The sequence below is a fragment of the Chiroxiphia lanceolata genome, chromosome 12 (assembly GCF_009829145.1).
Source record: "Chiroxiphia lanceolata isolate bChiLan1 chromosome 12, bChiLan1.pri, whole genome shotgun sequence".
In the NCBI taxonomy this organism is placed as follows: domain Eukaryota; kingdom Metazoa; phylum Chordata; class Aves; order Passeriformes; family Pipridae; genus Chiroxiphia; species Chiroxiphia lanceolata.
In genome coordinates, this window is record NC_045648.1 from 13,555,517 (window position 1) to 13,699,695 (window position 144,179).

Below are 144,179 nucleotides of genomic sequence, written 5' to 3' on the forward strand. Positions count from 1 at the left end.
TAAAAAACAAAACGATACCCTGTCAGTTTGCTCCACGTTTCTGTGAGGCAGCTTAAAAGTAACAAACTGTTCCCTGAGTACAGGAAAAAACAACATCAACAAAACCCAAAAAACACTAGAATAATTTTTAAAGGAGGTAGTATAAAACAGGAATTGCATGGGTTTGAGGCAGTACTCACCTCTTTAAACAGACTCTTCAACTAAAGCTCTGGCTTTATCATTTCTCATGGTAGCCTACTAAGAGTTTTAGATTGGCATGTGGTAAACTCCCTGAGCTAAAATTCCTGGCTAATAGCACACTAGGTGAAGGCAAGGAGCAGGGTTGCATTCTAACAACAGCTCTGAGACATATTACAATGCTAGCAGTGCTTATCAGCACTCAAATCTGGGTAAAAATAAACTCATGATACAGTTTACTTTAAAAAATCTAAGAAGTATTTAAGGCATCTTTCTGTACTCCAAAGCAACTTTATGAATACTAAAAAGGCATAAGGCAAATCAGTAATTTCATAATATATAATGCAAGGCACCATTGCTAAGTACTGTGATACTGGAATACTCAGCGTTATTATCTCTTCCATGACTCTCAGGCAGAGCCACACTGTTTGAAAATGCTGAGTACTTCTTCATTTTGCCATGCTTTTTAGCCTTAACTGTGAATAAAGGGGCAACATTTGTCACACTGTGGGGAATCCACCATGTCCCAGAGCCCTAAGGATATAGCAAACATCCTGTCAGCAGTTGCTGGCACAGGTTTCTGGGGGAAAGGCACTGTCCTAGGCTTACTGGGGTTATAAGAAACCAAGAGGTACAAAAGATTTCATGTGGCTCTACATGTGGAAGCTCCAGTTTTCCCAGTTTTTAACATACTCTGTGTCAACCACATGAAATCCTAACTTTTTATACTCTGAGGTTTCCTTCTTTTCAAAGACAGAGCTTCAGCTAAACAATCTTGTTCACCAACCTATACAACTCCCTGATCGCTGAGCACATACATATGCACACACACACACACACACACACACACACACATTCTACACACAACTGGGGGGGGGAAAAACCAAACCAAACCCAAAAAAATTCAAAATAAAACAACACTACTAGGAAGTATCATCAGTTCCATAGCTGAGACCAACTAGAACACAAATGAGGTAAAGCAGTCGTCATTCAGAGTTCACCTCTCGGCAAACTGAGGTAGATAGTCAGCAAAAGGGCCAACAGCCTTCCCTTTGCTCCAGTGACATATTTTTAACTTTAGTCAGAAATCTTCACTCCTTTCACATTTTTTGACCACTGAACATTCAAAATGAGTGAGTTTAAAAAAAAAAAACCAAATCAAAATAAAGCAAGAAAAAAACCCCAAACATTCAACAGAAATATGGATCACCTGCTAGGTTAGTCAGGCTTTCCACAATAAAACTTTGGCTCCCTGTTCATTGTCCTTCGAACAGACATACACTGTCAGAATGTCTGGCGTGGCCCCAGGATGTCAGTTCTGCACTGCAGGGTGGATCTGAGGAGGTGAGGTAGGAGTCTGGTCAGCAGCAAACAGCAGGGGAGACTCTGTGCAGTCACTGATGGCTGGGCTCATCGCGTTCGTACCCAAGTCACTGCTCACAAAAGGACTGGTGGTGGGAGGGGTGGCACTGGTCACAGAGGAGAGATGTATCTCATCGTTGGATTCATGAGAAAACCTTCCAGAGTCACCGGTCTCGTGGCTTCCCTCGCTGTTGGCCGAATGCTCCGTGTCAGCAGCAATACTGAAGGGCACCTGGAAGTTGGACTGCTGGCCCGGAGAGCTGGGGGAGTCCTCACTGACCAGCACGGGGGGGCCTGGCTGGTACAGACACACCGCCTGCACAAACCTTCTCGGGGGCTACACAAAAAGAGAGAGAAAAGGGTTGTTGAACCTCTGAAAAGCTGAGCCATAATTTGGATTTTTACTGCATTTCCTGCCTTCTATTCCACCAGAGTGCTCCTAACAGCATTGCTTCACAACAACCAGGGCTTTCCTACAGGAGTTTAAGAAGAATCAATCTCAAGTCTTGCTCATACTTTTTTCTTCCATAATAGATGAAATAATCCTTCCAGATATGCATGGGTAATCAAAAATTATTTCACTGCAAAGACCTGAACAGTATTTTAAAAACACATTTGGTAGAGTTCTCTCCTGTCCCCTCATGCATATTCTTTAAGCATTACTCCTGGGGTGATAGCAAATATTTTTCATATAGAGGCATCAGAAATTCACAACTGCTTCTGGAAATACTTTTGAATATGAATTTACAACATGGATATCAAGACTTTCTATTTCTTAAACACACAAGAGCACAAAACAAGTTACAATGAAATAAAGAGTAGTTACATGCTCCACAGGTGTGAATTTGCATTACAGTGTTCCAGGCTTGGTTGAACACTTCAGTTCTAAACTGTTATTTTTCTCAACCAAATAGCAAATGTTTGATAATTGGCAACAATTTCAGCAGCCAGACAGTTCTACTCAGATTCTCAATTTTCTCAGTACTTTGGGTATATCTATAGTTTCCCTCTTTTGTTTCTCTTCACCAAACAGAAGTTTTAGCTGTCAGGGTAGGAGAGGATTCTCTATACTTTAATATTATTTTTATTTGTATATACGTATTTAATTTGTATTTATATTTATACAAAGTCTCTGCAGATGTAGTACATGTGATGTACAGACCCAGTACACAGAAATCCTTTTGCTCACAGATAAAAGGGCAAAGGCAAGAAAGTGATCAGTTAGTTGTGGAGAGTTGCAGTGTCTGACAACTGTAAAGAGTTACAGTGTCCCGACAATATCTGTCAGAAAACGAAATATTCATAAGACTTTGCTATGAGATAGAACACCATCAGCCTTAACATAACTGAAACTATCCAATTAAAACTTAGACCATTAATTATGCTTTCCCATAAATAGAAAACTACATATCTTCCTTTGCAAACACACGGTCTAGGAGTAAAGATTGTGCATCTTTGCCCACTGGAGCAATTACCTCCTCAGTCTTCACCTTCTTAGTATCTTGGAAGAACAGCCACCTCTTCTTGCTGTTAGTCTTTGTCACAGGCCCATAGCTGTTAATAATCAGATCAGATCCTCCCTACAACAGAGGAATATGCAGACATTTATTTTAATAAAGTAAATTTCTAAGATATTTGAAAATATTTTTCTATTCCTATCTATTGGCTCCATACTGAAAATGAAGACAAATGAAGTCTCAGTGCTGAGTCACATTTTTTGTGGTCTGGTACTCATCTGCTCGAGACAAGTCGAGAACAGATCCACTAAATCTGAGAAGCCCACCTTCCAGACCCAACAGCTGTAATACTGCAGACACACAGCAAAATATTCCAGCTGCTGCTCTTGTTCTACTGCTTTGGATGTTAACCATTCACATGTAGAGCATCTGTGCCTGTGCTGGGGTCCATTTCCGTTCCCCAGCTCTTGCATATATCCTCAGGGAGCAGCTTCATTCAAGTTTGCAGTGTGAACAGAACAAGCCTTAATTCACTATGTCTACATGTGAAAGGAAGACCACTGTGATTTTGTCACAGTGGACTCCTGGGCTTAAGATTGTATACATCCACTGGTAAATTCTGCCATCTAAACTAATTTATAGTTTGATCAAGTATGAGTTTGTAAACTGTAACATTGTCTTTCCAGCAAATATACAGAAAAATAATACTTTCTTTAATAGCTGCTTAGTGCCACACTTGACTAGATTGTGCACAGGCACTTGCTGAGCTGGCTGCTGACAAGGACCCTCACTTATCTCCTTGGACTAACAGAGGCCACTGAGCAGCCTCGAGTCTGTGGAGCTTTTATCCTGTGATGCTGTGCCAGAGCCAAACACTGCAATCTGCAGAGTACAGTGTAAGACAAGTCTGAACCAGATCTCTAGCTGAACTGTCAGATAAGTCTTGAAAATTTGAGCCTGGATTGCCAAACTTGTGCTTGTTCCGTTAAAAAAAAAAACCTCCTGGGGGTTTGTAGTACACATATTTTACATTTGATAAGGACTCTGATGTTATAGGAATGAATTCTAAAGAAAGATTTCTGATTTGGGAGCAAGTAAAGCTCACAGTACCTTAGCATCGATGAAGTTGTTTCCCACTATCATTGGCAGTAAGGATTCTTCATTCTCTGCAATTCCTTCAGTATTCTTCTCCACCTCATTAGCACTGGCTAATGAGATGCTGGTATGTGACAGCTGGTCAGTGTTTTGCTGCACTGGCTTAGGAGCAGATGTTTTCCTACACAATGTTAAGCAGGAAAAAAATTGACCCACGGGAATAAAATACAAAAAAATCAAGGATAAACTTCAAAGCTACTATTAATCCAGTAATGCTGGTATACTCTCGGCATTTACATTTTGTTATATGATACTTCTAATTCACATGGAATTTAAATGTTATTGCTTGTGATAAAAATAACATCTGCTTCCAGTTAATCATACACAGTAGGCTACAAGCTTATGAGCAGACAGGAATTGTCATGATTAGTAATATTACTTGGAGGAAGTAACCACTAATGATATTAAGACCTTTCTACCATGCTACACAGAGACTGTCTCCCAGTACATATTTTTCCTGTATGAATGCTAAAAAGCCCTTGTTACTGAAATACGCTGTTAAAGAGTTTTTAATTTATTATTTAAAGTAACATATTTTTTCTGATCCCAGAGTTTTGGGCAGTCACTAGGCCAGTTTATACCCTAGAGCAGCTCATGACAGACAGACAGACAGACAGATGGTGGCTTGCACCACTGCAAAGAAACTGCATCATGGATCTGCTGTGGAAACTGCATCATGAAACTGCTTTATGTCGGAGTTTCTTTTGTCCAGCAACACCCAGGGGAGTTAAAGCCTTGCAAAACCATGTCTGGGCAGGCTGGAGGGTTAAGTAGGAAGAGCAGATGATGGACAGCAGCATGCTCATCTGACTCAAAGGGGGGTTTGCATTTGGAAACATGCCTCATACTTAGTTGTCAAAGCACCACCACTGACTCACTCTGTGGGTTCTTCCTCCTTTTCATTGGAGAAGGGGCTCAGGTAGAGTAGGGAGAGCCAACAAAGTGCTTTGTTTCCAATGCTAGTAGAAACAGGTGAAGAGACAGAGTACTTCAGAGAACTTAGCACTCTTGGAGGAGGAAGCACATCCCAAAAATGAGTGCGCCCTGAAAAAGAGCTCATTCTTCAAGAACAAAAACATACCTGGCTTTACTTCGATAAATTAAGATCAGGATGCAGATAAGGATGCAGGTCAAGGCTATGCAAACCCCAACAACAATGCCAGTCATTGATTTCTGGTCCAGATGGTAATAGTCAGAATAAGCTGTATCAAAAAAGAACATAGAAAGGCTCAGTAAATAAGAAGAGCTAACCCCTGCTCCCTTGTCAAGAAATTAATAGGGTTACAATCACAACCACAGAGACAAACCCTTCTAATGAGATTTCCAGGCCTTCTCTGTCATGCATTTTGACATTTTTGAAAATAAAACTCACAGACCAAACAGAGAAGAGTCTGGTCAGTGCAGTCCTGGTGTGGGAGGGGAGGAAGGGAATGCCTCTTGGGAGAGGCCCAGTGCTACTGGATATCTCAAGACATAAAGGACTTGGAGGAAATGCCATAGAGGAGTGGCTGCAAAGCTGAATTCAAACCAGTTATGTATTGTCATTTGATAGACAGACTTCCAACTTCCGAGCAAGAGCATCAAACCAGCTCTGTGTTGAACTGAGATAAAAACTCCAAAATCATTTCATTTAGAACAAGAAAATGTTTCACTGTTAGGAGTACCTCACATAAACCAGAATGGTTTACCCAAAACACAGTTACAAGCTAAAAGAAACAGGGATCTTTTTGCTCCAGTACTTGTGACAGCAGTAATTAAAACATTGCTACTGACTTGTGGAATCTCCGGAATCCAAGCGTTTGGGTCTCTGATTAGATTCTGATGTCTCCTTCGGCAGGACAGCAAATTCCACTGCATTTGAGAAGGGTCCTTCTCCCACTTCATTGGAGGCTGCTATTTTAACCAAGTAGATGTTTCCTGCTACAAGGTTTTCCAGCAAAGCCATGGTCATTGCTCCTATAAAAAGATTTGATAGACAGTTCCAGTTAAGACAAAATCTGTGGGAACAGACCAAGATTTAGACACTGGGACCTACACTTTCCTTCCAATACCACCTGCAAATCTTGTTTGAGGACTTTGATACCTTCTAACCTGCTCATATAAGGAACAGAATGAACATTGAGCCTTATCTTCTTGTCCCTTCTGTCCTTTCTCTCCATCCTGCTTGAACACAGCACACCGTGAACTTCCAGTATAGTTCAAAACCAAGAGTCAAGTATTGGGTACAACACACAGCACACTAATCCTAAATCTGGCATGAGCTGCATTTCGGTGTGGTAGCATTTATGCTGTGATCAGATCTATAAGCAGATGAGCCAAGCTCATAACCAGACTCTGAGGCAGCAAAAGCAGAAAGATAGACCTTTCTTGTATATGCCTCTCCTCAATCCACTGTACCATGAATGTGAATGCAAATTGTCATAACAAAAGAATTCAGGTTCACTTTATCGAATTTCAGGTGTAGTTGGTTTAATGAACAGGATAGCTTTGCAAGAGTACATTATACCACAATTTTAAAACAAAATTAAGCTCTATTTAGACCTGTGTAGGCTTCCTTGACTACTGTGCATCTGAGCTGTGCTACTAAGAATATTACAGAAAATGCCTTTTTCACATGCTAGGGATTCATTTCCTAAAGTCCCTGAAGGCAGGAAAAGAGATTAAGAACATAAATAGGATTCACTTGCATTGTCCTTAGACAGGCAAAACTCCTATCAAACTCAATGAGAGCTTTGCCTGCCCAGGGACTGCAGACTACTGCTTACAATTCCAGTTCATTTCTAAAATGCCTGTGTTTCTTGCTACCATGGAAATATACTGCTTTTCTTTCCCTAAATAGTGGCAGTTACAGGACCAAATCTCTCTCTTGTTCTCTTTCACATATTCCATTCACTTTCTCAGACTTAAGTCAAAATTTCAACCTTTTACGTCAGTTTGAAAAGCTAGAATTTATAGTATCATGGGAGCCTATATAAAATATAAGCCTGTTTTGTTGACAGAAAAGATTATAAATTTGGCAAAAAAGGAAGCTACTTCAAAAGCTATTTCAGCTCTTCCATAGAAAAAAACCCATTAGCTGAAAGCATTTGAAGTAAAATGTGAGGTATCTGTAGCCAAAGGAGCTGTAATATTTAGCACCAGCAAGGGTGAAAGGTCACATTTCAATATTACAGGCTCTTTCCCACCAACTCCTTTCAAATCTGCTGCGTGGCTGTAGCAAGTGAGCACTTTGTACTGATTTACTGCACACCAAGTGTGTAAAGGCTGTAACTTCTAATCCACTTGAAGAAAACTAGGGAAGGGGGGGAGGTGGCTGGAAGATAATTTCCATTATGAATCAGCACCAAACTGCAGTTACGTTTTTTTGGTTTTACCATGCCTAACCCAAGCTCAGTAAATTAGAGGGTTCTGGCTTTTAAATTGATGGCAGGGTTGATTTATTTTTTTATTTAAGGGGGATGTTTCTGGAGGTATGAGACTGAAATGGGGTCAAGATTTCACAAATCTTCTGCAGAACAGGTTTAGCATCAAGACAAAACAATGCTCTATATATTGCATGGGGTTAGCTGAGCTTACCAGAATAAATGCATTAAAAAACCCAAATCCTGCTTCTATCTCAAATTACCTATGAAAGTACTGTCACAGGACTATCACAGTATTTGTCCCATTTTACCTCTACATACTAGTTTTCTTTCACAGACTTTTTTGCCTATAATTAAGAGCATAACAGATTGTCCTAATGTCAAGATATCTGAATTCCATGCCGTGCCTCAAACCCTAATATATCTGTCAAAATACAAAATTTGTGACTCTAACATTGACGGACATAGTAATACACTGAGATTTACAGCTCTCCATTTGCTCATTCTCTCCAGCTCTTTCAGTATGGGAACACATGAAAATGTTTACTGTTATTGCCATCCCCTCATCCCAAATCTCTGGTGAAATACTATCAGAGATGATGTTCAGGCATGGCTGAGCTGAAGGATATATCTGAAAGCAATTCAGCCACTTTGCTGCATGCAGCAAATACAGTGTATCATCACCAGAATGACAAGATTTATTCTTCAAATGTAAGCTCTCTGTGAATTTAAATCCGCTGGGTTTTTTACCGAGTAAAAATTAATGGTAAATTCATCCTCTAATTTGACAAGCTTACCTCACTGTTTCTTCCAACAGTTAAGTGGGACACCTTTATTTATATTATTGTTTCTTTGAACAATTTTAATAGTGAAAAAACATGGGCTCAATCCTCCCCCTATAATTACACCTGATTGGTATTTCAGAGACTAGCTATTTTTTACAAATTTTGTTAAAGATTAATACTCATTACCCTGTCATTCTTCACAGGTGACCATTCTATTTGGGGCCAGCCTGACAAATACATTCTGCTCCAGCAAAGACAAAGCCACCTTTCAAAATGGCTGTTGGTCTTCTCTGCTCTCCTCGGGAGCAGGACACTCACCAGCTCTGAACCAAAACAGTTCACTCTCGATGATGATGAAGCAAATTGTCCTCTGTGACAGCATACTCATTAAGGTTTTGGAATTTTCTCCACAGAAGATTTAAAGCCTCACTCTCTGCTGACAACTAAGCTTTCAGCCAGGTAACAACACAGAACAACAAAATAGTAACTCTTACAGAGCCATCCTCTTAAATGGGCTGCTCAAGCACATGACTTTACTCTGTAACACTGAGCTTCCCTCTCTGATTTAAGACATCATTAGAACATTATCTATTCTGAACTGCCTCTGTTTATTCTGAAGATCAACCGAACGATAAATGCTTTTTTTTTTCTTTTCTGGTTAAAGTAGAAATCTCTTTTTAATGCAGCTCTTCAAATCATAGTATTATTGTCAAAAGTGCCTACAAAAATTTATCCTATCTCTCCATCTAATCACAGAGATGTGACTGCAGTTCATGTCACCATACCCGAGGTACTGCTAAATTAGCTAGCTGGAGCTCAGCAGTAGAATAGAGCCAGAGAGTTAAATTGAATTTGCAGAGCAATTTACTGGGAGTAGGGGAAAGTTCATTAAGCAAACTGAGCTAACTGGATTGGCAGTGATCGACAGATATATATAAACCCACACAGCTACATTTATACATTTATTTCTGGAGAGCCAGGCATCAGATTTGAAAGAGTGCATTTACAAAATGAAACCATCACAATCATGGTTACAACAGAACTAAGATGGATGTAATTGGATTTACGAGACCTTCTGGTTCCCACACTGAGCTCCAAAGCAGCACAGACAGCCCTTCTCCCCTCACCTTCTCAGTATGAACTGAGTTTTAATGCATTTTCCCATGGTAATTATTCTAAACTAATTAGAACTTTTATGTGAACACCTATATATGAATTTATTTCTTACTATAGTCCAAGGGAGCTGAAAGTAACAAAGCATATTATAAGTAGCATCATTGTTTGTTCAGTTCATAGGTTTGTGATTTCAGTTTACCTTCTCTGTGCAACACTTGCCATTCCCCAGCAATCCAAGACTTCCTGGATGCATAGAGGATAGTGTATCGTGTAACAACTGTTTCAGGACCATCAGGTGGCTTCCAGGAAACCAAAGCAGTATTATCTTCTATCAAAGTCACCTTCACTCCTACTGGAGGGCCAGATGGTGCTGTGAGAACAGTAACACAATGCTATTAGGCTAACCCAATTTACATGCAATTAAATTGCTCAGAAAGAAACTGATGTGCAGACCTAATGGCCACTGCTACATCCCAGAAACCACATACAAACAAACACATGCTGCTCCTCGGGAGACATCCTGTTGACTCTGACTCTGACTCTGGTCAATAGATGAGATTCTGGAAAAGCAAATTTCATATTTTTTCCTTCAACTCCAGAAGGAAACAGTTACTGATAAACCCCCACTTCCTTACCCTGTGAACAGGTGTATCTCAAACATTGCATTGCTGAGAATATGAAACCAAAGTTTTGGATTTTCCCCTTCCAAGCTGACAGCAAAGCAAACCAGCTGCTAGAGTAGTAGATGTGTAGTATTCCTACAGTTTCCAAAACTTCTAGGGCTTAAAATACGTTTCCATAATACCTATGAATCAGCCCTACCTCTTCAATATATATTTTAAAGTTTTTATTCAAGTTAGTTCTATTCAGCAGTTGCTAATGGTGAAAGCATATCCCACTTTATATGAAAATCATCGCTGATTTAAGGTGGATTTTGAAAAAGAATTTCACAGTTCCAAACCAAGGATTTTCCTGACAGCATTCTTCTAGCTCTTACCAAGAAGAGCACTATCTGTATCTCAAAGGAAAGGATTTCTCTCTCCTACAGACAGCTGAAGATTAATAAGCAATTTGTCAGGCCATTTGGTTTACAGATCTTTCTTTTTAGAACCACATGGTCCTCTCCTGGTTCCTTACCTTCTGGGAGGGTAGTGTGGTAGACTACAGGACTCCAGGGACTGGAGAGCTGGTCCACATGCAATCGAACTGCAAATTCATACATAGTTTTTGGCTCAAGACCTTGAACTAACATATGAGTCTCTGACCTGTATAGATGAAGGAAAAAAATAAATTTAACAGTAGCAGTTGACTTGAAGATCCCAAACTCAGATGGTATCTCTTGGTCACATGAGTAGATTCTCACTGTCAGCTCAATAAAGGACAAACCAGTTCAAGTCCAGACACGTGGTCCGTCTGTGCTGCCCACCTGAAGCGTACTTGTACTAACCCTGGAGCTCTCAGGAGGGTGTTATGCCTGCTAACAGTTGACTTGAGCTCAACTTTTTATAAAGGTTCTTCGAACAGCTGATGCACAAGCAAGTCCAAGAATACTACTGGCTGGATCACCAGCAGTTATCCCAAACTCAGCTCTTTCCACATTTGTCCATAGAACACTGTGTTTTCAGCTGGAGTAACACAAACTGCAACCAGCATCACAGCTGACAAGGCACATGATGTTGGCTCCTGGATTTGCTTCTCAGTTCACAGACAGCCACAGGCTGCATGTGCAATATCCCCTTCCACTTATGGCCTCTATCATCTCCCACATTTAGGGGATCTCTGTGGAATATGAATGTTCCCTACTCACCTTGTAGCCGCATTTAGTAATTTATTTTTTGCTTAATTGATTATATTAATTATAATATTGCAGTTTACTATTTATTCACAAAGTTAATTGTAGATATTTCACTTTATTTTAATTCTAGGGGCGGAGAGAAATCTTTCATATATGCCAGTGTTAATTTCGGGTGATAATACCTCAGTCAAGATTAAATCTCAATTTGAAATGGTGTTACTCTACAGATCCTGCTTTATTAAATCTCATTTAGTAGTTTCATCTTCCATGGTGCAAAGTCAGTCACCACTATTTGCAATAGTCTCATCCTATCACAAAAAGCAGCAGTCCTTGCTATGCTCCATATTGCACACTAAGAACTTTACATGGTGATTATACTGTGTCTAATCGTTAAGTCAGGAGTTCTACAGCAGGAGAAGTGTTCTCGGAAGAGAATATCTTGAATATTAGGATCGGAACTATCCTTTAAGACAGCATATTTCTTATTTAGAGGCTCGAGTAAAACGAAGTTTTAAGGCAGCTACACACATACGGATTCCCTCAACAGGCCCCCAGCATGGGCAGTCACATGGAACAAAGTCTTCTGCTCCCAAACCACCAGAACACCAAGACTAGGAAGACTTTTTTCCCTGTTCTGCCATTCTGTGGCTCAGGCACTGCTTCTCTGAAAAGCAAGCAATCCTACTCAGCTTTCCCCTGGCAGGGTCCCACACCCTCAGGAACATGGCATTCCCACAATAAAATGCTCAATCCCTCAAAAATTCTCATTTCCAGTCTTAAAATCAGACACTGGACTAAGTCCCACCTTTACCCAGACAAACTACCCATAAAATAGGTATTCTCTCTTGTTTGGCTGAAGAACTTAAAATGAAATTCAACCTAGACAGCTAAAAAGCCATTAAAAAAACAAGAGCTAGCCCAGTGACCCAAGGTAAGGATCTCCGGTAGAGAATTAAGCTGTTCCATGAACACATCTTGCAAAATCCAAGAAACTGAACAAGCAGCCACGGGGCAAAACACACAGTCAGTCCTCTATGGGAGATAAAAGTTGTTACAGGTAAAAGACAGTTAAAAGAGGGCAGGAAGAGTAGAATCTGAGTGGGAAGGATGTGGAATTGGCACATCAAGGCTCACCAGGAGCACTTACGTTTGGAGGTAGAGCACCAGGGACGCGTTCTGCAGCCCCACGGGGTTGCAGCGCACTGTGTAGTTGATGAGCTGTGCAGATGTAAAGGCAGGTTTCCCCCAGTGGAGGTAGATGGAAGATGAAGTGTTTGCTTTGGCATAGAGGTGGTGAGGAGGCGGTGGAGGTGGCACCATGCGATCACGGACAGCTGTTTGAAACAAAAAAGCAGCAGGAATTATTTACTGGATAACGTTAAGAGGCCTGAGCCCACAGTTTAGGTTCAAATCTCCCCTTACCCAGCACTACCTGGTATTCAGACCCAGGAGTCTGGTTCAAGCTATTAAAGATCCCTGCTAACCCAACACATGTCACATATTATTTGGGCAGTCCCACTTGTTTAGTCAAAAACAAAGTCAAAACAACAGAGATGAGAGAGAGACATAAATATCTCATAGGATACATGACAGTCACTGTCAGATGATGCAGAGTGTCCAACAGGGGAGGGAAATGCGCTTGGCCTATCTTGTTTCTTCAACTGCACTTCACAAACACAGGAAACTATCTCAGTTGCAGGATGATTAGGATAGTATTTGTCACAGATATGATCTTTCTGGTTCTCTGTTTTACACTGAATTAATTGATTATTTATAGGTTAAAAACACAGAGCTGATGGGACCTTGAAACAGCTCAGCTCTTAACACATTCTTCATGCATCTACAACACTTACAGACACATCCAGGAGTACTGACTGTTTGGTCTGCCTGATAACCTTCTTCCATACTGTTGTATGCCAGCAGCCTTACATGATACTTTCTTCTAGGATCTGCACAAAAAGAAAAGGAATAATTAGCCTCCAGAAGAAGGAGGGGAAAAAAAAGTTTTTCAGATTTCTACAGATAGTGAAACAACTTGATTCTCCTACAAGTTCGTTTCAAAACTTATCTGCTACAATCAGCAGACTGATGGACGGGCTGGATGCCTGGAAGCCCGTCTTTTCTCCAGCCCTGTGAATTCCCCTGCATTTTTGCCCAGACTTCCAATAGCCCAAACAGCAATCAGTAGGAGTAGGATGTGTCACATTTCTATCTGTAACAAAGTTACACCTTCACAGCTACAGAGCTAGATTTAATGATTCAACATATTGAAGTTCTTTCAGTCTTTTATTAAAGATTTGTTGAAACAAACAGCAGGAGGTCCATAGAAACCAACATTTGTTTCTGGATAAGCAGGATGTAATGAAGCAGGGCAATCAAAGCAAAGGCAAGAAGACAGGACTCAGCAAAGAAATGGGAAATGTTTTGGTTCCAGGCTTTGAGAGGAGATAAACTGTGAAAAAACAGGGATTGCTAATAATGCTTTGACTAGCAAATTCTGCCTCCATATGTTTCTTGAAAGCTGGTTCTGGCATTCTTGGAAGGTCACTGTTCCCAGCTTAAAGGACCTCCCCATTTCCCTTTCTCTGGCCATGTCTTTGGGCAGCCACATTGCAGTTTGCTGCTTCTCTTGGTTGTGTTAATGATACGCTGGCCTTGATCCAAGTGGAAAATTGCTACAGAGCAATGAGTTAGAAAGGGGCCTGGAGCTTTCTGTAAGTGGAGATGTGGTGTGGGGTACAACAGGTGGCTGGGAGTGCAGAGCAGCAGGATGGCTGCTCGGCTGCTCTGCAAACTGCTCCCTCACAAGCGTGTTTGCAACCAATCCCTTCCATACAACCACGATCTGCGAGAGGGCAGCGTTTGCTACGAGCTCATACGAGTTCTTTGGGGTTGAGCTAAACTTCACCCCAGCACTGACACAGCTATCAGGACATTCTCCTCTTCTATTGACAAGGACCTATTTCTTTCTATTAAGACTTTCAGAAGGTTCAGACATTATATGTGTGCTGATCTTTTTTATTTCTTTTTTCCTTGCTCTAAATTACCACAGTATTAACCCTTCTCAAAATAAGCTCTTCTTGTTCTCATTTTAGCTGAGATTTGACATGGCCTCTCATTAAATAAACAGGAACACAAATCCTTGACATTTCTTCGCCAAGAATAGGACTGTTGTTTCCATCAGATCGGTGGCTCCCTCTGCAGTCACTGCACCAGCAATACCATCTGATGTTTCTGTAAAGGTGGCAGTTTCCTAATAATGCCTTTTCTAAAATCTTTTTAATCCGAATTAGAAAATCTTTTTCTGCTGTAGTTACCCACATCAGCTATAAATGTGATATCACTAGGTAGAGTTTACATTTCTATCTGTGTTTATTTTTTTAAATATTATTTTACCAAAATCTATATATAGCTGTAAAAAAGGGAGGTCTTAAATTTGGATTGAAGTATTTCTCTGAGGTATTTGACACTAATGGTAGAATAGGCAAGAGGAGTCCATTCCCATTTTTTGAATAGATTTTAACATCACAAGCAGAAAATGTAAATAACAAAATGTAAAAAAAAAAAGTGCTTTTTTTAAACAAGAGTAAAATTCCCATTTGCTTTGAAGGTTTTTTCACTTTACAATAGCACTTTAACATCAGTTGTTCTTTGACCACAGATTACAATCAGAGAAAATAAGGAGATGGACACAAACACACAGAATAATCAAATGTCACAAAAGAAAATATGGATTTTCAATATTCAAAATTCAGAAAGATTTTAAGATGTTATATGTAAATAATTGCAATCTCTTAAAAATTTTCAAAAAATAAAGGTGCATTTAAAAACACTGAGCCCAACTAAAAGGATAAATATTAAAAATATTTCAAAAGTCCCAAGTGATTTGAATACACAAAAATTAAGTTACAGTGACTTGTTTAGGAATATTACAAGTCCCTCTCAGAAAAGCAGAGACATATATATTCCCAGGCCTCTTAATCTGTGGGAGGAATAAATATATTAGTGTGCAAAAACAAAGCCAGAATTTAAAAGAAGAAGTCATCGAGACACCTTTAACATCTCCCTGGGATTATGCTTTGGAGTCTGTTATTAAAAAATGATTTTTCCCAGTTATTCTTAGAAAACACTTGAGCTCGAGCACTATTCAGCAGGCCCTTGAACAGATCCCACAGAACCAGGAGGCTTCCAGCTGGCTGAGTGTCGCTGCCTCTCCCTCCCTTCACAAGTTGCCCGGCGCAGCCCCCCGCTGCATTTCCGCAGGACACGGGATGACAGACACCACAATCCATCATCCTGCCCAGCACCTTCAAAAACCCTGCGCCCTTTGAAAGTGCTCACCCAGAACTGATCATCTTCGCTGGGAAATGAAGGATAGCTAAGGTCTAGTGCCCTGCTGAGCTGAATGAGGAGCCTCTGAGGTCTGTTTATCCTCGCTGCATTTTCTTTTTTTTAACTGAATTCCTCATTAACACTTGATTGAGGAGAAAAGGAAGAATAATGGGATGTGGAAGAAAGGCAAAAAAAAAAAAAAAATCTAAGTCCCACAAAAAAATTCAAATGTCTTTGAGAAAAATATGTTTTTAAAATCTTACTTTTAGGTATCCTTAACACTTGACATGTAGAAGCAGCACAATATTGAATACCATTCCTCTCTCCTGCTCTTATATAACACAAGAGGTTTCAAAGAGAATTATCTTTATATAGAAAAACCTGTTTAAAAATAAAGTCCCTCAGTTAGCCCCTACCATCTGAAAAACAATGTTATTTCCACCTCAGGACATCATGGTTCAATTGGTACCAAAACTAGTTCAAGACAAAAGCGATGTCCGAATTTTTCAGCTGTCACACATTACTGTTCTATGGCTGAAAACCCATCTGCTGGTTTCTGCAACTGAAGTAGCAGAAGGAGGGAGGGCTGTGTTATGGACTGGTCCAGGGAAGCCTAAATGTTAAAGTCATTTAAAAAGAAGAATAGAACATAATTTACAGAAATTTATGTGAAACTTGCCTCACAGATTATGTGCATAACATGAGCAAAGACCAATTCAAAGTACCCACTGAGATGCCATTCCATGTTGATCAGAGCTTTCCTATATGTCAAACACAGTAATCCAACATCTGCCACAGATCTGTCTCAGTTCCAACAGATATTACTATTTGTTTTATGAAGTGCTGGAAAATATTTTTTGTCTCAAATAGCCTCTGTTTAGAATATTTTTTTAAAATATTTTTTTTTAAAATTTTTGAGTTTCATTTTCAGGCTTCTGATATGATTCACTCCTCAGTGGCAATCCCAGTACACACCTGGCATAAACACTTTCATCTCACAGTTCATCAGCTGGATCAAACATTCAAAGCCAGGCACATCCGTAGAGAGAAAACAAACTTCAGGAGCTTTCTTATCTTTAACCAGCAAAGGTATCTTGAATAGTTTACACATAAATCACTGATAAAAGACTGGGGATAGCATGGCCACCTGGGGATTGACTGTCTCAAATTTACTGTATACCATCCATGCACAGGAGGCTTGGAGGCTCAGGAAACAGGGAAGTGAGCATTGAGGCCATCAGTCCTGCTCCTAACAGACCCAGAAGTAACATATCTTTCCACAGATCACTGCTATTCAGAAACACATTGGGTGCAGTGATTGACTCAACCCATTCAACACAGAAATTCAGTGTAATTAAAAAAACTCATATCAAGATTTCCTCTCTGCATTTACAACATTTCTCTGAATAACTGGTAACACTGAATAGTTCTTGCAGTTGCCAGCATTTGTGTAGTGGTTGAAGGCTTGTTCACAGACCTAAGATGAAGAGGAGCAATTCTGTAGCCTATTTATTAATCAGCTGGATGATTTTTTTTTCAGTTAATTTGTTTCTGTTGAATATCATTTGGGTTTTTTTAGTGTTAGTGTTCAATTGTTTTAAAACTGTCACAACACCTGCAGGTTTTTAATAGGCATTTTTATTGTTATTACTTAAATCAGCTGGTGGAAAGGAGGCAAAACCTGCACCATTCATATAAATCAAAGGGCTGGCACTGATGTTGATAGAAACACACTAGGGCTAATTCATAAACATTATTACATGAGTGCCTCAAGCACACAGAGACTGTCTTAGAAGACATTATAGGCTGGATGTGATAATTTGGAATAGTTTCACACAGTTCAATGGATCTGCTTCACACCCCTTTTTTATGTAACCAAAACCTGTCAGCATTAAGAACACAAGAATAACAGTTTCACCAGAGACACAAATTTCACCTGTAGTAATAATATTTCTATAAAATAAGAGTGGGAAAAAGCTAAGAATGCCTTACATTTATTAATTTCAAACTACCAAAATAGATACTGTCCCAAAAATCACTGTTTGGCAATTTATATTGGATTAGTCTCATTTTCCTATGGCACTGCTCCACAGTGATACTCCTCCGGATCCCCATGTCCTGTCATTCACTCTCCATAAAAATTTGCAGTGAGTCCTGCAGATCCAACCCTGATAGGTCTTTCAGCAGAGAGACACATGGGGGAGCCTTCTCTTTGTTTTGTGAGTTGGAGTTGGTTCTGTACCTCATAGTAAAACTGGCAAAGGTAAATACTGCAAATATGAGCAAAACAATTAAGTTGAACTATGATTTAAAACATGGATTGTAACTTGGAAAAACATTAAACATTATAGTAGCTGAAGCTCCAAAAGAGGTTGGGTGACAATGATTTACTTGTATTACTATATCTCTGAGATATAATCTTAGAGATTAGGTTTAGCTTCTCAGGAAGCAGACAGGAAGCTCATAGCAGTCACAAACAGATCCTTCAAGAAAAATACCACAGTGCACTCAGATGTTCTAACCCTGGTGTTGTGACAAGTCATTTCGTTCCCCAGCATGGAGGGAGAACCACAGCTGCTCATCTGTTTGGATGTGGGATACTGAGAGAAACTGCAGAAATATCACCAAGAATTGAGATTTGACCTATTGGCAGTTCTGCTGCTCTACATTTCATTGGAACATCCACATTTTATTGCACCAGCTCAAAATCATTCAGTATCCTTTACTGCCATCAGCCTTGCTTCTATGTAAATCTTTCATTTCTCTTTCAGTGAGGGGAGAACTTGCTACTACAGAGCAGCTGTCAGTCAGAAATACTCATATTCAGATAATCACATTTCCTTTCCCAAAACTTAAGATTTTAATATGTTCAAGTGATGTATATTTATTAGTTAAACATGGATTAAACATTCAGAGCCTAGTTTTCAAAGTCTAGGAAAATATAAATGGTCCAGTAAATACATACACAGTAGTAGGCAAAAGCAACCATAGAGTTGATAGTTTTCTAACGTCAGAACTAGTTTTAGTGTGTGTTCGTGTTTTCTGTGGAATTCCACTGAGTTACTGTCTCAAACTTAGCTCTTCAGTTCTTCTAAAATATTGAAACAAATACACAGAAATATATAAAACAATCTGGCATTGTTCCTGACCCTTACAGCCCTCTGAAATATATCCACTGAATGCTGGGATGACTGCTGTAGCAGCTACCATTATTTGGGGGAATGGCAGGGAAATTAGAAAATAAGGTTCTCTGTTTTGAAGCCATTTCCCTGGTGATAAAGGTGACACGGGGAGAGGAAGGAACATCTCTCCAACCACTGCAGGTTAGTTCCATCTGGTAGAGTTATACCTCATGACTGCCAGGTGGTGTCCTCATGCACTTCCAATGGACACAGCTGGGAAAATGAGAGGCATCAAAGATTAAATGCCTGTGTTCACAGTTAAACAACTAAAAACAGAAACATGCTTATAATCACTTCGCAGCTGGTGAAGTACTTTATCATGCAACAACCTCATTCTTAAATTACCAAGATTGCACAGACCAAGCTTTTAGAAAAAGTTACTAAGAATAAAGTCACTTGCATATTCACAGTGGAACAAAAATTCCACTCTCAATATTCTGTTACAAAATTAAAATCCTCTAAGACTAAAGCAGCATGACACTAACCACAGAGCCAATGAAAAATCCTAATTCATCCTCCCTTCTCAAAAGAACACAGAGAAATGCAAATGTCCTGATTAGATTTTAACAGTACATTCAAATCAGTTTTCTGCGAAAGACCAATGTGCCTTTATCCCATTGAGATGTTGATAATTTGTCTTTATACAATTCTTCTGTTCCAGATAAATTTATAGCAGTAAAGATAAGTACAAAACCTGTAAGAGCAAGTTCTACGACCACACTGTACACATGAGACACACCCTGGGTCACTGTTCATTCAGCTGAAGCTTACACTGAATACAAAATGAAGAGTCCTGAATCAAAAGCGTTACAAAGTGCTTGCTGGTATGAACACAGCCAAGATTTTGGCTTTCTGGCAAATGCTTCAGAGAAAGCATCTGTTTACAGGCTACTTAGCCAAGGTTACAAGAGAGTGTAATATTGCAACCCCTAAAAGCCCTGTCATTGTTTCTTTCAGCTGCTGCATGTTTGTGAAGCTCTGAAGGCCTTGAAAGGAGCCAGAGCAGAGCCAACAGGTCAGGGCTAGATAAAATTAAGAAAGAATCCGAGGTCAGACCATGAAAGAACTTTTTTTTTTCCACCCCTCCAGAACAGTGAGTCCACCTCCAGCAGCCTTTCATTCAGTCCTGATAAGAAGAGACAGCACTACACAGTTTGGATTTCAGACATTTTAAGTCCTCTTTGGGGAGAGGAAAAGATAAGGAAGCTGAAAGGAAATGGACATTTTACTATCATTTACTGTTGGAACATACTTTCATACCTGTTTCAAACATCCCTGTTCTCAGCAACTTGGAAGGAAAATATTGATAGAAATTAAAGTACTGGTGGCTTTGTTCTTGTTTCTATAAGAATTGGGATTGCATTGAATTTCTAGAGAAAAGACCAACCAAACAAACAGAAAAATTCAGTGTCTTGATGTTTTGAGCCAAGTTCAGTGACTAGAAACCTAGAAATAACTTCTGAAGATACAGCCAGTATGGTAATTCTGACGGCTGGGGAAGGCAATAAGAAAATTTTTTCAGTTTTGTTCTAGCTTACATACAAAATTTAAAATAACACTTTTTTCCTTTCAACTGCAGGTATCAAAACCACAGTACATTCAGAAGGTCGAAAAAAATGGTTGTTCTAAGGACAAAACTTCTGTGCCCAAATGTCCATTTTTAATTTAATCTTTTGTGCTGCTGGATTTTTTGTGTAACCCACAGATCCATTGTTGGGTAGTGGTCCGGCTGGATAGCTCATTGGTCTGGTTTGCCAGGGTGACTGTGCTGCCCCCAAGCCCATCCCTTCAACACAATAAACTCCAGATAATTATTCAAAGAAGAGGCCAGCAGCATGGGCTGCTCTGACATCGGGTCATGGCCTTTGACATCGAATCTGGGGCTAGCCAAAGTCTGCTCCAAGCAACAGAGGTCCAGGGGAATTATTAAGGGGGAAGGGTGGGAAAGGAAGAGCACTGAGAAATACTATCCTTAAAAATGTACTTTTGAAGCAAAGTAATGTAAATACAGCAGAAACTTATTAGGAAAATAAGCAAATACATTTCAAATATACCAGACAAAAGGGACAGAGAGAAGCACATCAAGCCAAACAGTAACATAAATCTGGGAAGCAGAAGGATGATACAGATTCAGATCTGTTCCTCTCAAAATCAGGTATTCCCTCTCAGATTTTCAGTACTGGATTTTATTTCTCTTTTCTGAAGAATGGCCTTTTACTTTGCTTGAGTACACATGGTTAATTAAATAAACACAGTTTAACAACCTTGTTCTATTACTGCTTTTAAAATCTTGTTGAGCCTCTGGATATGCAATTTCTAAGCATTATTACTAGCTTCAAATAATAGTATTTAATTTTTTTTATTTTTAAAGGACTTAGAATTTCAATTGACCACACATTTTAAATAACATCCTTTTAATATCAGATTAAAGTAGTTTGAGCAGTTACAAATTGCCAGCATTTTACATCTCATGGTTTCTTTTTCAGTTTAAATAACTTTAAACATTTAGATGGAACAAAGACTGTCTGTGATACTCATGTTTTCCTTTGCAAACCAAATAACTGAAGTAGAAACTAAGCAATTTGTTCTTTGTACAACATTGTAGAAGTTTATTTTGGTAGAAACTAGAACATACGACACATGTGAATTGATCCAGCTAAACAGTCTGGCTTTCCACGGCTTTGGATGGCTCTGGCTTATTTGTCTAAATCTGAAAAGGGTCTGTATCCCTTTTGTAGCTTTGCTCTATCCCCTTAGAGGGCCCCAGGACAAACAACACCTCACACCCCCTTGCAGTAAAAACATCACCTCTCCTACTGCCCACCAACAGCAATAGCAGCTTCATACAGAAAAAAGTGCTGGGGGAGGGCTGGAGGGGCAGGATGAATTCCCAGCACATGGCATTTTGGCCTTTTGGAAGATGCCTTTTGGAGCCTTAGGAAACGAAAAATACCTAAATGTCTCTAATCTCTTTAAAATAAGTGAAGCAGATGTCAAGGATTTTAAGTGTGCTTGATTTCCTCACTGGCACAGAACATTCCCCCTCTGCCTGTAAGGTCTGCCATCAGTCCCCATGTTTCTCATGTGTTTCAGAGAACTGTTAAACTGCACAAGCAAAAAGCTCCCTTCCAATATTATTGTACCAGTGCTCTCTAAACCAGCAGACACCCTTATGTTAACTAGCCTGGCTCACCGTTTTCAAAGTGAGCCCTCAAAAGCTAACTTGAAAGCAATACCAGAGGCCTGGACAAACACCTAATTTTGATCTTTTGTGCTCGTCTTTTCTTCTGAGAGACCTTTTCTTTTGTTGCTGCCCAGTGGAAAGCACACAGCTCATTGGTCCTGCTTTGAAAGATGAGAGCACTGCCCCTCAGTCCACCCCTCCAAGCACAATCACTTTAATGGAATTATGTAGAGAGGCCATCTCTGGAAGAAGAAAGGGAGGGCGAGGGGGGAGGGAAAGAGTGTCCAAAGGAACCAGCAGAGCAGTAATTACCCCAGTTACTAACACAGATATGTCCACTGAGAATTCATGCAGTGGTCCAAATAGGATGTGCTATCCCACAGAACAGGTTCCCTTATATACAACAACCGAGCCACACATGAGTGACAGAAAACAGTGAATCAAATGTTACAGCAGTGGATCGGGAGAAAAGACTATCACACACACAGTGCTGCTACAAACATGCCTCAAAACAGAAGTGTGCTATAAAAGGTTCTTTTCCACAACATGCAAGCGACTGAAAGGATGATCTTCCCAGTGGAGACAAATATTTCTGGGTTGCAGACTGGAGGAAAGTTTAGACAATTTGCCTGGCCTTCATGTTAAGAAGAATGCTTCCAGAAGATGCATCAAAACACAATGCTGTAAGCACTCTACCAAATTTGGTTTAACATCTGTTTAGGTACCAAGCTCTATCATACAGTCAGTATGCACTGACTGCCTGACATCCAGCATCACCTTACAAACAACACATTTGTACACAATGACAAAGGCAATCTGTTCACAGTGCCCAAACTTTCCCCTGGAGCTATGATATAAATTTTCTTTCAGAACCAACATTTTCTGCTGGTCTGTCATGGACTCCTCATGCCATTTTGACCCTTTTGTGCAGCAAAATGAAAACACTATCTATCATTACTTGCACCACAGTGACTTTGTAGGAGGTGCACAGTTTCATTGCAAAAACATCTGTGGTCTGGTGACTCAGATCTCAAGCTTTAGGAGTTGTGCTGTTCCAAGAACGACTGCAAGATGCAAAAGTTTCAGGCAGGGCAATTAACAACCAGTCTGGCTCTTTCCTCCTTGAGAGGGCAACAAAGAACTGCACTAAAACACACTCAACTTGCTAGATATAAAACAAGTCAGTCATGACAGGAAAACAAACAAAATACATGCAAGTGGAAACCACCACTGTATTTTTCTTAAGGCAAATATTGGCTGCATGGACCATATCCAGCTGCAGCTGTAATTAGGGCCCAAACTTCAGTGGGATGTTCTGTTATTGCAGGTGTCAAGGGCCATGTCTGCTCCTGCTCCCGCAGCGTTCCCTGGTATTTGTTGGACACAGGTAGTGGAGGTGCATGACCAGACGGACAGACAGACACCTATCTACACCCTGTGTCCACACACGGCTGTGTGAGTGCAGAAATATTATTCTACAGGCTCCTTGCAAATGTAAATAAAGCAACCACTTAATGAAGCTCAAAATTTGGCACTCATTTGTCCAGCGCTGGGTAGAGGGGCAAGTTAACCCAGACAGCTGACAAACTTTATAGTGACATTGCTAACCTGACCCATTTGTCACAGGCTGCCAGCTAATCTGATACACGTACTGCTTCTAATATGACAACTCTCATACTTCATTTGCTGAAGTTAAATTCAGGTGCATTAAAACAAAAAAAACTTAGAAAAAAAAAAAGACTGCCATCAAGCTTCCTCTGTACATTACTTTTAATGTAAAGTATTAATTGAAAATCTATCATATAATGCTAAATATTTGCCAATTACACACATTAATAAACCAGGAAGCAGGGAAGGCAGCTAACAGTACTTGTAAAGAGTTCCCCTCAAATGCCTTAGCTGAGCAGGTAATTTCACCTGAAGCGTGTTGGCATAAGGACACAGGTCTCTGTTCCCTCAGCCACAAAAGCCATTGCACTATCTCTCTCCATGCATGAACATATCTGTTACTTTTCCCTAACTGTCTTCTTAGCAGCCTCATTCCCTACAGTCTCTCTCTGACTAGTTGCATATCTTTGACATTTAGCATTTTAATTACATTTAGATTACGCTGAACCACCTTCCTAATGATTTGGTGCAGCAGTGTTATTTTTAGTCTTTACATTTTCATACAGCATATCCCAAACTTCTAAAACATGCCCTGAAGAAAACTTCCACCTGTAATGACAATAAAAGTACCCAGGACCCTATAACATCCTTGACTCTAATATTCACCAGTGTTATATTCATTGGCACACTGTCATGACCGATTCATAGTGATTTTTGTGGTATGAATTAGCACAGAAAAGTTTATTGAAAGGACACAATAAGTGACCAGGCAATGAAGCCCGATAAACTACGTACTTATACTCCTTCTTGAATGCTTTCAGTATGCTTAAGTTTAGTGAAAATGCCCAACTAGGAGGCCAGGAGAATCTGCTTCTCTGTAAAAAAATCATGACTTTTCATCTCCACACTGATTTCTCCCAGAACCATCTTGTGTTCATCTCTTTCCATGACCAGACTCTGCTCTTCTGACATAATTTATCAGGAGAATTACTCAGTCCATATTAGTGGTAGCAGCTGTGCAAGTTAATGTTGTTGTTTTTAGTTAAATAGATGTTAATGGTTTATTTGAAGACTATTTAATTAAGACCAAATTTCTGAAACAGTATTCTTGAAAGCACCATAGACAAATCTTGCAGGTGGTATAAAACAGGTCAACATGTGCAATCTGAATTTGGACCTAATATTGTCAGGAACTCAAGTTCTTTATACAGAGTAATTCTCTGAACTGTGGCCTGAGTACCCTTCCACAAAGATGTAGTTTAATGTCCACACAAAGAAGCATCTAAACAAGAGTAGCCCGAAGGATTTCAGGCTTCCTGAAATTTTTGAAAATCTTTTGCTCTTCTGGCTGACAACACAGCATCTACTATTTATTTTATACTTTGTGGTGTTTTATAAGGATAAAAATGTATCTTTCCCCCACTCGGAAATGGATTACAACATGACATGTTTTTAATGTAGATATTACTTACTACAGGTAAAAACTATGGTACTTTAAAGGATGCCAAGAATAACAATAACAACATGGAAAAGAAAACACAATTTTGCAGAAACTGAAAGAGAATTTTACTGATTTATCCCTTTCTTCACAAATTTCTTTTATATGTGTAAAATACTTTCAACAATTATATACTTGGGAACTTGGTGTAAATTTTTCCTTTAAAATGTTTTTCTTTAACTTTTTTTTAATAAACAAAATCACTTCTCATAGTAAACAATGCTACTGTTGTCCAAATGTTTGACTACAGACAAGTTGTAATGTCAATCTTTTGCCTTACCTACCGTATTTTTTGAATAGTTTTGTGAAGAACAAGAATTGAATACATGTCAAACATTGTGTTAACAAACTGAAAGGTACAGAGTAAAAGACTAGGAGACTACCCATAATCAAGGTTATTTTTGTTAACTTTCCTAATGCATTCAAGATTTAAATCCAAGCTATGTCACTATTTTGATTGAAAAAAGGAGAACAAAATAATCTTGATGTAATTCCTCTGCATATGAAGTTTATACAACACTTAGAAAATGGAAAGCAGTCTGACTGATTGCTTAAGTAAAATAAACACACAGCTACTTAACTCTTAGCTGGCTATCTTCCTTTGTACAATTAAAAGGGTTCCGCATCATTAATTCAGCTTTACAAATGCTGAGTTGAGCCTGCAGTTTGATGAGCATTTTAAAGCAGCATTAGCCAACGCTGCTGCTGACAGAAGCCAGCCTGCTTGCCCTCAGCCCCAGCCACTCACTCCTGCCACAGCCTTGTTTGACTTCCCACCACGTCCCTGTGCACCCTCAAAACTGTCAGGAGCGTGCAAGCACAGAGGAGCAGCACGAATTAGCAGGGACAGGTACACAAGGAGTGTGGGGTGTTTTGTTCCAAAAGTGCCACTTTTGCTACTTCATTGTGCTCAGAGCTGAACTTTGATGAATTCTGAGCGCTGAGCAACATCCCAAGGCAACGGAGTGAGCCCCTGGCCAGCTGGCTGGGACACAACACAGCCACCAGGAACCTGTTTCTTTTTACACAGCCTGGTGAAACTGTGAACCTCAAACCTACCCACACAAAACCTCCAATGATTGAAAAGCCGTGTTATGAATTTATTAATAAAAGACGTTTCCCTCAAGGGGGAGCTGTTATCTAATAGACTGAACACAAAGCTGGAAATCTGGACATTTACAGCTCAGTTCTGACACTGATTTCAGAGATATCATATCACACTCGGGTTAAACCATCAATACCTGAGCAGCTCCATAAAAATGGCCCTTCTCTTCCCTGTGTTTCAGGTACCCAGTTTGTAAGACAGGACAGTGAACACTCTTCACCTGTGAAACTCCCAGGAATGCTTACGAAGTGCTGGAAGAACACAGCACGTGTTCTTAGCACAGACAGATGAACACACGTGTTATTAGCAGAAAAGCAGAAATACAAGTAACTGCCTGAAGTGGATTTTTGCCACACGCTCCAGGCAGCGTTTCGGCTGCCCTGCACAGGGGCACAAGAGATAACACAGGCTTTGGGGGTCCCACTGGGAGACTCCTCCTGGCTCCAACATGAGGGAAGATGACCCTTCAGAGGCAGATCTTCCAACAGGGAGGCTCAAAGAAAAGAGGGAGGTGTAGGCACTGCTGGGTCAACTGGAGTACCATGGGCTTGTGCCTGCACTCTGAATCATACCAAGCAATTCACTTTTCTGTCCTACAACCTGACTGTGCTTTGATGCTTTTCTTTAGGTATTTTATTGGGTTGACTGGAAGCATGATCTGTCATTTCTGAAGGAGAGGGATGACTATCACTGCCTATGTGACAGTGACACTCAATCACAGCCCATGCGTGCATCTACTCTGCTTGGATAACATACAGTGACTTAATACATTCAAACCACCTCTGGGAAAAGTTTTCCAGCACAAATAACTGGCAGGGAGTGCTACAGATACACGTCTTCTAAGGCAAGTGATTGTCACCAAGGCAACAAGGGCTGATGAGAAACTAAGAGAAAGTAAAGGCAGGTGTGAGAAGCAGCGAGAAGGCAGCCAAGACATGAAGAAAGAAAAAAGGCTAAATTAGTCTAACACTAGCAATTATCATGAAAATAAAAATTAATACAAAAGACTAATGTAGTAAGAGGTATGACTGTGATGGAGAGGTGCTGGACTACATCAAGACAAGCAGGATCAAGAAGATATCCTATTTTTCTCCCAGCAGTGTCTACATACACGTGCAAATATAGACACACATACAGAGCTAAGCAACAGGCTGTGAGCACATCCCTCTCTGCTTCTAAAATATACAAAGGAGAAAGTGGGTAAATGATGGGTAAATGGACACAAGGCACAGCAGTACAACACCCACCCATCTGCCTCTCTTCCTCCACATACACCATCCTACCTACTACTACTTCAAAATATCTCCTGTTCCATTGCCTTAAAAAAAATCCCGGGGGGCTGATATAAAGACCACATTTTCAAGACGTATTTGCACACAATATTTTATGTTTCCTCCTCTGTCTGAGTATACAAACGTGTCAGCTGGACAAAGAGCACAACTGGATGCCATGAGAGGCAGAAAACTCAAGTCTTTAACTGAGGTACCAAACAGGATCAAGAATGTATTTCCCTGTCCCAGCTTCTACAAGCACGTGCAGTAACAAATAGTTTTGTTTTGTAATGATAACCATCTTGAGAAGGGGTACAGTATTCAGCTATGATAATGGTAAAAACACTGTGAAAGTGAGTATAAATGTTGAAATACTAGAAAAAAATATTTGCATAAAAAATGTAAGCCTTTTTCCCAGATGGGGAAAAAAAAAGTCATTTAGAAGAGAAGTTTTACAGCAAGAGCAGCTTTTTCCAACACAAGATTGTTTCTTTCCCCACTTCCTGCATCCCCCCCCTTCATTTGCCACAGAAGTGTGACTCCAGGCAGCCTGAAAAAAAACAAACATGGGTTTTATCAAAATTGCATCTTTCCCCAAATTGAAAAATGTTTCTGTTAGCAACAATGTCTTCATGGCAAATATATAACCAAGGTGTTGCCGAAGGCAGCAAATCTACCACAAAATGTGTTGGCTTAGCTTTAGAAGTGCATTTACTTATCACTAACACAGAAACTGCAAAGATCCCCTACTTTTACCTTTCCCATGCAACTACAACTGGTAACATGACCCAAAAAATTTAATGAAAAAAAAAATCAGGATAAATTAACATTCTGATCACAACATCTGGATTGTTGTTTAACAGCGGAAGAAAATAATAAATAAAAAGGAAGAGTGAAAAAAAATTAAGAAATATAACTAGCCCTGTACAGCAAATGTTTTCTTCTGTCCACTCTGAAGTCTCTTTCATGTGCTAATGGTGGCATTTTTTTAAACTCTTCCCCTTTGACTTACTCAGACCTTTAAGGACCTCACACATCTAATGGTTCCTCACATTCACCAAGAACAATCAAGAGAGGTCTGGGGGTTGACATGCAGTATGATTAATGGACAATGTTGATTTAATTTCCTATAACAGGAGTTTTCTCTAAGCTTTCTCCAAGGAGCAGTTTCTTTGCAATCCAGGACTTAAGTATTTTACTAATGAAGTCCAATAAATAGCAAATTAAATAATGCTGTCTCCCAGAGACAAATCCTCTCATTTCAGGAAGAAAAAAAAGAAAACCAACCACTGTATTTAAAGTTCTGATTAAATCCTGTATAGCAGGAATGTACTTAGTTGTTCAGTTTTCTGGGAGTTTTTTGTCTGGTTTGCTTTATTTTGTTGGTTTACTTAAGAAATTTTAGCAGCTGTCTGGTCATTCCTGCTGTTGTTATCTGCTTGCTCGCTTTTACCTTTCAACAGGGGTACACATTTAACAATTTCCAGTTCCAAGAAATTTGTCTTTATTTATTGGTCACTTTATAGCTATCAAAATGTATACTATTACATATTCATTATAATACTTAGAAACATTTCAAAAGCAACTCAGAGGTTTTGTATTAAAGTCATTTACTACTTTCTTCTTGTAAGGAGTGATCAATATGTCCTTTTCACGAAGCAAATTTTAACCTTCAGCTCCAGCAAAGGAACAATGGAACACTATTTGCATACATCCTAACTGTTACTCAATCAACATGACACAATTTCCCGACTGAATTCCCACACAGGTTTAGCTCTAAATGGTGGAATTTCTACCCTGAGAACACAGAGCAACAGAGAGATTTCCTGCAAGATTCTAATCGCTTTCCCACCGCTGAGAAGTTTACCTTCAAGCAGTCTGAAGACACAACACATTTTGCTTTGCTATAGGCTGGTACGTTATCTTGCCAGAGTGCAAAAAATCTCCCCCTCCTACTTGGAAGGTTTTGCAGCACCCTTGATTCCAGTTCTACAAGTTGTGGCACAATTAGTCTGATGTCCTGAGACAAATGCATCCAACCCAGTTATGGGGAGAGCTGATAAAGAGACCGAAAGTCTCTCAAAAATAGGCAACAAACCTCCACACTACTGGAGTGGTCCAATGGAATATAATCTCTCCTGCTGCCTTAGTAAAGCCCATAACTTTACATTAGTGCTTTTAACATCACTACAAGGCATTGTCCCATGAAACAATGAAACTTCCCTCATCCTGACAGCTCATGCTATCTCTTTAGAGAGTCGGGCTTAACTGGTCTTAGCACTCTGTTTTGGTTTTTTGAAGTACAGTACACTCAATCTTTATTCTGCACTTGAGTTCATTGTGTCCTTCCCCTTTAAAGAGCCACTAGCTTGGGAAGTTAAAATGAATTACTGCAAAAGTCAAGGCATGTTTAAATGAGGGTGTCAGGACTATTTTCCCAAATAAATGGCTCCAAACTGGAACAGTTCAGTGGGCATGTGCAAGAAGGTTACACAAAAATATATTAAGCAATCCTTCCGACACACAATCTGCCTGTTTCTGAAAGATCTGAACTGTCTAAGAGAACAAGAATGCACCTTTCTGATCCAAGAATAAGCGCTTATCATGTTGACAAATTAATAATTTTCCATGAGTTTTAGAGCCATTCCATGACTGTAGTTAATTCAAAAAAAGCCTAGAGTTTCCTCTTAGTGTCTGTCTCATATAACATTTTAATCAGCAGCAAAACCAGTTATGCTGCTAATGCAGAGGTTACGGATGTCAGTATTCCAGTACCTACTGAAGTTGATTACTGGCTAAATTGGTAACCTATTCAGAGGCTTGATGGCATCATTTAAAAATGACAAATACATTAAACATTAATTAAAGCTTTCAATTACAAATGCACTGTATGAAAATAACATTTACTTTCAAAAAGAAAAATACGGGCAGAAGTAACTGTGATGTGAAACTTAAATGCACTCAGAAAACATACATGATAAGGCAATCTTTTCTTTTAAGAACAAAAATTCAGGTGAAAATATGTAATTATGACACACATCTGCAATATTGCACAATGCAAAACAAATAATGGCAGAACTACACAGGAAGGAAGGCACTGCAGTTTTTTACAGATGAGGCACTTGAACTGCATAAAAACTATGCAGCATTAGCTGCTGACAGTTAACTGGCTGCTCCCCAGCAAATCTGCTCAGAACAAGCTGATATTTATCTAGGATTCCCACTCAGTCGTGTGCAAGAGTGCTTAGCTAAAGCTGAGCCCAAGGTCCAGTTGTTGTAATGGATGCCACGCCAATAAGCTCCAACAAAGGGCCACAAAGTTCAACCCCAGCTTCAGTTTTGCTCAGTAAGAATTCAATTTACAACCCGAGTGAATCAATTTTTCACCTAAACAGAGCAGTGCAGTATTTTTCTTCCATAAGGGAGGCACGAACCAAGTGGGTGAGTCTGTGAGTCTGTGTCTGGTCACCTCATGTCAGCAGATTTGTGCTGTGTAACCTCCCAACATTCCCTGCTCACTTGCCCCTGTGCACCCCAGCTGCACATGGACCAACAAGTGCATGACCAGCAACGCTGCACAAAACAGAGGCTTGATGCCTTCCCTGCCTCTGCCACCCAGAGAACACAAGCACAAGCAAGAACAGCAAATCCCAACCTAGAAGGAGCTCTCTGCTACAAGCAGATCTAGAGAAATGACTAGCACTGACATACACTGGAAACAAAACACAATGCGACAGTTTGTAATTCGCAACAAAACAGAAAATGCAGTTTGATCTCTATTTACACTTACAGCCTGTAAAATGCAATACAGTTCCTTTTATAAAAGAGGTTAAATCCTATCAAAGCAGCATTTGCTTTGATATTTTGCCAGTTTAAAAACTTAGAGTAATAAAGCCCCTTCCACTCTCTCTTTTAATCTATGATCTACCTTTCAAAACCTGAAAGAAAAAAAATTATATGCAGATATGCCATATCTGCCTTTGGAAGACAGACTCATTTAGAGTGGTGACAGGTCTGCCTTTCATGATTATGAAGCAAGGAATGTGTGTCTCTTGTTTATCAACGTGCAGCAGAACCACACTATCACAGCAGGACTAGGCAAGGGCTTGGGTTTGTTAACTACAAATATACATAATCTGTCTTGTCTGCAAAAGAGAAAGAGGTCACAGTTAGCTGAGGAAGACGTTGATTTTAAACATGCCCAGTTTACTTCTAGGGCTTTTGGTTTTATTACTGTGCAGTATGAGTGATTCCTCCTCCCCTCTCTCAGCAAATCCCTTATGTTTTAGCTGATAAGTAGTAGTAGCAAGCCTGTTACACACAATCAGGAGAATTGACAGATAAGAGGTTTAGTTTAAGGATGTAATCAGCGTGAGTAAACACTAGACTGACCCAGCTGTAAACAGTGGAAATAAATGATAATATTTGTCCTGGTCACCTACTGAGCTATTAGACACTTTCCACTATGTAGCAATGTAAATATAATGACTACAGTATATACAGCAGACAGTGCTATCATCTGGTTTCCTAAGCAAGAAAGCTGAGCTTTTAGTTGATCTTTATTAAGAACTAAAGTAATTTCTAATTATTTTTTAACAGAGCTGTCTTCAGCACCCTGCATGTCTGATCCGATATAAAATACCTCAAACAAAAAAAAGTGTATCTGTAATACTACATTATGTTGTATTGAATGCCATTTGAGAACAGTTAACAATGAAACTAAAAAAAAAAAGTGTTTCTCAAGAAAGACCTGTGTTTTTTTCACATAATTTCATGAAACTGTAAGAATGCCTTGCTCCTTGAATTTGTATGGGAATCACAAGATAAATTTCAATAGTGACTTATAACCAAAAAGCAGTACCAACTTCCCCCCCCCAGTTTTGAGTATCCCAGAATTCTCAGTTTCAAGTATGTGAGACTACATTTTGACACCAAGAAAACATGAGATAAAACTGAAATTATAGCCCTAGCTAGCAGAAATAACTACATTAACACATTAAATCCTCTTACAATGTTCCTTCTCAGTCATCAGAGCTGTCCAAGATGACATTAACTTTTTAAAACTTACATTTTTCCAGTACATTCACTTGCAATATGATACAAATGAAACCACTATGTCCTATCTGACCATCATATCAACTGCTTTATGAAAACTGATAAGCACTTTTACAGAATCATTACCAGAGGCACTTGGGTGACGTACATCAGGCAGTTTAAGTGAACGAATTCTTTGCATTGACTCTTCTTACACACCCTTATTTAATTTCTATAGACTACAGAATGACCTTGTCATCTTTGCTGCCCTGGAGTAAAGCTTAGCTACAGTCATGGTTGTAACGTGATATAAATAGATCCAAAGGAAATTAAACAACTGAAGGCCAAGTCTCTGGGGGAATCCTAAGTGTTGGAGGTTTGTTGGCTAATTCTTCAGCAGAAGCCCCCTTTCCAAAGGGGAACACCACACAGGGTCACAAAACGTGCCTTTGTGTCATTTAGACCTTGACAAATTCTTCACTTGGAAATTTTGCCTGAGTCAAAGAGGGCAGGGAAATGCACTTTGCTTTATTTCTCCTCTCTGCAACTGGAAAGAGGTAGGACACAGAAGAGCTTTCAGGCAGAGAAGTTTCTCCTGATTAAGGTCAAACTTTTTGGAGTAATGACACAGATGAGTCTGACAGAATCTAATTGTTTTTCCAAAAGTACGAGACTGGGGCAGGGGAAATGCCACTGGGTAATGTAAAATTGAGTATCAGGAGAAGCAGTAGAGGGTTATGATGCACCTCATGTTAAACAGCACAGAAGAAGCTTTCTCAGAGAGAAAGTTTGCAGTGCCTCCAAGCCTCTCAGGAGTCCCCAAGGAATTTATTAATTTAATTATTTATTTTAAGCAGATACTCATCATTTCACGGCCATCCAATCACTTGGCAGCTTCTCCCATTCCCCCCGTAGCCCCAAGCCCTGGGAAGCCAGCAGTGCTCCTGGGGGCTGCAGCTCCCAGCACAGCACACAAAGCCAACAGACCAGTTTTTCCATCCCCTGAGGTGTCCCTGTGAAAATGGTTATTTGCTGCGATATCATCACGACAGAGACAAAAGAGCACCTCCAGCGAGTGTGCACATCTCTGCTACTGCCTGCTGCCCTCAGGGCTTCCTGTGCATTTAGAGACCCTACCTTTGCCTTGCCACCAAAGTGCCACTTTCTGAAATCGTCACTGTCACTCCATCCCTGAAGGTGGGACAGCTCCCAGACAGAACGAGTTTAGCAGAGTGAATTCTTGCTTTCCTCCCTCCTTCCAAGCACAGAAGGCTTGGAGGCTAATGGTAGGAACATGTTGCAATTCCCCATCACCAGTGACATTCATTTAATTAATTGCCAGCATGATAAGAACTGAAAAGTGAAGTTCAGAAAGGGGAACTTCCAGGCAGCTTGAAGAACAGCGTTCTTGTGTTACAGCATCAGAATTGATCACACTTTCTTGAGTTTCATAACCAAGAATTAGAATTTGATGTTATCCTCCCAGATAAGCTTCAAATGGGCTCTTGTGAGTCCTTCTTGTACAGGCTCCACCTTCCTAGCAGCCATAAGCTGCAAATACAGTGAGCCCTGACAGGCCAACAGTCCACTTAGCACAGTAGTGAGCACCATGGAGGCATGGATGCATATGCACATGCTTAAACTACTCTTGGAAAAAAATTATCTGAACACGTCTAAAGGGGGTGATGAGCTTCTCTGGACACTCATTTGAACTTTCAAGTTTTGCCTATTCCCCTCCTGCTGCACAGTGAGAAGGTTCCCCAACAAGCTCTTCCACCAGCAAAATTCACTTCAACTTCTGAACACATGTATTCTGAACCATTACAGAAACAGAACCTGTAGACTCATCAAGTCTAACAGTGAAAGACTTTCTGTAAGGAAAAAATTTCTAGACTAGGAGGAAGCAAAGGAAGAATTAAAAATAGAGGCAAAAATGCGAGGTATGCACCCAAGGGTCTACTCCTGTGGCAAATTCAAGTAATAATGGAATTTTACACTGGACTAGGAAATGGCCTGCTATTGAAAAATAAATGCCAAGACCTTTAACACAAACAAATGTCTGTGTGAAACTGTGGGTATTTATTTTGAGAATGGCAGAACTGACTCTGATCAGATCATTTAATTCTATTTACGTGGTGACTATCATACTAAATAATCCCCTTTAAAAATACACAGGGGTAACTGGGGTAGACCCACACTGGAGTAAGAGAGGCCAGTTCTCAGAAAACAAGGTAGGAACCAACAAGAGACTAAAACATGCAGCATAACATTCATATTGCTACATTTCCTGTTCAATCATTGTAATCTATTTCACACTACCATTGCTGAGTCTGCTTTACCTGTCATAATTATCCTCCCATCAAGAGTCCCGTAGACATTTGCAACCATTTACAGTAGTTTTATCAATGCTATCAACAATCAAGGCAATCAACAGTGCTTATAATAACAATGCTAATATTCTCTTTGATTAGAGAATATTATGAATTCTCACTTTGTGATGCACTTCAATTGCCACAAAGTGAACTGTCTTATTTAAACACACAGATTTTGCACAATTGGTATTTGTACCAATGTCTGCAGAAAGTTCCTTGGACTGATGTATTGACATGCTCCAAATGTCACTAGAAGTCTATTTGCAGTTTATTAACTATGCAAAAGAACAGGGAATGGTAGAGCAGCCTTAGGTCATGACAAACTAAGACATAAGGAGGGAGTGTTTGGAAGCCATTTAAATTCACTGGCAACAGATAATGCATGAGAAACTGCTCCATCTTAGCCAAGGGGAAGCACCTGGGACTATCAGTATATTCTTCCAAATTAGGAATAACCTTTCCTTTTGACCATATCATCCAACATATATGAAACCCAAAATCTTAAAACACACTTTTCCCCTTCAAGTTTCACCCTTGCAATATTCTACTAATTCCTGTAGCTCATAATGAAGACATTTATTTTAAAGAGGCTGTCAATAAATCAGTAGTTTAGTGTCCTCAGGAGAGGCAAATGGATGACAGAACATTAGTACTCGAAGCCTCTGTCCAGTTCATGAAGAATCAGTTTACCACAGTCACAAAACCCAGTGTGTGGCTTGTCTTCTTGTATCTCAAATTCTACCAGGTAGGACCACTTCCTAATAACTAATAATTTTTACATGCATGCATAAATGTCCTAGTCCAAATTATTTAGATTATTCACAAGAAATTAAAAAAGTGCAAATCAGTCCCTTTTTAATATGTGGATATTGCTACAGTTTTCATGGGTTTATATGTTGCTTACAAATATACCTGTTACATTCTCCACACGTGCAGCTGCCGGGGGCAGAAGAAGGTTGGTTGTGTACTGTTTTCAAAGAAATAATTTAGCATACACAAGTTTTTCAAACAGGCAGCTTGGCAATGGGCAAGCACAGCAGCCAGACAGGCACTATCGCTATGAGAACTTTGTTCACTGTGTGAACTTTCCAAGCTTCAGTATATTTAATCATCTTAGCAGTGGAAAATCATGACCTAATCAAATTTCCTGTGCTGCCTTTTGTAGCTGTAGCAATGAGTGCCTTTTACTGCAAACAAAAATAAGAAAACAGCAAAGAAACTCACATATGAAAACTTCCCATATTTGATATACACTTCAAACAACTCAATACATCCCATTAAAAAAAAAATAAATTACTACTACTAAAGATATTTGAAAAAAATGCTCTTCAGTGGACCTAACCTACAGCAGCACAGATTATGTACATTTAAAATATATAAATTATGGCAACCAGATTATATATTTCGGTCACCATATTTAGATACTAAGTATTATGATAAAGAATTAGCACTCAACACATCATGTGCACCATGACTGAATAGTTAACTCTAGTATATGAATTATTCCTTCTTGCAATTCAGTTAACTGTGATCATATGAAAGTTGTAATTTCCCAAACTCACTTTTCTTTCATTTTCTCCTGTCTACATGGAAAGAAAAAACAATAAAAACACAGAGATAATATACATTTGAACATAAATCTGCAAAATAGTATTTTAATCTGAGGAAGATTAGTATAGTGAGAAAATCTATATGATGTAGATCACACTGTTAATAAATTTGTGTGTGTCTGAAATTACTGCTCTGTAATTCCATACTGAGGAGACGAAAAAAATTATTAATTTCTGTCCTAGGACACACAGACACCACATCCTTTCAACTCAGTGCTCTTTTGTCTCACAGCTCTGTTAAACAGTCAGCCACTGCCAGATGCTCTGGATAGAAATGGTCACAGATGGTCAGCTGTCCAGTTAACAGACCAGGATGTTCTCCTCAAATCTTCCCTAAAATAGTATCTCCACTGTATTCAGCAGATGAGAATATCTGAGCATGGTCAAGAGGCCATCTGACCTAGTTAAGACTGCAGGTCAATTTTGATAACTCAGTCAAGATTAATTCTCCACAATACCCCTAAGTAAACTATCTCAACAGTCAGGTGATCAATGGAAAGACTCCAATGGGACTCAGCAAGTTCTGTGCCCTAATCTTTGTGCTCAGTCCTGCAAATATTTATTGGTACTCCTTAAAATTATTAGCAGAATAATAACAGAATAACACAGGCTACTTGCTGCTGTGGTGAACAAGCAGTGCTCGTTGTGCAGTATGGCTGTGAAAAAGGCTATAAATAACAGAGAAATAAGGTAGAAATACTAGAGAAAAATCTTGGGTATTTTGAATTCATCTTTCACTGTTCCTAAATCAGGCATAAATACAAAAAAGCTGAAAAAAACTGCATATTAAAAAGACAGGTCATTTACTAGCAGTATTTACTAACTATAAGTTCTGTATCTTGTGATAAGCAGCAGGGTGTCCTTCTTCCAAATTACACAAGACTTACAAGATCTGGTTATCTCAGTGTTGTGCAACACACTTTTTGTGACGGGATTATTCCCTCAGCAGCCCAACTGCAGCTTGCAAAGCTTATTGCTGGGAAAGAGGTGGCCAAACTAACGTTGTTGCCCTGCAGGTCTAGTGATTCAAGCTCTGTAAGATGCCGCTCTCTCCCAAAACAAATGAGAAATATTTTATATACTCACCTAAACCACTGACAATATATTCAAGATCACTGGCATCCAACAGAATGGGTCCGTTCTCCTGCTGCCCCTCTTCCTTGTAATACAGCTTGTACCCCTGAACAGCTGCAGTGTCCTCAGAGTCCTGCTGCCACTGCACTGAGATGGTTGTGCAGTTCATGGGCTCCAAACGCAGCTCGGGAGACTTTGGTGCTGGTTTTAAAGAAATACACATAATAGTCTTACATTCTAGAAATAACTATTTTTCATGCAAAAATCTGGGTGCCCGTAAGTCCAAAGTTCCCTCAAGACTTTGATTCTAACTCATCTGTGTATTCACCTTTCTTATGATATCTGACTCCCTATAACACAAACTAGTAGCAAATTAATTTAGGATAAAACAGAATACTAAGAGCTTTTAATTCCATATCTTAATAAGTAAATTAATACATTTATAAGGTAGTTATTTTTAAAGAAGAACAATAACACCCCAAAAATAGTTACAAAATTACCTCCTGTTTTAAAGTGAGACAGAGCAAATGTGAATTCAAATTACATATTTTTCAACCTATTCATGCAAAGTTGAATGTTCTTCTGAATGACATTACTAAATAATAATGTAATCCAGAGCTCAATTTTAACAACCCAAATTAGACTTCAAATACCAAGTCAATTTGCGTATTCAAAACATTCATGCATTTTGTTTATAATACAGACTTACATGCAGACCCTGTCAGTACCTGTACACACTGCTAATGTGCAATGTCCCACTTGGCAAAAATGTATTTCACACTGAACAAAATGGTGCAGGAAGCTTTAGTTCATGTTTGCGAGCTGCTTAAATGTTTTAGCTTGTAGACTCAGTTTTGAAATCAAAAACAAAAAAAAAAAGGAAAAAAAACCCACAAAACCCCCAACAACAACCACAAAAGCCATTGGTGCTCAGTGCAAAGTATGTTGAGAGTCACCTTTCACACTTGTAGCCTTGGGAGTTCGGTGCGAAGTCCACAGCGATGCCTCTCCCCAGCCAATCCTTGTTGCAGCAGTGATACGGACCAAGTACACACTGTCAGGCTTCAGGCCTTCAAGGAGATACTCATCTGAAGTCCCTGGGAGCTCCAGGACTTGGATTTTGGTCTCTGTGCTGAGGCGGAAGGACAGACGGTACAGGACGACCTGACCTCTCCTGTATTTTGCAGGAATTGGCAGCCAAGATATGAGAATGTCTGTAGGACTCCTGCTCGTCAAACTGATTTCAGGAGCTCTCAAGGGAACTAAAAAGGGAAAGGCAAAGCTTTTGAGCTCAGAGAAAAAAAAGATCGAAAATTCTCATCTGACATCTTGGCCTATGCTGAGGTGTCAGTAATGTAAGAGTAAAGAATCCAACAAGTTTTGCAGATTATTTGTCAGGGATAACTTTACACTTCTCATACTTCTCACCTATAGCCTAAGCAAGCTTTTTTCCTTAAGGCCCTCAACACTTTCTTCTCTTATTCCTGCCAGCAGTAATCAGCACGTTAATGGTCTGAAAACTGCCTATCAAGGTTAGATACAGCAGCTCAAACTGAGTCAGGACAACCACCTGTACTGTCACAAACTCAGTGCATGTTTTCTTCCATCAGCCATGTAATGAGGGTTGTAACTCCTGACAAAGAGACAGGCAGACAACTGGAACTGGCAATGTTCCATGCTGCCAAAGCTTAACCCTGTCAGAATTTATTAATCAGTTCTAATGCACAACACTAAACAGTTTGTTGTTGCCATGATGTTCAGATTAATTAAATTACTGCACAGAAATAAGTCAGTAGGGCCTTTTATGACATTCCGATTCTACTGAAAAGCACATATACACAAAAAAACCAAATCAAAATGTTTGAGGGGGGGGGTGTATAGCAAATTTTTATTTCAAGTTTTCCTACAACATCTGCAAAAAAAATGCAGTGGATGTGCAGTTTGATCCACATTTCAGTCATAGAGACTAAATCCTAGGTTACTATCAAATTCTCAACATCACGAGACTTCCTAAAGGTCCAGAACAGTGATTAACATGATTTAACGAAATGTCTTTCAAGATAGAAAAATACTCTGTGTGATATACACTGTTGCTCTATCAGAATGTTATTTGACTCTCATTCCTTTCATTAGCTGGCTGGCTTGCACGGTGTGTATCCAGAAGTCTCACTGGCATCGATGGAAATTTGAGATCCTCGAGAACTGTTAGCACTGGATTTCACATTTCTATTCAGTGCAAATAAAAATGTTCACCAAAACAATTTGTCTTACCATCTTCAAGGGTGTGCTGTGTCACATGATCTGACATCTGACTGGCTCCCAGAGGCATATAAGCTACAATATAGAAGGTGTAGTTGCTGGCTGGTTCCAGGTCATCAATAATGTAATGGGTTGTATCATTTCCAATGACCACTTGGTACTCCTCATTATTTAAACCTGGCGTAAAACAAGGGTTAGACAATCAAAAATTCCTGAAAATCCTCAAACATCACAGTATCTTGGCTTTAAGATGTTACAAAGTAAATTTTACTTTCTTCCCCAGCCTACCTTTATGTTTTCAACCCTACTAAGTAAAAACTCTTTCGTGCACAGGAGTAACTGTGTCTTGCTGTGCTGCAGGTTATGGTGTTTCAGGTTTTTGCTGAATAAGGGATGCTGAATGCAACTCTAAACCCTATTTAGAATTAATCACAACAAACTGTGCCCCATGTACAGTAACACAACAAGCTCTAATAGCCTCATCATTCATACCCAGCTTCTAAATCTATTTGTTTAGAATCAGGGAGGGTTTTTTCAACACCTATTTACAAAGCCTTTCTATAGCAGACTGCGAGGAATGTGAAGGCTTCACTCTACCAAAAACAAAACAAACAACCCCCTCCCCAAAAGAAACAAACAGAAAGAATTTATTCAGCAAAAGGATCTCGTTTTAGCCCTGCAATTTCTATGTACATTTGATTGACACGGGTTTTTTCCACAATTTGGAGAAAGGCCAATAAGAACAGACCAGAATGAGCTTCAAAAATGTTTGGCTCCTTAGCAAGTTGTTACAAAAGAAAGAAGAAAAAAAAAAAAAAAAAAATTGTCAGCAATTCACATTAAAATATGCATAGCAATGCAGGCAGCAGTCCTTGTCTTTGTTGGGCTTTATTCCTATAGAGGAAGGCTATGAAGTGGACCAAGTGTGGTGAAAGCTGCTGTGTTAACGAACAATTCACACCAAGTGCATGTCACCTTAATCAAAACTCTGTAAGAGCCAGCTCCTCCTCTTCACCACTGAATTTATAAACAAAACGAAAGGCAAATTCCACCATTAAGTTTTCCCACATTTATGAATTAACTTGATAGCATTTTAATTAGACAAGATTACGAGCATCTCACAACAGACTAGTTAATGGCTTGTTAATTAGGAATTGCAAGGCACGATTTCTGACCTGCTAAACAAGATCCTTGAGCTCAAATTAAAAGGACTTGTTCTCTCATTGAATGGATTGCTAGGCCTCATGCAGAGGCCCTAATGAAACAGCCATAATAGAGAACAAGGCTTGCCTTCCACCACAATCACTGTTCCCTTTGTGCCTTTTCTAAATCACTAACAAGGAATTAACACACTCCAACATGCACGCTCATCAGACCCTTATTCTTCATGCTACTATGACCCCGATTTGAATGTAAAATATTCTGCTAAAAGAAACAAAAAACAAAAACACAAAACCCACACCTGTTAGTTTCTTCAACTAACTTGATTAAAACACTAACTTTTTTTTTTTTTTGGTAATAGGGAAGGGAATGTGAACTTGTTTTTACAGTCAAACATCAGAATATTCAGGTTGTGAAATTTAATGATGAGAGATGGTATCTTTTGTAATCAAAGCACCTACCACATAGTGAAGACTACAGAAAAAACATAAAACTGCATATCATTCATGCATTACCCATTTTTGCTTTCTGTTTAAAAGTTTATGGAATCATAAAGCATCAGTACAACTCAGAAGACTTAGCAAGCACTGTTTTCCTTTGGCAATGCTGTTTTTACTCACATTTTCAAATGAGGTTCCTAACTAAAACAAGAGGGCAATACGTGAACATAAATGTATAAGGAAAAAAGTTACACATGAGAAGATTTGAGCAAGATAAAATCTATTTACGTCAGATATATCTGATACCATTTTTAACCTTTATTAGGGTCAGAAACAGGGTGTGGAGAGTGGAGTGGGGAAAGACAAGCTGAAAGGAATAATGAAAGCAATACATTCATACAAAATATTTACATTAATACATAATAATCCAGAGCCTTTGAAGTTCAGCACTTTTTTCTACAAAATGAGACAAAAGAGCTTTTTATGTTCTGATGCAAACTTCTGGTACTACACAATCATGTTACCAAATTAAAAATGCATGCAGATCATCTGCATTTTGAATCCCATCACCGTAATTACACCTCTTAAACAGCCTTCTCTACTCTCTCTGTGTGGATTTCTTCACTAATGTGAAAGGATGCATAACAGCATTACATTAAATAAAGCAAATATCACAAGACAGTCAGGAAAGATGAAAAAAAAGGGTAGTTGAGAAAGTAAGTTCAAATAAATCAGAGGTTTCTGCTTGGTTGGTTGCTTTTGTTTGAAGTTAGTTTTGTTTTTTAAACCAAGACAAGCTACAATCTCGTTTCACAGAATACAACCTTTGGATAAGCAAGCAAGTAAAGCAGATATTGCAAACCGATTTTGCAGAAAACATTCCAGAAGATACCTCCTTTCACTACTGTGCAAGAGTATTTCCTGCACAAAACCACACTTCCCTGAGGACAGTTCTGCAGTTTTCTTTGAAGTTACCTGGTCTCTGCTCTCTACAATTATCCAGATAACTTATCTAGTGTGACTTTATTCATATGAGCTTTAAGAGGGGATTGCAAGCACAATACCTCAGTGACTGAAAGAGTAGGGGGTAATTTCCCACACCTCTTGTCCTCATTATCTTTTAAAACTCTTTCCTTCCTTCCTTCCGACAAAATTCTCTTGTGTCCTGAAATATCCCACTTGCAAAAGCAAAGGCAGCTATTCCTGCATCAGTATTAGAGTAATTAAGCTGTCCTTCCTGTCCTCTGCTTAGCAGATGGCAGGCTGGTATTCCACACAGAGCTGAGCATCTGCAGTCCTGTCCTTCAATAAACCACTTACTGAATAGAAATGGAAACAGAAATCACTCCTAGAAAACAGAGCTGCATGGTAGCTTACTTTAAGCACCTAACAATTTTTCAAGTAATTTATCAATCGCTTCTGCTTTTGAAAAATGGTTGTTTCCTATCAACTTAGATATATCTTAAAGCAATTATGTAATACTAAGGGATTTTATAGTGTCTAGTTACTCTTTTTATTCCAGCTACTCATTCCCTTTCATACAGGAATTTGTATATAATTTCAGAGACTGGGATAAACCATTCATGGCTATTCAGCACATTTTAGTGCTTGATTATACTTTTCTCATTACAGAAGACCAAGGGTAAAAGGAGAGTGGATTTTACCACTTGGCCAATATTCATTCTAATAGAAGGTAGGTAAGACAAAGTATCAACTATTCTACTCTAAAATACATGAAAGTTGATAAAGTCACAAGAATTTGGGGACCTAGACAAAAGAGAAATCTGTGGTGAAAAGTTCAGCTCTGTAAGCCTCCAGGACTCTGCTGTATGCTCTGTTCTTCCCTGCCAAGCACACACAGAAGAGAGTGGTCTGCTGAGGACAGAGGGAAATCCAGATAGCAGTATGGAAGCCCTAGGTTTTAAAGTCCACTTCTAACTTCAGAATCTGCTCACTGGAGCCATCAGACAAGGGTGAGTTGGAAGAACACTCAGTCCCACAAAATGAGATGATGAGGCAAAGGCATTTTTCCCCAGACATTACTGTTGGTTACAATACACATGTATGTGCTGCTGTGCTCTGATGCAGCCCTGGATACGAACCATTCAAATCTGATAGTCTTTGCAAGGACATTAAATTCTTCTTGTCACACACAAATCATTAGATAGTATTTAAACCCAGCTGCTTACCTTCTGCTTTCATGTAATGCACCGAGTATGCAATCACTTTGTCCGAGTTATACAGCGGCCTCTCCCACGCCAGCAGGATTGCTGAGCTTGACATGGTTTCAGCATGGACATTGTAAGGTGCACTGGGCCTGTCTTCTGACATAACTACAGTAAGTCTGGCCCTTGAGAGAATAGACCCCTGGCTATTCTCAGCCATGCACTGGTAAATGGCATCGTCTTCAGGAATGATCTGGTTAATCACCAATTTACTGGATCCAAAAAGAAGAAAAAGGTAGAAAAAAAAGCTCACATCTTGGATACACTTAGCTCTACACAATTCAACAACAGTTAAGTTTGCCTCTGCTTCCTGAGTTTAGGGCCACAAACTCTTCTATTAGAAATGGACGCCCAGCTGTGAAATTTAGCGGTTTGAAGTGTTCCTCAAAACCAGCTGTGTTTCTGTTTATGCCTGAAAAGCCAGGCATAGTGAAAACCAGCCTGCACATCTATCGCGTCCCTGCAAAACACAGAACCTTAAACTACTCACTCTACATAAGTAGTAGCAATATTCTGCTACACTCTGTACATCTAAAGTAACTTTGTGGTGAAACTCTTCAGTTCATCCTGCCCACCCACACTGCCTGGTATTGCAATAATCACATAAGCTTTACTGATTTTAGGGGTTGACTAATCTGCATTCCTTCTGCCAAGGAAATGCCCTTGACTTCATTTAATGTCTGATTTCAGGTTTACTTGAGTTGTATCTTGATTGGTTACATTTAGTTACTGGAATTTCATCTTTTGGTAGCACAGCTCTCATACAGCAATTACAGTCTTACCTGTTGTACATTTTTATTCTACCATTGGAGTGTATTCTCCTTCCATTCTTTAACCATGAAATTTTAGGGGCAGGATTTCCTTCTGCCTGGCAAGCAAAACGAGCAGTACCAGCTCTAGGCCTTGTTAAGCTTTCTGGCCATTCCACGAATGAAGGTGGAGCTACAGATAAGGAACAAGGAGAAAAAATAATTTTAAAAAATTGAGCCCCAAAAATGCAAGGATAGTCATAATAATAATCAATTTTCTACACACAAACCTCTCTCCTCAGGCCTCTCAAATAAACATACACCCATGCAAAAAGCACCTTCCTTATAAACAAAGTACATTTGTTTAAGGATACAGACTATCTGCACAGATAGTGATATTTCTACACATTTTTATTTATGCATTTATCCATAGAAACAAATCAAACTTCAGCCTATGACATACTGTTCTTGAAGTATAGATATATATTACATATTTCTACTTGACTGCAGGATCCTTTTCTGTGTTGAAAGCCTGTCTTCCCAGAGCAAACATTGCACCTGGGTATCTCCAAGTGCCAGTTCATGACTCAGACGCCGAGTATCTGACACTTCTCATCTAAGTCAACAGACAGAAGAAGGCAGCCACAGTTCTGTGATCTGTTTAATCTCTGCAGTCTTTCCTTGCGTGATGTTTCGCATAAAATGTGAGCCCAGTATGTAGCAGAGCTCAAAAACACAGACACAGGCTGTTAAAACACACCGATAATCGAGGCAGCTTACCCAGCACGGTGAGAGTTGCCATTGCTACCGTGAAGTTCCGAGTGCCTGGAATGGTGGCCCGACAGACGTACACACCTGCGTGCTGCCCCTTCACATCAGAGATCATGAGGTTCCCATTGCCAAGGACACGGGTATTGAACACATCAATGGACTTATGGTCTATTTGGGAAAGCAGCAGAAGTGGGTCACCAGGCTGTTCAAAGTATCTAAATATCTTCCCTAAATAGGGTCATCTAGGCAGTAATAGCATAGGTTAGAGTTTAAAAGTCAAAAGAAGCAAAGGAAATCACAGATGAACTTTCAGAGGTTTTGATTTTGCATTTACTTTGCTCTTCACTCCAGTTATCTGACCATTCAGATGGTTGGGCCTCACCACTTCATAAGTGGTTTATATCTGAAATTCATCACAGCTAAAAAACTAATGCCATTTTCCCAATTAGACTCCTCAATTGCCTTGCACTATGATTCAGTTCATCACTACCAACATCCACATCATCTTTACAAACAGTGATCATCCATCTCTGAATTATGCTGTGGATAAAATCAGTATGTTTGATTACAATGTATTTTCTTCTATTTTCACAGGAAATGCTCTATGACTATTAGGGAAACTTTTTTCTTGCTTGTTTGTCTATAAGAGCCACTGAATCAAACAGGAAAGATACATTTATTTCTCACACTTTTAGAAATAAAAATGGAGGAAAACTTTTCATGATATGTTTCTACACATACAGTCCTGACTTTCGCATTTAGGTACATGCCAGAATAAAAACAAGGTAGTTTTCATGAAAAAAATACAATGCACTGCTGAATGTTATTATTCTTACTGCATCCCTCTTCTCCCCTTCTCCCCCTTCCAGACTATTCTGGGTTTGGCTGCACCTACTCATAGTCCAAGTGGTCCATTAACACAAGGTCCAAACCTCATTCACGTAGTGCTTCTAAGAAGAAGAGTGGGAGAAACATTTACAGGACTGTTTCATAGGATGCAACCACCCCAACATGCCCTAACTCACCACTGATCCTACTCCAGTCACAGATCCCTGGAGGTCACCACCCTCCCTGTCACTGTGCCCACCCTGGCTGGGTCAGTGAAGGACTGACAGCAGAAACAGAGTCTAAAGCCTCAGAAAATCTCAGGGCTTCTTAAAAGCAGCACAGAAGCACGGAACTAAAAGTGTTTCACTTATCCTACCCTAACCTACTATATGAAGCCTCAGAACAGTAACCTAATTGCTCAAATCCTTTCTTTCCAGTTTTACTTCCTCTCCAAAGGCTGAAGGTTGCATGCTGTAGTTTTGAGACCCACCTAATCGGCTCCATGAGATGATTGGCTTTGGATTCCCTGTGGCTACACACTCCAGTATGACAGTTTGATGAAGAGATGCTGTAATGTTTTGAGGACCAGCTATTATGGATGGCTTGTGAAAAGGCTTCAAGTCAGAGGCTTTGCAGGAGGGGAAAAAAAGAACAACAAGTGAGAACAACTTAAAAAAATTCCAATTAAATATGAAATAAAACTTTTTTTAAGGATGCTGAAACTTAAATTTAAACCAAAATCTTATTCAGTAATTGTGGAAACCTACACTGAACAATATTTTAGCCACGAGATACAAGGAGGCAAAACTATTATTTGGACAAGTGGTTCAGAGAACACTTACAGCTCTTTCAAGCATCTTAAGAGTTTTTGCTGCAACATAAAAAAAGAACATGATGACATCCAAAAACCCTCAGGTGGTGAGTACCTGGGATAACACTCAGCACTGCCTCGGTGCTTTTACGTCTGTTGGCTGTTGTTGTGGCAACACATCGGTAATTCCCAGCATCCCTCTGTTCCACACCATAGATCTGAAGAACTCCTGTAGGCAGAGCCGTTATCCTGTCATAGAAACCAAAAACAGAAACGTAGATCAACGTTCAGCCAGTGAACATCATCATGGAATTAACTGCTTGATTTACAAACAGCCATTGCTACACTGACCTGGGAACAGCAGCCTGCAGACTCAGAAACATTCCCGACCCATGACTCACTCCCCTGCATTTCTGAACTGCAGGCGAAATTCCCCCCAGCACCACGACAAGAGCAGAGGAATTTACTTTCAAGAAGCAGATTTTTCTCACCCTCAGAAGGAACCATTCCAACCTTCTTTAGCCAGCTACTACATTCCTATTATTCAGACTGGCTGATTTTTTACAGCAGGTTCTGATACAGGGGCATGATAGTGTATGGTTCCCAGAAACCCATCTATGGTTTCAATTTTTATTTTCTCTTTTCACCTTCCTTTGCATGGCAGGTATCTTAGACATGTTCAATAAAAGTTACATGTCAAAAAGGATGGGAGTCACTTCAAGGAATAGAAACTGGACAGGGAAAGAATCTAGCAGGGAGCAGGCTGTATGCTTGAATTAATCAGCTTAAAAGAAGTCCTCCAGCACAGAATTTCCCTGGAATCAACTGTTTTAACTCAGTTTTCTGCACATATAATTCTTTATTGTCCCTCCAAAGAAAAATAGGTTCAGCATCAATTCTTCAGTGAAAGCAATCTTGCTAGTTCAAAGCACCCCCAAAGCCAAAGTTCACCTATTCCATTTCCCACCGCAATTCCCATTCCTGAGGATGCAAATTTCATACAAAATTCACCAGTAGGAATTCAAAGGTGACTGATTACTGTGTAAACAATAGCAGGTGACTCTAGTCTGCACTCACAGCACCTATTCAAAATTAATTAGCAACCTAATTATTACCAGCTATTTTAATAGTTGACATACTATATACATGGAAACTTGCTTATGTAGTGGCACTGCAAGTATTCAGATTTTCTTCTCGTAGCAGGGTCAAAATTATAGCAAAAAATAAATTACACTGTAAAACATGCAACTCTCCATACCTGTCCATGACTAAAGGTAAAGTTGTTCGATTCACTTCCCATGTCACAGTGGCAGGAGGGTTTGCTGTTATTTTACAGGCAAATCGAGCTACTCCACCCTCTTGGACCTCAGTTGAAAGTGGCTGGACTTCAAATGCAGAAATGGCTAAAAATAAGAGAACATAAAAGTTAATGGGCTGAAGTGAGAACAAATTCCCGATTAAATCAAACTCCAGTTCATAGATCAACTTATAAAAATACCCAGAAATACTTCAATAGCCCTTTTTTTTCCTGTATGCAAAAAAAGGTGGATCTAACTACCTTGTCAACTTTGGTCAACAGCATGTTTTCATTGGTTGAAGGCTTTCTTAAAATAACTTTGCTTTAAGCTAATTCAGTAAAAAATGAAATAGAATTAAGCATACAAATTGACTGGCATGCAGCTGGAAACTGTATCAATTATCAAACTAACAAATTTCAAGTCAATTCAACTAGTTTGGGACTGGCCCTGTTACGCTGAAAAAAAAAATAAAAACTGACTGCAATAGAAAATTTCTGAAACAACATTTGGTTCCTGACAGTCAGATTTCAGTCCCTTAACAATACTCGCTTTAGTAAAAGCATCTGCAGAGTTGTACGAGTTCATGTGTGGTAAGAAAAAGAAATCAAAACCCCATAAAGGTCTCAAAATGAATTTAAATATGCAAGAACACTTTTATCCCAAGAGCCCGAGCAGTCACCACGCAGATGCCTGATGCACAGAGCAGCAATGTGATTTTGAGCATTTACAACTTAAGGAGTTCAAAAAATCGAGCCAACTGAAGTGGCAGATCAATAAATAACCTCCAGCCAACAGACAGTCAGGAAAGCCATCAGTAGTTGAATTTCTTTACTCAAAAAATAAAAGCCAAAGGGAAAGGAATACAAAACCCCCTAATTAATTGCTTATTTACTGCCACTTACAACACAGCTAATGGAAAGCACAACTCTTCAGAAGGAACTCCTTCTGGATAACAACACAAGTAATTTCACACACATTTCTACCCCCTGTAACTGCAGAGGGAACAATCTCTGTAAACTCAGTGGTAGTTATTTGGTTTTTTTTTTTTTAAAAAATCAGATTTTAAATAAATTCCCACTCCTGTATAAATTATACAGACACATAATTTAATAAACCAACACTAAGTTACCCATCTTTTAATATTCAAGCTTTGTATTTAAATAATTTCTCTATTGTACTTGTTTATAATTGATATGTTTTTTTTCATTCTATTTACTCTAACACATTCTCAGTAATGCCCTTCTGCATAGATGGCACAGTCAGTACTGATGCACACCAGGCTCCTCCCTGCCATTTTCACACTCCTGTACAGCATCCCTAGATTAGTACTGGAGTGTGAAGGAAATGCAAACTCACCTGGTTGCTCTCCTCTCCACAGGCAAATTAACTCCTAACATGGGCCTAACCACATAACTTCAAGATTCCTGTTACTGGTATGCCTATTTCACTTCCCAGGTCTGAATAAATCTACTTTTTGCACTGCATTCCTGGAGTTGCACCAGCACTGCAGGAATGAGTGTCCCCAGTCATACCAGCAGAGTGAAAGTGTTGCAGCTTTGTGAACAGACCTCCCAAAGACTGTGATTAACAAGACAACAGAACCACCTTGTACAGCAAAATCACCTGAAAGCAGTTGGAGCCACGTGAATGCAAAACACCGTGACCACTGGTAAACAGGTCTGGCACCACAAATGTGGTTCACACACCCAGAATGAAAGCAGAGATGCTCCTGGTACTCATTTTATGACCAACCCCACGATTCTGGCAGCAGGTCTCCACAACCCCACACACACTGTTCACCTTCCCCACAGACAGAACTGGCCTCTCTCACCAGCAGAATTTAACCCAGTTCCCCACGTTCCACTATTTGTTCTTTCTTTCCCTTTTGGGCAGTACCAAATTCAAGAATAAGCACATTAAAACCCCCACAACTTGCATAAAGATGTCACAATAGAAGTCTTACATTAAGAGCCTGTCGGGGGAGACACAAAAGCAGTTCTCCCTTTAAACAGATTTTATTTTGAGAGCAAAAGGAATTATCAGAACTAAAAAAGAGAAATAAGAGGTCCTTGCCTACCTGCAAAAGCTCAGCTTCACAGAACAGACTCAGTACAAGTCAAATGACCTGCACGTACACCAGGTTGTTCCCATGACTCTAAACCTTCTGCATTTGTTTTATGCTGAATTTGTTGCAATCCAACTCTCCTGTAGTCTTCCACCACGGAACAGAGGCGGAGGGGAAAAAAAAAAGGAGGAGGAAAAAAAGGCATCCAGGCTTGTCTTTCTTAACCCCTGCCCTCCTTCTCTGTCTTAATTTCTCCCTACACAGACAATATGTGTTCACCTGGAGTCAAAATAGAATTTCCCTAGTGCTGTTCTTAACAGATTTTCTAACAGAAAATACAGTGCTTTGCATTCTTCGTGTATTTACTGAAAGTATGATGCAGCAACCTAGACAAGTCTGCTCACATTTCAAAATAAAGTCTCTAGGAATGTAATAAAGGCATAGATTATAAGAACAACCCAAACCAGTGCAACATGAGTTTCAGAGCCATCCTGTAGCACAGCTGCACCACCACTAGCATAAAAAAGGATCATTTTAACAAGACAGAAAGGTAATCACACAGTCTTACTGAAGCAAAGCTCCTACACACCTTTAGAAGTTTCATCTCCATTGGAACCAAAAAAATAGCATCCAGAATTTCCTTATATTGGTATGATTATTTAAAGGGACAGAGTGAGACAACAAAACCACAATATTTGGTTTTCATTTATGTATATACAAAGAATGATTTATTTCCATGCGTCCGGTACATTACAGCTGAAGATTAAAGACAGAAGTGAGACTCCCAAGAACAACAAAGGAAACTGAGGGCAATTAGTATTTCACAGAACACAAAATGTCATCATGATAGCAGGCAAGAACAGGTTCAGCTACAGAATTTAGAAAGTCTCGTGAAAGTTGTTAATTGAAGTTGATATGTAATGAACATTTTTCCACCTCAGCAGGAACAATGTATTTCCTCTGAAAATTCATCTTTAAAGACAGCAAAACTCAGAACTACAAAGAACTGCATAAAATCTTCAGGAAAACTTATTAATGTCACTAAATACAGTTTTAGAACCGAAAAATCCCCACTTACCTCTCATCTAAATTTATACACTGTCTATCAGCTTAGCTCAATACTTGCTCCTTCTGTATCTTGTTTCTTTATGCAAACCTCTGGTTTCTTCTTAATTCTGATTTTATTTGTTCCAGTAAAATCTGTTTTTACAAGTCTATTGCTGTCTCGTGAAACCTGACCTCTTTGTAACGGCTTGTTTTCATGGCAAGTGCTGATTCCAGCTCAGAACCCCAAGAACAAGTCATTAAAGCAGTGCTGTTAAGAGGCCAGAGCTCTATAAAATGGATAAGAAACAAAATCTCAAGAGACATACGTTGTTCCCAAAAACAACCCTGCAAAATGCAATAAATGTAAGTGCCTTTTTATTTGAGTTTTCCTCCCCTCTTCTGCAGTCTATTTAATCATTTTGTTCCTGGATTTATAGCCAAAAGAAAACGATTCAATGCTACTCTGAGAAGCTGATGCTGCCACCCTTTTTAACCTGCAAGATACCAAATGCTGCCTGCAGAACCAGAAAACAATATTTAGAAACTGTATCTATTTTATAAATTCCTGCAATGTATGTGATGGGAAAGTGTGTTTGTATAGTTACTTTTGAGTATGAATGTCTTTGCAGGACAGAACTGTGTGGTTTATGCCATCAATGTTATCTATGCAGAGAGAAATCAGATTTCAGTTCTGGTAGGAGTTCCCTTGTTTACCATTGAGAAAAATATCCACAGGTTCAAAACCCAAATGCTTTCTTGCTGTGACACACTGATTAAGTATTAGAGAAGCACTGCTGATGACTCCTGCACCATATACTGGGATTGAACACTATCTTGCATGCCTGTAAAAACTTCCTCTGTACCTAAACAGGTTTACACAGATTTAAGGTACAAAAGAGTAAAACTTAAGAAGCTCATTCCTCACACCTTTTGCTTGCTTGTTTAAATGCAGCAGCAGTCCTTCACTCACTTTAATTTTTAAAAAGAAGAAACAAAACACACTCCCATTTCACTCACTCCTGAACCAAAGTCCTGAAGTTTGCTGCCACACAAATCTGGTGACTTGTTCCCTTAAACTCTGCACTTTCTACTCACACACTTCATGTCATTCAGTGATTTTCTGAATGAGCTTTCTTAAAAGGCAAAAGAAAGTCCAACAACCTACATGTTTATTACTGTTCCTGTTTGCTAGCTGGCACTAGCCCGAAACTGTACTACAACTGTAAAATAAAGAAAGGATGGAAGATAAAACTCCTGAACTGAAACAGTAGCACAGTTTTCAACGAATCAGAATGCAGCAAATATTGAGAAACTCGGCAGCACACGACAGTGACCACTTAATGTTTCTCAAGAGATAATGGCCACTCAAAGGGATGAACTGCTCAGCTGGAAAGAACAAAAGTGCATAATGCCATTTGTAGAAGGTATGTGTTAATGCTACTGAGAATTTCACAATAGCCCTAACCCTTCAGGTGGAAACCAAGAATCTTTCCGTTTTTTTAAACTCTGAGGTGAAGAGGTTTCACTTGAGAAGGATAAACTTGTATATTAAAGAGAATGTCTGGCTTTTTCCAAAGAAATGGATTTCAGGGCAGCACATGACAACTTTTCCTTCTTGATCTAATTTTTGTGATGCTCTCTCTCTGAAAGAGTTTTGGTGCCAAAGTCAATTTGCACATATTTTCTTGGAGTTTTGTGCAATTTCTCAGTTCTTGCAGGAGCGAGGCTTAAATCAGATTATAAAAGAAGTTGTGCTGTGCCTTTTGGCTATATAGACACACATTTCCAATTATTTTTACTCAAATGGCACACTTTGGTCTAGATCTGGATTGGGAATAACCTTTATATGAGTATACACTGACAGATCCAGACCCATCACTGCTCCCCTCATTTCTGAACAATGACTCGGAGTACACAGAGCTGGAGCTGCCATCAAGTGATCTAATGGATGAATCTCTCCTGAGTTTCCCAGCAGATGTTAGTAAAATTCTACTTAGTACATACAGTTCAGAGGTGAATGTCACACTAATAGAGAAATATGGGTAAAGATTTTCATAACTCTGAGTGAAAAGGCATTACTGTGAAAGGGCATTCTGTATGTGTTACCACAAGCACAGTGATTTTTTTTACACTCACCCTTAAAAGTTTTATCAAGTGTTGTTTGACCTAGAATTACTACTTTTAAAATGTGAGGCATAAAAACGTGAGATTTCAGAAGAAAACAGAACCTCACCTGTAAGGAAAGATTAAAAGAGCTGGGACCCGATTAGCTCCAGGAAAAGGAACTGAAAAGAGAAGTGATGGTCTCACAAATATACAAAGAAGATAGTAGAGAGAACAGGGGGTGATTACAGTCATTAATCAGCAAGAGCAGAAAAAGCAGGAAGAGGTTTTAGCTCCAGCTCGGTAAGATCAGGTGAGGTTGCTAAATGGAAATGTGTTGGCATGGAGTAGGCAAACAAGGGAGGCATCTGCATCTGCAAAGACTTTATCTCACTCATTGTCTGCACAGACCTTTTCCTCCTCTAATGGCTATTATTTAAGGCAAACAACTGAGTTTGAGATGGAAGGGAGTTCCATCTGTAAGAGGAAGTGATATCATCCAGAACACATTTGGCCCTTTCAGGCACAAAGGAAAAGTGTCAGTTCATGATGACTGTAATAAAAGACTGTAATTCAAACACCATACTGGTAATGGCAATCCTGTAAATTACCAGAGATTTAACTCTTCTGATAAATTGGAAATGTAGCTTTTTTGCTAAAATCAGCTGTTATTTTTAATTTCTGCCAGAATGGTTGGGAAAATAACCTTAACTAAAATACACTTTTTCTAGAACCTTACATTTTAAAGAGATATTCTGGACTTGCATATTTTTGTGCTACTATTGCTTAAAACTTTAGTTTCATATATTTAGTTTTAATCAAGAACCATAGATAGATACAGTGCTGAAAGTCCGACACTTAAACTTAATTGGAAGAAAATTAGGGGGGGGGGGGTCCCCAAAAAAATCAGAAGCATCACGAAGTAAACAAATAAATCATATAGGCTGCTTACTTCACTGCCAAGATGTTAAGAACTCAATGAAAATTGTAGAGAGTGCTGTATCAGGTGCTTAACTTATTGCACTAGAATTTTTAAAGTGTCTTTTTCTTTCTCTGTATTAATCCCTGGCAGTAAAGGCTACCACACATTGACATGTTAATGAGCTGCAATAGCCTAACAAAAAGCAACTGATAGCAATGAAACAGCTGAACAACCATCCTCTCCTTCTCCCCAAAATACAAAAACAGGGAGGGGACTGTGGTGTTCATAAAATCATCCCAGGCCTTTTCTCAGACATAACTTGAGGCTCTCAAGGTGTTGGTCCTTCTCACTTGCACGCTGAGGAACACCTGTACTACAAAAGGGAGGAGAATAATGACCAGTGCTGTTCCAGCTCCTCATGCTGCACACCTCAGAGCCCTTGCAGGAGAGAAGAGCAGAATACTGCACATTACCCTTATCTAATACACAAGGAAGTCTTAATTACAGGCTGAATCTCTAACCCCAGAACTCACAGATTTTAATGTCCTTGAACTGACCTGGGCCCAACCACACTTTCACTCTCAGAAAGACCTGTAACTCCCAACTGCCTTTCCTTACATTTCAAACAAGCTTTTCCAGACAATTGCACTTCCAAAGACAGCACACATTTTAAAGGATTATTGAACCAGTTCACCACAATTTTAAAACCCATACACGTGTGTGGGTGTATATGTTGTAACTGCAACAGTCAAGAGAAACCACAATCTCTAAGCCATCCCACTTCACCTCACTGATACCTTGGGAAAAGCTTTGCTAGAATGGCACCTTGCACCCTCTAATCCCAAATTAAGCTAAATCCTTTTAATGTGCAACAAGGAGATTGCTGCTATTAATCCCTGGATTTTAATGAGGTACTAACACAAAACTGTTAAACACGACTTTAAAAATCGGTATTCGCTTGAATTGCCTGGAAATGTGGCGATCCCTGTTAAAGGGCATTCATTTTACCTTTCTGTTTTGTTTCCCAGCTTCATATTTTAGCTTGAATTCCTGTCTTTCCTTTGTTCTATTAAGCTGGTTACTAAGAGCTCACTCTTAGAAAGAAGACAGGATACAGACCTAAGATTACATGACAGAAACACACTAGTTTGCCACTAGGATGACAATTTTCCAGTATGAAAAAGAAAATAGTTTTCCTGGAAAACCTAGAGATTGCACTTAAAAAGGGAGGGCAGGGGAATGCCACCTAATTCAGATATTATGTAACAGAAGAGAAATATCTGAAGGAAGAAAGAAAGAAAAACAAAAGAGATGGAATCTAACAGCAGTGTTAAATACAGAAAAGGACTCCTCAAACCACAGCATCCTGTCAGTTTAGAAGCCCTTATAGCCAGGTGTAGAGTTTTTATTATAAACATTGCTACAAAGCAGGTCTTGGTTGTCACATAAATTAGTCTTTTTATGCTAATTTTACACTACACAGAAATATTTCAGTGCTATTCAGATTCTTTGTTAATATTTTTCTCCAGAAACCTGTGAATATGAAGGTCAGTAGCAAGCAGAGAGCATTTCACAAGAAAAAAACCCCATGTATTTACAGAACAACTATTGTGCTGGCAGGATGAAAATTCTACAGAAAAATCTAAGTGCACATTTAGCTCTAAATATATCCTGCCAATACCTCAGAAAAATCAGGTGGTTTTCCTCAAGAAGAGTTTTGAAAAACACCTCTATAGTCACTCCAAGTGGCAGTGAAACGTCCACAAAAGAAATGTTTATGCCTTGACTTACTGAAATCAAATCTGAGGAAGAAATTCCTTCCCTTTAGAAGCAAAGTAAAAGGCTTGAGTTTAAATTTATCAAAAATCTTTCTACAAAAAGTTCTAGTTCAAGACAAAAATGTAAATGTGGGTAATGTAACAAGTCATGTTTCATTTAGTCTACACCGAAATGAAAAATAGTCATAGAAACAATGATAATGATAATTTTTTAATAAAGTCTCTCTAGATTGTTCAGCAACAGAGAACAAACACCTGCTATGATTACTGGAAAGAGATTTATCCTATCACCATGCTTTTTGTGAAACATTCCACTGTGTATTTTCACAGACATTTCTTCAGTTAAACATATTCCCAGGATAAATGTAATACACCAATTTTCTCTTCCCAAAGTGAAAAGATAAAAGAAATGTTCCACTGTGACTTTACCACTATGAAGAAATTCTTAGATTGTGACAGCATGAACACCATAGCAGCAGTTTTGAAGATGATAGTTCAGAATTGCACTGAAAAAGGAGCCCAGACTCAGACTGTTACAATTAAATAATGGGGAGGTTAAACGAGACTGAAACTGCCACATTGATTTGACACTATTATCAATAATTGATATGGGACCCCTTTTAATCTCTCTATCCCACAGATTTTTCTTCACCATTTGCCATGTAGAATCTCCTTGCAGGCATTTTAACATTCTAAGGCAGGTGGATCAGAGTTACAGTTTGTACAGAACACGATCATATTCAACAGTGATGGTTCTGACGCTCTGGAAATCCCTGCAGAGTGGGAAATCACAGAGCTGCAGTTTTATGAGCCACTACCTTAGCACTACAACTTGGATCTGGCTTTTTTTTTCCCCAAGCCAAAGGACAGATTTCATCAAAGCACGATGACATTTTGGGAGCTCCTGGCACAGCTTATTGGCAAACGTGCACTTCAGAGTCACAAATCTGGAGAGTATGAAAGCCAGACATCCAAGGCTGCTGACACATATTTCTTCATTTTTTCCAACCTGTTGACCAGTAGGAGTGTTAGCCTTGACAAGCTTTGAATCAAGGCCTTACCTTAGAGAGAAAGAGACCCTTAATTGAGAAAATACTGTGCCTTCTCAATTTTCTAGATTATGTGTGCATTACACCAGAACTCAGGCATGTGTTGCTTTGTTGAGATCAGAAGAAGGAATGAAAAAAGATTGGAATGAGAGTCGTTCCAGTTTGGTTTACTAATCTTTACCCCAAAAAATTCTTATGTGAGTGCCAAGTATGCCAACATTTAGCTGAAAACACAAACCTAAACAATAAAAAACAAACAAACAAAAAAAAAAAAATCAAAAAGGTGCAAATATTGCAAAAAGCTAACAAGATTAGAAACCCCATTTCTGCACTGTGAAAGACACAAGCTCAGAGAATGAGCCAGGTTTGGCCATGAAATTTGACATTTCCTATAGACAAAACTGGTCCTTCACACCATGTGCTCCTCACGTTTCGGTTCCCAGAACAGTACTGGCAGCTGTAGCTGAGGAACAAATCTTTCTGAGGCAAAATCCTTTCAAAATCACATTCTGAATTTTGGAGGGACCAGCAAATGCTCTTTGGACATGGGGGTAATTACAGAAAGCTTTCACTGATAAATACCAAGAAGATCCCAGATGAGGTAATGAGTGAGGATTTGGGCCATCTGCCCTTTCTGCTGTTCTCAATTCATTACTTCTGCTCTGGACAAATCTCCTCCAGGACCCTGATGCTCAGCTGAAGGATGAGCTCCTTTGCAGAGCTTACTGCAGTTTGCCTCCAACAAACTGCCAGGCAACTCCACCTGGGAACTGTTCTGCTAAAACTTCTCAACACCTTACTGCAAACACATGTACTCCTGGCCCGTTTAGTTCTGCCACCAAATTAAACAATGAGAGGGAAATGCAATAAAGAAGGTAATGGAAAAATGAAGAAACAATGGTAGGTTCTGATTTTCCCTTCCTCTCTCATGTTCTTGCCAGCTTGCTGGCAGGTCTCTAAGAAGTGCAATGTTTGGACAATGATTTCCAAACTAAGATGCAGATCAGCAGGAATTACCCTCCAGTCTCTGATAAGAAGGGAGAAAGGAAAATAAGTCATTAGTCTCAAACCCCATACTTACAAAATACAATGCAAAACTATTTCTTTGTTCATTAAAATCTTTGCATAGCAATATCCATAATTTCCTCTCCTCCACCCAAAAAAAGGCATTTGCCCATTCACAAACTAGCCACTACTTTCCTGGTACTGAAGAATGCTGTAATCTAAAGGCAATGAAATGGAGAAGCAAAGAGGTCAACAGCCTGAGCACCCTTGAACAAAAGTTCCCTTGGAGATGTCAGCTGCAATCTCATTTGTTTCCTCTAACACTTTCAGGTCCCCCTGCTCCTTTCTTTAAAGCTCCTAATTCAGTGGCTGACAAATGATCATTTAAAAAATCTCTGTACAGGAATAACCAAGTCCAAATATGTCCACTGAAGCTCTCCACCATTTGGGCTGGGACTAGATTCTGTAAAAGCCTTCATGGCCACCCACAGACACAGTTTTCACCAGCTTCTCAAAGTTAAGACCAGTTTGAAGCTTCATGTATAGTATTTTCTCTTCCTGAAAACTTCAATTAGACTATTCTGGACTAGGTTTTTAGGGAAATGTACTTATTTATTCTTTCTTTCCTGCAGTATATCCTTTTATTCCTTCATTCTTATAGTATCCTCAGAAAGTATGAAATTATATCATCTTCTCCACATACAGAATGGAAGTTATTGTGAGCAAGTTTCTGATCTATTCTAGTGCAGAAAATCAAGAGAAGAGGACTTAAATGGATGCATGTTGAAGACAGCTGACAGGAAAGGAGAAGAAACTTAAGAAAAATACCCCAACATCCCAACACCACTCACCACCCCCAAAACTGACAGGAGCCTTTTCCTTGTCCTGATTTTGCCAAATTTGGTCTTGTTTCCATTAAAAATAAAACAAAACTTTCTTCCCCTCTTGCAAGAGCTCTTTAGAAATGCAAGGTCAGGAGACAGGGTCTCAAAGACAGAGAATCATCTTTGGCTGCTCTGGACCAAAAAAAAAAAAAAAGGAAGAATTAAAAAAAGAAAAAAATTAGGCACGTGGTTCTGGAACAGCTTCCCTTTGGTGAGGCAGTTTTGGAAATGCACCCCTTCCTGCACATATGGACATCGCTGGAGGCAGAAGCCAACCCTACCACTGCCATTTATCTGTTGGCTCAGAGGCTTTCAGTCCTATAAATGTTTGTTTTCTGGGCACATCAAATAGCACAATAGACTCTCAACACTTAAAAATGTGGCTGGCTGTCTAAGCTTCCCTTCTTGGGCAAAACTGTGAATTCAAAATTATTATAATGAGCATCAGGAGTCTCTCTGACACTGATCAGTTTTTTCAAGGATGAAAGCAATCATTTCATCTCAGGATATATTGTACTTTATGAAAGATGCTCTTTCCTTTGGCTAAATGGGCAGTACATGTTCACTGTAAACTTTGCAAAGTGCAAACAGAAAGAGTACATGTCTGCTGTCAAGAAAAAAAACTCAAAACAGTTAAAGAAATTTGGCTCCTCAGAAGTCAATAAACATCCATCAAAAAGTTCTCTTAAATGCAAAACAGTAAGTACAACTTGACAAGGTGACTATCAGACTGTACTGTTGCCTCCTCACTTCTTTAAACCACTGGAACAGACACAGAGTTGGTTATCCATGACATATTAATGTGACAATAAATGGGATCCTGGGCAGCACCAATGTGCTACAGAAAATACCAGGAAGATCCTCACTGACAAAGTACCAACTCACGAGTGCCTTATTCTGCAGTATTTTACAGTTTGTTCTCCTGCCCATCAGGTGCTCATAGAGCTACACCAAGATGAGGATCCAGAATTGCAATGTAAGGGCATGCATCAGAATTCCCTATCTGTGAAGGGAGAAAGGACAGGATAATACACCCAGGTCTTTCTATTTTACTTTGGTCAAAGCAGGTAATGATATTCCAGCAATGCCACTTTCTACCTCTTGCAGCTGGATACAAGCTATTCACATGACCACACATAATGCCTTACTACACCTCAATCATTTAATAAGAGCCAAAAACTATACCACTACCACCCCTCCCAATGAAGTCAGACATACATATCACCTCGGGAGTTATCATTAGCACTGTCTTAAAGGAACTAAAAGATTGAGGCTTAGAAAATATGTGGTTCTATATATTCAACAGTTTATTGATGGTGTAACTGCCATACCCTACTGAACCATGTAAACAACCATGAGAGATTTGATCTTTTCACTTCTGAAGGCATCCCAGCTGGGGTTTTCCCTTCTCAGTCTATCTATCATCCAGGCAACAGTGTGTGGCCACAGAAGGCACAATAAATGCTAATGCACTTATCAAGGAATTCCCCTCTGCTCTTCTGCAGACAAGAAGCGTAGGAAATAGGAGAGAAAAGGCACACAGTAAGCCACATTAACCAGCTTCAAAGCTGTTCTACTTGTGTGGCTGCCTGCATTCAGGAGAAAGAACACACCACTTTCTCCCTTGCAAGGCCTGCTTTCCTTCAGCAGTTTGCCAAGTGATTGCCTTCTAGTATCTCTGCTTAATCCTACAGATGCCTTTCTTTGGAGTTGCTGCCATTCTGTGAAGAATTAGTTCTGCTTAATAGCCCAACTGTTGCATAGGGAACATCCAGCACAGTTTTGCACTTTACAACGTGAAGACAAGGATCAGAACACAAGCAGGATTTCACAACAAAAGATGTGTCCCTAACTATCCTAATCTGGCATTAAAAAAAGAAAAAAATAAAAAGAAAGAAAGAAAAAAAAAAAAGAACAGCCACACCAAAAAAACCCTCCCACACAAAGAAAAATAGAAATAGAAAATTAAAGATTTAAAGATTGACTGCTATGATTCCAAAGTTCCTCAAAGAACAACAAAAATGCAATAATCACTCAGTGCAACGCAGAAAAGACAATTTCAGCATTGAGCAACAAGAGCCTGCAGCACTGTAAGCATAAATCTGCCCCATTCTGACCAATGAATTTCATTGCAGATGCCAGCAGAAGGGTAAGACCTCTATTTATCAGTCATGTACCTCTAAAAATAAATAAACGCTATTCCTGGCTAAAATAAAACTAGCCCCTAAGTAGAATGCAAACCCCTCTCTTCACCTCACCCTGCCCAGCTCATCAATCAGGGGCAGCACCGCAGAGCACATCCCAGGACAGCAGAGGGGCCCCACACATTCCTCTGCCGCACCGCCCACCACTGAGCCTCCCCTCACATCTGGGGGAAGGCAGAGGAAGAGGTTCCATTTCATACAGTGGCAAACTGACACCGTGCTCCTATGAATGAGTGTAAGCTGATATGGCAGTGCTGGTCAGCCTTCAGACTGTCAGAAATGTTATCCTTGAGAGATACGAGCACTCTCCCCGTTTTTTGCTTACAGTGTTTCAGAATCAGCATCCCTCAGGATGAAAGACAATTTCACCGCAAAACGCTAAGGAGAGGGGCTGGGAATTCAAGCCCTTCAGCCTCTCCAAATGTCAACATTTCAGCATTCCCATGGGGAAAGGAAAGAAGAAATGCCTCCAGTCTCAAGGGCCAAATGCCTGCAGCTCATTACTGTGTCACCAAATGCCCCACCACTGCATTACACAGCCCAGAGATCTTGCCCCAAGAACAGTCTTTCTACAGAGGGGAGTAACTAACAGCTTGTCCTAAAGTTTGAGAACAGAAGGGAGAAAATCAGAAAGAAACTTCACAGAAAAAAAAACCAAGTACCAAAAGGCATTGTCAGTAACACCTACTTATTGAAGCTACTTAAATCCTCTAATCAGATGTTTATCTGAAAAATTCTGGAGGTAGGAGAGGGGGAAGAGTTTACAACTCTTCCAATTTTCACATAAAACAAATCAGAAGTGCGTATTGCCTACAGTGTTGTCAGAGTAGGTCACCTTGCTCTGACTACTGACTGCGTGGGTGGGAGGCAATTGTGGGATTGCTGGATTTCCAGTTTGCCCAGTGCAAGCAAACAGCCATATTCTTTCTCCCTAAGTAGGTAATACCTCTGGTTATTAGATTATCTGTATTTTCTAATACACAATGACTAACCTGTTTTTCCTTCTCATGATTTTTTGAAAAGCTCATTATTTATCTCCAATCCAAGGCCACCAGGGAGGCACTGAGGGAAGTATTATCTGTAGCACAGAGAAGCCAGTATCCCCATCTCAGACATCAGCTTGGGACAAGCAAGCTCTGAGAAAGGGGAGTGATCCCCAAGAAATGCAGCTGAAGGCATGGAAAGAACACCACCAGACCTCCAAGAAAGAGGCTGCCTATTCAACAGGTGTTTTATTTATCCCAGATTTCTGACACATATGTAGAGGTGGATAACAGAGAACAGTTAGCAAGGTTATATCATCTCAGAGTTCCTTCCTCTCTTGTGCTCTTTAGTTAAGCCATTCATTTATCCTGACAAATACAAAATTACCTCTTTTCCCTCAAAAAAGAGGGAGAGAAAGGAACACAACAGACCAAGCCTCACTGTATTTTCTTCTAAATTATGCACTTGAACTTCCATCAGTACAAGTATAACACCCTGGCCTGAAGCCAATCAGAAATCCCTCATAATGTGTCCAATAAGCCAAATCAAAACACTACATAGCTTATGAGAGTGGGGTAAAGAAACTTGAAGGTCGTATTTCATCTGCTGCAGCTCATCATGTTCATTCAAACAGAGGCAGGAGGTTAACTGGGGGGATCTGCTCTTTAATGCCTGTTATTTCCAGTGGAAGGAGCTAAGCAACAACATACTTTTCTCAGTACTTCATGAAGAGGACCAGCAAGAAAATCCTAATGCTAAGGAAACACAACCCAGCTGGAGGGCAGATGGACAGAGGAGCTGGGCAACACGATGAAGCTGAAACACAGGTCCCTAGTACAACTCAAAGTTGGTTTTTGGATGCATTAATTATAAAATTGAAGACATGACTCAAGTTTAACAAAGCATGGAAACACCTTCCTTGCTTTTTTTAAAAAAAGGGATTCTAAGCCAGCAGCCGAAAACAGAAAGACAGCTCTCCTGAGCATTTGGGAAATTCTGGGTTTGTACAACAAACTATTGTTCATCAGGTGAAAACAGGGACTAGAGAGAAAATACCAGGTTCTACCCTGAGCTTTACAGTTGCCTGTGTTGTCTGGAGGAAAGTAATTTACTAGTTTGATCCTGTAGAATTTATTCTCTTCTCAGTTTTCTCTTCGTATGGAACAGAGGTAACACACTAATCTTTTACTTACTCGGTGCTTTCCTGGGTTGCTGAAAACCATATATGAGAGGCAGTAGCAGCATTAGTACTCATATAACACACACATTAAAATAAAAAGTGAGATTGATAGAAATTAATATTCTTAACTCTCATATCACTAATCACAAAAATCTGTGGATTTTTTGGCAGAAAAATCGTGGGGTGGACAAATCATGGGGGGGGGGAACAAAAACCAAACCAAACCAAACAACCCTATTGCACTGATGGAATTGAAATCATCTGCCCCTCTACATCAGCACCACACCACTCTGATAAACTAAATCTCTCTCTGATTGAAGGCCGAATTAAAACAGAGCAATGCAGGAACTCTTCTGACCCAAAAGTAATCCACTCAATCATATAATACATCCCCTTCCTTTTAGTAAAATGAATAGCCCTCCATAGAACCTTTTTCTTCCTTGACAAGTCCTTGACAGAAGAATGTGAATCTGGACAGTTAAATGAATCAATCACCAGCTGCTAGTCTAGGGCCAAGATGGTGAGCCGAGGGGCCTGCCAGAGTTCACTGACCGCTGGTCAAAGCAGGACAAAGGCTTTGCCTCTATGAATAGTCTGCTTCTGGGATCCAAAGGTCACTGAGCTGCCTTGGAAACGGTCCCCTTTGGTTATTTAAAGTTCTCAGGCTATTCTGCCACAGATATTATTGTTTCAGGTGGTCACCATCTTTCCTCATCACAAGTTTGTGAAAGGCCAGGCAAACATTATTTAGATAAACCAGAGACAATGGTGAACACGGCAGCAACTAAATAGCAATGAAAGGGACAATTAAAATAAATACAAATAATGCTTTACCCTTTCTCGTAATTCCAGCTTCCAAACACGCCTGGGAAAAACATTCTCAGAGAAAGAAGGTTCCAGCACCCAAAGGTCCAGATCCCCAAGAAGACCCAGGTGCACACATTGTACTGAAGGCACAAGGTCTTGAATACTTCACTGCCTTTGAGATTCTTTACATAAATGTGCCAGGTAAAAAAAAAAAGGAGGAAAAAAAAAAGTATTGGGGCTTTTCTCTAGTCATGACTGTGGGGCTGTATTTCCAAAAAGCTGCACTATGGCTCAACATTAAGACCTGTAGCCCAACAAGTAGGTGGTACTCTAGGCTATGTGTAAATACTTGAGAGAACAGGCAGACTTGATGAAGGAGGAGGTGAAACCCACCGTTGCTAACACCTCCACAGTACTGGAGCCCACAGTCCTGCATGGCACCTCAAAAACCTTCTCCTGTACACCAGCAATAAACTCAATTTCATCTCAGTCAGGTCACAGAGAGAGTAAAGTTTGCACTGACAAACACCAGAGAATGTATAGATAAGCATATATGTGTATGTATATATGTATGTATATATATATATACAAAGAATATTACCTGAGGACTTTTATTCTCCAGTTGAAGGTATTGCTAAATACATGCTTAGACACCAGTCCATGTTTTGGTTGAATCAAAAAGTTCTGACAAACTTACTTGTCTTGTAAGTTGCCACAGGGCCCTCTGTTAACAAGGCTCTTTTCATGACACCTTGCCCATATAAACTCTAATACTTTGAAGCATCTTTATTACAGGGTTCTTTGTATTACATACATCCTTTGATAAGTGCAGCTAATCCCCAAACTTCCTCACTAACACAGCATTCAGTATGTGTGTCTCTTACATGTGTATACACACACAGTGTGAAAATCTCCAAACCCAAATGCTCAGAAGTTGGGAAACTGAAGAAACCAAGCTGTTTATGTAACTGATTTGCACTGTTTATATACATGCTTTAGGAAACAATACAACTGCACAATCACACTTCCCTCACTATTCACAGCACCAAATGAATGGTGCTCACATAATGAGCATCTATTCAATATTTTGTTTTCTCCTCTCTGTTCAGTGTGTGGCCTCATTCCTTGTTTATTACACTCTGTTAAGCACTGCCCTGAAAGCAGTTACCAACTTCCCTATGGCCTTTTCTGCAGGGCTCTGCACTACAGTTCTTCACTAGTGTTAATGCATCTACATTCAAACAACACCTTAAGATTACATTCTATTACTATTTTAATTTTACTGTTGAGTATGGACAAACAGTTGGATGGTAGACTGAAATATTCACTAAATCTATGTGTCCAGGACACTGATCCTTCACAATACTCCAGGTGTTGCAATCATGGACGGCTCCCCCAACTTGTTGCAGCTCCAACTGATCAAACCTCAAAACCTCCTATCAAACATTGAGACCATAATAAACCCATAATCACAGGCTTCCCATGAAAAGCAGGGACAGGCAGGCTCATGTCACGTACTGGAGAGGCTTTGGCTGAAGCAGCAATGTGTTTTTAATACTCTAAAGCATCCCTGACTAGGAGGGTATTCTTTGTCTTCCTGAAGTTCCCAAGGGAAGTGGGAACCTTCAAAACGGTTGACCCTCCTGGGTCAACCTTCCATGTCCTGCAAGATCAGCTGCTCTGATGGGCACACTCTCTTGAGTCAGTCTTTGCCAGACCTTTAGTCCTCTCCTACTCCCAACTTGTACCCATGGCCATCTCCAAGCAAAACCAATCCCAGGCCTCTCTCCACAAGATTTTCCTGAGCACCAGCCCCTTCCCACCAATGCACTTCTCTTACCCGCCCTGACCTCTAGACACATGAGACCGCTCACACCTCCACCTCGCCCTCTTCCCCTCCCAAACTTCCTCTCCAGGTAATTAGACCATTGTTTCCAGCTTTCCATGCCAGCTGGTTTCTCCGGGCAGTGTTAGATCACACTTCAGCTCCTCATTAATGCAGAACAGGAAAAAAAAAAGAAAGCAAGTCTACATCTGTCTAGAACTGCTTAGAGGGAAAGTCCAGCTCGGTGTTCACAAGCACAAACAGCACCTTCTGTGTCTCCAGCAAGTCGAGCTGAGTGAGGCCGTGCAGAACATGTGTCCAAAAAAAAAAAAAGTTTGAGATTTTTCCTCAGAATTATAGTCACAGCAACAACAAAAGCTACTGCCAGACACAAAGACCACTTCCCCAACAAATCCCATGTCTCTGTTCCCTAAGTAGATATTCCCATGCTGTCCTGGTGAAAAACAAAAATACAGAGAATACAATTTCATCTTGGATTTGTTCTAGGGAATAAATGAGTTTAGGACAAACAGTCCTGACAAAGTGTTTTGTACTAAAAAAATCTAAAAGTAAAGAAATGGATACTGACATGACAAATTTCTATCCAAAAGGTTAACATGTCAGAAACTTAACGACTACAGTTCTGCAATATAAATATTTAAGAGGAGAATGCCACCAGCCCCCTTAGAATAGAATCATCATTTGCACACACACACACACACACACACACAAAAAAAAAAAAAAAAGGCAGAAGAAAAGTCTAGCACTGGTATTTTTTTGGCAAGAATCACGATTAAAAGCATCAACAGGCTTCATCTCTACTATGCAAAAATAAGGTCTGGCAGTCAATTCTCTTTCTTGGGGCAGGTGGTTTTCCCATTGATACAACTCTGGGCTCTGCTATTCCTTCAGAAACAGCCTTGCTAAGAGGACTATAGCAAGGCCACAGTAACGATTCAAACCTATATCACCTTACCTAACACAAACATTTTGATTATTTTAAATCAAAGTAACACCTCAGTTCACACTGCTATTTGTTGAGATGATCAGAGCTAATCTACCAGTTAGTAGCTCTTCCTAGAAAGTCCCAAATCCACACTACTCCTGCCTATTTAACTTCGAGCCAGCACTAGCAAACCACTGGAGTTATTAAACTTCGTGTTTCACTGCAGTTTCTTTTTTAATAGCTTCGTGTTTATGTCATCAGTGGACTTTCATATCTAGTACACAACAAAAATCCCACAGGCTACTTACTACTAATGAAGGGTATTAAAGAAAATGTCAACATTATAAACATTCATCTAAACACAAAGCACAGATTTGGAATGTGCTTCATTCTCTCAGTGGGATCTGCTTCCAGTATCACCTCTGGTGCTCAAAGTGTATGTGGCTCTAAAAGAAAAGAAATACTATTTCTAAACTTAAGTGTAATAAAATTCTTAATGAAAAATGTTTATTCTGTTCTTAAAACTGACAATTTTGAATAAAGTCTCTGACCATAAAGGAGCCTAATATACTACCATGTGCTCCATAATGACACCTATTAGCAGATTAGATATGTTGCCTTCTATCCAGAGAGTTTCCTGCAGCTATTTTATGATAGATAATATATGGGTTCTTTTAACATGCATAGTTTTTATTATTTTGGTTTATTTATCTTAAATCTATGCAAACCCAGTAATTATATTGAGGGGCGAAGGGGGGATAAAGCCCTGTTTAGATTTCAGGGATTCACCATCTGAAAGCTTTTATTCTTCCACAGTGAAGGAAAGTTATGACCTTTGACATGTGGCCATGGTGCCAAAGAAACTGCTCATAAATGTGTGTCAGTAAAGAAGCAGAAATCAATAAATTCATTTAATCCACTGAACTATTATGTAGTGAGACACGATATATTTTAAAGAGCCAACTGCTCTACTCTTTCTCTCAAAAGATAAAAATTTTACGTAATGTATTTTTGGATATTCAATTTTTTGAAGGTTTTGCAACCTGAATATTATCTCAGGCCTATTAATAAATATTTTAGTCAAATTATACCACAATTTGTGAAATCCATTTAGAAATATCCCTGATACAGTTGGATTCAGGTAGCACAACAGGAACATTAGCAGGTGGGCAGACACCCTATTAACAACCTCTACCATTATGAGATAACAATCCGCAGAAATCAAACACTGGCAGGTGTTAAAAGTGTGTATCTTTTTCCACACTGGGAAAAGAGCACACTGCTCAAGAGCAGAATGAATGAAATACTGTTCATTCCAAACACAGAAATTTTAAAAGGCCAAACAAGGCACTGCCCCACGATGTGTATTATGAAGGCTTCCAGCAATGCCTGGTCAGCCACCATACACTCTACAAGAATCACCAATAAGCAACATCAGGTAAAGATTTGACCATTAAAAACAGGACTAACTGCCACGTGCTGGGGATGTCACAAACTCCTATCAGCGCTACCAAGAATTCCATAGTTAATTTCCTGTACACTGTGGGATAAAATTGAGCTGCTTTTCTGGCACAGACTGGCTGAACTAATAACAGCAGTATCCACTTTCAACCTCTATTGAAGATCAATGATAAATCTGCTTGCAAACTGTGGGCCACAGGGCTGTTTGCATAAATAAGCATTACAAGTAAGAGGGGAAAAAAAAAAAAGAGCTGGTCACGTGCTCACTTAGGCTTTTGGAGAGGAGGTGGGGGAAGGAAGTCTCACCCTTGTAATTTGGGACACACTATGTACAAAGTTTCTCTCCTCAGGCAAAATGACAGAGTCGTGCCAGAACTCCCAGAGAATATTTCCAGTTAACATCAATTTCCCGGATGCCACAGACAAGTTTAATGAACAAAGTGATAAATGTCTGTCAATAGCTTCATAAAGTCAACGAATTCTCGCTACAAAGAACATACATAACGCACAGCTCTGCCTGAGGCACATGTTACACTTATTAGAGGTTTACTAGAGATCTTCATGTGGACAGTGAAATGGTAATTTAATAATTTACACCAGTTAGTTTGCTGATAAGTGACCTAACAATTTTTTAGTACGTTGAAGATTGTACAAGCAGGAGTAAGCATTTAAAATTCTTCTGCACGGTCAAAGACTTTAAGATAAATTTTAAAAGTTTCTTTGAAAGATAATGGTTTATTTGATAACTTCCAGTTGTAACAGGTTGTAAAACAAAAAACAATACTGTGTAACACTGAGCTGTTTTTACTGTACATTATTGTGATGGCTATCAAAATAGCTTTTTCTTAATCATAATTATTATATGATTTTAAGTGACAGACAGACCACCTGAGACAAGATATTATACTTCTGGTCGAATCATTTTTACCTCATCTAAATTTGGGGTCAAAACTGACCTTAAAGTATCTTATGACACTTCCCTCCTCTGCCACAGCTGTGAAAATAAGCTCCACTGGAAAACAGCACCTCCTTCCAGCCATCAAGCAGGAATAAGAAAGCAGGGGTCACCAGAAGCAGTTTTGCAGATCCGAAGCAATGATATACCACATATGTGACAATTTGTAACAGAAAAAGAAAAAACAAAAACTAAGTGCAGCAAAACCAGCCTGCACCTGGTGAGAAAGAGAAAAGAGTGGGAACATGGAAGAGGACAAAGATGAGAGAATTTTGAATGTTAGAACAGAGTAAATAAATGAAAAGCTCTTTTATTTGATACATTTTCCTCTCCATTTTGAGGTGTACAGAAAGTGAATTACTCTCAGTACAGCTTAAAAGAACTGCCCAACCCACTTTGTAAAACCTGCTGATAGAGGACTTCTAGGATTTTAGAGGGAGAAGATGGAACACTGTTGCTTCACAGGAGAAGCTCATGCTGCAAAGGCTGAGATGTAAGTTGTTCATCTAAACTTATTTCATTTTTGTCTTTAATCTGAAATGGCTCACAGGAGAGCCAAAAAAAACCCCAAAAAACATAAAGGTTTTACACAAGAAATTCTGATCTCGTGAAATGAGAACAAAGAACGCAACCAATCAATGCAACCAGGATTATTATCCGAAGACACTAAAAATCCAATCTGAAGATACAGAGTTACTTCTGCTCACAGAATCCCCACCAGTTTCCAACATTCATCCATGACTATATACAAGACATACACCACAACCTGTAAAGACTTAGTTTAACTGCCCCCAGCTATGTATTAAAAGAACACCAGATGACACGTTTAATGCTTGTAATGACTTTCACGTACCTCTTATGCCTGGTCAATCAGGTAATTATTTCTTTTAAAGCTCTCTCTCAGAAGCAAATGATTTCAAAATTAAACTACTGTGCCTCAGAGTTAAAAAGCAAATTTCCATTACACATATTTCTACAAGATAAGTTATTGGTATTAATAAATTCAAAATCATAATTTTAGCATGTTCTGAGGGTAGGGGACTAGGATAAGTTTTGCTGTTTTGCCATCAATGTACCACTCAGAATAGCCTGCAGCTAAAGAAAACCTCTTTTCTCCTTTCTAAAACATGGTATTTGTCCCACCTAAAGCTGCAACTCAGAAAACCTTGCACAGAATGGAATCTGTTGCCCATTCCAGCACCTGCTTAAAACATGGGCTTGGCAAAGACATTCCACATCTGAACATAGATACAGTGAATTGCGGTGTTCTGAGACAAAACCCATCCCACCACCAGTCCCCTGACATCGGTCAGTATGTAGGAAGTTTTCTTCCTAAGATTCTCTAGATGGGAAAATATGTCAAAGACCCTCTCTAGAGGGTTAGAGTCATGCTTTTCACAAAACATTGCTGTCACCATTCTAAAACAACAACCATCTTAGACCTTGCTGCCCAGGAGAACTTTCCCAGGGCTCGGGTGGCAGACACTGCTTTCAAACGTGGTTCTTCTCAAAGGCTGAAGGTGTAATTTGCTCAGTGGTATTCCACCACTGAAAAAAAAAAATCAGTAAAATAGGAGTCAAAATGTAACTGTAAAGTCCTGAGAGGAAAAGTGTTGATCACTATTGTCTGTTTTGTATTCCAGGGGTCATTCCTTTACTCAAAACTTTGCCTAGATGCAGAAACAACGTCATAAGATCATTTTCAAACAGTTTATGGGAATGAGTGTATTCTCATCACTTTAGTCAGAGGAGGAAATCATTTTATACAGGTATGAATGCAAGAACCACGATTACAGAAGGTTAAATAACAGCACTCTTTGCTGACTTCCTCCCCAGTAGCTTAGTCCCCAGTAACCCTGCCAGGGTTGGTGAAGCAATATCTTGGTACATGGCAGCTTTTGCCTCAAATGATTAAATTCTGATAAAAGCTTGTTATCAGCATTCCTATGCCTTTTATAACAAGTTAATTTTCAGTATTTCATTTCTCACATTTCATTCTACTGCTCTAACATCCAGCAAATAAGAGGGTAGTCACTGAACACTACCACAATGGCTACAATGTTCAGCCTAGAAGTAAACGTAACTTCCTCAGGCCTAACTATTGCAGAATTTACAGCTTTCTCATCAGCCAAAGTCAGAAAATACCCTGACCACAGTGGGAGTTCTAAAAGTTGTTCACTGCAATAGTGGCACAGAAAGACTCAGGAACCCTGAAATCTTTACCCCACAAAGATTGCACATTCTGTCATTTTTGGGTTATCATACTAAGAATCTAAGAGAACTTCAGGAGCACACAGCAGACCTCTGGGGGGAAGGATACTATTTCCCTAGGCTGCAGATGCACTTATGTATCAGAAACCCCCCATCAGAAGTGCAAGAGATGGGCACCTGAGGAACAAGCACTTTGAATGGGGCCTCGAGGTGCCAACTGTATTATCCAGATGCCACTCAGATTATTTTGCCTTTGTGAGCATTCATGTTGTTAAAACTAAAAAGACTTCCCCTCACCTGAGAAGATCAAATTTGATTTCATTAAAAAAATAAGAAAAAACCCACAGAATTATTACTGAGAATTATGAAACAAAGTAAAAGCAGCAGAAAAAAAAATCTGTCTAGTAATGTTTATTTATATTTTCCTCTAATAAATTGGGAAGGCCACCTCCCTCCAAAATTTTTACATGCAGAAAAACCAGAAGAGCTTATAATAATTCCATACAGTAAGTCACAGACAAACCATCCACACCCAGGTGGTTCCACAACCATCTCCTTCCTAAATCTGCTGTTTACATCTTTACAAAGTAACTATTTAATCCATACAGCCAAAAATTGTTTCCACTACAGAAGTAGGTTTTGGAAGGCTGCCAGATCGATTTCTAACTCCCAGTACAAATCACGTAGTGCAATTTTTTTTCCTACCTCTAACTCAATTGCTGAGACAATCAACTTTAAAATGTAGATGTTGCTTAAAATGCTGCTGCTTAAAAGCTACCTAGAGGTTGACCCTGGTAACTAATGCTGACCATACAAACCACACTTACTCAACAAAATGTGGAGTCCTGACATTGTTGATTACTTTTTCACTTAGGTGGTGATTACCAGTTATAAAGACTGGAAGTAATCAATCCCAATTTAACAGCTGGGCCTATTGATGAAAAAAAAAAAATCCAAAAAACCAAAACAATGCAAAACTAAACAAAAGATTATGTCCACAATTTTGGAGATAAAATTAGGAAAAAATCCTGAGAAAAACAAACAAAAACTAAGCACAAATTGTCCAACAATGGACATGACCATATTTCTGTAGGAAAAAGCTTAGTAACTTTTAAATTCTTCCTCCAAGATTCTCTTTTGTCATTGTCTTAAATTGTTCTGCACACCATCAATAGCCACAGCTGTTAAATTGTGAAGACGTGACAACAAGTCTCTAGGCAAACAACTGCTCAGAGTGAGATCCTTTTCTTTAGGATAATCAGAGCTGGCTGACAAAAGGGGGCCTTATTGAATGCCCTTTCAACAATTTCTACACCAAGAAATGCAGAGAAAGAGGGAGGGGGAAGAAAGGGAGCAGTGGGGGGGAGCACCACACCGCAGGAACAGAGCAGCATCTTTCGCTGCCATACATTGCTTCACAAGTAGAAAAGAAATCTCCACAGGTTAGTGCACACATCACACACACAACTTGCAGCAGGTAAGAACTGAGTGCTTGTAGTCACAGCTCTGAACAACATCTAGCACGGTACCATGTTTCCCTTCAACATTTCTCATGTAGGTGAAGGTTTTATTAGCTACAGAGTGCATTGCCAAAAAGATTGAGCATTCTTTTAAAAAAAAAGCTGGTAAAAACTTTATACATTATAAAGTTACGGTGATAAAAACTCGTAAAAATCCCAAGAGCTTTGGTCTTGCTAGCTAGGAAGAAAAGCAAAGGCAGGGAACACCTCAGTTTGGCATTATGCTTGACACAAATTTGAAAATGGGGTGTTGAGGAAACCCATAAAAAGCTCACTTCTCAAGTAAGGTGCCAGTGGAAACAAACACTGTTTGTGTGCACTAAACAAAGTTTTGTATATATATATTTCTTTTTATCCTGATAACAATATAAAAGCCCATCCTTTAGTCTGTGGAAGAGCTCTTACAAGAAGAGCAGCCACTGCTGAAAGTACCAAAAAAAAAAAAAAAAAAAAAAAAGAGAGAGAAAAAAAGGAACTAGTGGCTATATCTTAAAAGGATGCTGACAGTGTCTTCTGTAAAAGTGCTGTAGGGCTTCAGGGGGTCAAAAGATGCCTGGGGGAGTTCTAGAGGAAAATCCTACAATGAGAATAGTTAAGAAGGAAAATATTTCCCAGTTTTCTTATTTCTTCAGGATATTTCAGCTAAAGAACAAAAATCTTACTGTTCTTCACTGTTATCAACTGACATTGCTAACTAAGACACTGAGCCTCATCATCCTGCCTTAAATACTGGAATTCAAATGTACTGACATTTCAGCAGCCTTCTGCTGTTCCAACTAAGCCTTCCCACCTCCACATCAGTCCTCTCAGTTACATCAGTGCAATCACTGTGAGTGGCTCCAAGACAAACCATATCAGGGAACTCATTTGGGTTAAACACCATCTTTTGGGTTAACTCCATTATTTTAACCCAGCTCAGTTCCCTGTTCAGTTAGCCACACATGCAGCTGTGCCCACACAAGGAACAGCATAATGCAAAAGTGGGAACAAACAGCTGGAACTGCTGAGAAAACATGATTGTCACAGCACAAAACAAGGCTCAGCTGGATGCACTCTTTAGTGGAAATATTTAAAAGCAGAGTAAAAGATGGTATTAGGCTATGAAAACATAAATATAGTCAATTATTGGCAGGACAGTGGGACAAGCAGTCACATCACTGCTACAGCAGGTAAACAAAATTATGAGTTTTCCCCCAAGTATAGACTGCAATGTGTAAAAGGCCCAGTGTTTCACAAACTGCAGTGCAGTGAGCACACACAGTTTCCTCCAGGAGCATGTTCCCAAAAACCTTCTGCTTGCATAACCTTTCACTCTTGTGAAATGTAGAAACCTGTACATTTCTTGTAATTCACAAACATTAAAGTCAATTCAGCCAAGTTAGGAGAGGAGAAAGGGTTATCTGGGAATGTTGTTTATATACCATCCAACCATCTTAAGACTTCCATTTCCACTTTTTTGTGAAAAGGAAATAAACAATGAGCATCCTGTCCAACCACTACACTGAATTACTGCCTTCAGAACATGATCCACCTTCTCCATTTTTCCTTAATACTATCTTATTGGAAGTTTAAGTTTTATTTTTAGACAGAATCTTAGTTAACTGTGGTTAAATTGTCACAATTTAAAAATGCAGGAATACAAACATCTCAGCTTGTTTTCTTTTGGCTGATTCAAAGTCATACCAAAAGAACTTTCTCCACAGTCTACATTCCTCTTATATTCCATTAAAAGAGACCTCTCTCAGTAGCAGTGGCAGCAGCAAGTTGAATTTTGAGTAAGTCATATCCTTAACTATTATCACTTTACCCCCACGTGTAGCCTCACAAAGAAGCACACAGGACCTCCTCCTTTCCCCCCACATCAATCAGCCTGCTTTGGAAGCAACTACAAGCATGTACTCAAACTAATATTTAGTTTTACCTAAGCACTACCTCAGCACCACAGTTTCCTTTTAAAAAGTAGGGGGATCTCACAAAAAAAAAAGCCCTAAATTAGTCAAATTCTTTTGTGCATGGATGAACAACAGGAAAGCAAAGCCTTGGGGCCTCTGGGGAGGAACCCTGTCCCTGCAGACCTACTCTGATGTGCTCAGGAGATAAGGCTCCATAGTGACACTTAAGGAAAGGCCTGCTCACATTTGAATTTCTGCATTCCTCAAGAACAATTCATGGCAATCACTAACTTTGCAGAGGAGCTACATGAAAGCTTTGGCCAATGAATGAGGGTCATCTGCTCTTTATCACAAGGGTAAACCTCATCCTGGCCAGTTTCTAACCTTTTAACCCTGTGAATTCTTAATTTGCACATGAATAATGGGATTCTTGCCAAGAGTGCAACCTTCAGCTTCCAGTTTCTAACTTTAGAAACCAAGACCTGATCTCCTTGTGTGTTCAGATCTTAAACTCTTGGACAGATTAAACTTTTTGATTTCCAAATGCAACACTAAACATTACAATTCTGAAGCAAAAGATAAGCTTATTGGCAAAACCTCTGACCAGGCAAAGTAAAAGAACATCCTCGCACCCTGCTGCTACCAGTAACTGAAGAGAGCATTTGCTTTTTTCCTCCAAAGAAAGAATGCCCATTTAATGCCTATTCTCTACCTGTTTAATATGTATAGTTCCTTCTGTACCCTGACCACAAGGTAATTTGCCTTTGCAGCAACTGCTTCTAAACAAAATTATAAGGCTACAAAATGCCCCACAAGGCTTTCATTTATTTCACTTAAAATGTCAGCAAAGTTCAATCAGCTCATGATAGCAGGCAGAAACACTGTGAAAATGAGAGAGAAAACTAATTTTGCATATGTGTTATGGGCTCTAAATTATAACCATACAAATTACTGCCTAATTTCACAGCTTTACAGTAAAGATGACATTCTGAAACCGGTCAGATCGGTGCTTGACTAAAGAGAAGAGACCGCTCCATAGGATAACTTCATGTTTGACCACTAGTTAACCACTTAATCACTAAGTCAACAACACCTACTGTGATCATTATGGATCCGCTATCTCTTCCAGTTTTCTCCAACAGCCATAGAAAACCTTTCAAGTATTCAAAGAAGAAAAAGAAGCCTTTTGTCACAGTCCCACAGAGGAGCAGAGGAAGGGATAAAAAAAGGGCTGCAAAACAAGAGTCTCACTCCACAGCATGTCATCTATTGGTTCACAAGAGAAAATTAACAAAACAAAATCAAACTGTCTTTCTGGTGAAATAATGCACACCCAAGAAACAAATATTTACAGAAGCTCAGTACTATCTGAATAAAACCAGATATTACCACTGCATTACTATGCTGTGCTACATAGCACTCTGTACTATTCCAGAAGTTCTCTGATAGTGAGCATAAAGCTCATCCTGCAATGTCTCTGATTTAAAGTGGCCCTGAATTTTCCAGTGCTACACACAAAATCCATCAGCCACTGCTTAGCTTTATGTTGGTTAACAACAAAAAAAAAAAACCCTTTCCTCTTAAGAAGAATTTTCTTCAGTCTAGTTATTAATGGTGCTGACACTTCAAAACATAGTGATATGAGAATTTAAGTGTCAAAAATATTAACACATGTTTCACCATTTCACCAAAAGTACCCAAGTATTGCTTGGTCTGTCAGTCCTGTATGTGAGTGACATGCTATGACACAATGAAATAAGTAGGCAGGTTTTTGAAATTGAGAGTTCAGAGTTTCGCATTCTTATAGCACATGAAAACTCATCACTTACTTAGAGCCACCTGCTTCCAGGCTGGTTTTGAATGGCCCAATGTTCTGGCTCACTGAACAAGGTTTTTCACACCTTCCTGGGGTATCTTATGGACAGTTTTTACAATCAGTTCAGAAGCACACAGAAAAAACTAAGAGATGCCAACAATCACACATTTTTTAATGTAAGCTAATGTACCAATTGTATCAACTAGTTACAGGTTGAATTTAGGAAAAGCTACAACTTAAAACTAATGTGAAGTTTCCACAAAGGCACCAGCACCACAGTTTTGTGCAACTTGCTACTAAGAACAGGGTCGTAAGAGGTCAAAGGAAGTCTTTTCCTATTAGATTAAGTTCATCAGTTAAGTCCTATTACAGAGGGAACATGAGAAGACTACATAAACTGTGTACTCTCTGTGTTATACTTTCTTTGAAATGGAAGTTTTCTTTACTTTGAGAAAATTTACTTTACTTTGAAAGGTACATTCCCATGTACTTTTGGGAAGCAAAAGGTGATAGTGTTGTAGCAGTCTGGTGGCAAAGCTCTGCACTGCCATGGAAGGAGGCACAGGATTCAGTTCCTGACACACATCTCTTGCTCAATGTGTTTAAAGATGGTAGGAAAACAGAGGGTAACAAACACCCGGGGTCAGACTGTTAAAGCCATAAAGGCACTCAGACACAACTATTTCCTTCACCATTGATCCAGCAGTAGGGAGTCATCCTAGAAATGTGACTCTCACTTCCTAGTGGAACCACATAGCAGGCCCAAAAGGGACAGCACCCACATCTGCTTGGCTGAACACACGTGCCAGAAGAGCAAGGCCTTAGTAATATAAGCCTCACAGTTGCCCAGAAAACCTTTCCCCTCTTTTCTCTCCCAAAGATAGACATCTATATTAACCATTCTGCCCTGCCCCAAGATGGAACAACACATCAAGCCACTGAACAAGGAATTTTTTTGATTTTTTTTTTTTAATCAGATTTGTAGATAACCCTCGTAAGGCTGCCAGAACAGCACTTGGGAAACAAGACTCATGACTTCTGTAGCCCATTGTCAGCATAATTCTGCATCACCACCTGCTCCTGAGACTGGTGACACCCATGAGCCACCCACACAAGGCACCACTGCTCAAGAGGCCTCACAGGTGGCAGAGCCTCTCCTGCCACATCAGGGACCACCGTAAGTTTTTCTCATACGCTTCAAACATTGAAAAAGAAACAAAGTTTCTACAGAATTGCTCTGTACTTTTATACTTTAACTTTTCAGGTACATAATCAATATGACAGGTTGTTGTGTGCTGTTCAGGGAACTGCCATCACAAACTCATGAGCAGGTTAATAAACAAGAGCTGGGACTTACTTGCTAGAGTGAGGTGGCTTTTTTGACTGAGAATGGCCCCATATTTGTTCAGAGCTAAACACTGGTAAAATCCTTCATCAGACAGCTCTCCTTTTTTTCCTTCTACCTCACTGATATACAGCGAACCATTGGATAAAGTGTAGATCCGTTCATTTTCAGATACTTTGCCTCCATTTTTCAGCCATGTAATAGTTATAGGAGCTTCACCACGGGCTTGGCAGTCTAAAACCACCGGATCCTTCCTTGAGACAGTAACGTCCTGAGGCTCTTTCGCAAAAAACAGTTCACTAAAGCACCACACTCCTGAGGGAGAGAGAGGAAGAAAAAACATTTTTGCCTGTAAGGACAGACGTGTAAGCAGAGACGTGCAAGTTACCAAGCGCACTGCGAGTCATCCTCGCAGCACGAGGCAAAGCTATCGCTATCACACACTCCGGGCTCCGAACTCGGACAACTCCCGGCAAACTTGGTGCTGACTCCAAGCGGCGCGGAGCCTTCGGGCTGTAAAACGCCCCGGCGCTTGCCCGCTCGTTTTCAAACGCGCTGTGCCCCGGAGAACCAGCGCCCTCAGCACCGCCGCGGCCCGGGCCATGCCCCGCAGCGGCGGGGCGGCCGGGCAGGTGCGGCCGCTCGCCGATTTTACAAGGCTGCCAAAGGAGCCGCAGCGGGGCGCGTCGTAAAAAGGCTGATCTTACAAGGACTCGTCAGCCAAAGCCCCTCGCCGGAGCGCGGAGGGTCCCCCCCGGCGCTCCTCCCGCCCCGTCTGCGCGGCGCGAACAAAGCGCGGGGCCGGTGCCGGTTCCCGCTCCCTCCCCGGCCGGTCCCGCCGGGCAAACGCCGGGTAAATAAAGCCACGTGCGGCGGCCCCGGGGCTCGGTCGGACAATGGGTCGGGCGGGCTCACCTGGCAGCAGCAGCAGCGGCAGCAGCAGCGGGCGGCGGAGCGGCGCCATTCAGCGGGACGCGGCGGACATGCCCCGCCGGCCGCCCCACACACACCGGTCAGCGCCCGAGGGGAGGAGACTGAGCACGGACGGAGCGGCCCCGGCGCGCCCGTCCCGGCCCTACTCTCCGCATCCCGTCTCCATTGGCCTTTGGGGATGAGAGGGGCGAGGGGCAGGGCCGGGCGGAGGAGGGAGGGAGGGGAGGGAGGGATGGCGGTGGACGGGGCGGGCCGCGGGGCGGGGGGTCGCGGCGGACAATGCCCCGGAGCGGGGGGCGGCGGGACCGGCCGACCACGAGCACGAGGGGCTGTGGGAGCCGGCGCCATGTGGGCCGAGCACGGTCCCGGAGATGTGGCTTCTCCCGGACAGCACCGGGACCCGACGGCAGCTCCCCGGCGCTGAGCCCCTCCAGCCGGGCAGGAGCTGTTTACTGGCCGTGCCTTCCCCGAGCATCGCAACATGTGCGCTTGGCCAGCCCCGGCCGTGCCAAAACCAGGGCTGCCCATCCCGAGCACAGAACCGGTGCCTCTCCGCGCACTGGACCCCGCAATGCCCGGTGCGGGTGCAGCGAGGTCCAGGAGTGCCAGAGCACTCTCACGCCCAGGTGAAACTGGCTTTCCCCCCACACGCAGGCAAATATTCGAACCTGAGGATGGGCTTTGTAAGAAATGAGAAGCCGATTATGTCAGTGGTTCTCACTAACCCCTTCCTACAGCCCCGATAAAAGCAACTCCAGATGGCCACGCAGGACAGCGCTGCGCTGCCGAGGATGAGCTGTTCTTTACTTGCCTCCTCACAAAACAGCCTGAAGTTTACCTCTGCCTCAAGTCCAAACTACCTTGCCAAAATGCAACCTAAACTGCAAACGTATGGCTTGAGAATCATGCTTCCCCACCCTCTGGGTAATGTGTATGGGGAGATACCATCAAATGCTGCCGTTATCATTTAAGCTTCAGTTTCACCCCTGATTTTACTCCATGTTTGCAGCCAGTGATTTCCAAGCTCTTTTGTCTGTTTAGAGTTCTAGTTTCTAAAGATACCATGTAGGAAGGCATCTTCTTACTCAGCAGATTTGCCCCCTGTTTGCATTCATTGTGAGAGCTGCTGACTTCAGTGACAGGCAAGTTTTTACTGCTTTTTGTTCCTGCCAGCACTGCAAAGCTCACTGAGTCGGGAGCTGGCACCAAACCGGTCCCTTCTGCTGCATCATCACCGGGACTGGCTACAGCCTTAGTCAGTGACTCCTCTGAAGGTCTTAGGGAGAAAATCAGAACTACCAAAATGTGACGTAAGCCACAGTCTGACCTACATCACCTTCCTCACTTGTCAAAAATACCTGAGCAGAAGAATTCATCTTGTTCTGATCTTAGCTGGAGTTTTCAGGAAAGGTAATTAGGAAATATTTGATTTACATGCAAAGCACTTACCCAAAAGGCATCCAGGCAGTTTCACAGTCACTTTGCAGAGCAGGACTGCACAGGCACACAGGACCAAATACAGCAACAGGATCCACCTGACTCAGTACTTTTCAATTTTCCTTGGTGTTTTAATATGTCTAGTCAGAAAAGTGTGAACTATGAAAAAAAAGTATCACCTACAAGCAACTTTGTTTATATAATTTTTGAGCATTAATGATTAAATGTTCGTTCTTTCTTGTGGCAAATTCACAACTTCCATCTGCAGCTCTTGCTAGTCCTGTACTCTCTCCTGCTAAATTCTGGTTCACCAGTGTGACCTGAGTTTGAGATTTCCTACATGACCTCAGCACATCTAGAAGACAAACACAACCACAGGGAATGCAGTACCTGGTAACATTTCTAAGCTGTGCATTTTGGTCATTTGGTGGAGTGGCTGGGACTGTCCCTGGGTAGATGTATTTCCCTGCAGACCTTTTCACTGCTTCCTGCAGGCATGAGTGGGTGGCTGAGCTGTACTGCCCAGCACTGGACACTACCCCTCCTTGCCCAATTCACTAGCCCTTTTTCAAGGAAGAGTTGGTCTCAGTGGAAGAGGGGACAAAAAAAGCCAACAGAGACAGAGCAAGTTGTAGTCCTGTCCTACTTGTGGACTGGTTTGCATTAGCTGTGTCCTCTGTGCTCATGTCTATTCTGGAGTGATGGGGAAACCTCTTTACTGTCTCCTTGGACTACACGGTCCCAGTAGGAGTTTTTGCCTCATGAGATCAAATGCAATATCTGTCTTCAGTAGCTTAACAAAGGAACTGCTTCCCAGTGGAGCACTCCTTGTGCCTGAGTCTGGGCAGGTACAAACACCAGTGTTTTCATTTGCACATTTCTGTTTAACAAAACAAGTAATAAAATCCCTGTTAGAATTAAGCAGTTCAGTAACTAGATAAGCATAAACTCTCCCTGCTTAATTTGTCAGAATTCATTATTTTAACACATTTTCCAGTAATTAATTGGGTTAAAGATAGTGCAGACTTGTGATAACATATCTAAATTCATACTGAGCTGATAAAGTAATTGAACCACAGTTCAAAGGCACTGCCAGTTGCAACTTTGTCAAATACATCTTGTTAGTAAATATGCAGCCAATGAACACAGCTATCTACTTGGCAAACCTACTCAGAAGCATTATCTTGAGAAAGCCAGAAAGGCAGTTCAGGAGTACAAGATGTTGCCAGCCAATATAAACAAAGCTATGCCTACTTTGCTGCAGGGCAGCAATTTTTCTTCTGTCACCAACACAGACTTTTTTTGCTTGATTCAATCTGTATTTTTGGCTGTGCAAACTCCCCCAGTTTTTATGGCTCTTCAGACCCACGTAAACCCTTTTCTATGCTTTCTCTTAGATTTTTGGGTCTGCAAACAAGCTGCACACATCTTTTAAAGAAATAATGACTTGTAATACCTGAGCAGTCAGCTCCTCAATGTCTTAAAACCCAAATCAGTAGTAAGAGCTCTCTTTGAAGTGCTACCAACAGCTCGAATAACAGCATGCTGTCCAGGTTGCTGTCTGTAAATAACCTGATTTACCTTGTGCTGCATTTCAGCCTCAGCCCTGGCCAGACCAGTCTATATGTTTCCTGAAAAGAAAGATTTAAAAAATCTGATTGACATGAACAGATCTAACTCTGGGCTTTTCTCCATGCTCTTCTGTCTGTGTGTAAAGGCAACTGGCAATCCATCCAGGACTAATAAACTGGGCTGGGGCTATAAAATCCAGAATTTTGGTACCATTATGAACCAGAGAGGGATTTTCCAAATTAATGAAATCTCATACCCATGGTGTTTGTACACTTCATCTCAAATGTTACCAACATCTCTAGAAAGTGAACTGATAGGCAGGAGTCTTCCCTGGGATGGAACACAGCAGCGTCAGGAAAAGGAAAGAAGCTGAAAATTCACTTGTAACTCAAGCTTCACAAGGTGAACTCTGTATTTATGAGATCACTGCAGCCACAAGCCCAGGGTGGATTATGCAGTTTCTTCCCAGGTTAGAATAAAGTATTTCTTAGACAATTTACATACCTTTCATCATTTCACCCCTACCTGAGAAAAAGAATAGCACCATGTTAGCTCTCTTGTCCCTGTGGTCTGGGAGAAGCTGTCACAGCAGCAGGGATGGTGTTTGGCATGGTCACAAACTGCCTGAGCTGGGCTCCCATGTGCTGCCACATCCCACCTGATCTAACAGGCTCAGAGATGAGAAAGTTGCTTTGCCCACAAGATCCATTCTCCTGGTTTGGCTTCGCATTGCTCTGCTCTAACACCATAATGTCATGGCACAGAAAAGGATAGGGACAAACACCCCTGGGAGGGAAACAGGAGAGCTGGGAAGAGAGCTGTTTATAGCAGTATGAGTGTCCCCACTGGCATATGTGCAATCACAACACTATCCTCAATTAGCTGTAGCCTACAAGAGGCAGTGGTAGGGTCCTGGAGCCCAAATCCGTTTTCAAACCGACATATAATCATCATCCTGGTCTCCCCCCACAGGCTCAGCCCTTCCATGCTACCAATGCCACCTCACCCTGCCAGGTGTCACTGCTGCTGTGAAGAAAGCTGTAGCTACAGACACCCAGGGTGGAGGAGAGGTACCATCATCGGGGCAGCTCAGCGTGGCTGCAGTGGTATTGGAGCTGCAGTGCTTTTGCAGGGCAGGTTGAGAGCAGTGGTAATTGCCAGAAACCCATTAACTGCAGGGGAATTACAGCAATTTGCATCAGGCAGCTCTGCCTTCAGACAGTCCTCAAAGCCAAGCTGAGGGGCTGCCACGACGCTGCTCTCCTGGCAGGGTGTCATTAACTCTTCTTCTCAGGGAAGCCTCTTTTGTCTTTACAGTTCTTGCTCTGAGTGTTTTTGATCTGGTGTCACTATAAGCATGTTTAGACACTTTCTTGTTTCTCATGCCAAACTCCCAGCCCAATTACAACTGTATTCACAGATTTTCAGTGTGTTACACTAAGTCTATTAAGACCCACCATACAAATGTTGACTTTCGGCACATTTGGTCACTTAGTAGATTCTTGCTTCATTTTGAACCTGTGTACAGTTACCATCTCCATTGCCTTCTCAAAGGAGATTCACTCCTTCCACGAGCAGATGGGCAAACATACTTTGGTCTGAGCCCTTGGGATGCTAATGAACTTTCTCTCCAGGGAGCCTTCCTGTACAGGAAAAGCACACCTTGACAAAGGGATTTTAACACAGATCTCATCTGGTTATAAACCAACAAACACCAAAGTGGAAGGAGTACAATTATTTGCTACACTAGCGATTTTTCCTCCTTCCAGCCACCTTCCACAACAGTGCTCCACTGGCCCAAATCACGGGGTGCACCTTGGCTGGGTTATTCTAGAGTGCCCCAGAGGCAGCCTCCAGGTGTTTACCCCCACCCCTGAAGGCTTGTCACACCAGAATGAAGAAGAACCCTGCCATCGATTTCAGCAGGAGAAACACAACACCCCAACATCCTTCCCTTCTGCTGGAGGTAACCACAGGCAGTTTGGAAGAGCAACTTCACAGGGATCTGGCAAAGTACATTCCCTCATTCTTCCATGCCCGCTTCCCACACAGCACAAAGCTGTGAAAAATACCTAAGTATTTTTGGTCAGTCAGTCAGTCTGCTGTTTCCTAGATGTGAGCCATCAGGTCTTGTTGGTACTTTTAACAAACCACCCAGCTACAGCTACAGAGAAAGGGCCATACCTGATTCCAGAGGCACTCTTGCCCTTACATGCAGTGTAAAGATCTTTTGGTGTGGAGTTTGGATTTACCACAGCTTCAAGCTCTCTCTTCTGGCCTTCGTGCCACAGCTGATGCTCCTCTGCCTGCCATGAGCTTCTCTGGACACAACCTGCCGACAATCCTTTCTGTTTTTCAGTAGAGCTTGTTTTCTCCTGGTTTATCTCCCTAGCCTGGCTCTTAGGTGCAGAAACAACAGGGTTGCAACATGCAGCTGAAGGTATGGCAATAGCACGGGACAGTGGCTCAGATCAGCCAAGAGAATGTTTCCCAGGCCAAGAAGCCTGCACACTTCTGCCATGCCACCGTGGGCTCTCAAACAAGGACCTGAGCGTTGTTTACTTCCTCTGAGCTCAGGGGTGCTCAGCACTCCTGGGAGGAAAGTCCTCAGCACTCAGCTGGCTTGGGACTGAGGTGACAGCAGACTGGCAGCAGCAGCTGGAATCTGCACACAGAATAACTTAATTAAGGGTTTATGCATATGTAGAAACTGCAGTGAGACACAGGAACAGCCAGCAGGTGGAGAAGAGCTGCCCCATAAACTGCATTTGCAATGTATATATTTTTTAATTGGCTCCCTCTCTCAACCTTTTCCCCAATACAGGAACAAATAAAATCCTGGAAATGCTGCAGTATTGTACTCTGATGTTATCTTCCATTAATCAAGGTGTTTATACTCTGGGTCGATACAATAAGTATCGGACCAAGAATAACTGAACAGAAAGAAAATGTCTCCTAGGTTACCACTCTCTATGTTTGAATCTACAAAGGAATCTCTCAGAGGCAGCTTTTTGTTAGAGTCTGTCATGCTTATCATGACAAACCCACTGTTCTGCAGCTATTTGTTTAGCAACAGGCATGAAATATGGTCTCCTTTCATCCCTGTATAAGTTACCTTCATTCTGCTGTTACAACAGGAAACAGGCAAATAATTTCTTCCTCTTTTCCTCTCTGTGTTTGCAATGAGGAAACAAATATTGGAAATAAAATAAATGAAAAACAATGCAAGTCAGAGGCTAGCTAGCATTTGGACATACTCTGAATACACCATGCTACAGATATCTATTTATTTTTGCTGTGAAAGATTGCAGTCCTTTCCTTTGTATTTGCATTCTCAGCTTGTTAACAATGTGGTCTCTCCTCTTATCTACAATTTATCCCAAGGAACTATTAAAAAGAAGGATTGGAGGAGGCTTCCTGCTGCTCTTGTCCCATTTCATCTCACAGAGACATAAGGAATTGCTGGTCAGGGAGAGGCCACTTGGCCAAAGCAGCCTGTGCCCCATCGGTTTATCTCGGCGCTGCCAGCGCAGCTCCCTCCAGCGCACTGCCCTGTCACGGGAGAGCGATCGCCTCTCAGGAGTGTGAAGATAAACAGATTTGAAGCCTTCAAGGCATGTTCCCAGCACCTCCTCCCCCTCACATGCACACAGGGTCGGCCTGCAAACGCCCCCGTGCACAACATGGCTTTGGGGATGGGACCGGGATGTTTGAAGGGCCACACGAAGCTGTGACTTGCACCAAAACTTTACCAAGAATTCGGGCTGACCCGCTAAAGGCAACACCCCGGTGCAAGGAGAGAGCCGAGGGGGGGTGAACCGAGGGGAGCCAAAAGCTGGGCAGTGCAGGGGGGATTTCTTTTGATGCCCAAATGACTCCCTCCATCAGCTGCAGTCGCTGCGGTTTTATCTCAGCTGGGCTTCGGGAGTCACTTGGGAGTCCATGGGGATTTCCCCTCTTTAAAGGCTCTGGAAGAGCTGTCTGCCCAGTGCTGGGCAGGACCCGAAGGCAGGAGACATGGCTGGATCATAGTGTCCTGTGCAGCCCAGGGCACTGTGGGGAATCAGAGCAGCCCCCCCCCAACTCCCCCCTGACCTGCATTGTCACTAACCTGGCTCACATCTCTACCTGGCCCCTGCCCAGGTGTACCAGAGCAGGAGGAGGAGATCAGAGGCTCTGCTGGAAGCACATCCACAGGCACCCTCAGTTTGATGCAGTTCAGCACTTAATGCCAACCCAGCACAGGCACTGAGCTTGTGTGGCCACGCAAGGAATCAGAGAATGAATCCTGATGGAAATAACTTTGGGGGGTAAAAAACAATTTTTTTCCCCCCTAGAATAAGTTCCCTGGTTCAATTTAGTATATAGCATACACAGATGTGCCTGCATAATACATCAGGAGACCAACTAGCAGTTAAAGCTGCTCATAGCACAACTTGGTTTCAGCTGTGCTGTTATCCAGCTATCTATGCTGCTATTCATTAGCCTGGGATTACATTTGCTAAATGCTGAATAATATGTTGATGTCATTTATGCTCAGATACCTCTATAAGATCACAGTGGACAAACGGTAGCACATGGCAGAACATGTATTGTTTAAATAGTACACATATGGAATACATACCAGCATGTTCATCCTAAGTAACTAACGAAAAAAGTATGTGTGGGTGGGTGGGTGGGGTGCATGACAAGTCAGTGAGTTAAATTGTCCCAATTTGCTCAGCTGAGGACCCAACCAGAGCAAGTCACTGAGTGGAAATCTCACCTGGAGTGGCTGGGGCAGCATCCCGTTCAGCCTCAGCAAGGTGCTGCAGCACTGAGAGATGCCTTGGCCTAATTGGAGAAAACCTTCACCATGCAGACAGCAGACCAAATCCTCCCGAGTATTAGAATTCCTGTTGGCTTCAGGAGGGGCAGAGATGGACAAATGCCCTTTCCAAGGCATCCCGAGTGAGCTGCAGCCCCCCTGCCCCCCGTTAACACCTCTGGAGCAGGACATCCCGAGTCACATCCTGCAGCTCAGCTCCCCACAGCCCAGCCCTGCTGCAGCTGCAGCCCCAGAGCAACAGATTTCACTGCTCAGTCTTCAATTAGATACAGCCTGATCAGGATTAATTTTTTTCTACAGTGAGAGATCAACTGATCCAGCCTGTTTGCACCTTAAGAGTCCAACAGACTTTTTCCACTAAAAAAATGCATTTACGTGACTGAAATTGTTTTCACTTTTCTAATTCAGGTTTATCTAAGTGTGCAAAATTTCAACTTCGCCTCTTACCTTCACACAATTACGTTTATAGAAATGAAAGTTTGATCTTATAACGGTTTACAGTCAGACTTTGAATTCTCAGTGTGGAGAATAGCAAAATTAATTATTTTGTAAAACAGGAATTTTTAGCTACATGCTAATAGAGTTCAATTTTATTATTTTTGCCTTGGATGAAGCAGCACCTCACGTTTTGATAGCTAACTTTTAATTATACTATGAAGAGCACTTGTAACATCCTGATAAAGCACAGATAATTACTTTTTACTAACCTGTGAAGTAATTATTCTGCTAGTCTTCAGCACAGGATATAGGATATACGTGATTGATTAATACTTCTTGCACAGGATACCTGTAACCATAGGATTAAGACCCAACAAAGGAATGAACAGCCTCTCAGCCCCCTGGTTTTTGGTCCATTTCTGTCCATCTACATGGAAAAAGAGGCATTTATTTAAAACTCTGCATTACAGAAAGCAATAGTGCATGAACAACTAACTAGGAATAAATCCGTTAAAGATAGACAACTAATTGCTGGGCAGGAATACATATACTAGGGGGCTCATAACTCCATCAAACATTTTCTGAATTTATTATAGAATGTATCATAACTAGAAAATAATGTGTTGCAGCTATTTAAAGTAAATATTCACAGAAACCACAGCTTCAGCTAGAGAGTAATTTCTAATCTCTTCTGTATAGAAACTCCATTACTTGGGCAAAAGAAGAAAGCAGATTTTCCAGACAAAGGGATGACATGGTCTGGCCAGGGTAACTTCTATTAAAGTGGCATAGTTTGTCATATCTGACAACCCACTGAAGAAAGTTATCACTAGTTAAGGGCCTGACCCTGCATTCCTTATGTGGACAAAAATCCCTTTGAAGTCAATGAAGCATCCTGCTCAGATAACTATATCAGGATTTGGCAATTAATGAAAACTTTTAATTTCTTAAGTAGATTATAAAGGGTTTTCCCTGAAAAGCAAACTATTACGTGTTACTCACAGCAACTCCTTGGCAGTGTGGGTTTGTTTCCAGCAGCTCTTGCAGCACAGGAACTGTTTCTCACTAACTAGGAATTACAAAAAGTCAAAACCACATTGTTTTCTATTTGCATTGATCTGCCTAAAGTGTTCTTCTCTAGCTGATGTCTAGTTGAAGATTGTGACAGCTTTGCATTCAAAAGGTCAGTAAGCAGTCCTCAGGGCAATTTGATTTAAACCTTTAGCATTTTGCATACTCCCAAGCAGCAGTGCATAGGAGGACATGTGTGTTCACAGCCTCTGAAAGGTCAGACTTCCCAGACCTCAAAACAAAACCCCATCAGAAATATCTCAGCTTGTAGAAAATATCAGACAATTATGAAAACATTTTCCGTTAAATTAAACTCAAAAGGGTACAGAAAAACAAATTGTGATGTATGTTTTCAGACTGGTGTATTTCAACAGAAAGTTTTCCACTCTGTCACATCTCGGAAGGCTGCCTTATCTGTCTTTCCTCAAGAGGCAGGCTCACTTACTCAGTGTCTGTTCAGGTTTTCCAAGCAGACTGGCCTCCCCCCTGCCTGAAATCCCAAGCCTCTCTCTGGGATGAAAACCTGAAACCTACAATGCAAAATTTGTTTGAAGTCTCATTAAGCAAGAAACCTCAAATTAAGGACAGCTCAGCAAACAAAACATTTTTCTACAGAATCACGTGGACATAAACCAAGCATTACATGGAAGTTCTCCCTCATTATCCCCTTTGTGAGCTGTTTGTATTCTGATTAGTGTGCTAATGATATATGTTCCACAGAGAAAAAGCAATTAAGTCTCCACTTCAAAGAAAAATGATTTAGCGTAAGAGCACCAAAGCTTGTGCTTGCATCTCCTACTGATTTTGTGATGCTGCAGAGCAACCTGGAGCTATTAAATGCTGAATTCCCATTTAAAACCATGGAATACAGTAGGTGTTGTTTGCTTTTTAAATATATAGATGTTTCAATAACATGCTTCTATGACACTAGAAGTATGGGTTGGTGGTGGTGGTTGAACTGCAGATGAATAAGTGAGCTCCTCTCAGTTCACATCACAAGAACTGCACATTGATTCCTTTAAAGAAATAGCTGATTAAAAAGGGGGACACATTAAAATAAACAAACTGCCTGAAAAAAAAAGGAGAATCTCATACAAAAAAAAAAAATATATATAAGGCCATATGTGAAGAACCCCCACAACAAACTAATGAGAAACAGAAAGGAAAACACACATGAACAGACCATGAAAAACAAGAGAAACAACAGACAGAAGAGTCTGGTCTCCTAATAAGTGACGTTATTTTTGACCAGAAGAAATGAGTAAAATTAAAAACCTACACATATTCAGTTTTAAGTGCTTCATGTGTGTTTTAGCATGTTACCATTGCAATGATGTAATTCCTGCCCTAGGGAATTGATGAGTATCATATATTTGCTAAGTAATGCCCAAGTTGCACTGAAAAAAGTCCACAAGAAAAAAGAAAAGGAAATCTGTGCTGATCCAGGACACATTTCACATTGACAGTGTGCCAAAGGCAGCTGTGGATTTCAAGGAGACATGTGCAGATTTCTGTAAAGACGACGTCAATTAGTGAAATAGCACCAAACTGTGCTATGGATTTACAGAACAAATCAAATGTCAAGGCACCAGGCAGCTTACAAAGTAAGTTTATGTATGAAACAACATAACAGAAAAGGAAAACGAGCAGTTTACACTCACATATTTTGCCTGGGTTTGATGCATAAGTACTCAACCCAGTCTCTAGTAAAAAAAAATCTGTTTAATATGCTACAGATGTGACTTATTAATAGTAATTAAAAAGAATTTAAGTCATGTGTCCTTCAAGAAGCATAAGTGAAGACTCAGTTGCACTTTAAAAGAAATGATTGTTTTTAACTTCCTCTTAACCCACAGCTCTGCCTCATGATGTAGCAAAAATGTTGAAGAATCACCTGCATCACCTTGAGAGACTTGATACACATTAACATCCAGTATAAAAACCTGTCTGTTGAGAGAAATGACTTTTGAATGAAAAAACCACATCCCCCAGTGCCTCAAACCTCCAAGTCAGTGTTGAATGTGTCTTGTTCGTGCCTGAAGTCTCATTTCCCTAACACCAGATGGGACAGCACTTCCACATATTTGATAAGCTTTGGAGTAAAGGAGAAATTTTAGAGAAAGACTATTTCTTACCAAAACCCTTTAAGTCAATACAAACCAAATTAGTGACACAGACTAAAAACCTAAGAAAGCCTCACCCACAGCAGTCTAAGAAAACCTTTGAATCAGGAACAGTTTACACTGCAAGTCTTTGTTGAGGTTAACCTATACACTTTACCTTTTTCAGGCTAAATAAATTCACTTCTTCGACAGCATCGTAGCCACTTATTCAGAAACACCATTAACAGTAATAATTAATACACAAATAAAGGTCGCCAACATCCTTAATGAAGGTCTAACTTCCCAGAGAGGTTGAGCCCTTGGAAAGTTTCCCAGAGGTTTCACACCATCCTAACACATGTAACCCCACCGTGCCAGCAGCTCAGGGCACTGCCCTGCCCACCCCAGGGGCTGGGAGGGGCCCAAGGGGGGCTGCAGAGAAATCCCAACACAGGGGTGCACCTGCACAAAAGCAGGAGTGCTAAAATTCCTGAATTCTTGCTATTTCAAGACTGATTTGCACTTCAAAGAACTGAACCACAACTTATTAGAATAAACTTTTATTTACTGCTCTCAGGATCCTTATTTTATACTTTAAAGTATGCAACAAAACCTGCTACATTCAAATCTATACAGATTTACTGATATATATCATTCACGTTTTACAAAACTGCATATAGATTTGGGAAATTTGTATAAGTTACCTTTATTTACATGTAATATTCTCAGTCCTAATGACCTAGTCAAAGAATAAAACAAAAGTGGGATTTTAAATATCCCTTAAGACCCATTAACATTTGTTACATAATTTACATATCTTCAGAGAGAGGTGTGCTACACTTTCTTCTTGCATATTTATAAAGACTGTGACTAACAGAAATTTGCTGGCCAAAGCTAGGTACTGTCATTTCCTCAGATCATAATAAAATGTTAATTGGCATCATAATAAAATGTTAAAATTTGAGCAAGCCAGGTATATAAACCAATTTTTTTCTTTTAGAACCAACCTTGCTAATCATTTTAACCAGCACTTGCTCAAAGAAAGTGTTAACATTAATACAAAAAATACCCACATTTACAAAAGAAATCAAACTCATATTTATATGACAAGTTGATCTACAATAAATTGCACATTGTTGGTTATGACTTTGGTTATACTGTATTAACAAATTTGGTTTCTAGACTAACAGTGGAGAAAAAAATATAAAAATGCAGCTGTAGAAACTAGCAACCTGTAAACATATCACAGAACCAAATTCTGCACCTGATCACGTGTGCACGACCTCCATGCAGTTCAGAGAAGTTTGCACACAACAGACTGCTGAATTTGGCCCAGAAAACCCTGTAAACATGTTCTTTATTGTTATGTAGTGCAATACTGCAAGAATGGATAATAAAGGCCTCTAACTATCAGTAACTAATACTGAGTGATATCCATACAAATTCCACTTTAAGATTGATTTGTTGCAAAAGGCTGAATTGAAAATATTATCCATCGTTGAACTACAAATTTATCAAAAAAAGTGATGAACACTCAATAAACCAACATCAGTATACAAATTCAAACAAAAAATGGATATAATTTCTCATTAAAACTCAGAATTATGCTGCTTATCTGTTTTGTATAAAAATCTTGGGTTTGTTACACTGTTTTAACAAAAGCAAGTTAGAAACAGAAATCTAACAAATGTGTCAGCAAGTCAACGTTCTGCAAACTGATGGCTGATAATGCAAACAAATGCTTTCCAATGTTTTACCTAATATGCTGAATTGTAAAGTGCTTAGAGCAGATCTGTTGCAAACAGCCTGAAGCAGCACAGACTATGATATTGCATTACATGAAGTTTGTTGGGTTTGGTGGTGGTTTTTTTTGTTTGGTTGTTGTTGTTTTTTTAAAAACAGTTTAACAATTTCAGTTGTTCCTCTTAAAGCAGCAATTCAAATTTAAACCCTCTGCAAAGATTTCTTCACAGCTTTACTTCAGTAGTTTACTGCAGGACAGTCTCAAACATTGTACAAGAGGCAACTGCTTAAAAACATTTTAGTTTTTGACTTAACTTGGCATTGGCCCATCCAATGTGTATGTTGTATTTATTAGCAAAGTACAGAAAACCGTGGAAATGACAAAATACATTTTCAAAAGTTAGTGAATTTTTAATACTTACTTATTTTACACATGATACTATGAAGATTCAATAGCAATGTGACTAAATACAATGGTAGTCCCTGGAAAAGTCAACTTTGTTTGTAAACCCTTAAAATGAAATTGCAGCACTGGACCTATATAATTTCTGTGTCTTAATCAACCCCATCAAAACCCTGAGTGTTTTCAATCGCCAGAAGAAGTTTATCCCATAAATCTTCAAATGAGTCGTATGGAGGCAAATCCAAGCGATTAAAGCTGAAAAACAGATGAGAACTCTTAAGTGTTTTATCACTCTTACTAAAGGTCATGATTTATTTAAATCAAATACTCACCAGGTATGAGCTCTTGGCAGCTTTTCAGGGGTACCCCACTGTTCAACTGTGAACAACTGTGGTCCATTTGAACCTGCAGGAAAGAATACATCGATTTTCATCCTATTATGAGATCCTTTTATAATCAGAAATTGAAATTAAGAAGTATTTTGGTTCTTTGTAATCTAATTCTGAGATTAGTAGGTGCTATCTCTACGAATCAAATCAATCTATACTCAGTAACTGTCAATAATCCAAAATCACTTGTATTGCTATACCTTAATTTCAAGAGACTTTTACAGCTTTAGCTCAGAAGTCTATGCATATGCATAGTAGTTGGCATTGAAAATTTTACAGAGAAGACAATTTTATGCTGTATAAATTTTTCATGTAAAAAATTATACATGTTTATCACCACGTGCCAAGTTATTTAACCTGGTAGAAAGCATTCAATGTCCACCTTTACCTACACAGCAACAAAGCTGAGTAACAGAGAACTTTTTGAAACCCAGTGATCAGATGTGTGCATCAAGGACCTCCTTATGCACCTGAGAGAACATTTTTGGCTAGCAAGTGCAGCCCCAGCTACCTCTTGCCTTCAACAGCTGTCATATCTGAAAGTTTCAGCATGTCATATCTGTAAGTTTCTTGGACCTCTCAACCCCCACCGAGTAGATGCAAAGGGCATTTTGTAACCATTTCCCTCAGCTGTATTTGTGTACGTCTGCAGAAGACTGTGTAGTTTAAAAAAGGAAAAAAAAAAAAAAAAATCACTATCTTCTCAGAGAATGTCTGTTGAGTGTCCTAGTTCTCCAGCTTGGGTGGATTTGCTCCCAGAGTCCAAGCACTGCCGTTTTAGGAGCAGAAATGCCTCTCTGTGCCACGAGAGGGAGATCTCCGCTAGGAAGTCAGATGTAGGGCTGCACAGAGGGGGTGGGAAGGGAACAGCCACGGGGACAGCCCGGCAGCAGCAAAGCACCGCGGACCTGCTCGGAGCACTGAAGAACCACCCACAGTTCTTCAAATAAAAGTTGGTACAGGAAAAGTGATTCTGATCCTCACTGGGGTTTAGTGAGGATGGTAAAACAGAAATAACCACAAGAGAAACAAAGAAAGCACAGTGCAAGACAACTGTTAATTGAATTTTTCATTAATGAGTAAGTGAATAGAATTAATGAAACTGCGACTTGGTCAGAACACTGCCCAAGGATATCCTAAACCCCAGGCAGAAAGAAGCCAATAGCTTCAGCAGTTTCTTTCTCTGGATCATTCTTTAGTTCTACCTCTAGTAGTGTTTTTAGACAAAAGAAAAAGAGAACTCCTGAGGCAGCAGAATTCCGATTGGGTTCCCCTGTGATGAGCATGTGCTGTAACACCGGCAGTGCCAAGGTTCAGGTGCAACAGCAGACACATGGCTCAAGTTTACTGAGGGCACTGCCCTCCCCACTGGAACTCACAGCTCATTTACTGAGGGAACACAAAAAAATCAACCAAGTATTTACAACGAAAATGAAGACACGGAGAAATGGGAACACGTGGTGGGTGGTATTTGTTCACAATTCTTTTGTTTTATAAACAACTTAATGTGTTGTTTATAAAGAAGAAAATGCTTAATCAAATAGGCAAATCAGGCTATTCAGTCATTTGCACAGGATCTCAAGCACTTTTAGCCTTAATAAAGTAGTCTAGCAGAAAACATAATAGCTGATGGCAGCTGCAAACAGGTTTCCCATCAGCAGAGCATCCCCACCCTCCTGGGCTGTTCTCTCTGCCCACCCGTGGTCGTTCCACAGTGGCTTTTCTGGCTTTGCCATTGAAGTCACTCCCCGCTGTCATCTGCTTGTTTCAGTCTCTGCCCTGTAGGTTCCCAGCTTTTCTTCTGGCATTGTGTTTAACTCGTGTCATTGCAGTGTTCCCCTCTGGAGTATACCCTTACAAACAACTGCATCTGTACAACCGTGGCTTGAGAGCAGATAAAAGCAGTCGGGGAACTGAAGTTAACTGCTGATGCCAGCATGTCTTTGTAATCAGATCTTGGATAACAGAATTTTCTTCAAGCTCAATCATGTGTTAAACAGGATTTTTGCAGCTCTTGAGAACTTTAAAAATCCACATTTGTTTGAGAAGTCCTGTACATTTAGAAACTCCCAAAACCAGAATCAAAACGAAGTGTTTATAGAACATGGGACACACGTGTGACCTAAGTGGCTCTTCTCTAACTTTGATTCTTGTAACTACCAATATATACTAATTTTCAAAGCAAAATTTGAAAAATAATTTGCCTCTGTCTGAAGTCAAACATCAGGACAATTTTGGTCTCAGGTTCTCTATTACTCAGCTGTGAAGATAATCATAAGTACTCACCATACAGCTCAGCAAACCCATTCATGGGGACACGGGATGTGCCAGTGACAAACTGAAGTAATCTTATTCTCTTTTCAGAGTCCATCATTAAGACTGCCTATGTATGATAATGATTACAATTAAAGATTTATTTTTAAATTAGGGTTTTAAGCTAGTAGACTCATGCAACACAATATCTACCTCTAAATCATTTTCTGTGAGATGTAAATACATATTTTTAGTGATAAGCACAGTATACCTCTCTGCCTATGAAGTCAACAATTTTTTAATGGTACTGTAACAAGAGTATGGTTACTGGCTTAGCAGGCTGTTAAAATACTTCCCTTGAAGATCTGGCCCCTACTTTCTTTGAAGTTTCCTAATGTTATGAACTAGCAGCCAAATTCCTGTAATTTATTAAACAGAAGGGTTTAACACCTCTTTAGTGTAACCATGCCAGAAAAACCTACACAGAAATATTTTTAACCCCAGTCAGACACGGATTTTTTTGAAAACGCAAGCATCAGTATTGTATTTACACTCTTACCATGCATCTCATCTTTAGTTTTCTTACTTCCTCAGGAATTTTAATGGTCAAATAATATTTACCTAATCTATTGTTTAATCACACAATAAACTAGCAGAGCAGAAAGGCAGCAGCTTTTGAACAGTTTTTAAATAAAAAAAAAATTAGAATTTCATTATACCTTCCAGAACCACTGTATTACTTGATGGTTTACGTTGTAGCCATTTTTGTATTTTGTATGTAGTTTCCAATCAGCCACGTCCACATCTCCCAATCCACACATTAATAACTACAAAGATAAAAAAACAAACAAACAATACCAAAGTTTAAGTCAGTAAAATTAAGTTTCACTGTGATTTGCTTTCTGTTCCATGATACGCTTACCTCTAGCTCATTTTCATCAAAAAGTTTAATCAGATCCTGTGGTATTAGTTCAAAAAAGCCCTAAAAAGATGAGAGAAGTTTTTAAAAATCAAGTCAACATTTTTTAAGCATTTTTATTCATTAAGAATGATATTTAGAAGCTTTAGTAAACAGAGCCAAAGTAACACATCAAATACAGATGTTTGGACATCACTAGTCTGCAGTTTGGTTTTAGTGCTTTTAACTCTGACTTCTCACATCTTTATTGTGCAATACTAAGTGATGAATATGGAAGTCTGAATATCATGTATGTGATACAATTTATATAAATAAGGATAAGCAACCTAGTTTAAATCAAACTAATATAATTAAGTTTAATTTCTGCAAAAGTCATTAAGTAGTTTGCACTACAGCTAAAGCTGTCAGCCATGATTGAGAAATCAGCAAGTTTTTCAATGTGAATTCAACACCTCAGTAAAAACATATCAAAAAGATTTTAAAGTCTGAAATATTTCACAGTTGACACTACAAAAAGTATCACTGCCTTTTTTTTATACCTTACATTATATACATAACAAAATTATCTGTGGGTCTTCAAGATGTCCAAAAAAGCTTGATATTAGTTGTAACAAATTCTTAAAAGAATTCATTTTGTAATTAAAGCTATACCTCTTTAAAGGCTGTCATTTGTTTCTGTACTCTGCTCACAAATCTCCACTGAATTACAAGACTGTAGGGAAAAAAGAGAGCAAAACCTTTTAAAATAAAAGTGATTTATATACAAAAAGCAACAACTTCCTTTTGTAAATAAAAGCTAAACCACAGCCCCTGCAGAGGTGGATACATTGCACACAGTGACCAGTACTCACTGAATGTAGTCTCTCTTGTTCTTGTTGGTGACAACTATTTCTGATCCACCACTCTTCAGTTCATGTTGATGGGTCTAAATGGAACACACAGAATGGGTGTGAAACGAGACAGGGGTGTAACAGAATTCCTGGGTTACTATCAGGTAATTCAGGGAACTCTGGAACACTGCAGAATTTGGAAACCATGAGAAACAGATCCAGTCTCACAGGTCACGTGATAAAGAGAATTTGGTTGATTCTTTTTAGAAAAAATGTATTATTCAGGGATGCTAGACTGCAATGGGGAAACCTCCATTTTTCTGACCTGCTACAATACACCACTCAAGTCAGCACACAAGTTTCCAGTAATGTGGACTTGGCTAACTGCATATTCCATGACACAGCCTTCTTTCCAAATCTCATGGAAAAACAATTACAGAACCACTTCAGCAGTGGTCCCAGTAAGTAAGTGAATCAATATGCATCTCTATTATATAATGATTTATACTAACAGAACCTCAGTAAACAAATATCTGATTTTCAGTTGATCATGGATACACATTTTCATTGCTCCTACTTAGGATCACTGCAGTTACACAAGACCACAAAGGTTATTATCCTACTTTGATCTAGTTGGCAGCTGTAATTTGGAATTTTTATGTAGAAATACCACAGGTTTTCTATGACTTACCTTCGATAGCTTTCTATAAAATAACAAACTTGTTAGTCTATAGATTTCTAGTACATATTAGAGAAAAAAAACCTTATCTCCCAGTGATTCCAACCATTTCCAAAAGAGCTCATCCTTTCCATCCAATCACATAAAAACAACCTCTACTCCAGATTAAGTAATGAGTCTATAGATACCTTAATCTTGGGTTGCCTTCACAGCAATAGCTACATTTCAATGCAAGTAATATTTAAGAAAAAAGCCTAAGCAGTTTTTTAAAACTCTGCTCATTTCCAAGCCCTTTATCACATCCCAGACAGGTTAAAAGCACTGCATGAGCAAAAAGCAGCTGAGTGAATGAAGGGGTTCTCTTAACACCACACAGGTAAAATCAGCTAATTTCACAGGTCAAATGTTTTCTTTGATGTTTTGTCTATTCTACTTTAAATAAACATACTAACCTGACCAAAAAGTTCTTCATCAACTATAAATCTGAGGTCCAGTTCTGTTGGATCATTTTCAAGAATCCATCTCAGAGAATTGTAATATTCACTATCCTGAGAAAGAATTACAAAATAGTAAACAGAAAATAGAGTAGCCACCTTTTAAGCTGCAAGAGGTTCCACTACAGTCCAGTGAATGCTGCTACCCAGGGCAACCCTCTAGTGGATACAGGGATTCTGGAATTGTACAAGGCTCTAAAGCCATTTGAAACCTGAAGACTCAGCAAACTGTGTAAATGTCTCACACAGCAAAATGGTGATAAGATGCCACAGCATTATCTGAAGTAATATATTTTGTGTCTCATCCTGTATTTATCTTCCTTTTATTATTAGGCAGTACTATAACGAGACTTAGGAAATTAAACAAAAATTAAGATAAAGTCAACTGCAGCCAAAGCAGTGTGACCAGCAGCTCAAGGGAGGTGATTCTCCCCTCATCTTCATTCTTGTGAGACCCCCACCTCAAGCACTGCATCCAGCTCTGGGGCCAGCAGTGCATGAAGGATGTGGACCTGTTGGAGCAAATGCAGAGGAACCACAAAGATGCTCCCAGGGCTGGAGCACCTCTGCTTATGGACACAGGCTGAGGGAGTTGGGGTTGTTCAGCCTGAGAAGAAAAGGCTCTGGGGAGACCTTAGAGCACCTTCCAGTACCTATAAAGGGGCTACAGAAAGTATGGCAAAGGGACTTTTTATCAAGGAGTATAGTGACAGGATGAGGGACAATGGTTTTAAACTGAAAGAGGGTATATTTAGCTTAGATATTAAGAAGACATTCTTCCCTGTGAGGGTGGTGAGGCCCTGGCACAGGCTGCCCAGAGAAGCTGGGGATGCCCCACCCCTGGCAGCGTTCAAGGCCAGGTTGGATGGGGTTTTGAGCAACCTGGTCTGGTGGAAGATGTCACTGCCCATGGGGGTTGGAATTGGATGGGCTTTAGGGTCCCTTCCCAACCAAACTATTCCATGATTCCAGCGTACTGAACAAAAACAAAATCAAAACACAAAAAAACCCACCCCCCAAAAAATCAGGACACATCTATAAATCTATTACTCAGAAACAGACATTCTGTAGTTTTAAAGGACAACAAACCCAGCAATAGATTAAAGAGATTAAATAACAATCACTTTGCCCATGAGTACTCTAGATAAAAACCATTATCAGGCAACCGACCACCAAGAAAATTCTAAGGGCCATGTTTTCCTCTAAAAATGTTACACTGTATCACTCAAATATTTTCAGTCTCTGAAAGTATAAGAATACAACTATTTTGAATAATCAAAGACACAAACTAATTTAAAAAACAGGTTAAGACAAGGATCCTAAAGATATTTATATGCAATTTTAAGAACCCTAGTGTCTAGAAATATTTTAAGAAAACATCATAGAAAGTTTAGAGTCAAGTTTCCAATACAGCTCAACTGACTTAAACCTGAGTCTAGGTCTTTGATACTCTCTGGAAGTTTCAATTCCTATAAAACTTACAGACTTATAAGAGATGTAGCCTAAAATTTCTTTGAATCATGTCTTTTCAACCTTCACAATGTGTTAGACATATACAGAGAGAGAAGAATTAAAATGAACATGAAATCTTAACATACATGATAAAGCAAATTACATACCACAGACTCCATATCATGTAGTGTTATTGGTTTTTGGAGCATCATCTTGTAAAAAGGACGAATAAAAAAGGCTTTAAAGAAGAAGAAATAAATTCAACAGTATGTAACTTGAGATTCAAACCAGCCACAATAATAATCTAAATATCATATTACATAAAATTAATACTAACCATCCAAAAGTTTGCCATGGTAAACAGCCATGCCAGCCACACGACCTATAAACTTGAAATAAGAGAGATGATCTTCATTGCAAAGTCCAGAGTTTGGATTGATCTGCAGAGTATAGTTATCTCTGAAGTTGAGGGAGGGAACAGAGAAGAGAAAGAAAAACAAAATGTTGAACTATTGGAACAGTCTCATATCTGAAGATCTGAAAGACATCACTAGTTAAATCAGTTATTGCTTTTCATGACGTTAATATCTAATATTTAACAATACTCAATAGAAGACAATTAGCATATCAGAAACAATCACCACGAAACACCTCTGTAAGTTAAAGACATAGTAAAGAGAAGGGATTAACTGCTACTAATTTTAAAGTAGTCAGAATAACATACTCTGGGTTATTTGTTAAGTGCTGCCTCTTCTGTTAAGCAGGAGATGGCTGCAAGCACACCCTTGTCCATGCAAGGAGGACATGGCTTATGTTAGACAGCTGAAAAAAAAAATTGCAGGTACTGCCTCCCCAGTATTCTGCCCTCAAGCAACAAGGTGCAGATTATTGCACTTATTAACAACTAAACCCTCCTGTACAGTTGCAGGTGAGGGGGCAGTAATTCCATTTTTAAAGAAGGTCTGAGAAATACATTTGATCTGCTTTCCCCAGGTGAGTCTTCATGTCTTCCAGATCTGTATTACTTACGTAGCTGAATATTCGAACAATCCATAATAAGGATTAAACATTTCTTTAGAGAGAAGGAAGAACCATTCCCTGGCCACTCCTCCATAGTCTAAACCTTTTTCCCCATCAAATTCAATCCAAAGTCTTGCTTTAAGGAAATCCGCTCTCTTTACAGCTATAATTCTTCTATAAGAATCTTCAAGGATTGTTGTGCGATGAATTTTCATTTCAAATCTATTTGGAATATCACTCTACAAAAAAGAGAATAGGAAAACATAGAATAATAGAACAAAACCCAGCATCTTATAGCAGAGTATGCAAAGTCTGTAAAAAGACACTGAAGGGCACACAAATGTTTTTCTTAAACAACTTGGAAACAACACAGTATGATTGAGAAGACATCCTATCTCTCCACAATTCAAGTAGCAAGGGGAATTTCAGATTCTAAGTCCTATTTCATACTAAGTACAGTTAAAGTAAGTTCTTACCCATAATAGCATATGGGCAGTTGCTCTGCATGCAGCAAGGCATGCAGTCTTTTTTGACAGTGAACAGTCATCATATTACAAACTTGATTAAAAAACCTCACAGTTTCACTCACAGTAAAAAAGCTCACATAAAATTATCTGGAACCATTTTACCTGGCTTATTTCCCCTTCCAGTTCAATATTCTAACTACAAGGCTAGGTGTCCTGTTCTTTTACATACGACAAAATGTACAGTTGTATTTAACTCTTAAATTACCACGATTATATCGAGTGGCTGAGCTGTATATAATTTCTCAGATTAGCATAATGACATGTGAATGAATGCCAAGCTTGTTTGACTAGGAACACAAAAAATGAGGTGCATATATAATTGTGTGCAACTTACATGTCAGCTCAAAATGCATAGGCAGACTTGGTAGGTAAAAGGTGGATCTAAACTATTTTATTTATTATATATGTAAAATATCTCCCAAGGCCACAAAATTTGATTGCACTTGTGCAGAGACTCATTGTTATCTGGCTGTCCAGATGCTATTTACAGTCTTTTATGCTATGTGTTATAAATACACCTGGCACTGCCATTTCAAACTACAATTTGCCAATGAGATTCATAAACTTCAGATTTTAAGGCTGGGTTTTATTTCAGTCATCCAGCCTGATCAAAAAGTGACAGTACAGATTTCTACATGGACAATGTAAAATCTATTTGGAGAACTTCCATTTCCATATCCTGAGTTTCAAAAACTACTATATGCTTGATCAGCAATTTCCAAACTTCTCTACTGCCAGTCTACTTTCAGGTTCACGACTTCTGTAAAGTTTTGGAACTCCTACTTTTTCAATTAGATTGCTTGCAGTCTCATCACTGCATCAAGTCACAAACCCTGCTGTTAGATTCAATGCTAGTTGCTACCAAGTTGCTGCTTCACAAACGTATCTGTGATCAGACAGTAAATTTACCTTCCCTGTAACCTAAGTTTTCCCTTGTTCAGGGGCCTAAGTTTCTTAACTTTCTGTCAGACTCCTACTGATAACTGACCTGTTTCTTTAATTTCTTTCTGAAGAATTCATACTTCCGCTTATAGTCCCTGGAGTAAGGCACGGCCTTGGAGAGGAATAAAGGAAAAGAAAAAAAAAAAAGAAAAAGTTTGAGATACTCTAACAATTCATGCTTTATAAACTAGTCTACGTTTGTGAAACACAGACAATGCATTTAAGTTCTGAGACAACAGGAATACATGTTTTACTGAGTGGCAGGGGAGACTTTCAATTTATAAACATCTGGAATGAAAAGCACTTCTCTGTTCGGAGCAGTTCCATAGAATTTATCCTGCACTTCACCATCAGCTGATGCAACAAACTGAGATCCCTGACTGGCCCAGATCAAAGTGACCCAAATGCCTTTGGTGACGTACAGAACATGGAGTCTTTCCTGCTGTATCATGAGAGACCTGGCTACAAACCCCTCTATTTTCCATGAACAGGGAAGGCTGTTTACATACGTGGGCTATTAATAAACACACATATCAGCTGAACACTAAAACCCATCTATAATTACAATGTGTACCAGCTTTGCAATTAGTTCTGGTGATTTTGCACTTCAGATTAAGTACCAAGGATAGATAATTATTTTTTCAGTTGGCAATTAATTTCATTCCTTTTTAAGAGATTTTTTTTCTTTTTTCTCGAGTTTACTTCTTGAATTGAGCTAGTGTGGATAAAAAAATACACAGTTTTTTACCCACTTTAAATCCCTTCCCCTTGGGGGGAAACTTTTTTACTATCATGGGAACCGCTTTTTTTTCTGGCATTTAAAGACCACACAAAGCTTTTTAAATAGTCTTTAAGAAAAAATAAAAATGCTTTGTTCAAAGGCCCTGGAAGTTTCACCTTCTAGACTGAATAACTGATAAATGACAAAAGTTTATTTGGATGCTATTAACAGTATTCTTGAAAAACATGAAAATCTACATAAGGAATGCTCACTGGTCCAGTTATAGCCACATTCTGCAGTCGGGGATCCTCCCATTGTGTTCTCTTTGTATCTGCAAGACATTTCTTGATTAGTTCCATTAAGTTCCATTTAGATAATGTTCAGAAATAAAATGATGAGTGGGGGAGAATACTATGTTGTACATACTGTGGTTTATGAAGAATATTCTTCCATCTGTGTGAGTTCTTTCTTCCCACCCTGGCTGCAAGAATCATAAATTTCTGATCATACAGTTTGCACAGAACTCAACATGATCAGCAGTTGTGGGCACTCCCCCACCCCCAATCTACTGTCAGCACTGGAATTCAAAATAGAGTATTTTTTGTAGGAAAAAGCAGCCTGCATTTTCTCATGTGCAAATGCCAATAATACTAATTTAAATGATTACACTGTTTCATCTGAAAAACAAATATAAAACAGTTTACTTACCGGTAATGGGCCCAGGTCTACTGGATCTAGGGAAGTCTTTCTCCTCGGGTGAGCAGGAATTTTCAGTCTTGGATCTTCCTTTGAAAAGAAAACAAGCAGCATGTTAAAATCCTTTTGCTGTTTTATTCTGCTTTTAATTTTTTCCTCTTTACTAACGATTGTGTAAAGAATATACCTAGCATCAACTAGGTAATTGTTGCATATTCTGCAGCCAGGGGAATCCTTGGGGATTCTCACTACTCCAGTAATTTACAATCATCTTCTAGTGTCTTCTCAGTTTATTCTATTTACATATATATAACTAAAACTCCCTCATTCAACTCAATTTTTGTGTAATTGAGTCGAATTACTCTTTCCATACAGTTTCTGGCACACCTTGTGCATTTTAGGTTTGGTGGGGTTTTTTTGTTGTTCACTTGGGTGGTTGTGTTAAATGAGTTCTTTCCATAAACCTGGAGAAAAGAATCCTCATTTTGAATCCATTTAATGCATTTCTCTCTTTCCCTTTCACCTCTCAGTAATACTGACCTACTCCTGAAATGTTTAAGTCTAATAGCACTGCCAAGTGGTGTGCAGTGCCACTCTGTGGAACTGCAGCTGCACAACTCCCTCATCCATATTGTAGCTGCACCTGGTCTGCTTTCCTAAATATCCACATTGCTCCCTGTGATAAATTCAAGGTAATGGATTTCATGCTGAAGGTAAGTTTACAAAACTGATTTCTGTTAACAGCACACACAGGCTATCTCAGTTTTACAATGTCATCTAGGAGGTACTTTACATCTGCAAAACAGATTCGTATTTTCCTCCTTCCAAGCTAAACTTTCAAACATCAATACAAGTAGTAAAACTGATAATCTTCTACTCATTTCACGTATTTTAAATTACTTGGCATTACATATGCTCCTTAACAGACACAGCTATCTTGGCACTAAAGATCTATGCAGAAGCTTGCTGAAAGTAGCACAGTTTTGATTTGAGAGGAACTAGAATTTCAGTCCATTAGAGCAGTTGCCCATTACCCATGTTGTGGTTTTGGTATTGTGGTCAATAAAAAATGGTCTCCCATTGGGTGCATGTCGGACTTCCCAGCCTTTAGGGAGGAATCCTTGCTCCATTTCAGGCTGCTGCTGAGAAGACTGTTGTGATGAGTCACTTGATGTTGCTTGTGGCTGTCTTCCTATAGAAATACTTTGTGCAGCCGACACCTGACTTGTTTCTGTAGCAATCTATGGTAAAGGACCAAAAAAAAAATCACATCAAATCAAAGCCCTGTAAAGCAATATATTTTTTCTATTAGCCTATATTTTTGACTGATGAAAGCAGTTTCATAAAGCAAGTGCCAGACAGTACACAGATTTGTTTAGTCTAATATCAACAACATCGACTAAAAATCACTGATCATGCTATCAAGGTTAAAAGAAGCCTTTCAGCCTTCTCAGCCAGCTATCACTCCAGAAAACCTCCTTGGTACATTCATAGTAGAGTGACTTGCCATAAATATTGCTGTTCCTAACTCTCCTTGCAGTCTCTCAAATATTTTATGTAGTACTTTACTAGTTTATGCCTTTCATAGGCTCTATGTCAAAGAGGTCTCTCAACTTCATTTCTATTACGTGAGATGCTTAAAAGGTTAAATGAATAAAAACATCTATATATTAGACAAGACAGTACCTGTACAACTGGCTTTATCCAGGTGGTGGTTCTAGAATTGTGATCTATATAATATGATCTTCCTTTGTCATCTTGTCGTTCTTCCCAGCCTGGGGGTAATCCAGATGAAGTAGGCAGTAACTAAATATTAGTAATAACAGATGAAAAACAATTGAGAAAACCATGAAACTTACTGTGAAAAGGTTTTTCTCTGTCAAATTAAAACAACAAAACTATAATCCAGAAGGTTCATGACTTTTATGAACTGGATAAAATAGATAAGAAGTATTTAGAAGTATTTACTGAATAGTTTGAAGTAAGAGACTTTTATTTGTTTGTTTATTTAAAATTCAAGCTCCTCATGTAAAATAATTCATTTATAAACCTGCTTTAGGCGTGGCTGATCCAGCCTAGTACTTCTGGCTAGCAGCTCATAGTTTGCAGTGTCACCATGAAAACATAATGTAACATGGTATGGCTTTTAATTAAAAGCAAACAATTATAAGGCAAACAATCTGAAAAACAAAACTCGTATCTTCACGAGAGCCTTCCTTCTGCAGGCTCTATCCATGCATCAAGCTAATGCTAAACAAGGTTGGAACTTGAAAGCTTTACAACTGAACTAGACTCATAATTGCCATTTTGTCAGGACAGCTGCTGGACACGGAAGGCCAAATCTCATTTGAAATGTCAGCACATAATACACATGAAAGCCTGTGTTTTTTGGAAAATGACATACCACTGGATGTGCAGGCTGCTCTTCAAGTCTGTATGTTTGCAGACTACCTCTTCTGCCGGAATGGTTCTTGAAGTAGTGAAGAGAAATGACACATTAGCTATTATTATTAGCAGCAGTTTTAAGGATGGCAGCAAATAGTCAACAGTGGTTATTACACTTCAAACTATTACAGTTTTCATCTGGAACAAAGTGTTGTATTTGTTTTGAAACAGTGATTTAATATATTTTTGAAACATTAAGTTCACAGTGTCTATTATAATCTTAGAATAATAGAGACTTGTGAAAGTTCAGAAAACCACAGCAATAGATGTTTTGGCATGTAAAACATTACAGTTAATTACAACTAGTTACATCACAGTTGAATTTACTGTGTTATCTTGTCAGTAGAGTAAAGCCTGTGATACATCACAGCTAACACAACTTTCCAGAGAATGGATTAAGTGAATAATGACAAGATGTGAGAGTCCAACACAGCCAGTTTGAGAAGAGCAATTCAATCCCCGGACTTTGCATAAGTGTTCACCTTTCTGTCTAGTGCCATATTTAGACCTAATTTGCTACAATTAAGCAACTGTAATTCATCTTGCTCCAGGATTTCCCTGATTATTTGAAGGATTTTTCCCTGTCTACCTACCCTTTTAGAATACTTCAAAGAAAAACCACGATTAAGTTTGTAATTTTTTTTTTTGTGGGCAATGGAGGTGAAGAGAGGCAGAAATGTCATTCTACCTGACTCTAGCAAATAATTTGAACATCAGCCTCTATCTTTGCTCAGGCCACCCAAGCAAGCTGAAAAAACAGTTTTCTTGCTACCCACTGGATGCTGAATAGCAGAGATCAAGCAAAGTCTTGTTACTCTCAGTCGGCTATTTTCAGCAACACTAGTGATGCATTTGTACAAACTCAGATGAACACCGTCAATCCCAAATTTACATTTGGAATGGCATCCTCAACATCACAAAGGCTAATGATTACTTCACGACCCAAATCTATCAGACTAGATGGTCTGGGTCACCTCTATGGGCTTTCCTCAATGGACAGTGGATTTCTCAGGTTACAAGGCTGTTTGTGGAGCTCGGGTTTCACAAGACAGCTGAGCTTAATTGCTTGCTACCACCAAAAAGACAAGTTTCATCTCTGGCTATGCACTCCTGCTGCTTTCCTTTGCCACCACAGTATTTGTCAGACAACTCAGCATGCTGTTTCAGCTTGCTACAGCTGCAAAAAAACAGAGTTGGGGAAAAGAGAGAATAGTTTTCTGCTGGTTTAGCAAGCTGAACAGACTCAGCCAGAGGTCAGACAAGTTTCACAACTGGCACAAGGGCTGTGGAATTGTATGGCAAGCTCCCTTTTTCACTGCTATGGAATCAGCAGGTCTGCTCAGCCCAATCCTAAAACCTTATCCCAATATTCGCAACGAAAAATTATCTATCTTAAGAGTTGCTGTAGTGGGAAAAATCACCCACATAGCACAACTCCTTTAGAAATAAGCTGTCAGGGTATAGACATCCCTTGTTTTCAGTAGCCCTATGACACTGGACTAAGAAGTAGATTTACAGACTGAAAAATAGTTCACACAAGCCTGTTTTAACCTCAGGCAGAAATTCATGTAAGCAAAGTAGGGAAGAATAAAATGTTTGTTTAGATGGGTTTCTATAGTAAAAAGACTACTCTTAAAATCTCTGAATTCGAGATAAAATTAAAAAATTGCTAAATGAAATATTTACAGATCTAAATCTACCAGTAGTAACCTTTTGTGCAAAATACTGCAGATATTTTTACATTAGAACAACAAGAAAAATAATTTACAGTGTAGGCTGCTGACTGGCCAGTAGCTGAACTTCCAGAGGTAGTAAGTCTGTTACTCAATTCTTCTGCAAGATGAGTCTGAATATCACAACTACTCTGCGAGAGAGGTATTTGAAGGTTCTGACTGCTATACATTGTTGCCTCGTCTTCAGTTATGATTTCCCAGCTCTGTAAAAAGAAAATAAAGAAAAAATGCTTTTAGAAAGGAGTTTCAAGTTACAATGAGTTAAGACAAGCTTTTTGAGTAGACTAGATTAAAAAGCCACTTGCATTTCAGGAACACTTAGAGATTTACTCTTTTACCTCGGGGGAATCTCTGTTGTCCACATTTTCTGTCTCCTCTGATATCTGTCGTCGGTGAGTGAACACGTGCTGGGCCTCCAGCTGCACACTGCCCATATCTGCCACAGCCACATTGTCCCTGGTGGGGTGGGAGGGGAGAACTCAGTACAGCAGCCACATTTTATCTTTCAACACTAAGCCAGGCTAACAGCTAAAACATACATCACAGTCGTTCTGGCAGAGGAAAAAGGAACAGTCTGGACTATAAAACTTCATGTAAGCTGTTTAAAATGAGCAAGCATTTGTGTCAACGTGAAGTGTAAATTAAAATAAAGAAACAGGTAGCATTCCAGAGGAAAAAAATAAGGGAAATAATTTAATGAAGTCCCTGATGGGAAGGAAGAACCAGGCTTGAAACCGAAAAATTTCCTTTCCATTACTATAGTTATTATCTCTTTAATTGCAACCAGTTTCTATCTGGACACATACTTCCAGAGCAAAGGAAGTGCATGGTGCAGTCAAAATAACCTCCAGCCAGTGACCATTGCCCACACAGGCTTGAAAGTTAAGCTACAGAAAGCCCTCTACTAATTCCCCTTCCTTTCAATGTAACCAGAGTGAACCAGCTCCAAGACTTGAATTTTCAGGCCAAAACACATACTGAGCAGTTGGTCTTTTCCACTGTGTCCTTCTGAATTCATGATTGACGTAGTAGGTCCTGCCAAGGATGTCCTGCCTTTCTTCCCAGCCTGCAGGCAGTGGAGGAGATTCCTGCTGCTGCTGTTGTGGCTGGCTAGCAGCATCTGGTTGGTCCAATATAATCCATCCAGGCTAAGAGATATCACATAAGTGCTTTTAGTATTACCAAAGCTGAAAAAAGTATCTCAATCTATTAAGCCACATTCCCCCTTTTTAAGGTATAGTTCCATTATATCTTAAGCCAGTAAGTTTGGCTTGGTGTGTTCATTTCTCAAAAATGAACGGGGTAAATTATGCATGCAGAAATCTTATTTAAGAAATTTAGAAAACTTGGTTAAGGTTCTTAAACATATTAGTATCAGAAGTTGTTATTCCAGGAAAATAAACAGCACTCACAGAATACATTAAAAAAGTGAACAAATGTCATTTCATACATATGCTGCCAAGTCCTAGGCAGATGAGGATACCCTTTTGTAACAAAGTTTAATTACAGCAAAGGTGCCGATGCTGAATAGAGGTAAGCCTTTAAAAGAAATCCATTAATTTACACTGGATGTGCTTACAAAAGATTACATATACACAGCAGTTAAAAATCAAAATATCTCTATGAATTGGAGAGAGTTGAAATTCTAAAACCAGAAAAATGTTTGCGGTCAAACAACATTAAACCTACAACAGAAACTTAGACTTACAATTTTATGCAAGATACAAGCAATCACTTTTAACTGGTTTGTTTCTAAAACACTATTTATAGTTCATTTATTTAGAGTGATTCCTAACATTTGTTTTTCAGCAATAAACACATTTTTCTCCCACCTCTAATTCTTCAGCCTGTTCTGTGGTTTCTTCTTCCGACCCATTGTTTTTAGGTAAGTAAGTCATTTTTAATCTAAGGTGGCCTTTAACTCTTGATTTATGGCTGCAGAAGAGAAAATAAAATGATCTGATTGTGCACTTGTGAAATTGTTCCCAGGAAATAAAATAGCTGACTAGAGGATTATTCTTAAGTTTCTCCACACAAACTTGCCTTTTTATAATTAATTCATTGAGTTCTATTAATTAATTGAGTTCCATAATGACATTGAGTTTTTAGATTTCCAGATGCATCTGGATATTATGCACCATAATTGGAAAACTTTCTTTCCAACTCACTTTACTGAAAACTTCCCTAGTATCCAAGGCATAACAATAAAGAATAAGAACATAAAGATAAGTTAATTCATATATTTATAAGAATTCGACTGTGTGCAGATAATCTATCAAGCATTATGTCAACCTGCAGAACTACTTTTCCTAACACTAAGTTACAGCAAGCTCACACACTTCAGCATCTGCCTCTCTGTATTTAGCATAATACAACATTAGAAGCCTATAGATCCCACATATTCTTCTGTTATTTCTAAATTGGAACCTACTAACTGAAAAATATTGATATGCATTTCATGTATTTTGTTTCTAAATACTAATTTACTGCTAAAAACTGCTCAGATTTACATTAAGAAGCTGCATTATAAAAACAAACATGAAATGCTTAACATTAATATCAGTGTCCAAATGTTACCTATCATTTAGAAATTCCTTGTCTTTTTTAACATGGGCCTTCCTAAATGTTTGGCTGCTTTTCACTGTAATTTTTTATATGTTTATTATAAAGGTCACATGAGACTGTTCACATGAAACAGGTAAACAAAAGACACAGGAAGGCAGGAAACAATTTTAAGTTGAAAAGGGATAAATGAATTAATGCACAATACTGGCCTCTGTTTTCACTGTTAAGTGAAACAGTAAATTGAGCAGATGAAGTTACAATGCAAATCATATCATGGCCTGAAGAAAAATGATTTATTCTTACCAAATAATCTAGAAGTATTTAAACAAATTCTGATTTTTTAGTAGAACCACAATATCTTACAAATGGACACTCAAATTTCTTTGATGAAAAGAGACAAATTTAGACAATATTTACATATTTACAACTAATTACACAACAACATTGTTTAGATATGAAAGTTAGAGTTTTCATGTGCTATTTACTAACCTTCTTGGATGAAGAACAAAATCCTTAAATGTATATGGTCTCTCCATACTTGGATTTTCTGTCTGGAATAAGACAAGTTTTTTCAAGACAAATCTTTATCAAGCACTTGAAATTAAAGAAAACTATCATAAACTTACAGTTAATTTCTTTAAAGGCCTTACAACATTTTAAAATTTAAATTACAGGTTCAGGTACAGTAACAGCAATACCAGTTTTAATCTCAGTAATAAGCCTAATGCTCTGGTTTAAGAGAAAAAACCCTACCTTTCAGTGTCTATGTATACTACAGAACAAAACAACAACTGCTCTTGGAAAGGTTTTGCCATGATTACTATTCTGTCTTTAAAACACTTACTGATAAACCTGTTAGTATCTACTAATGTTTTGAAACCTCAGAGGATAATGAAAAAGCTTATTTGTTTCAAACTTCTTGGTGATTTTTTTTAAAAAAACTAATCATGTACTTTGCAAAAGGAACATAAAAACCAGAAAAAACATGTCCAAAGCAACACTAGCTCTATTTCCCACTTACCCTTTTTTGTATCTGGTTGTATGAATAAGAAACATTAAATTTACAGACTTTAAAGAAAATATTTTAAGAAATTACAATAATTACAATCTCTTCTTAAGACTGTTAATCTATGAAAAAGCTAAAAGCACTCTTAACTCTTGTAGCAGCAGAAACCAATATCTAAACCCAAGGTAACCTCCATTTTTAAATAAATATCAGCACTGAAAAAACCCTAACAAATCCACAAAATAAAACAAAGAACCCACAGAGCAGGAGAACTTAATCACATGTATTATCAGTATAGTTAACCTCCTTAGATGACTCACACAGTGCATACAGAAATATTTACTCCCTATCATAGTCGTAAAACACAAGCAAACAAAAATACAAACCGGTAGCTGATAAAGAGGAATATCCACTTGTCCAAGAAAATCATCTCGAGTCTACAGAAAACAAAAACAAACAAAAACCACATAAAGCTGAAAGCTGCAAAGTGTTTTAAAAACAATGTCCCAACACCCCGATAACACAGCAATGCTCTCTAAGAACCTGAAGGCACCTTGAAATTCTAGGCAGTAAAATAATACAGCTACTGTCAAAGATAAAGTGAAGCAAAAATAAGTTTAATCTGTGATAAGTGCTTTGGAAGTTCCAGAAATTCTGGTGGTCCCAAGCCCGGCACGGGAGCTTCAAGTTTGGCATCAAAATCTGTTATAACTATGAGAAATTACCTCTTGTCTACACACATGGCAGAGTTTAGTTTTAACAAGTACTATCTGAGAGATTCTGCCCTGATTTAGACGTCTGGACTGTCTGACTACGACCAGAGTATGAATGCAGCAGCTTCACAGCTTGATTCCCTCCAGCCTGTGCTGCTGGACCAGGGCAGGGACTGACAGTACACACTTGTCACTGTTCAGTTTACTGCTGATCATTGATTCCTGCTTGCCAAAGAAATTAAGACTTTAGTAATCCATGTTAGTAATTTCAGCATTCAGCAATAACCACCATCAGCAAAGTACCTGACTTCTTGCAGGATTACTGGAGCGTGTGCTGAGTTGCTTCAAATTCATTTGTGATTTGAAAACCTTTGCAAACCTCCACAAAAGCAGGAAAATGTATTATATGGGTCATTTAACAAGACAAATCCCTGTCTGTGTGCTAAAATCAGGACAGCACACAATTTTTTGAAGGTATATATAAACCTATAGTTTTAACAAAACCTCCCTGTAACAAGCCTACACTTTTTTTGCATTGACTGAGTAAGGAGCTGTGAGAGTCTTCCACAGTGTGGCCTGTGCAGCCTCTGGGATTTTAGGCTTCCTGATTTTTCCAGCTAACAAAAGATTTGGTGCCTATTCTTTCCTAAATGTGTTGCTGTACCACGAGCTTTTATTCAAACTCATCCCCCCAGGTGATGGTGTTCGTCCATAAAACCTTCCCACCACAAGGCTCTGCATTTTGCCAACATCTATTCCCTTCACCTCAGGACAAAACCATGTGTTTTACCTTCCTTCTACCACAACTCTATCTTAATTTTCAATGCCAGTGTTCTACAGTATTAACAACTCCAGTCCAATTCTATCCATTTTTTGGTCCCATTGACAGCATTCTCCATTCAAACAGCCCTGACATAAAAGGCTATAGGTAATTCCTGAAGCAGTTCTTTCTCCCTTAATGATTCTGGTACCTTTGTTCTTTAGCTCTGTTGCCCTAAGTTTGACCATTTCATCTTCAAATCACACATGTACATGGAGAATCAGTGCCTCATATTTGCCTCTAATTTTTACACCTCCAAAAAGCACAACTAGAGCTGCAGACTTGTCATTGATGATATCATGCTAGAAATTTAGAGATACATAACTTCAAATTCAATTTGCTGCAGGTATGTCTTATGTTCAGATTTGAAGGGGAGGAAAGCAAAATTAAATACGAAACATTCAACTTTTTGCTTCACAAACTTCTTTGAGATAGAAAGCTACAGCAGGTTTTCATACCTGAAGAGTCTGAGACTTCCCTGCACTACTGAAGCAAAGCTTTCTGTGCTATTATAGACCACAGGTTTCTGGAAAAAAATAGCTATCATTTTTGCCTATGAGGTTCTTTTTAAAATGGCACAGCACATACCTTAGACATGTTAAAAGGCTTAGTATTTGTAAAGTTCTTGGCAATCCTCAAGTGGAACATGCCTTCCAAATAAATTATTGGAATGTGGGACAAAAGTTTTCTCTATTTTAGAAAACCTCAGAACACTGTGTTTGTTACCAGCATAATTTGAGTACAGGTTCCTGTTATTCACTTTATTATTCTGCTGTCTTTCCTGCTATTTTTAGCAGAGCTAGCCTCGATAACCAACCCTTTAACACTACTTTCTCCTCCAGCTAGAGAGGAAAATCCTCCAGTGGAGATTTCTGCTGACCTCCAAACAGCTAACAGATAAATCAGAGAGCAGGAACGATCTCTAGCAATGTGCCCCACTATGACAAGCTGAGTATCTGCCTTCAAAGAAGTGCCAAAGAAGTTTCAAAACAGACAGGGCACACATGAACAACTAAATGCCAATGGAGCTGAAACTGTTTGGATCTCTGTTTCATGAGAGCAGGCAAGACAGACAAGTGGGTCAGTTGTTCTTGTCAACTTCTGATTTCTTAACAGCCACAGAACTCAAACTTTTGCTTGCCAAACCCTAAGTGCATAAACCTCAATTAATGATACAGTACACTAACAGAGAGGCCTTGTATTTTACTGATTCACTGGTTTAGTCTATAGAAAGTTATTAAAAACATGTGAGGACAGACAGTCGCTGTACATAATACATTTAAAGAACTCCAGTGCAATGCCAAAGCGAGCATTCAAAGAAAAGCACCAAAAGAAAATAACCAAGTCCAAACCTCATTTTCATTTATTTTATTAAAATATACTTAATAAGCTTTAACAGTTAAGATTTTGGGCTTTTTTTTTCTGCAATTCCCATCAGAAACAGGATAGAAGCAGATTTTAAACAGACACGCTTATCTGGGCCAGACGCTTAAGAGCAGTACTGAGAACACCCATAATTTATCAGGTTTGAAGACAGTTAACTGAATTTAATGCCTTTCTTAATTGCTGGATTCACCACACAGCCATTTGAAACAGTTCCTGCACAAGACCAGGGTGTTGAAATAACAGGTATTTTCCCTACCAACTTTAGTGACACACGTTATGTGGTATAGTGCATGAATTAGAATTGAAGTATATTCCCAGCCCTTTTCTGACTAAACAGGCAGCTAGTTGTGCATGTGTTGGTCTTTGCACAGAAATCTACAGCTGTATGGCAAAATGTGAAAGCACACAGCTTTTATTGGAGGGAATATAAGTATCGATTCAAACTGAAAAAACAAACAGTGATCTGGACTATTGCTGCTTAAGAAAACAAGAGCTCAATAGATCCCTTATAAGACCAACATTCTTCTTGCTTAAACACCCAAACATCAACATTAGTTACAAGCTTGATGAGAATGAAAAAAACTTGCCTGAGCTAGACTAGCAACTTCAAGTATTTTTCTTTTCATGCTGCTCTGAGTATATTATTTGGTTCTCTTGAACTCTAAATCGAGAGAAGTGAGCTTTTTTTCCTTCCAGAAAATACTGCCAGCATATGCTATTCATCATGGGAAAGCAACAGTTTCAAAAAAGCAAAATTCAATTATCACGTTAAGACTGTACCAAATTCGTAGATTCCAAAAGTAATGCTTTTTCTATCTTGCAAAGCAATAAATACTTGGTTGCATGCAATCCATTACAGTCCCAGTCTCTGGTATTTTTAAGGGGGAGAGGTAGATGGTGAGGAGATTTATTTTTTTTATATTACACGTAGGCATTTCTTTTGAGTTGGCATCTATGACAATGAGATATAAGACCCCCCAGCATTTTCAAAATAGAGAAAATACATCCTGTTAGATCAAGGGTTATTACACAACATGTGTTTCTGCAGGACCTTCAGCCCTTCTGGCTGTTTCAACAGCACAACATGCCTCAGCAGTTTTACCATCTGCTTAACAGAGAGAATTTAGAAGTGACACTGAAGTTATTTTCACTAATTCTCCCTCATTTCCAAAGATATTTTCAGAGAACTGCTTATCTAAAAATCAGAGTAAAAGCGTCATCTGTTTCTCCATTTTTACACATTTTATATGGAACCAGAATCTTACAGCTTTCTTAAAAGTTCATATTTAGTCTACTGCAGTTTTATAATAACATTCACACATTCATATATTATTCCGCTCAATGTGTGCTACTTCGAGAACTTGTGCTTAAAAGTTCATTAACAAAGCAATTTAAGATAGCTTTTTTTTTTCATACAAGAATTCATTTTCACATAGGCCACAGGAAGGCAAAAAGTTGTCTAATTTGTCTAATAACCAAAGCATACTTCAGCACAATATTAACAAAGAACATGTCAAAAGTTAATAATGCATTGGTTTTATTCATCAGGAATTTGAGTTCCTTTGGTTCATGTACAGATGTGCCAAAAAAGTTACCATATAAAAAGCAGAAACATAAGATTTTATGAAAAGTCAGGAGTCAATCCAGACTTGTCTTGTGTTATATCTGCCAATACTCACCACAAAAAATTCAGAAAACAGTACCAAGTATTTAATTAGGTACTATTTCAACAAGTCATTCCTGACATCAAGTCAGTTATCTTCACAGCAGTTGCATTTACTTGTGAAAGTTTTTGTACCAAATCTTAAGATTTCAAATAAAGTTTGAAATACAAACTCTTGTAAGTAACAATTCCAGGTGCACTTTTACCTTCACCATTGAACACTGTAAAGCTTAATACACTCAAAAAATGTAAAACCCTATAGAATGTTAAAACTGCATGTGTAATTTGCTCCCTGAAAAAGAACTGGTAAACCACAGTGGCTAATTAATACACTCAGCTGAAGGGCTTGATACAGTCAGTCAATGTTTTGCTTTTCAGAGCAAGAGGGAACAAACAGAATTAAAAAACTCAACTAACTACTTGTCCCCAAAAGGCAGACAGACAATTGGAGCATCTCTGCATCATGGTCTCATTCCCGGGAAGTCAGTTCGATCCGGTACATTGTCACCCAAAGGCACAAAGGTTGAGCTTGGAAGCTCCTTTCCAGCCCTAACTCAAATCAGTTGGCCAAAGTTAGTCCATCTGGTTTAAAAAACGTTCTTAAGTCTACTGTTGATCCAAATGCAACATCAACACCAACTCAGGACTTCCCTGTACCCCTGCACCATCACACACAGCGTGGCCACTGCCAGCCACGCTGCAGTTTTCCACACTCTGCAATAGTCCTCAGCCATCACTGATTGGAACAGGAGCCTCAAGTCCTACCTATTGACCTCTCCCAGCTCCAAGCCTAAACCTGCTGCTGCCAAGCCTAAATGTAGACACATGACCTGGCTAGAGCAGAACTTAGTGGTTTGGTTTGCCTTAAGCTCTGCTATGCCCAAGTTATAAATCCTACCTGTCCAAAACCAGTCTGCGTGAACTGACCTTGGGAGCTCAACCTCTAATGGCACAAGGCAACTACAACACAAATCATCCAACCACAATTACTTTTCCAACAAAACTGTATTACAATTTACTTCAGACTAGCTCAATGACATTACTAAACTTACATTACACTTCCCACATTAGACATGGCTTTACTGGCCTATAATCTGCCAAACGTTAACCACTTTAGTTTTCTCATTTATAAACTAAATATTTGTCCCAAATTGAGCTTACTAAAAACAATGATTAGTACAGTAACTGGCTAAGGTAGAAACTCTATTAAAAACTAAGTAACATTCATAATAAATTCTGGAAACCCTTTTCCTTCAAAAAGCCCTTGTGTTTTCACACTACTGAACAGGGGCTTCTCCCTTATCTCAGAAAATCACTGATTGCCAGAGAAATCATCTAGGTCTAAAAGAATCCAGTTCTATGTTTCTTCCCACATTCCTCTTACTGAGTAGCTGGAACATGCCCTTTGCATTTTAATATGCCCTAACTTCAATGACTGTTTGTATGTAATTTCAGCCAGGAACTTGCCGATGTCCTTCTCTAAATTCTGTTTGCTTATGTTACAGTTGATACAGCTGAAAGCAGCCCAAGGTCTCAAACAATAATTGCATCTATCTGTAGACTTTTCAATTTGTTGTAAACTATCATGACAAGAAAAAAAGAATTATGCATTCTCTTGAAACAGAGATGACCATACACCCATAAACTAACACTGAAATGAGCTACAAACATTTTGCTGGCTGCATTCCCAAATCAGCGTGTTCTGTTTGTCACAGAGTGAGGAAAAAAGTTCACTTGAAACAGAAGACACTTAGCAGAAATGCAGGGCAGTCCCCTTCAGATGAGGGTGAGAGTCAGTCACAAGCAAATGACTCTCCTGAAAAGGCCAGTTGGTTTTGCTTACTTGCTCTATTTGTGAAATTCATCCACTTCTAGAAGATGAGAAAACACGTGTTAGAACATAGAAGAGCACCCTCAGCCCAGGGTGAGGAGAGAGCATTTCTACCACTTGATCCTATGGCTGCAAGGGCTGAGCAGGCACCAAAGAGCCTGGGAGTCAGATTAATGCTCTGCCTCTCTCCTTGTATCCTTTCCCTGTAATGGCCAAGAGCAAATGCTTAAGGAATAATAAAAACAGCAGTTAAGAATAGTAACTCCTTTGATATAACCCCCAGTTTCTAATGAATAAGTGGTCATGGACCTTTTGATCCTGATGTTAAAACATATATTGCGAATATAATACTCTTTGACGGACCTTCAACTTATCTAAGCTCTTCTTAAAATCCATTTCTTCTCTTGGTACACACATCTTGAGACAGTGAGCTGAGCAACAACTAAGAGCGTACTTGCTTTGTAAGAGTGGAGTGGAATCTCTGTTCAAATTCACCTCCCCTGAACTATAGTTTTATAAACTCCCTTTACACCATTTTTTTTTCAAAGCTGAAAAGCACCTGATCCACTTAGTGTCTCTCCTCACATAAAACTTATCCCAATCTTGTGACCCTTACTGGTATTTTTTGAGTTCTGTTATACATGCTTCCTGAAAAAGGATGACCAGAAATATGCATGCCATGCACCTCTGTGGGTTTGTACAATTCCATAACGGTGGTTTTAAATTTCTTAGTTTATTTCTTCACTAATAAATCCTAACCTTTTATTTGCCTTTCAACTGTCAACAAGATCTGAGCTGACATTTTCAGCGAATCTCTCCCCATGACACAAACTATTTCCTGACCAGTATAAGAGACCATCACCACACAAGCATCATCAGCTGTTTTTCCTGTGTGTAATGCTTGGCATTTTTCAACAGTGATTTTCAAATTTTCTACTGTTTAGTCACTCACTAGCATGAGATTTTGTGCAACTTTTGAGGTGACAATCCTCACTTGTGTTTCTTCTAGTTTAGTTGCCATCAATGAGGAAGCCTTTTTCTGCACTTACAAGTGTTTTTCAGTACTTCTGCTAAGGGTTCTTGTAAAATCATTTTAAAAGTTAAGTGCCCTGCATTAATCAGTTCACCCAACTTCACATGTCATTGCTTAGTTTGATTTGTAAGAAAAAATTTCCTTTTATAAAAGTAGTGCTCAGTCTCCTCCCTGTAGACATCAAACATGTCATTTAGCTACTAGATCTATTCCATGTATTCTTGCTTCCATACCAGCCTGTTGCAGTAGCCTGTAGTTCCCCTTTTGGTCATTTTGAAATATTGCCATAACACTTACAATCTTCCTTCAGTAAGAGAATCTAATAGATTAAAAGATTATTTGTTGTAGTTAGTATTTCAAACATTTTATAGCTGAGCTTTGCAACAATTATTGGGAGAATGCCTGCAGGTACAACTAGTTTTGTTAAGGGCTTCTGTTTTATGCTATAATGCCTACAAAGACTAGGATTTCTACATCACCATAACATATTCCAAGAAATGTTTTGTTTAACCCAAAGTGTTGATTTAATTTCTCACAGGAAGCAAAAAGAATGTACCATCCAAAGAAAAAAAAAATCAAATTATAACAACCATTATCGTCTCATATTTGAAAGCCTGCAAGTCCTTTGGCTAGTCAGGAGTAAAGGAAAAATGTCTCTAGCCTGGTTTGTGAAAAAGTTTTACTTTAACACATTCTTATATCTATACTAAGTCTTAAGAGACAGAATAACTATAGCCTGTGGCTCCATTAAAGAAGCCACAGCACCAATGCTTCCCACTCTCTCGTGGTAGACTAAAAGGACATGAATCAGCCTGAAGGCTGGATAATTACATATTTACATAAGCTGTTTCAGGAGGTTTGCTCTGCATGGTTTTGCAGTTTTAGTTTCCCCATTTGCTGGCATGAGAAATGTACCCAGGCTTAGTTCAGCTGCAGACTATAAACAGAATGAGGCTCATCATAATTTGTACAGAGCACAATCAAACAAAATTTCTCCTTATTATGTACATGCAGTGTTTCCTGGGGACTGCAAAGTGCTAGAGCTTGGACAAGCTGGCTTATTCAAGTATCTGCTGCAGTCCAGACACTGTTCCTTAGAGCATGATCATATTCTGAAAGTCACTTATGGTTAACTATTGTTAAATACAACTTGCTAAAACTGACAATGAAAAATTTTAGGGACAGAACTATTACCAAATAATATTACTTGATTGCTTACTTTGCTAATCCATCCATGTAGCAACCATTCACAGATGAGGCTGTAAGATTTATCACATCCTTTGTATGCAATCTTTTTATTCCCTGAATAAGATCAAAAGCTAAAGCATGAAAAAAAGTAGAGAGGAAGGTGTAATAGAAACTCTGCATTTAAGGAAGATGAAAAATAGAATAAATTACTACAAACTATTAAAGCACCTCAAGTGATTGTTACATAAAGGATGAAAGTAGGAAATCACCTACAACAAACTAGAAGTTGTTTATTATTGTGATTAACACTGTCTTCCCTTTAATGCTTTGATGGATATTTCAACTTGTAAAATTTGTCTGAGACACAACATATATACTCTTATGTGACTGAAGTCTAACCTAGTTGTCACCACGATTCCTCAGGAAGATCCCACCTTCTTTTCAACCCTCTCTCCCTGAGTGAACTGACAGACCATGACACAGCAATGTGCCAGAGACACAGTCCTGTAACACGATCCTTCAAGATACGCAACACTGAACAATATGAGAGTTATTAATGGTGAGGTTATTGCAGCACAACAGCATAAAGCAGTGTCAGTTTGGGCTTTGCTTTGTACTGACTCCATAATCTTTTGCTTTACCAGCCCCTTTTCCACCTCACTTCCCTGCACAGATTTGGGACACTGATACACATGCAGCTCCTTTGCTCAATATGCAAAGACGGAGATAAGCCACAGCTGTCCTTCCCTTCTCTTGGCACTTCTCCCTGCTCAGATCACTATTTTCCATGAAGGAGTTTTGCTAGGAAGGAAGCTCTCAGAGGGTGCAAGAGAGAAGACAACCTCAGGCTACTCAGTGCTAGCTTGTGATGCAGCATTTACCAAGGGAGTCACAATCTTCCAGACACAGCTTCTGGTCCCCTCAGCATGTTCACATCAGCTGGGAAGTCAGTCAGTCAAGAGAGAAATCTTTGCACAAAGCCCCCTCAAATTACCGGTTTACTAAATTTAAATTTAGTACAGCAAGGTTCAAATAGCATCTCCTTTTATGAATATAAAAGGCAAAGTTCCAGAATCTGGTGAAAAAAGCTCAAGCGTTCCAACTAAGGATTTCCTTAACATGGGTCTGACAGTAGAAAAGCATTGGGTTGTTTTATACCACCTCTGAAAGTTTTGTTGCTTCAAAATGTGTATTTCAATAACTAGAGACAAAATTTGAGTAAAATTACTTGTCAACAGAAGGACAAGAACAAAATTGATTCCCTTAATTGTATAAGAAATTATTGTAAAGGCACACAGCTGCTGAAACAGATTTGCATATGCATTTACAACACTCACATTATCCAAGCAGGAGTGATACTGTAGAGGAGAGAATAGCTGATGTCACCTTAGATGTCAGCATGATATTGTACTTGTGGCAGAGATTAACACAGCTTTATTTTTTAGAAGGTTGTTTAAGGTCTACAAGAACTGGAACTGTAGTCACTGTTTCTGCCCTTCTCTGCACCTCACAGAGGTACATTTACATATGTACAATGACAAGTAACCTGTTCCCTTACTCGCTCCTACCCTCCCAATCCACACCTGGGATTGTCAAAGTGCTTTAGTTGCAGATTTATTTCTACCCTAAGCAAGAGATAGATGCATTAAAAAAACCCAATAAAACACATTAAAAACAGAAATATAAAGTCAAGGACAACCTTCAGTGCTGCAACCATGGACTACCTCTTCCTTTCACATAAATGAAATTCCACTCTCTGCTGCAGAACCTATTCAATAAGTTTCCAATGAAGACCAGCAGCAGTACATGGGCCATCACCATTCCCCATTTTTCAACTTAATTAAAAATAATCCAAGGCCAGTTGTCATAGAAATGGTGTTATGAATTTTTTTTTTAAGTCAGCCTTTAACAAGCTGTTGATTATGGAAAGCAGGAAATGTGACCCGAGGTGGCTGAAGGCTGGTAGCAAGGCACGTAAGAAAAGAATGCACAGACCTTTTGGCTGCTTCAGCCTCTGGAGGCTCTGAGCATAGCACTGATTTGATTTCATGCCTGCTCTGCACAGATAGCTGACATTACTAAATGCTACTCCAGTATCAGCTTGTTAAATTTGAACCCAGACTCAGCATATCAATATACTAGGCCAGACTAACTGGAGTCAAGGGAAATATTTTGGGAGTTGTTTATTTTTAAATGAGTCACAATACACCATGATAATTAACTGCACTATGCAATTAAATGACTGCCACAGAATCTGTTATGTTGGTCACAAAGACTAATAGGAAATACAATGGTATTTGTCTATTTTATTCCAGGGAATTGCTGAACTGCTATAAGGTCAACTATGGTTTTTGCTTAGTTTGGTGGGGGAAGCTTTTACATTTTTCATAACATATTTTATAGGATATTAAAAAAAATGAAAAGAGCCATTTGAGGACTGAAAGGCTCCTGTACCTGTTGTTGTATAAAAGAATCTCAAACAACTGTACTGCCGTAAAACCTTTAGTGCCCAGTTTCCTGAGGTCAGAGATCTTTTTTATTTGTATGTAGACATGGCAGAAATCTAAATACTTACAAATACATGAAAAGTACAAGATAACTACAACAATTTTGGATTCAGACTCTTTTTTTTTTTCCTATTTTTTATTTTTAAAATTGTCTCTCTCATCTTCTAGTCAAAAAATGAAATCTTAAAGGATTCAGGAGGCTTAAAATACGCTGCCACAATAACGCAGTAAAAGTGCCACATGCTATCAAGTGTTTTAAAAAGACAAGTCTAAGATTTTGTGTCAATCCACTGTAAACATCACTCCTGGGAACCAAAACAAACTATTGTCAACCAAGTGTCCTGGGAGATTTTCTGGAAATGTCAGCTAACATGTCTAATCCTGAACTTGGATTCTATCTAAACAGAATATATTAAAATTCACCTAGTACTAAAATATAGAATATCTTTTATATCAACTGCCATTAAACATAAGAGGCAGTGCAAGTTAATGAGAAATGTACTTGAAGTGCATGACTCAATATTTTTTTTCCCACAATATACTTTAAAAATAGTCTTACTAGTTTAGAAGAGGACTGTCATAACTATAGATCTTTGTCATAAAGTCTTTTGCTTAAACAAGCAGGTTAGCTAAATGGTAGCAGTGCCAAATCATAGAGAATGAGATCATAAAACACATTTAGTAACCATCAATTGCTGCACTTTTATCAGCATTCATAATTAAAACTAATATAATATTCAGATTATTTAAGTCTTCACAGCGTTATTTAAACAAGTCTTAAAATCCACCTTTCATGTGGCTTATGCTTCACTAACAATATAAACTGCCTTAAGAGTCAATAGGAGCAAACACTTCTGTCATGTAGCTGGATATGAATTTCATTACAAAAAAATATATATTTAATACAAGCCTTCTAGACCCAAGTACTACAATTTGAGCAGCAATGTTGTTGGGAGAGGTATTAAGTTACAGTGTACTGCTCAGGCTGGGCTAGTGGTTGGAAGGAGGGGAAAAAAAAAAAAAGGAGAGGAAACTCTGAAAATTCCTGTGGTTCAGGGTGTATACAGAAACAAATGGTATTTACAGTTTCTCTGCTCAAATATTACTTATCTTTAATTCGACATACAGCAAACTGTTCTGTAAAGTAAAGCCTACATGAAATAAATCTAAAACACTACAGTAATCCACTCATTTTATATGCAAACTTTAGTAATTACTATTCATTTACTGAGAAGTTATGTGTTTAAACCTACAAAACTTAATTTCAAGTTTCAATAACTCCCACGTCTAGGTAACCAGAAAAGAAATCCCTTTGAGTTCAAGTAAACAGGAAATTATTGTTTATAATGTATTAAATACAGGTGTTTCACTGTAAGACCTAATCACCTATGCTACTGTATGTATCATATTCTAAGAAACAAATCTAAACCCCAATTTTTACAGATAATATGAAAAATTAACTTCATAATGGTGACAATTTGACACTAATAGGAAGTTCTGAAATCACTGCGTTTGAGTCTCACTTGCCAACTTTTATTATTCTCCAGCTAAATTTCAGCTGCAAAATTGTGTCACAGTTTCCTATAAACCAGAACACTCACCTTAAGGGGCTTCCACAAAGAAGTGCTAGACATTTCCTTTTTAGAGGTTCCATATCTTTTCTTAACACCAGTTGTTTTTCCTTCATTCCCAGGTTTGAACTGTATGTGCAACTGAGACGTCCTTGCACTGTGACACTTGTATTTAAGGCTGGTTAAGCAGCAAGAAACTTTTTGACGTGATCCTTCCAAGGAAACACTTCTTTGTAAAACATGGTGAGTTTTGCTCATCTGAACATTCGGTCTTTCTAGTTCATTTATGCTAATCTGATACTCTGAATCTATTTTTGAGGGCAGACATGCAGATGTGCTACGTTCCAGTTTTAAATGAGGATATTTTGCACCGGAGTTCAGATTTAACTCTGGACTGCAACAGCCATTAACCATTTCACTGCTCGATGCAAATGGCCTTTGATTGAGATGAACTGAAGTGCATGAGAAGCCATCAGACACCTCTTCATAAGCTGTCTGCTCAGAACCACTCAAAGTCTGACTTTTGTCCTGTAATGACGGATTCAAATAAAGTGGTCGGATGTCTCTGACTTCGCCAGAGGAGCAAACTGTTTTAGACAGTTTAAGTCCATTGACTGCTGTTGAAAGGAATCCCTTGGAAGTGGCTGGATCTTCTTTTTGTGCCAGCTCACTAGGAGAAATAATCAGTCTATGAGACGTTTGATACATGCCTCTATGTGGTAGTTGACCTGAGCTTACTGGAGAAGCTGGAGGAGTGCTGGAAGGACTCCTAGGGAAAATAACCAGTGATGAACAACGCCGCAATGGAATTTTAGATTTCTTCCTCACCGACAAAGCATCTTGGTCAAAAGTAGTGCTACTTCTACACAGAGTTTCCTGAGATGAGGTACTCCTGTAGGGGTTACATTTGTTTGCAGTGCTTCTATATGAAGAATCACCATGTACAACACTACTACAGAAAGTGCTGTCACTTGTCCAAAGGGTGCCACTGCCACTGTCACTGATGACACTGTTACTATAGGAACCTCCATCACTTGTGGTACTTGCACATGATCCGTAGTCACTGCCAGCACTGCTGAAGGACCCGCTGTCACTTGCTGCAATACTGCTGAGGCTGCCTTTGCACAGAGCAGCACTGCTCAGGAGGCTGTCATTAGATCGATGATCGACCACGATCCGAGCACAATTCCCTTCATTATCAATTCCAATGAATGGAGTGTCTTCTCCAGCAGCTAAGGCATCACCAAACCGAGAACATCCACTGTGCTTTCTAGACTGCAGGGAAATGTGCAGTGAACTGCTCTTTTTTATTTGCAATGAAGAAATAGTTGGTTTTTTCTCCTGATTAATGACTTGCTGCACTACAGGTGCATAAGCAACTCGCCTGGGAGTCAGCTTCACTTGGGTAACATTAGGTGCAGAATTCTGCGATTTTTTGAAGTATATACAACTATTACTGTCCAAAACATCTTCAGAGGTTTCTGATAATGGATCTGTGTTGCTTCTTTGGGTAGCAAAATGCAATCTTAACCGCCGTGCCATTTGTTCTTATTTCCACGCATGTTAGCAAACGAAAACCACAAAGATCCTTCAGCAGAAAGCCTACAGCCAGCTGCACGGAACCCAGAGCTAGTACATCCCAACAGTAAAAGCCCATAAAAGTTGCAGTCTTTGTCCTAATTTCTACGAGATACTAGCATTTAAAAAAAAAAAAAAAAAAAAAGTACCTCTTGAAATGTCAGCCATTCCTTGAACTGCAGTTTCTGGAGCGCCGTTGATTGCTGGCAGTCAGAGAGTACTCATTTAAAAAGCACTTACGTTCCAGCGACCTCAGCTGCGACACACTGACAAACACCACCGACCTTCTCTCAATTATACCTTCTGTAATTTGCATAAATGAACACAAATAATAAGCTTCCAGAACTTCCAAGTTTAAAACAGCAACGCCTGCTGCGGCTGCATGAGCTGAGTCAATGTGTCCGTACTTTCCTAGCAGCGTATGACTACTAATATTTTTACCCATAGGTTTAGAATTACAGGAAGTTGGTAGGAATGAAGTCCCATATAATTGAGTATCAAGTCCAGGATTGAATTTCCAAATAGTAACCATGCTAGCAAACTGCTGAAGTCTGAATTATGCATAAACCAGCAAAATAAGCCTCCTCCTCCCCTTAAGAAAAAGTTTTTCTGCGCTCTTTAAATAAAACTCGAAAGGAATCTGGCATTATCTCACAATCCACATGCTGCTAAGCAATCGCACTTTCTACAGATCTGCACATAGCAGAACCCTCTCCTGCCTATTAACTCATAATTTTCAATGAGGTGCAACTGAACTGGAGCAACAAAAAGTTATTTTGGTTAATAATCTGGCATTTATTTTCAGCCAACCATGTTAACCTTCTATTTCTATTTTGACCTTTTCAAACTACAGCTGTTAAAGGCAGAAAAAACCCAATTACTCCTACAAAGTGAACTACCTCATCCTGTTTGCTGGAAGCCCACAATAAGGAGACATTCATTAGAGTTCAGTATGGTTTGCAGATATATGACCAGCTACACAAACTTTAGAACACTGAGCTAAGTATGCACAGAGATAAATAGCATTACCAAACACTGTTACAGAAGAAAGTTATTCTGTATAACTATATACAAACTTTCTCAAGCATTCATAGCCAATTAGTATTTTTTAATTTTTATTTTTTAAATAAAATGATCAGCATGTCAAGAAGTTAATACGTACTGTCAACTCTCACAGAAGTAATGGGATCGAGAATTCCTACAAAATGTTTCGCTGGCTCATATAACTGAAAAGGTCCTTTGCTGGCACCTAGTGGGACTTTTGAAAAAAGACAATCTTGAATCTTATTGTTGAGTGGGATTTTTTGTTGTGGGTTTTATTTTAAAAAACACAAACATTTGGCTATGGATGTACTTTTGAATCCATAAGCCACATATGATGCAGCACTGAACATGACTGCACTGACATGAAATTACTTAGTGCTGCTGAAAAAGTACAAACAGAAGAGAACAGTAGGCCATTTATACTTTTATAGGTCATACTACTTGGAGTTTTTTCTGCTTCATATTTATTTAACCTTTACTGTATTTTAAGCTAGAAGGCAGTAAAATTAACATTTATACCTCCTTCTCAAAAAAGAGCCAAGAATCAAATTCACAGTACCTTGTTTGCAAGCAACAAATTTGTTTTCTAATTATACTCCAGGGCTTACTTAACCTCCGTTACCTGAATTCCATTATTAGAATGCAGTAATAAATGAATACTGGCTTATTCATAAAAAGCCAACAAATACAACACTTCATTTATTTCATTATGCTTAACCAACAGGACTACTTCTAATATTATAGTTTGGTGGCGGACTGGGATGGGGAGAGAAGAGGAAAGGAAAAAACCATAAAAGATTCTTTTGATCAGTTTCAAAAAGTTACATTTGAACCTCAAGCCATATATTTAAACAAACAAACAAAAAACCCCACAAAAAACAGCAAGAAGCCACCCCAAGATACGTGAGTGAAGAGTAAAAAGTGCATTTCTTAAGGCTCCTTTTCTCCCCAGCAACTAATGTACAGCTCCTTTGGCAACATAAAATGACATTTAAAATGCAAAACTCAATCTTACTGAATTAGAGTTGACATAAAAATAAAATTAAAATCTTTTTTTCTTTTTAAAATACCAATAATTCCATTCAAATCTTCTTCAGTATCAGTAACAGATTGAGGCACTTTGTTTGCAATATATATAGTTGTGACAAGTTACTGCAGGACAGAAAGAGAGAGCAAAAAGTCGTCTAGTCCCTTCAGTGATTTATCTCCTAAGTGATCTCACTGTCCTTCTTGACAGATTTTTCTAATGTGTTTTTCAAAACAACCATAATTAAAGACTCCACAAACTGCTCAAGCCCTTTATTCCACTAAGGGTTTGCAACAAGTCAGAAGAACAAACTAGATTTAGTGCTCCCTTACCAAATCCAAGACAAGTGATCTTTGAGAAGTTTTAAAGCTATTACAGAAAGCTTTCAAAACTCTGACTGTTGGTGATATAACCAATGTAGCAAGACTTTGAATTTAAGCCAAACACTGAAGAAAAGTTTTGAGGTTGGCTTTCAAGAAAACTACATTTCTTGAAAACAAAAAGCAGAGATTTCAAGCTTCCACTTATCCCCAAAAGTTCAGGGAATAAAAGCAATTGGGATAAAATTTTGTTAAAAGGAGAATTATCCATTGGGAAGACAGTCTCCCAAATGTAAGAATATTTCAGTTTTATCAGCCTGATCACATCTAGAGTTTAAACAGTCATCCAACAGGTAGATGAAAGAACACTGAGGCCCACTAAAATAATTAAAAACTAAACAAATTTTGATCATAGATGCTTAGCAAGGCACCTATGATTTTTGACATGTGAGAATGAATTAATAGAAGTGGGGGAGCTTGTCAATGCTAAACAACAATCACAGCTATGGCAACAATTTGTCTTACTTAAAACAGCTCAAGACATCTGGGTTAAAAACACAGTGTTTCTGAGAGAAAGCTAAAGAGAAACGGGGAGATGGCTTGTTCCATTCACCAAATGAGGAGATGGAAATGATGAAAAATATAGGGGGTTTTACTGTAGAACCATACAGTGACTGATGAGGTCATGATGCTTTGACCTCTAAATACAATCATACATGGGAAACAAAGCACCATTTCCTAGCTGATGCCAAAAAAATGTTTACTTGCTTCTTCTCCCATAAGGAAAACAGTCAAACAACTTATCTACTCTAGATTAGAGAAAGAATGCAAAGGAGTTCTCTTGGTGGAAACCACAAAGTAAACAGTGCCCTTCTTCCAAAAAAGATGAGGAATCTGGCTTTCTAATCATGCCTTGTGGCTTCCAGGCAGTGGCAGTAATGTTCCAGTGAGGTGTCCCAATGGACAAAGCACTGGGACCTCATGAAGGATACACTGCACCCCATAACAATGTCAAGAGGAAAATCTGAGCACCCTGACAAACCATATTTAATCATCTGTGTAAGCCACAAATGCTGGTGATTCCTTTTAACATTGCTTTTAAATAAATCAAAGAGACACCATATTTGAAATACTTGGGACAGGCAATACCACCAGCTAAGAAGCAAATGAGTTTGGGGACTGTGTAATGCCTATGAGCAAGAAACAAGCCTCCTCTTTCTTAGATCTAATAATTCTAGACAGTTTGTACTTATGTTTACATACATTTTCACTCTTCCCAATTTTAGCAGAGCAGCACCTCCACAAAAGATACAATGGATTACTGAACATATGCAGAAAGCTTTAGGGAAAAAAAATAATGTTTTTCATGGCCAACACACTACTCAAGCACAAAGCACAAAGAGACCCTTTATAACAGCTATTCAGAATGAAACTGTGTTAGGAGTGCAAGAGCACTCCATCCCTCCTATAAGTTTCAAACTACTGCAGAAGGAAAAGGAATATATTCCAGTGAGAAGCAATGCCTGTGAAACGGATACAAGTGTCACGATTGTACTGCTACAAGTTTAGTCATTAGCAATAAAACACACAGATAGAAGGACAGGTAAGCAGACACCTTCACACATCAAATGAGAGCTTGGTCAGAGGAAGAATTTGGATTTTGCTGAGATATTCCTGTCTCACAAATGTCCTGCCATTCAGAGACACCTATTTACAGGATTACAATCCACTTCTTGAGTATTCCAAAGAAAATGCAGACATGCTTTCTCTTGTGCTACTCCTCACACACTGAAGAAGCTTCTCACACCATGCAGAGAGAGCTACATTACCAATACTGCTTTGTTTGTGGGAAAAAATAAACATCCAAAGCAGAGCTTTCAATATCACCAAAGAATTTGGCCATGCCAAGTGAACCATAACTATATAACATATGGTATATAACTATATAATATATGGTATATAACTATACCATAACTATAAAAGAATGATGCTCTCATGAATTAAAACACATCAGAAGTTTAGAGTAATAATGTAACTGCTTCAGAACTGCACAAAGTGTGGTAACATCAGATAAGTAAATGAACCAGGTCTGCCTTCAGCATTAGGTTTCACTATAAAGGCTGTTTGGTGTGGGGTTTTTATCCATGTCAAAGCCTGGTGAACTTACTTTCATTCAAGTCTTTAATACATGGCAATCTTAACACAAAAAGACCTACCAAACGGTTTTCATCAAATACTTCAAAAAGGAGTCTGTGTTTCTGAGGATTAACCTAGGAAAAAGAAGTACAGTAACAGTCAATATATATACTGAATTCCAACATTTTTCTTCAGTAAAATCTCCATGTTTATGCAGGAGGAAAGGAACACCTAAGACCGATATTAAACAGCAAATCTACACCTTGCTGCCATTTTACTGGGCAACACATTTCTATCAGAACCAATAAACCATGACTGGTGTTATCCCAAACTCTTTCAACATTCCATGTTCAGGTTTTTAAGCATCCACAGAATGAAGAACACGACATTAAGACTGAAAATGTAGCATTTTTATTAGTGCAAGAGTTAACAACTTCATTCCTAAGAAAAGCAGTTTGTGAGCCTTTTAGAACATTAATTACAGACTCATTTCTGAATTAGGGAAGGTGTTCTGAAGTAGGGAGAGTAGTTAGTAGTTTTTTCTCAATGTATTATTATAATATCCAACAGGTAATAAGTCTGTAAACAAAATCACTTACTCTAAATAAGAGTTCTTCATTCCACTTTGGATTTATGGACTATGTAGGAAGGAAGAAGAAAGAAAAAAGGAAGAGAGCATTAGTTTCACTGACAATTCCATATTGCTGCCTGTTTTGATATTTTACACGTTTTATCCCATGTAACAATCCACTTTAGAAGAAAATACAAAAGCTTTAACCTTGATATTGCAGGTAAAAGTCAGAGGAGTCTTGTGCTGTTTAATACAGTGCAAAATGGAGCCACTTTATGCAAGTATTCTCAGATTTTTCCTATGCCATGGATGCACAGAAGGCACATGAGACAGTCAGAAAAAAAGTTAATTTATGGTATGTCTCTTCAGTAATAAGCACTGCCTTCTTCTCAGTCCAATACCCACATTACCTACATGCAAACATACGTTAATCCTCAGATTATGAACTCTTAGCAAATGCCAAATCTCTAACCAATATAATCTAGACAGACCAGGCACAGGCAGGTCAAACACATCAGAACCTGCTCAACTAAACACATCTTTCAATTGTGATTATTTTTTAAAATACTAGAGCTAGTTTAGCTATGATGAGAGTTTAATGTAACCATTGTCAACATGAAGGGAAAAATGCATGAGTGATCTCATTACACAAATCACAGACACTATACTAAAGCAACAATTTGGAAGAGTGCTTTCCCCCTCATGTATACAGATTTTCATTTTTAGTTAATCTAAGATAAATTAGCAGTACTAAGACTGACCTTTTTCCAGCAGGTATTCTAGAAAAACAAGTACTATCATGATTCAGGTGAATGGTGCAATTTGATACGTAAATAAAACAAACTGTGCTTGTGTTTTTAACATAAAAAAAGATAAAAGTTGTACAGCAAGAAAGAGAGATTCTTATATCACTAAAGATCTCGGAAAATCAGAACAATCCAGTATTTCCATTAACAATGTAGCTTTGAATCAGTACTCACCTTATATCCCTTAGGTTTTCCTCTACCTTTCAACAAATTTATTAAGGAGAAAATACTACAACAATGCCATGAACAGAGAAACAGAGAAGGTCATGGAACACTTCTTTCCCTATGTCCATTCCCTCGAATGACATATTAATTCTCATATTTCCTGTAGTGTTAACTTTTTGAGTGTGATTTAAAAAAAAAAAAAAACACAACACAATGTCACAAAACCCAACCCCCCCACACCCACAAAAATAACTAACCTTTCTAATAGTTTTTGTCTGAACACTGGTAAGGACTCCATTCCCTGGTTCATACACCGTCACCTTCACATATGGGTCACTGGGAAAGGGGGGAAAGAAAAAAGATAAGCATGGTGCTGTATGTCCTTTTAGGTCAGCATTATTAGCAGTCAAGTTTTAAAAGGCTTAAATTAATAGAAGCTATGAAACTGGGAGTTACAATTAGTTTATGAACACCATATGCATTTGTAATTACAATTATTTCCTGAACAGTTTTAGAGATAAAACTAATCTAAACACTGTTACTGCTTATAACTATACCAGCTATGCCAATTTATATTCTATATATCACTACAATTTGATTCTCTGTCCTCTTTCACAGTTATTTCAGGAGAACAGATTTAATAAATTTTTTTGCATTTCAACAAGACATGCATGAAAAAAATCAGTTGTGACTGAAAAAGCTTGAAGTATTAAATATCTTGGTTTTAACACTTTAGAACACCTGGAATTTGAGGTACTTCCTTGAACATGCAATATTTTTATTAAATGTTCTATCAGTTTCACAGAGCTTTTCTGTTACTGAAGATGTCCTAATACGATTGCTTAAATGTCATACTGCCTTTTCCCTTCCTGTGGTACAAAAAACCCAATAGATTATATGAATATCTACTTTTCAGAAACAGACTTAAGGCATAATTGCTCAAACAGACTAGTAACAAAAGGTGACCAAACTGTCTGCCATACAGCAAAAGAGCTGTATGGTTTTCACAGATTGAAGTTATGATGAGAAGACCTGACCTATTTTTGCTTGAAGTAAAAAAAAAAAGGGAAAAGAAAAAAAAAGAAAAGAAAAATTGCACAGGAACAAAAAAAATTGGAGAGAGACTGTCTGGCTTTGAGGAAAATATGAATATCAGAAGAGATTTTTTTCTAATGCTAAACTGATGTCACACGTAGTAATTTTGTTAGTGCTAAAATAACAACATTCCTGCACATAGGCCAAAGCAGGGACAGAACTAGTACTAAACCCATCAGTACTTCTCCAGACCCTCTGTACAGGGGCCAGAAGCAAAAGTGGCTTTAGTACAAACTTCATTTTCCCACTTGCCAACTCTAAAAGATCAAGCATTTCAGCTCCCAGTTCAGAAGCCTGATCTTTCCTTTGTTAAATGTTAACCCACTTTGATTGTTTCTTTTCTTATATGGATTAACTTTTTAACCAGTACATATCCAGAACCTGCAGTCAGTCCTGAGCCTACCACATCTCTAGAATTGGTGGATACTGTTCCTCTGCACATATATTGAGTTGAAATAGTCCTGTTGCTGCCAGTGTTTAGTGTTGTGCTCATTCCAAGTCTTTAAAACACAGCTGAGAAAATTTTGACTATAAACTCTTGTTATTTTAGCTGTAGTCCACATGAAGTAAAATACATACGTGGATCCATCCTCCATGGTAAAACTGTTTTACCATGCAGAGAATGAAACATTCCCACACTTTGTTTTGCCAGTGCATTAGATCTGTCCAAATGACTCTTGGACAAGAAAGCTGGTATCTTCATGTTTATATAATCTCCAATAATTTTATAAAGTTACCAGTTAAAAAAGTTCTGATTTATTTTTTTTTTAAGAGGCACAGCAGGATTTACTAAGAACTAAAAAGCAGTAGAAAGAAAATAAAGAAGCAGTTGTCCCTTAATACATGAACAAGACATTCTTACCTGGCTCCTAAGAGATCCTTCTTGGCCAGGCCAATGCCAGCTATAACCTTCACTCTGACGATTCGTGTGTTCTCCTTAAACACAAAGTAACATATTCAAGTTGCATTCAGATTTATTTTTCAGATCTATTTTTAATTTATAAAGCTAAAAGCAACTATTGGCATAATTTTGAATTTGCTCTGAAAACTATAGACTAAGTAATGCAGTTACTTTGTCTGCTAGAAACAGCTCTATCAGTAGCAAATTTAGGCTGATCACCATCATATCCACACCCGATAGTAGACACAGAATTCAAAAACATGTCAATACAGTAGGGCTTTGGGTTTTTTAAATAATTTAGCTTCTTGGCATTCTATAGGAGTGGGTTTTTGAGTTAAAATCCCACAGGACAGCTGACCTAGCAAACAGCTGATCCTGTCAGCCTTCTTTCCCAAACTCCCAAGTGTTCCAGCTCCTTTCCCCAGGGAGCCCTGCAATACCCTTGGGCTGGATGCAGCATTCACACACTGCAGGGCACACCCGGGGCAATGGTAAGGACAAGTTTGCACCTAATGGTATCTTGGCATCCATCAGAGAGTGGGAAATAGACTCTGACAATATTCATTTCCTGGGCAGAATGAAAAGGGTATTGAATTTATCAGAACAGATTAATAAAGAAATAAAGAACTGGCAGAAAAAAGGCATGAATAAAGAATTCTTGCATCTATTTTTCTTTAACACCACAGAGAGGTCACACTCAAAATATCAGGATTTCTAATATGACCTGTCAGTAGGGTATGAGATTTTTAAGGAACTAAAGAGTATTTCAATTACACATCATAGAAATTAGCCTCACAGGAGTGAGATAAGTGATTGCACTCCTCCTGTTAATTAATACAGCTGTACAGTCCTCCATGGCTCATCTGATAAGATACTGAATTCGGGGGGAGGGGGAGGGAATCCCAACAGCTGTGACCATGTCAAAGGAAGAAGACAAATGAGCACTGTTTCTCTGAAAAGCAAAAATTTTCCCAGATGAAGGGCTGTTTGTAGGCCATGGAGAGCCAGAGGTACTTGTGAGGAAAGCTAATCCAGTCTGGGTGGTTAAGGAGTTAAACAGATACCAAGAGCAATGGCTGAAGCAGCAGATGTTGCCCCTGGGGCCTTCCTGAATTCCACACACTACTGAAAGTCCTTTCTAAAGGAGACTCCTAGGAAGCACTAAGGATGCTTTATCTCTGGTCTCCTATTCAACCACAAGGCTGGATTCCCTAACCAATCCCAAGTGGAGTGGTTCTTAAACTAATGGAGGGAACTGCATGCTAATCCTGAGGCAGAAACCACTGGGTAACAACATAAAACTGAAAACAGACCACTAAATTAAAATAAAATAATAAAAAAGTAAGCAAGTTTCTCCCACCCTTTTTAGTTGGAGGTGATTGCCTGGGAACTGAGATGAACATCTGCAATGCCCACTTACTGACAAAACAATCAATTGTCCAAGACAATTCCAGCCAAATCACAAGTCTACCTTCTCCCTTCACCTCAAAGAACGGTTCTCCTACTAGAAAATCTAGCGTTTCAGAAAAGAAAGACCTAACAACCAACCTCACCCAGCACTGACCACTAATATGTGGCCTAAGCTTTCAAAATTCTTAGTCATGATCAGGCTTTTAAGGTGTATAACATTATCATTGTGTTTTATGACAGTAATAGAACTGACCAGATTTAGGAAAAAATAAGTAAAAATCTATGCTGGCATCAAATTAAGAAAATATATTAATGTTAATATAAATGTTAATATATCACAAATATCCTAAGATATCCATCCTTGTCTTGCATATAAAACGATGCCCAATTCATCTTCTATCAATTACTTGGCTTCAATGACACCAACATCAGTGAGTTTCTGATGTTGGTGAAGAGCCCACATGTGCCTTTCTGCTCTCCCTGAGCACCTCTGCACTTACACTGAGTGCACCACCACCTTCTCCCAACATGAGGAAGGTCCTCAGTCACAGCCCACAGGGCCCAACTGACAGAAAGCAGTTGGACAAACAATCCCACCTTTTCCTTCTCAGAAAAAGACCAAGAGCAGATGCTGATGTAGGACACACAGCCCTAAAAGACAAATAGCTCTTCTCGTACCTGCATTTAGTTGCTCAGACCACGAGATTTGCTCCGTTACTCAAGCACGAGAAAAACCAAGACAATTAGATGCTTTTGGGCACAGGCATCCCAGAGTCAGGTTTAATAAGGCATCAATGTAGTCCACATAAGGGAGATTCCAAAAATAGCATCCACACTCCTGAGATTTTAAAGTTGGCTTAATCACATGGTTTATTTACTTGTATCACGTTAGAGATATGAAAGCTATTTTATAAAAAGACAAATTGCTCTGTACATTGCCTCAGGAAACCAGAAGCCAAAAACCCAGTGCTGGTATGCTGAAGGTTGATTTAAACATGCCTTTGAAAGCAAGGCTGTTATTTATTTGGGGTCAGTGCCAAACTAGGACAGCTACAGGATTTTAGTTAGCCCAGCAGAACAACTAAGCAAGCCAACATCCACATATGAGCTGCCTTGTAGAAATACCCTTCTAGATTAACAAAAACAGTTTAAAAATATTCCTGAATTGTTCACAACAATCTTTCCTACAGCTCTCCTGTTTTCACTTTCACTTTTTTGACTAACTGCTCTCACTGCCAAAAGCCACCTCACACCTTTTTGTATTTTTCAATCTGATAGGTGATACTGAGGGATCCACTTCTTCCTTTTCTAAACTATGGAGACTAGAAACTTAAAAAAAAAAAAACCACGCTAACGTGAAAGGGTAATACATAATCCCAAGAGATGAGGTTCCCCATTTCCTGGTCACAGCAGTGTCCAAGGCACATCGGGATAAATTCAGACAGTTCGATCCAAACGCAGAAGTGCCTGACAGTGGAAGGACCGACAGTGCTGTGACCTCGCACATCCTGAAGAGGCAGAGTCCTGCCGACAGGATACCGGGCTGTGCTGTGACCAGCTGACCTTTCCTCCCCACTCGCTGATGACAGGCAGGATTGCTGAGCAACTGCTGCCCCAGCTCAACAAAGCTGCCCCAAACACACTGATCTCGGAAAGAAACGAACAGCAAAAGAGCTCCAGGACTGTATGAAGCTCGTTACATGCAGACACAAAGCAGGTGATGCAAACTCCACAGGGAGATAAAGCATCAGATACTTGATTCTGGCACCCATAGGGAATAGATTCAAAACGAAAAATTTATTGTTTCAAAGGCAATTTTGAACCTTTTCCTCTTCATTCACCCTGCTCAGAAGATCCTTATTTGCCTCCTTCGTAGCCACACATACAATGAATTCTGGATCAGTAACTCCTGGAGATCCACAGGCAGCTGCAACACGAGGGGTTTTGTGGTCAAAAAAATACACAGGCTACAGCCTGTACCTCTTCTACTCTTCCATATTGACTGCAGACATCCTCCAGCTCCCCTTGCTACTCCTTTACACCACTGCTGTGCTCCCAGTGGTTCTGGTGACATAGGAGGGGACAGGCACCTAGCCAGTAACCAAGAACACACTATCTATGTCCAGCAGCACTGCAGCTTTTCTAGGAAACTGCTCTCTCAGCCCAGTTTATCTCCCCAAGAGTCTCTTCCTGGATATAAATGCCTACCCACGCTTTTGCAGTCCTGACATTAAGCTGAAGGGGTCAGTTTGAATTCATTCCATCTGTACAGGCGAGGAGATGGAGCATTTCCCTGCTGCTCTGCAAACACGGGGAGTCTCCCAGGTTTAGTGCCCCAGTGCCCAGCTGCCCTGTGACACAGATGGGCACACACAGCCCATCAAAGGCAGTAGCTCTGGGCACAGAATTGCTCTGGGATTGTTTTTATAGACGGAACAAAGACATTCAGCTTCTTTTGACAACTTCTGACTGCCAGCCACTCCGGAGGCTGGAAGCAAAAACAAACAAACAAAAGAACACAATAATGTTACAACTGAGCTGTTAAGCTGCTCCCTCCGAGAATACAAGTAACCCAATATAAACCAGGTAAAAACAGTGTGCAAAAAAAGAAATATTTCTTAAAACTGCTGAATCTGCCAGGGAGTGGCTGCACACAATGTTTATATCAGTTAGTCTGCTCCCAATAAATTCCAGCTTCAATTGTTTGTAGGGGTTATGTAATGTTTTAAAGCTAAGGGGTGGGGGAATAAGGCTGTGACGTGCTACAGAGACTGAACTATCAAAAACTTCTTGGTCTAATTAAGTCAGACAAAACATCCTTTACAGAGCTGAGTCAGCAAGACAGTTATCTTATTATCAACTTCCAGGTTTTATCGTTATTCTATTGTTAATCATATTAGTATATTCTAACAGTACACATTCAAGATGAACTGGTCAAAATAGCTGAGACTGCTAAAACATGCCATTTTCATAATCTCCACTAATTTATTTACTAACAGATACCATGTTACAAGATGATGAAATAGGTTTCTGAGCCAGTATGTAGACAATCAATAACTTAAAGCTGTAAAGGCAATGTTTGCCAGCTTGTGATTCTGTGAACTGATCATAAAACAGAAATCCTTTTTATGTATGCCTATTAAAATAGTTTAAAACGTGTTCTCAGAACAGCACAGCAAGCATCAAACTAATAAAGTGGCACTTCCAGAAGGGGATAGTGTTTCATTTCCACAAAAGTCACTATGAATCTACCTATATTCAATGAATATATATTAAGGTTAGAAGTTCTTGACCTGTTCATTTTGGGCAAGAAAACAACACTTGGAAGGAAATTTCAAGCTTATAAGGAGTTTAAAATGTGCTCACAACTTAGGTCTTGCCTGGGCTACAGCCCTTTGCAGTCAATAATTACAAAGGACAAGTATTAACACTGTCCATTCTCACCCCCATTCCTTCCAAACTCACATGACAGGAAAATAACACTAATGACAACTGGGAGAAAAACTCCTGCTTTAGTGATAGAAGTCCAAGACAGAGCAGAAGACAGAAAAAAAGGCATAAGCAGGAAAAAAGGGTGAGAAAGAAGGCACAAATTAAGAAATGGTGACATGCTGGTGACCACAGCACAAGACACTGGACAAGCAAGTGTGATCCTCCTCTGCACCCCCAAAGGCAGGCTCTGGTCTGTGAGGGTGCACAGGCAGGTACAGACACCAGTATGTGCAACCTGGAACTGATGCAAATGACCAAATATTTCCTACACAAACTAAATGTGATAAGATTCACAACAAGATTACAACAAAGAGCTGTGATTTGTCACCTTACATGTTTAAGCTGATGCCTACACCTGAGTCAGGGGAGGGTGAGAAAAGCCCAAAGTTTTTCATGTTGTGCATCACAATGCTACAATTTTACATCAGCAGGAGGCATTTACCTTTGCCAGCAACTCATATCTGCAACATCCAATAACTGAAGTAGGAACATACTGCACTTCCAACTCTTCTCCTTCACTTTAAGCAGTAAGACAAAACACATAACATACTATGATCTAACTTGGTGGCTAGAAAGGCTCCCTCTGATGTTACTGTAGACACTTCAAGTCCAAACACCTTTACAGGAGCTTCCAGCAAGTTGCAATCCATTTCTGAGGTTGAACTATGATTCTTGACACACCTCAGTCAGCAGCAGGTGACTGATTAGGGTCAGATGAACAACTACCATACAGAAAAAGCAGCTTAACATGTGTAAGACACATTCAAAAGTCAGATAAATTAAAGTAAATGCTAGTAATAAAAGAGAAAGCTTTTATTTAGTGGAAGGGTTACTCAGAGTACAGATTTGATTAGTACTGAAAAATTAATTTTATTGGCTTTCTTATTTTAATATTTGGTTCTAGTTTTGGCCTCACTTTTTCAATTTCATTTTTTGAAACGACTCACACAGGATGTAAGGAAACACTAAGACCAGGATGGTTAATCTAATGTAAAACATAAAATGGCAGTATCTCCTGGACTACTAGAGAGCTTTTTTTTTGAGGAAGCCAATATAAAAATGACTGAGTACTCTAACAGAGAACACTTGGTTGTAAACAATTCCTCTAGGCAATAACATCCTGTTATTCTTTTGTTCCAGTTAGATAGGTCAAGAATCAAGTACCACTAAAGTCAAGAAAAAAGCATCAAAGCTTATTACAACGATAAAACAGTACAGCAGCATCACCTTTTAAGATTCAGGCAGCATCAGGAACCATATATTAAGGCTTTCTTAAGCTTCATACCATGTCTGCATATAGTTCTCATATGCAGAAGAAAGCATTTCCCCCAGAATGGGAAGCCTTAGCTGGAGAAAAGTAATTCCTGCAATAATCAGACCTTGCAAGTGAGGCAGACATATATGTTAGGGTACATCTAAATGATAATAAATCTTTTTCAGCATCATCAATTCAGTTTACCAGGAGATGGAAAACAGGAAGGAGACTTTGCTGTCTTGACCACTGCTTCACAACCCAGCGAGCACTCTCTTTCCTCTACAGTTTTGTGTCCATAAATAAGAAAGTCTCATCCTTCAAGAAATGCTGGCTGTTACTACAGGTTGTATTTAACACCTGCATTTGATTGTAAATTAAGGAAAAGATTCAAGAAGACAAAAGTTCACTAATGCAGTTACCCATTTGTCAACAGAATTAAAAAAACACAAACAACAAAAAGCAACACAACAAATAAACCCCAACCAACCACCAAGCAATTTTTCAACATGTGCAACCCAATATCCATAACATTCCCACTTGGTGTTTGTTAGTTCAGTGTGAAAGAAAGGCTTTAAAAAAACAACACAAAGCAGACCCAGGTACATAAAACAGCTTCTGGAAACCACCAGATCTACACAAATTATATTGCTGTTCAAAAACACCCAACCACACACCAACCAAACCCAAAACAAACCCAGAAAACCTCTCAAGACCTCAAGCCAGCAAGCATCACTATTTCTACAAGTGTCTTCACTAATCAAGACACACTGGATTCCAGAACAATGGTAAAGTCCTTCACAGCCTAGAAAAACTGGAGAGCATTTCTGAAGCACAGAGTTGTGCATGTCTGTGGTTCTCAGTTTGAGGCCTGTACAAGAACAGTCACAGGGAACAGACACCTCGTGCAGAGGCGCTGGGGACACCGTGGGCTCTGAACAGAAGCACTGGGCTGCCTCAAGGTCAGGCACAAACAAGCCAAACAAAACTACTGTTTTTGTCAGAAGCAAACCAGAGGAAGACTAGCCCATGCCAGTCTCTGAAGTAATGTTTGAAAGATTTCTGATCATCAGCATCACCTCCAAGACAGCATCATGAGAAGGGCTGGGGGGTAAGGTGTGCAGAAGTAGAGAAGATAAACCATATATCCCAGACATTCAGTTCACCAGGTAAAAAGCTAAATAACCATAAACAACTACAGGATCTCCTGTAGTAGATCCTAAAGGAATATAAAAATATACCTAAAGCTTTTCAGAATGAAATACCATATGTTTATGAGAAATCCTATGCGACCTGTTGCAAACAAGAACACTTGTTCTACACAGGACAGCTCTCAAGTGACTGAGAAAGCTGAAGTGGAAAATGTATTCAAGTGGGAAGTGTATTTTTGCCTGTGAGAAGTTTCCATTTCTGGTTTGATCCCTGAAACCGATTAAACATAATAGACACAACAGGTCTGAAAAGCTATCTCATTTGGAATGTTATTTAGGCAACATTAAAAGAGCTAAGCAAAATAAGAAGTTCTTAATTCAGGCTGGGAGTGTAAGAACTCTGACATATGGAATTTTTTAAATTAAACTGATTATCAAATACACGTATAAAGCAGTGTCATTTTACTGAATGCCATTCCACAGTGCAAGCAGGTATTCTAATAGAAAACAGAAATAAACACCGAACAACTCTTTAGCAGTTATATTTTTAACATGGCAAACCACTCAAAAAACATAATTCCTTCTGTAACCAAGGAAATAATTGTGCATTAGCTGAGATATCAACAACTCCTCCTTCAGTCTTTGAAAGATCATTCCACAATTACTGTTGGAAAATGCCACATTTAGTATTGCAGTCAACAGCCACAAAAACACAGTAAGTGGAAGTGAATACTTCATTAGGAAATGTTTGATTGAAGTGTTTAATCTACAGAAATCCAAGTCTTAACAACCTGAAAGTTTTGTATGAGGAAGCCCTTCAACAAAACCCTGTAGGTACACACTCTCCACCTCAGCAAGGACATCTAAAAGCATCAGCAAAGAGCACTGTGAGAGAAGTCTGACCTGGAGGTGGGAAGAACACTTTATGGCACTTCTTTCCACTCTAACAGAAGTTAATAAGAGGATAAAAAGTAACTTGTTTTTCATATTATTAGAGATTTTTATTTTTCTATTGCTAAGACCCTGCTCTGAACACAGAATTATCAGTTTTTCCCCAATGACCTTACTAGTGCTCATGATTTCAATACTCACCTAAGCCATAAAAAGTCTTATGGGTGACAAAAGGATACTTTTGCAGAAGAAAAACTGAACAAGAGAAATTAAGGACAACTGCATCTGCTTGATTCAGGCACTGCAACTCAGATACCTACATACAGCACACACAGTAATCCACTGTATACAGAATAACCTCAATTACAGGTTCCTTTTTATCCCAGTTTCTTTTTCTTTGTATCAGAAACATCAGATTAGCAATCCTTTATTAAGTCCAAGTGATTAATACACCATTAACCAAGTAATCTGTCATAAATGCCTAACTCTCATGGCGGTGGGGGAATCCACACTCTAATACTGCCTTCAACTGTCTCAACAATTACACCAACTTCTCCTCACCAGGTTTATTTTATTAACCATTTATTTATACTTATTATATTTACCACATGATCATACCCAAAAGCTGCACCAAGTAAAACGGTTCTGCAGATAACATGGCTTTTTTTTTTAACCAGACAATTTTATTTCATACCCCAAGTAAATCCCTCTTGGAGAACAGCCCTGGAGCAGCCCTGGGAAGCAGCAGTGTGCAGACATAAACTATAACAAGCCTGCAAAACAAGGTGGGGGATGGAGAACTCCTTGATGATACCCTCAGTATGACCTGGGTTTCTGACTGTGCAAACACACAACCACAACCAACACAATCTTCCAGATTTAAACTCTCAGAAGACAGAAAAAGACCATCCAGAGAGGGAGAACGCTTGTTTTCCATTCTACTACCCTTAGGCAAAAGCAGCTGGCAGAGCAATTCTCCTATAACCCTAAGATCATTTGTTTTGCCATTTGTGCATGCAGAATCTCACATGAAAACTATGAAGAAAACTAAGCAAGCTCTTTACATGTGCATCAGTAAGTAACACTGAATATTAAAGTCTCTGATCATAAACAAGCTGCATTTTTCCACATTTGTAACTTGGAAAGGTTTGGCTAGGCTTTTGAATTACAGAAAAAGTTGGATCTGATAGATTTATTACATGCTCAAACTTCCTCTCCCTTCCCCTAGCTGTTCCAAACGAACGTATTTATGCTCAAAAGGATAGAGGGAATATCAGAACTGTTCCATTTTAAGCAGATTTCAGAATATTTTCCCCATAGCAAGAGAAGCTAAGAAACAGCTAAACTGAACAAAGCTTAATAAAGTTAAAGTAGAGAGCCTAAGGCATGGAATGTTTTAGTCCAACTACACAGTCTCAAAAAGTTACTAGCAAATGAAAACAGGATCTTGCAATAGGAAGTGTTATGCAACCCTTGAAGCATTCAGTGCTTATTTTCTACTAGAAATCCTATGTAATTCAAGTATTAGGATGAAGAAAAAAATAATTTAAGAGCTGTTTAGTTAATTCTCCAGAAGTGAAGCACAACTTGAGAAAAAAAGCCATGCTAACAGACCAGGAATACCATTTCAGAGCTTTAACAAACTGAATTCCTGTTAAGGCAACAAGTGTGCATTGACACAGAGATAATCACTGCCTGAACACAAAAAAGAGCTGATCAAAGACAGTCTTGGTAAAATACCCTGTTGGCTCAAAGACAATATTACTGACATTTCACACAGGTCACCAAACACCTTTCAGACAGACACAGATTTTAGTCTTCCTGCACCTGCAATTAAAAAAGTGGGTTTCTTTCTTCTTGATTAAGTTAACTATTCCATAACATCCTGCCCTATGCACAAGCCACAGTTAAGATGCAAAATTCACATCACCTGTCTACAACACACAGCCAGTAACAGGTACCTCAGTCTCAGCCACCTAATAAAGGTCCACATGCTCAGGACCTACGACCTCAGGACAGAGGCCGCCGCAGGAGTCACTTCCAGTCACCCACGGGTTTGTTGCCAAAAACTCTGAACCGCACCCAGGATTTCCCACCGCCGCTCACGGCAATGCCGGGATGAGCCCCATCGCTCGGGCACCCAACTACATTTTGTACCGCTCCAATGCACGGAGCGCTCCTGTGACACCACCTGCCACAAAACCTCGAACAAAGCCTCGATTCTTCGCTACCGGGGAGGGCGCGGGGGGGACAAGAAATCCCGCTTGGCCCCGTCACGCGGAAGTTGGGAGCACACGCGGATCCCTCCGGCCACGGGGGAGGCTCCACAGCTCCCGCCGGGAGGAGCCGGGAATGCCGGTGCTAGGCGACACGGCAGCCGCCAGCTCACCGTGCTCCCCCCTCCGGGGCG

At 39.4% G+C, this 144,179-nt stretch overlaps 2 protein-coding genes across 3 annotated transcripts in view; both read right to left on the bottom strand.

Annotated features, from left to right (window-relative positions):
- Positions 1 to 619: 619 nt before the first annotated feature.
- On the bottom strand, positions 620 to 79,005 carry PRTG (protogenin). The gene is given in 20 exon segments (XM_032700697.1): positions 620 to 1,876; positions 3,015 to 3,119; positions 4,107 to 4,272; positions 5,233 to 5,353; positions 5,925 to 6,107; positions 9,614 to 9,784; positions 10,552 to 10,679; positions 12,357 to 12,543; positions 13,063 to 13,158; positions 37,492 to 37,680; positions 38,436 to 38,741; positions 39,751 to 39,915; positions 43,529 to 43,776; positions 44,347 to 44,506; positions 45,094 to 45,252; positions 46,403 to 46,540; positions 46,839 to 46,972; positions 47,982 to 48,126; positions 78,033 to 78,335; positions 78,936 to 79,005. Coding segments are annotated over 20 exon segments (3,561 nt in total). The 3' UTR covers positions 620 to 1,489.
- An 11,940-nt stretch (positions 79,006 to 90,945) lies between these two features.
- The window catches only part of NEDD4 (NEDD4 E3 ubiquitin protein ligase), a 53,523-nt gene continuing 289 nt past the window's right edge, over positions 90,946 to 144,179 (bottom strand). Inside the window, exons 2-29 of one of the 2 annotated variants that reach the window (XM_032700127.1) lie at positions 133,535 to 133,608; positions 131,835 to 131,913; positions 130,635 to 130,673; positions 130,116 to 130,169; positions 111,605 to 111,655; positions 110,702 to 110,763; positions 109,480 to 109,582; positions 108,626 to 108,795; positions 107,986 to 108,103; positions 107,683 to 107,850; positions 105,874 to 105,939; positions 105,156 to 105,275; positions 104,504 to 104,710; positions 103,482 to 103,559; positions 103,200 to 103,254; positions 103,046 to 103,104; positions 102,099 to 102,164; positions 100,593 to 100,822; positions 99,901 to 100,022; positions 99,731 to 99,801; positions 98,070 to 98,165; positions 96,960 to 97,033; positions 96,760 to 96,820; positions 96,112 to 96,171; positions 95,909 to 96,016; positions 95,223 to 95,319; positions 92,880 to 92,952; positions 90,946 to 92,802 (exon numbers count right to left, since the gene is read on the bottom strand). In XM_032700127.1, coding sequence (XP_032556018.1) covers positions 92,700 to 92,802; positions 92,880 to 92,952; positions 95,223 to 95,319; positions 95,909 to 96,016; positions 96,112 to 96,171; positions 96,760 to 96,820; positions 96,960 to 97,033; positions 98,070 to 98,165; positions 99,731 to 99,801; positions 99,901 to 100,022; positions 100,593 to 100,822; positions 102,099 to 102,164; positions 103,046 to 103,104; positions 103,200 to 103,254; positions 103,482 to 103,559; positions 104,504 to 104,710; positions 105,156 to 105,275; positions 105,874 to 105,939; positions 107,683 to 107,850; positions 107,986 to 108,103; positions 108,626 to 108,795; positions 109,480 to 109,582; positions 110,702 to 110,763; positions 111,605 to 111,655; positions 130,116 to 130,169; positions 130,635 to 130,673; positions 131,835 to 131,913; positions 133,535 to 133,608 — 2,664 coding nt within the window. In that variant the 3' untranslated portion in view covers positions 90,946 to 92,699. Of the gene's footprint in view, positions 92,803 to 92,879; positions 92,953 to 95,222; positions 95,320 to 95,908; positions 96,017 to 96,111; positions 96,172 to 96,759; positions 96,821 to 96,959; positions 97,034 to 98,069; positions 98,166 to 99,730; positions 99,802 to 99,900; positions 100,023 to 100,592; positions 100,823 to 102,098; positions 102,165 to 103,045; positions 103,105 to 103,199; positions 103,255 to 103,481; positions 103,560 to 104,503; positions 104,711 to 105,155; positions 105,276 to 105,873; positions 105,940 to 107,682; positions 107,851 to 107,985; positions 108,104 to 108,625; positions 108,796 to 109,479; positions 109,583 to 110,701; positions 110,764 to 111,604; positions 111,656 to 123,960; positions 125,808 to 130,115; positions 130,170 to 130,634; positions 130,674 to 131,834; positions 131,914 to 133,534; positions 133,609 to 144,179 lie in introns of those variants that run through there. The other variant, XM_032700126.1, reaches the window with a different exon arrangement.